Here is a 114,584-nt window from a genome sequence, read left to right on the forward strand (position 1 = left end):
TGCCAAAATACCAAAACATATCGTGCGCGATAACGCAAATCTGTTGATCCTGTCCATGCAGGACGGCACCAATCTGCGACACGTGTACGACGATCACGTGAACATCGACATGTCGTACGACGAATTTCGCGCCTTCTGTCGCGAGTGTTGGCGACGCACTTATGGTTTCGCCGTGATAGACAAGGACAGCGCGTTGCGAGGCGGACGGTATAGACGGGGGTTCCACGACTTCGCCGTGCTGTAGAGCCGATCAGTGTGCTTCGCCGAACGACGCGAGTATGAGCGCGATCGCGAGAGAGAGGACCGCGCGAGAGATAGCCAAAACGCGCGCCTCGATTCACAGAAAGTACGCCGCTCTCAGGGCCGGAAAATGGAGAGCGAGATCGCTCTGGAAAAGAGGTACGAGCCCATCGTCAAACCTCTGAAACGGCTCGCCGATGACGTGGAACGCAGGGGTAAAGGATCGAGCAAGATTGACAACGACGACGACGGCGGCGGCGGTAGCTTTACGCTCGCGAGAAAGATGAAAACGACGAAGAGAGCGAAGAAGGATAGCGAGAACGGTGACTACGGCGATGACGACGACGATGCTGGCGCCGACCTGGAGCGCGATTACGGGGAGGACGACGACGACGACTTATTCACGCCAACAAGGACAACGACGACCGTGGAAAAAAAAAGAGTCGCGTCCAGCACGGTTGAGTTCGGCTCCCGCGACGACGACTATCGCGAGCTCCACGCCGATCCACGCCGATTCGGTCCGGTTTTTACCCAGAGAACGTGAGATCGTCTCGGAGACTACGACTCCACCCCCCGTGCTGGAGACGTCCGTCACGGAGTCTTTGACCACGGTGGAAGGTCGCGACGCTCTGGATAGCCAACTAGGACCGTTAGGGTGGGAGTACGTGGGCGCTCTTCTGAGCGGCGACAGAAAAAAGGAGATCGACCACGTCTACGGAGTGTATCTCGGCGAGAACGGCACGATGCTGGGTAACAAGCGATTTGACGTGGCCGCGGATGACTCCGCGATCATCGACGGTGTACGATACAAGGTCACGCGCGGTCTGTACGAGTTGATCTTCATGCGTACTCCCAACGCCAGCACCTACACGGACAGGGAGACAAACGAACGTACAGGAGTATACTTTTCGCTACCAGCGCTCACAAACGCGATCGCAGCGCCGGCAGGCCTGTCATGTGCAACAAGGGATACAAGTACACAAAAATAATAGCGCCGCTCGTACTCCCGTCTCACAAAGTTGGGACTACGAAGGGTGTCGGACCGTCGGCCATGCGACTGACCGACAACGCGATCGATTACGTTCACTGGGACGATCCCAACGAGCTGATCGATCGACTTCGACTGCTAGACGCTTCTCGTCGGGCCGGCAACGACGCTCACGACAACGAAATTCTGTCGATAATTGAGGAACTTGGCGAGGCCGGTTTCGTCATAAATTGATCGGTCGCGTCGATCGCGACGGCAGTACAAATCGCACGCTCTCCAGCGCCTCCCCCGCGCGCGATGTCCGTGAACAAATTCGGCATGTCTCTGACAAATCGGAGCAACGGTGGCGGAATCGATGGTGCGTCCACGGTGAGATTACGCTCCTCGATCGAATCCCTGCGTAATTACACGCGCAACAACGCGCTCTTTATGAGCGAGGATTCCTACGACACGAGGGAGCGCAAGATACGGCGAGTAGCCGCGCCGGAAATTGACACCAACGCGACGAACAAGAGCTACGTAGAGGGCGCGATCGGGCGGCTCAAGAGCGTCGTGACCGATGAGATCAGGAAGAACGACGCGACTGAAGAATTGAGAGGCGAAATTGCGACGCTGAAGAACGACGCGCTTCGTTTGAACGAGGATTCCTACGACGCGTCGGAGCGCAAAATACGACGCGTAGCCGCGCCGGAGGTCGGCACCGACGCGACGAACATGAGCTACGTCGAGGGAGTGATCGCGGAACTCAGAAAGAATTTCAAAGATCTGATAAAAGAATTTAGAAGCCAGTTCGTAACTGTGAAAAATACCGTGGATAAGCACGAAATCCAGATCGGCAGCATTCTGAGTATATTGAACCTTCTTGAGCAATGAGCGTGGAAAAACGAAGACTCGTGGAGGAATTGCACGCGCCGGCGCGAAAAAACTTTCCTCGCCGCCGCGTCGTGGTGCGCGGTTACGACGACCTGTGGCAGGCCGACGTGGTCGAGATGCGTCCTTATTCGCGTGAAAACGCGGGTCACAATTACATTCTGACGGTCATCGATGTGCTGAGCAAGTACGCCTGGGCGATTCCGCTCAAGAGTATGAGCGGAAAGGAGGTCGCGACGGCTCTCCGAAAGATTTTTCGCGAAGACGCGCGATACCCTAGGAATCTGCAAACGGACAAAGGAAAGGAATTCTACAACGCCGACGCGCGCAAAATCTTCGACGCGCACAAGGTGAATCACTACTCCACGTATTCGGTGATGAAAGCGTCGGTGGTGGAGAGATTCAATCGCACGTTGAAAAACGACATGTGGAAGCTCTTCACGCTCCAGGGATCGTACAGATGGATAGACTCGCTGCCGCGCCTCTTGTCGAATTACAATCGTCGCAGACACAGAACGATCGGAATACGTCCGGCGGACGTGACGCCCACCGTCGCCGAAAAACTGCTGCGCACGGTGTACAGTCGCGCGAAGATCGCCGCGCCGGTGAGATTTCGAGTCGACGATCCGGTGCGCGTGAGCAAATTCAAAACGATCTTCGAAAAGGGCTACACTCCCAATTGGACCACCGAGATCTTTCGCATAGCCAAAGTACAAAGGACCAATCCCGTATCGGTTGAAAGACATTCGCGGAAAAGCGATAGCCGGAGGATTCTACGAACACGAGTTTCTACGCGTCTCCAATCCCGACGTCTATCTCGTGGAAAAAGTCCTGCGTAAGCGCGGCAATCGAGTGTACGTGAAGTGGCTAGGGATGGACAGTTCGCACAATTCGTGGATAGATAAGGCGTCTGTATTGTAACAGAAATACTTAGACATTCGTAGACACGCACAACATGTACTTTATTATTAATAAAAGTTTCCACATTCATTGGTTTGTTTCTTACATGTTATTGATTTTTTACGATAAAACAATTTTAGAAAGCGTATGATATTGTATATTTTTTACACCGGTATTCCGTAATGTTCCCACGGAAGCGTTTCCTCGCTGTCCAACGTCACGTATCGCTTATCGTCGTGCGGACTGAGAGCTAGTTTTTGCTCCGACACGGTGTAAACCTCGTGCAACGTCGAGCGTATGCACGACTGGCGCGTATTCAGCTCACGCGCATTCCGCAGGCACGCCACGTAATCCTCGAACGTGATCTTCTTCGCGACTACGTTTCTTTTAACACCCTTTATTCTCTTGGTGTCGTCGCGTCCGAGTACCTTGTAAGTGTACATCTTCGCTCTGAGGCCCACGAACTCCGTCATGATCGCGCCGTTGTTCTCGTCCTTCATCGAACCGGGCACCTTCTTGTTGACGCGCGGCATGCCGTGGGCGTTATTCTCCGCGTAATCGCTCGTGTCGAACCTGTCTATGTCGCGTCTTATACGCTCGTACGCGTCTTCGCACTCCAGCGAATAGATCAAACTATCGGTATCCGTGTAAAGAATTCGACACCGGTCGCGATAGAGCGGCACCAGGTAGTCGTAGTGAAACTCGTAGAGACGCGTCTTGGATATCTCGAGAATACACATACCCACGTAGACTGGCTTGTTGAATTTTACCTCGAGCCTTCGCAGCTCGATCGCGACCAGATTCTCCGAGAAGACGCTTCTGCTGTAAAAGTTCGGCCTGCCGATAAACGCTTCCGCAACGTACCTCCCGTCCCATCGCGTCACGAGACGCACGTCCACGTGATCGCGCACGTTCTCCATCGTTTTGCCGAAGACGGTATTGTTCATCAGTTTGTACATAGTCCGTTCGAACTCGTTGCTCGCGCGCGTCCTGAACGTCGTGTTCAGCTCGATGTAGCCGCGAAGCCACGGTGACTGGGCGAATCGCAAGACTCGACGAACGCGCGTCAGACGCAAACCGAGTCGCAGACAATGCTGCAGGTTTCGATAGTGCGTCACGTAACGCGATTTGTCGTAGAGAGTAGCGAGCAGTTTCTCCTGCCGCTTACCGGGCGGTTTATCGCGCGTCGGGCACAGCGGCAGGTCCGCGCGGGCCGCGTTCGACCTGTGGTCGCAACATTCGGCGTTGACGTTCGAACGCTCCGAAACGAATCCTGACATTATAATATTTTTTCGACGCCTACGTCACGGTAACACGAATATCAACGTAAACGGCCCAAATTGCTCGGCCAAATTCGACTGTCCCGGTAACGTGCTGGCCCACGCGTATCTCCCGACGGACGAAGCGGGGTTCGTCTCCGAGGTGCACGTCGACGGGGACGAGCCGCATATTCACGTCGGTAAAAATCCCTCGGATAAGTTCTCCCTGCATTTCACGCTGACGCACGAGATCGGTCACTCTCTCGGATTGCCGCACAATGAGCGCAAGACTTCGGTGATGTTCGCGTACTCGCCCGACAAGCAGTATCCGGTTAAGCTCGACAAATTCGACATTATTAACATTCAACGTTTGTACGGCGAAAAACTGACGAACGAGCCCTCGCGGAAGACGCCGGCGCCGCCGCCGCAGCCATCGCCGGACCTGTGCGCCCTTGATCGCGTAAACGCGATATTGATTTTGGAAAATCGAATGTACATCTCGTACAAGCGTTACGTTTGGTCGATCGATCTGGACGGTAGGACGTACAATGGACCGTTAGCCCTGTCGAATCACATGAGCTTTCTTCACGACAATTACACGCGCATAGCTGCCGCCTATCAATCTCTGTCCGGTGATCTCATGGTGTTCGTAGATAATTTGGTATACATGGTTCAATATCCGGAATTTTCTCTGAGGCCAAATTGGCCGAAGACCTTGCAAGAACTCGGATTTCCCGCAAAAACGATAATCAACGGAGCGGTAAACACCCACAGAGGCCGTTCCTTCGTGATGTACAACGGTAATTCGGTGGGCGAGATAGACGAATGTACGAAGAAAGTCGTCAGACGTACGCCTCTCGAGGCGACGTTTCCCGGAATACCGACCGGCGTGACGTCGATCTTCCGATACGTCGACGGCAATCTGTACTTCACCACTCGGACGCAGTTCTACAGATTCAAGGAATTTACGAAAACCGTCACGGCCGCCGGTAAATTCGATCTACGGATGCTGAATATCGTCTGCCCTAAGACCGACCTGTTGCGGCAGTTGCGCGATCTTCTCGATCGAATCGCACGCGTCGGCGATTTAACGTCACCGGCGAGCGATTCGGACGACGACGACGACGGCTTTCCGATCGCCGTGCCAACCAAAGGAAGTAGAGGACTGCGCAAATCCCCACACCACACCACACCACACCACACATCGCGCGATATAAGTAAGAACTTTCTACTTATACCGATGTGTTCCCGCCAAAGCATCAGTATCGCATCGTCAGCCGAATACGACGCGCCGTAAAAAAGAAACAAACGATACTATAGCGTGTGTGTGCGAAATGTTCTCGACGTTGATCGATCGACCCGCGCCGAGGGATCTTTCCCCTCGCGAGACGGATTCGGAGGTGAACGACAACGGTAAAAGACGAAGGATCGAATCGACGGACGATCATCATCATCGGGAGTCGCGTTCCAGCTCTCACCCCCCCAACGACGTTCGCAACCCCGTCGTCGCGCCTGCGGTGCGCATCCTGACGACGCGTTATACGCTGACGACGACTGGCTACAAATACTTGGCCATCGGTGTCACGGTTAAGTCACCGTGGTACGGTATACCCGCACCTTCGTACGTGGATATCGCCCTGGGAGATAAGCAAGGCAAGGAGATCTCTCTGACGCTCGATATGTGGAAAGGACTAGTCGAGCGCAAACGCGACATATTGTCGTGTCTGCGATCCAACCTCGTCGAAGGAACCCGTCCCCCCTCGCCGATATCGATCGGAGACCTGACGCTGTGATTCGGATTGATCAACAACCTGTCGATCTTGCGTATGGAGCTACCCAACGCGGCTCGTCTGGCAATGTCGCTCACCACCCTGCTCTCGCTGTACAATTTCCAATTTTGCGTCGATCGCATCGTCTCGGCGCTGAACGCGGTAACCGAGGAAGTCGACGCGAAGTATTCGCGCTATCAGGAGATAGCCGCCAACGCGATTAAGACGGGAACTTCGGCTAAGACTGCGATACTGAAAAGCGAATTTTTCGATCCTAACAAGATCGTCGACTGTGAGATTACCGCGCTTTGTTTCAAATCCTGAATGTCACGACGCACGTTTACAAATATATATATATATTCATACACATACAAATGTAAACGCGTATTGACGTATGTATATACATATTTTATTTTTTCAAAAATAAAAACTACCGCTCGTACGCGGATATCTCATATATGTGTTCTCTCTTTTTCTTTTCCGTACCTATCTCGATACGATCCCGCGCTCCCTAGATCCCCCGACTCCGCTTACTCCGCGATCGCCGCGATTGGGTCATCTACGATACGTAGAGAAGGATCAAAACAACTTTCGAACCGAGACAAACAAGAACGAAGAACGGTTATCGGGACCCGCGAAAAGAACGACCTTGAACACGTTCGAACGCGTTTTTGCGCGCTCACCCACCCCACCGCGCGGGGGCGTTGAGAAGAGCGACCTCGAACGAGTTCGAACGCGCCCAATAAAAAATTAATCGCAATGACGCGCGAATCGGGGTGGATTTCCGCGCGCGGCCGATAACGCGGTCGATAACGCGGAACCGCCGATCCGAGCGCCCCCTCGGAGCGCCCGGGAACGACGATCCCCCCACCCCGGTAGCAACACTGCGGCGCGAAATTCCCTATCGCCCGCCTAGGGAATTTATGTCTTTCAGGTTATTACAAAATACTCGCATCTGATTGGACAGCCTCGAGTCTTTGTACTGCAATCTGATTGGACAGCGATAAGCCTTTGTCCAGTTACTAGTAAATTGCGTGGGGAATTTTCCCCCTGCAACTCCCCCCCACCGATGAACCTATACCCTTTCCCTCGCCCCCCTCGCCCATCTCTTATGGCGTTTCCCCGCGTGCGCGCGGCCCCCCCCTTCCTCTCGGAAGTACCCGACCGCTGGGGTGTGGATTCCATATATGTAATACTTCTATATTGCTGACAGACCTCGAGAAGGCTCGCCAACATTACGGTGCAGACCGATATTCGTGTCTCACTCTAGAGCGGACGAAATGTGCGTTGTGCGCATGCGTTGAAACCGAGGGTGGGAGTGCACAGAAACTCATTTTGGTGTGATTTGCAGGTTATTTGGTCAGTAAAGTCAGGAAATTGTATTATTGTATGTACACATTTGTCATACATACAATTTGGAATTATCATTCAATAAAAATGTCTAAAAGTTGTTATTTGTGCAATCGTAAGCCATCAAAGAATTAATACATTTCTGTACATGGGTAAGTTTCATAAATTATAAGAATTAAAATTTTTTATCATAAAATTGTAATTTTTTAATCGTTTTTTTACAGATTTCCAAAGAATCTAACTCTTTGTCAGAAATGGAAGGATGCTTGTGGGTTACCCGAGGCAGATGATGTATCTCATGTTTACATTTGTTCAGTTCACTTTGTTTCTGAAAATTTGAAGATAACGAAAGTTGCTGGCAATTCAAGAATAGTTCTAAAGCCTGGGTCAGTTCCTTCAATGTGTATTCCGAATTCATCCCGATTTGAGGTTGTGCTAGCAAGTGACAACATTATCGAAGAAAATGTAACATCACTAAATGTCGACTCTTATTTATCATCGACGGACTGTGCGCCTATTCTTCAAGATGTAATGGATGATACAGTTGATTCTCCTTCATCAGCTGACTGTGAGCCTTCCTTCCAACAGAACCTTGAATTGAAGGAATTCCAACAGAACTCAATAGAAACCGATCAATCAAAACGTAATTGTAAGTCATTTATTTATTATTTTCAATAGATCCAACAGTTCAGAATCATATGCTTGTTTTTTTTTTTAATTATAATTAAACTTGTTTTACTTAGGTTTTGATGAAAATTACGTTAGTACTCCTAAGAAGCGTCGATTTCATCAATTACGCTATATCTCGGAAATTACTTCACCTGATTTTGCCACTCCAAGAAGAGCTCGACGAACTCTAAAGTTTATAAAAGACAAGGAGCAAGAGAGGTTAAAAAAAATTAAACACTTGCAAGACATCAACAGATATCATAGGGAACGTATCACCTCTTTAAAAGATATGATTAAACATTTAAATGATAAAGGATTGATGTCCCACGAAGCAGGAGATTCATTAACGGTAACATAATCCCATTTAAATCACATTCCGATTGTTGCAATTGTATATAAAAGAAGTTTCTAATTTTACGTTTACACGGCCCAATTTACGCCGATCAAGTTATAGCATCGATGTTAGAACTTCTTGATCGGCGTAAATCGTAGTCATATACTACGTTTACGCGAGCGTTATCTCTGTAGTAACTTACGATAATTCACTCGTTTACGCGGAGTAAATTATCGTAAGTTACTACAAAATCCCGTTTACGCGAAGGAAAATCCCGTTTATATATACAGGGTAGCCCATTTTAAAAGATCCAGGCAAATATCTCGAAAAATATGAAACATACGGAAAAACGTTTCAGACAAAAGTTGTTTGGTTCGAAGGGGGACATAAGATGGTGTCATTGGTTTGACCTTGGATGGTCGTTTAAAGCTCACGTAAACGACATCTTTAATTTCTTAAATAGAAACCCCTATTTTCCAATACATATTCTTGTAGCTAATCTCGAGAGCTTTTCAAAACACTATAATAAAGTATTTTTTTATTAAGAACTTTTGGAATTATGAGGCTTGAAAGTTCTAGTATTTTGACATAAAATACAAAATATCTTGTAAAACATTAAGTTTTCGGTAATGTTTCCTTAATACTTTTATGCACAGAATAATGAGACGAATCAATTGGTATGAAAAAAGGCACAGTTCCTTTAAGAAAGAATATGTAATTGGCAACACGCATCTGCATACTTTTTCTTAAAAGCAACTATGTCTTTTTTTCATACCAATTGATTCGTCTCATTATTCTGTGCATAAAAGTATTAAGGTAACATTACTGAAAACTTAATGTTTTACAAGATATTTTGTATTTTATGTCAAAATACTAGAACTTTCAAGCCTCACAATTCCAAAAGTTCTTAACAAAAAAATACTTTATTATAGTGTTTTGAAAAGCCCTCGAGATTAGCTACAAGAATATGTATTGGAAAATAGGGGTTTCCATTTAAGAAATTAAAGGTGTCGTTTACGTGAGCTTTAAACGACCATCCAAGGTCAAACCAATGACACCATCTTATGTCACCCTTCGAACCAAACAACTTTTGTCTGAAACGTTTTTCCGTATGTTTCATATTTTTCGAGATATTTGTCTGGATTTTTTAAAATGGGCCACCCTGTATATATATATATACAGGGTGGCCCATTTTAATATATATATATAAGTATATTATCGTATATATATATATATATATATATATATATATACGCGAAGGAATTATCGTAAGTTACTACAGAAGTAACGCTCGCGTAAACGTAGTAACTGTTATATGGAATAGAACTAGATTATATACTCTTATAATCTGTGAACAGATCATTGTAGATAACATTGTATTTTTATTAAATACGCATAGCTATTTATCTTTAGCTATACGTATATTCTCAGGTTTATCGTTTGACAATTTTAAAGACCTGGAAAGTTTATTACAATTGTCTTTTCTTGATTTTCATTTTCATAGAGTATGATGTCTGATGAAATGAAAAATATGTTAGCTAAGTTACTGCAGAAACGTCGAGGAAAGTATTCCGAGGAGGTTCGCAGCTTCGCAATAACTCTACATTTTTATTCGCCAAAAACGTATAATTATATAAGAAAAATGTGGGGAAAAAGAATTCTTCCACATCCATCAACAATAAGAGCGTGGTACCAGGTGGTCGATGGATCACCCGGTTTTACAAAAGAAGCATTGCAAGCAATTGCTGTGCGAGCTTCGAAAAAAAAAAATTCGTTGTAAATCTTGTTATCGACGAAATGTCTATTAAACAGGAAGTTATATACAATAAATATAGTGGGCAGTATTATGGTGGCATCGATTTCGGTAATTTCGAAGACGCACAGGGAAATAAGTGTTGTAAAAACAATAACCCGATTAAGGCCACAAATGCATTAGTGTTCATGGTAGTGTCACAAAATGAAAGCTGGAAAGTTCCGATAGGGTATTTTCTTGTTGGAGGATTGAACAGCGTTGAACGTGCAAATCTATTAAAATTAGCACTTGAAACTTTGCATTCACATAATTGCAGCGTGTATTCTGTGACTTTTGATGGAGCGTCTAGTAACTTAAGAATGTGCGAAGTACTTGGTGCCAATTTCGAATATGGATCGAATTTTAAACCATATTTCACAAATCCAATTACAATGGAGCCTTGTTATGTGTTTTTGGATTTGTGCCATATGATTAAATTAGTTCGAAATACATTAGGAGATTGCGAAATTATAGGGACTGCAAACGGAGAGAAAATTCTTTGGTATTATATTCAACAATTATATAAATTGCAGCGCGACGAAGGTATTAGAGCTGGCAATAAATTAACGAAGAAACACATACACTATAAGAACAATAAAATGAACGTGAAGTTAGCGATGCAAACCCTGAGTGAAAGCGTAAGCAAGTCTTTAATTTTTGTAAGCCAATTGCCAGATAAAAAAATTCAAGAAAATTTTTCCAAATCTGCTGCCACTGCGCAATTCTGTCAAAATTTTAATGACATGGCGGACATGCTTAACTGCAAAAATAGATTTTCAAAACAAGAATTTAATTGCCCACTGATGGATAGCAATTACTCACGATTGAAAATTCATGCCGAAATTTTTGAAAAATATATCGTTAATTTGACCGATGACAAGGGAACGCCTATTTTGAAGACGCAACGTAAGACTGGCTTTTTAGGTATGGGGATATGCATGTCAATGGATGATTGTGATGGAGAGGAGTGTATGATTGGAGGTAGCGATGGTATGTGGAGTATGCGTCCCCAAAAATACCATGCGACTCTCTGCGAGTCGCGATGGTGCTGCTCCACTATGTGCCCGCCTGACTCGTGTCGTCCGATGAGGCGTCGGTGAGAGTGTCGGTCAGGGCGATGAATATTGCTGTCGGATTTGTTTATACGTTTAGGTCGGCGCGGTCGAGCGCTCGCGAGAAACGTAGCTGAACGTGTTGCCGTCTTGATAGGGGCGCACGCGGCCGCCACAGTACTCCCTTGCCGGCGGCAGCGATGCACGTGGGTTGGTTGACGTCACTAATCTGCGTGGTGGCAGTTCGACACGTCAGTCGCCAAAAAGTCTATCACTCTCGATACCTCCGGTTATAAGGAGTATATGAACCGTGAATGCTGCTGGGGCTTTCCTGGTGCGGTCTTATATACACGTCCTTGCAGAACATTGAACTCGCGAAAGCTCAGCCGCCTATCGGCGGAAGCTTGTTGTGTTCATCCTCGCGCTGGTAGCGCGTGTTTACCGCGCGCGGCTGGTTGCCGTGCCGCTGGCGCGCGCGCTCTGGCAGGGCGTGTAGAACGGGCTGCCGTTCGGCAGGGGCGCGCTCGTGTGCGCTCGGTGTGGCGGTTGAGCCGCCGTCTGTCAGGGGGCTCTTAGCCGCCACATAGGTATAATTGTATGTCTGCGAAATATTTTTCCTCTTTTTGACAAATTAAAATCCTTGGGCTTAACATATTTGCTCACCTATAAGTTGTCACGGGACTATTTAGAAACGTTTTTCTCAGCTATTAGAGGCCGTAACGGTTTCAACAACAATCCAAACGCTCTGCAATTTCAAACTTCTTACAAACGTTTGTTGGTAAGACATGAAATTAAAGAATTTCAAAATGGCAATTGTCTTTTTGATAATGTCGAAATTTTGCACGTTTCCTCAAGAAAAGACAATTTAAAATGCCCGATTGGTAACCCCAACATGCTACAAAGTACGTCAGAATTCGACCATGATTATGTCTCCACATGTTTTGCATTATCAACATTTGTAGAAGAAGTTGTTTGTTATATTTCGGGGTTTGTATCGCATAAACTTATGCCTATCATAGATTGTCCCATATGCAAAGAACAATTACTGGGTGAAAGTATGCCACCTTTGTCAAAATTGAAAAATAGGGGTCCCTTCGTTATTCCATCAAAAGACGTTATTTCAATTTGCAAAGTTTCAGAAAGAATATTCCGTCAGTACTCCCACGCATTGTTGAGTCGAAATATTAAAACAATCATAGTAAATAAGATATTTAGTCAACTAGGCATTCCATTTGATAATGAGATCATGAACAAACATGTTTTGAGCCAAGAGATATTTGATAATCATCGGACCCAACTTTGTAATTATATAATTGAATTATATATTAACATAAAATTATTCGATGAAGCAAAGAAAATGTCTGAAAAAGACAGTTACCTTCGAGCTAAGTATACTAAGTTAATTTTATTTAATAATCAATAGTATTCTCACATAACACAAGTCGTCCTCGAGAAATCCAGGATGTCTTGAGGACATCTGTACTATTTGGATTGTGATTTTTAAAAATAAAAACATTTGTCCAAGTCTTCATTTTATTGTAATTTATTGCATACATCCTGATAATTCCTTTGAAACATTTTCATCCTTGGTATTAAAAAAAAGATGCTGATTTCTAAAACTAATTTGTAAGTTTTTAAAATTTAAACAGAATAAATCACTTTTACTTCGCCATCAGTCAAATAATAAACAACAATAGAAATATTAATCGACTCTACTGGCCATTATAATCGCCAAGACAATACGACCACGATTTGGTTCGATTATCGTCAAGACACTCTTTTAACTAATATGTAATTTTCATTGTCAATTTATATTCGTTAAAAGAGCGTCTTGACGATAATCGAACCAAATCGTGGTCGTATTGTCTTGGCAATTATAATGGCCAGTAGAGTCGATTAATATTTCTAGTGTTTTTTAAAATTTGGTCTACCTTTTATAAATGTCATTCTTAATTTATGTTAAAAATATGTACGTCGTTAATGTGACTAAAGCTTATTTTTCTGATTGTGGTTTTTCTTTCCGAGTATTACTTCATAATACTCGGTGAATAACCTATTCGTATTCATCTGCGCAAGCTATATATTGCCTTACAGACGTCGGGCATGCGCAGAACGGCCAAATTGTCTGCTTTAGAGTGAGACACGAATATCGTCTGCACCGTAATGTTGGCGAGCACACATCCTATAGAAAAGTAGGTCTGTCAGCAATATAGGAGTATTACATATATGGTGGATTCTTCATCTACTTGTATCCATTTGGGATCTATCCGCCAGATGGGGGGGGGGGGCAGCGTTTTGCTGAGAAAAATTCTCATCGGCCTAGCGGGATTCGAACCTGGTTCTCCGGATTACGAATCTGGCGCTCTACCCACTAGACCAGCCGTCTCCCTTGCTGTTGCAATAGTATACTCCAATTTTTTTTAAATATTTGTGTATGCATCTTCTTGGAGTGTTTACAAACATTTAAAAAAAAATTGGAGAGCTATTGCAACAGCATATTCTTAAGACAAAATCAAGTCAAAAAGTCCTCTATACCACTTTTTCCTCTGGCAAACAATTATCAAGATATCGTAAGCTAAATATTGAAAAAAGTTACCAAGTTTTCCTTGAATATCTCAAAAAGTATTGGGCAAATAAAAAAATGTTTCAGACAAAAGTTGTTCAAATTTATTAGTAGAGAAAGATGATACAATAAAAAATAGGAGTTTTTATTTAAAAAATTTGACTTGGGCTCAATACAGGCCCCGGACCCAAAATGTAATAAAATCATCTACTGCGGTCTCCTTCAAACCCTTCAATTTTTATCTAAAAGACTTTTCCAATAAACCAATACTTTCTGAGATAGTTGGTGGAAATAATTGGCACACGAAATAAAACCTTATTATACATATATATATGTATAAACTTTACATAGTGTGTGGTGATGTTCTCTTTGGCGGGTATGTATTATTGGCGGAAGCAAATTGAGAACATTTAAATATGGGGTTTATTCTCTTTGGGTGTTACTTTCATTTGAGGGTTCATATTTTTAGGGTTTATACGGTCATTTTTAAGGATTAACCATTAATTGAAAGTTAACCATCATCCAAAGAAAAACCCTTAAAGTTGGGTGTGATTTCGGACAGCCAATTGAAGGTTAACTTTCAAATGATGGTTAACCTTCAATTGGCGGTCCGAAATCACATCCAACTTTAAGGGTTTTTCTTTGGTGTTTTTTAAACGGTTAACACCAAAAGTTGTGTATTTTTCCATAAGGGCGCTCTCATTAATGTTTATTGGTTGTAAGCAGTCGATTTCATTTTGCACTGTTCGTACTTCCTCTTGGATGAGTATTGCTGTCTCCTTTTTATATAACATTTTGATGGGTCGACACCAGTGTGCAGATGATGGTCGAGAATTGTGCCATAATATTATTGGTTTATTAACATCATCATCAGAATATCCAACCAAACGCAATGACACAAATGATAGGAAAAATAAAGAGTCACTAAATCTGTTTTCAGACTTTTTATTTTCGCTATTATCACTTTCATTTCCACTGTTACCGCATTCGTCATTACTGCTATCTTTTAATGTGTGAGGTTTTTGCATATATTCGGAATGGCCAGAACTACCGTCACAGCCCCATTTTTGTTCGAAAGCGAGCTTTCGCAAACGACCGCGTGAATAATCGCGAAGAAAATTATAAGTTAAACTTAGAATTATTTCGGAAATAACCGACGTTATTCACGGCGTAAACAGCTGATCGGTTGCCGACTCCGAAATCCGCTGAGTTCAACTCGAACGAAAATTCGGTGGGTCGACGGCCGATTGGCTCAACTAATTTTTCGGCTCGTTACCGGGGATGCGTGACGCGCTGGTATAAAAGGCCCGGACCTCCGCGCGCGGCTCGCACTCGATTCTAATACGTCCGTTGTAGTAAATCAAGCAAATTATTTCGTGCGATACGAGAAGGCCTTGCGTTGCTCGCGTAAAGTCTCCGATGACGGTGCGATACGTGGCTCGCGGAATTAAACATCGTTTCCGCGAAGTACTATAATTCGAGACGGTACAAACCGTGGTTCGCGGAATAAGAGTCGTTTCTTCGAGGAATAAACTCGTGACTCGCGGACGCTGTAAATAATTGTAAATAACTAGAGATTAAAAGACTGTGTAAATACAAGAACAAGAATTCTGCAATAAGCCCTTCTCACGCGCCTCTACTCCGACTCCTTCCTCCGCTCGCGCACAGAAATCAATTGTATTTTTTTAATCAATAATGGAATAGTGATGAATTTAGTCAACCGTTTAACTGTATGATTTAATAAATTTTGTAAAAAAATATGAGCACCTAAGAATAAATTAAATTCAATTATAGTGGGAATTTAACCCTTAACACGTTAGATATGCCATATCCGGTCGGTTTTTTAAATACGCGCCATTTCGAAACGGGTGATGGTAGTGGTCTGGTATGGGTCTGTAGAAAAACTTTCAGGTTTCGTCTTGAATGTCGAAGTTGAAGCAGCGTTAGTCTCGCCATAGAAGCCGAGCAAAAAGGTAAGGAAGTTTGTTTCGGGTATGCTATACCCACGTTACGTGTTAGTGGAATTTTTTGAGATGTTTCATTTTATTTATTTACCGCAACATATCACATAATTTGAGGTTATCTTACAATACGGATTATTTCAGGTTATAATACGAAATGGAAACGCGTTCGAAGTCACGCAGTACTTTGGAGATAGCGGACCTGCTTTTCCAACAGCACGAGGACGACCTTGATAATAATGAAAGCGAAAGCGAGAACGAAGAAGCGAATGTCGAAGAACAAAGTAGTAGCAAAACGGAGGAAGAATCAGATCTCATAACAGACGGAGAGGAAGCAGTTGGCCCAACGACATCGAAACGTGGACGGAAAAGCTACTTGCGTTCTAAAAATAACTTTAAATGGTCTCTCAAAGCTCCGGAGATAAGAGGTAGGCGTTCGTCGCAGAGAGAACATGAAGCAAGCGCGATAGGAATTGCTCAAGATGTGTTGACGGCACGTGAAACGTGGTCTATTTTATTTACGGATGAGATACTCGATAAAATTGTAACGCATACAAATGAGGAAATAGAGCGATTTGTAGCTAGACTTAGAGCGAGAAATATCTCCCAGCACTACAGTTTCTTAGATATTGTGGAATTAAAAGCATTCATCGAGTTATTATATTTCGCCGGGGTGCATAAATTAAGCGGCACAAATATTAGACGATTGAGAAAGCCTTATGGTATGTCAATGTTTCGATGTGGGATGAGCGAAAATCGTTTTCTTTTTTTACTACTCTGCTTGCGATTTGATGATAGAGCTACGCGCGAAGAACGTAAAAGCCAAGATCGACTTGCTCATATTCGCGAAACTTGGGAAGCATTTATTGCAAATTGCACGCTTATTATGAACCATATCAGAATGTGACAATTGATGAACAGCTTCTCGGATTCCGGGGTAAATGTATTTTCCGTATGTATATTCCGAACAAGCCTGACAAGTATGGCTTGAAAATTGTCATGCTAAATAACTCGTTGACTTCTTATATGTATACAGCTATCCCATACACTGGGACAGTGCAAAAGGATCCGATCGAAGCTGTTCCATCATATTATGTTAGAAAATTAAGCGAACCAATTTATAACAGCGGTCGGAATATTACCTGCGACAACTGGTTTACTTCAGTGCCGTTGATAGAAAAAATGGAACGTGAGTTTTCGTTAAATGTTGTAGGCACTATCAGAAAAAATAAGAGAGAAATTCCAGATTCCTTAAAAAAAAACCGCGTGAAGGAAACTGTCAATTTGCTTACCACGACAATAAGACGCTACCCAGATAGCACAGTGAATACGCAAAGTATTCTTCAAGTTTTCTCCTTTTCTGAATTGTAATTCTTTAGGAATTTATAGAAGAATACTATAAGAATGATTCAGGAAGTTACTTGCTATACACACGTGTAGTAACGCATCAATTATGGATAATAATTATACTTCACATTGATATCATTTGTTTTTATAATCTCATTCGTGCGATTGAAACGTTTGTTATTGAAAAACTAGCATCGATACACACACACACATATTCCATATGCATAACGTTACCTTCGGATTCTGAGGATTGCTCACTATTAGTTTCGTCGTATTTTGGATTTCTTTTTCGAGATCGTTTTTGGGACAGCTTATTATTACTTGTATATTGTTCACACAATATTTCGTCCTGGGAAGAGTATCCTGTGCATTGCTTTTCAAAATTTTTGGAATCCTCATAACTTTCTGCAATAAATTATAAAAACGATATAGAAAAAATTTATAAGAAATCATAGAAGAATACAGATATTACAGGACTTTAAATTGTAAAACTTTTAGACTCTTACTTACCGAATGGTCCAAACAAACAAGAGTACTTGTATTTCTTCCAATCTGATTTGTATGGTACTTCTTTTTTTATCCACATTGTAAGCATGGATTTCTTTTCAGTAGGCCAATGGATAATTTTATTTATTTTATCACCCAGTTAGCTGGGATCGTTTGAAACCACTTTTCAACATGAACAACATAAAACATCTGTAACCAATTGTTCATTTTATACCATCCTTATACTTGTACATTGATCATAGAACAAATATACAGATGTACAGAATAATATAAAAGAAAATTTGAGATTTGTTATATTAACAGTTAATTACTAATTACTTTATTGTATTTCGCGCCTCTTTCCTCAAGATGAAATGTAGTACTCCTTGACTCTATGCCGAGGGCGCCACAAATTCTAAAGTTAAACCAAAGTTCCGTGCTCTCCCATCTCCCAGCGTCATTCCTTATTTTCGTGCCGAGGTAGTCACATCGTCCGTGCAAGAGTAATTATAGATATTCAAGATGGGAAAAAGAAAGCACAGGTATTCTGATTCAGACGAAGAAGGTAAAGAGAATAGAGTAGTTAAAAAGATGAGACGTCTATTGAGAAAGTTTAAAAAACAGAAGAAAAGTTCAAGTAAGTAAGACAATAAACGGTCGCAAATCTGAGCGTATAAGACGAAGAAAGGAGATCCTCTCGAAATTACATATACAATACGAAACGAATAAGCTCTAATACACGATAAAAGATCGATTACGCTACGTCATGGGCTCTAACACAGTTAGTCCAGTCAAAATACGATTAGACCTAGAAAAAATTGCAACACAAGGTTTTATTACGTCATTGTGTTCAGAAAAATATACTGAACAACATATTCAAATTCCGCCATTTTCCGCTATCCCTAAGTATGTTTTTTATTAACAATTTATAAACAAATTCGTTTTTCTCCACAAATACGATGAATTTTGAAATTTTTGTAGAGATCAAAGTTGTAGAACAGACAAATATCTACAAAAAATGTTCTTATGAGTTTTTCGAAATATCTCATATTATTTGAGATATTTGCAACGGAAGCTCAAAACATTATAGCGCTGCGCGCTTACGGCCAACATTAGCTAGATAAATTAGCATCTGTTTCCAGGGTGGCCACAAGGAGGCTGTTGGCTCGATTGTCACCCCATTTTTTGTTTTTTTATTGTTTTTGTCAAATATATATATCTTTTTATAATCCTACATATATATATATATCTAGGTGCGCAACTAAGTTTCCGGGTTTCACACATAGATGGCACCAATAACACATGTACTCAACTTACATGTCTGAAATTGTCTGAAGTTATAGCTTGGACATCTGTTAACAATAACCAGTCGTTATATAAACACATATCGCAACGCAAAAATATTTTTTCTAACAACGGAGATGTCGAGTTTTGTGCCAAATAAACAGCATTTGCGGGAAGCTTTGCTTTTCTGCTTTAACTTGAAAAAAAATGCAGCTGAAGCACGTCGTTTGCTTGAGGAGGCCTACGGCGAACATGCACCATCGAAAACTACCTGTGAAGATTGGTTTAAACGCTTCAGAAGTGGCGATTTCGACACTGAGGACAAGGAGCGCTCCGGAAGACCAAAAACAATTGAGGACGCCGATCTGCAAGCATTATTGGATGAAGATGATACGCAAACACAAGATCAACTTGCGGAGGCATTAAACATGACTCACCAAGGTATTTCCAAACGTTTACATGCCATGGGAAAAATTCAAAAGGAAGGAAAATGGGTGCCGCATGAGTTGACTGAGAGAGATGGAAAATCGAAGAGCCACTTCCGAAATTTTGCTTTTGCGGCATGAAAGAAAGAGTTTTCTTCATCGAATTGTTACTGGCGATGAGAAGTGGATATATTTAGAGAATCCCAAACGCAAAAAATCGTGGCTTTTACCTGGTGAAGAATCAACATCGACGGCACGGCCAAATCGTTTTGGAAAGAAGACAATGCTCTGCGTTTGGTGGGACCAGAAAGGAATCGTGTACTATGAGCTGCTGAAACCGAGCGAAACTGTCAATGGGCATCGCTACCGACAACAACTGATCAATTTAAACCATACATTGCTCGAAAAACGGCCAGAATGGGACACGAGACACGAACGAGTGATATTGCAGCACGACAACGCTCCGTGCCATCGCAGTTCCATCGTCCAGGACACCATCAAAACGCTGAAATGGGATCTGCTACCGCACCCGCCGTATTCGTCAGACCTGGCGCCTTCCGATTATCACTTGTTCCGGTCGATGGCGCATGGCTTGGCTGGGCTACATTTGACCAATTTCGAAGAAGTGCAAAATTGGTTGGATGAATGGTTTCGGTCCAAAGACGCGTCGTTTTATTGTCGCGGTATTCATGTATTGCCAGAGAGATGGCGAAAATGTATAGCTAGCGAGGGACGATACTTTGAATAAACCATTTTTTGTATTTCTCTTGAAATTTTCCATTTTTTATTGATAAAAACAACCCGGAAACTTAGTTGCGCACCTATGTACAATCATATTATATATATATATGTATATATATATATGTGTGTATACATAGACACATATACTAGTATCGAAAACCAACTCAAGTTCCTTGTAGAACCTAGAGAACTAGCAGCGACCGGTAGAGACTGCCGTGTGCTTGTTAGAACTCTCCGCTCCGCTCCGCGCGTAGCCTAGTAGCTCTTGTTGCAAATATCTCAAATAGTATGAGATATTTCAAAAAATTCATAAGAACATTTTTTGTAGATATTTGTCTGCTCTACAACTTTGATCTCTACAAAAATTTCGAAATTCATCGTATTTGTGGAGAGAAACAAATTTGTTTATAAATTGTTAATAAAAAACATATTTAGGGATAGCGGAAAATGGCGAAATTTGGATATGTTGTTCAGTATATTTTTCTGAATACAATGACGTAATAAAACCTTGTGTTGCAATTTTTTCTAGGTACCCCCCCCTTTTTTCCGTATTTTGACTGGACTAAGTGACGGGCCGCAGGCTCTAACCTGTCGGCGAGCGCTTGTATTTGATACAAGATCGATTGCGCTACGTCACGGGCTCTAACCTAGTGACGGGCCACAGGCTCTAACCTGTTGGCGAACGTTCGTATAAGATACGAGTTCAAATAGCGCTACGTCATAGGCTCTAACCTACTGACGGGCCACAGGCTCTAACCTGTTGGCGAGCTGTCGTATATGATATAATTCAATTGCGTTAGGGATTCTAACCTAGCAACGGGCCACAGGCTCGGTACTGTTAGCAAGCACTGGCTCAAATGAGAGGCAAAACTGATCTTCTTTCTTTTTGGTCACAAACAAACGACCGTTTCGGTAGTAAGGATGAAAAGTCCGGACATAATAATAATATTATTTAAATAATAAAATTATTTTTGAGCTTCTTTTGTGGCTAAATGGACATTATGGTACACTAGGAAGCCACCATTTACGATTGAGGCAAAGTAGTCCAGCACAATCCGTTCGGAAGGATCCGGAGGATCTTTTACGAAGCCTGTCACGGTCTCCACCAGACTATTCTCCGATTTTATTGGAGAACAATCGCCGATCATCTTCTTTAGAAGAAATCGACAAATCCGTTACAAATATTGTACAGGAGACAAATCAAGATACGGATCTAAATAATTATCCTAACACAATACAGGCAGAGGGGCAAATGTCGACTAAGGAGCAACCGACAACTAAGCATGTTGAAGGAACATCCGCCCTAGACAATTAAAAAAACTGAAACAGCTGAGCAAAATGAAGAGGTGGTTATAGAGGACCTGGATGTAGAAATTTTTTAGGCTATTGGTAACCGCGTGGACCAGGAAAGTGTGTTAGCTCCGGCCATTCCAAAGAGTATAGCGGTTCGGATTGAAGAAAGGCCTACCAAAAGAAGAAAGAGAGAAACTAATTAAGGAGCATGTTCCACCAAAGAATTGTATTTTGATTGATCCTCCTAAACTTAATGAAGAAATTAAGGCCTCCATAAATGAGACGACATCAAAACGAGATGGGCGTATTGTAGAGAAGCAAAAGAAAATCACCGCTTGTCTTGCATTATTGGGTAGCACTATAGCTGAGATTATCAATAACAGCACCTCCGGTAACGAAGATAGAAAACTATCACCATCCCAGATCTCTTTAGTTAAAAAACTCAGCGAATCTACTCGCTTATTAGCAGATCTACAAAGGGAAGAGTCGTTAACTCGTAGGAGTCTGATTCTCGCCACCATTAGCAGTTCACAAAAAGAAACGTTAGATTCATCTACATCAGATGAATGGCTTTTTGGCCAGAAGTTGGGCGAAAGACTTAAAGCTGCGAAGACAATCGAAAAATCGGGCCAGGGGTTAAAATAAAAAACTAAGAATACGGGAAAAGCAAAAAACTTCAAGGGCCCGCCTCGACGCTTCTCCTCAAAACCCAGGATGTCAGGCGGGTATCGAAACAAATCATACACTCAGAGCCAGCCCAACAAGAAAAACTGGGAGAATCAGTACGGAAGGAACCGCTACAATAAAAAACCACAGACTCCAGCTCAGCAGAAGAAAGAGTAGATATATCGGTTGTAAGTAAGCCAGCTGGCAGATTGAGACTTTTCTCAGAAAAATGGAGAGAAGTAACCTCCAATTCTAGAATTTTGAGTTGGACTCAAGGATATGTAATTCCTTTTTCTAAACCAGTTTTTCAAAGATCGTTCCCTAAAGAACCCTTATGGTCACTAAAAGAGAAAGCTATAGTTAAAGATCAAATTGGAAAATTAATTGAAAAAGGGGTTATTAGTCGATGCCAGTCTTGCAAAGATCAATTTGTGTCCGGTATATTCTTAATTCCTAAACCAGACGATACTTACAGGTTAATTCTTAATCGAAAAGATGAAGATTAATCCGCCAATGATAATTTAAAACAGGAACCTTTATTATAATCGACGCAAATGGCGAGTAACAATATCGCTTAATCACGACGTTTCGACCCGGGGGATTGGACCGGTCGCTTACCGGCACGGTTCCTGGAAGAGTTTTATGAAGTTAATAGACGAACAATCACTAAACACGACAATACTGCTAAAAGTAACTCTATCAATAAGTTTAACAGATTATTCAATAAGCACAATTTGTACGACTCGTTTTTCAACAATGACAGAACAAAATGGTCTATTAACATCAGGAATAGGACTATTCTCGACAATGTATTGCGATTTTTTAGCCTTGGCGATAAGTTCGGCCTACCCTTTGTTCGCTCGGTAAAGGGAGATCGATCACGCACCGCCGTAGACATAATAAAACACTTTGAGGTCAACAGTCATAGGATACCACATAATGTTATCAACCCAATACGCAACTCCATCGCAAAGTCTCTGCAGGTCTTCCTAAATTAGCCCGAGCATATTAATTATATAGATAGATTTATTTTGAAGGAATTTAAGACATGCAAAAGATTTTTGAGGGATAACAACGACATTCTTGTGACTAAAGCGGACAAAGGTCAGGTCACGGTTTTTATGGATAAGAGCGATTATAATAGCCGAATGATTGACCTTCTTAACGACGAATCCAAGTACAAAAGATTAGACAAGGATCCGATAAGGAAGTTAACCACTAAACTTAATAATCTTATAAAATCTTGGCATGATAACGAAATCGTTGACGATCGTACGTTTCATAAATTAAGATGCACGAATGGTGACCTCCCACGATGTTACGGGCTACCAAAAATTCATAAGGCTGGTTTTCCCCTACGCATAATCGTCTCAGCTATCGGAAGTCCGCTTTACAACGTAGCTAGCTACTTACACTGTATCTTACACGAGTCAGTGCGCCGCACAGTGGGAAATTTCGGTGACTTTTTGGACAAAAATCTTGTTAGAGAATGTTTATGAAACTGAATGAATTTTTTTTTTAAATACTCGTAAAGACTTATACTTTAGACAGGAACTGCGATAATTTAGTTATCGTTAAACCTACATTTAAAAAAATTATCAATTGCGAGTAAAAGTAAAACTCATGTATGTGTATGTGAAGTTGGCATATCAATTGTCAGCATATAAAAAAAAAGTGGAGTTCTCTTTGCATACAACCGAGTTCTATAGTTCCTGATAAATTTTAACAATAGTTCTGGTCATTTAACATAAATAAACGGAAGTTGAGAAATGATATGCTAACTTCCCGCGAAGTCAGCATATCATATAATTTTTTCGAAAATTACTCCAATGAATTTTATAGTTTTTGACGAGTACTATAGTTCTATAACATAGTTCTGACCATTAACTATCTCTAAATAATTATTAACAATTATTATCAGCATATCACTCGTACTACAGTGATATGCTATGCTTCTGCGATAAGTTCTCGGCTCGTTCGAGGTTTTAAACAATAGTTCTAAACTCCCTGACGATAGTTCCGTACAGTTCTTACCACTCCCTACCTTTAAATAATTATTAACAATTATTATCAGCATATCACTCGTATTACAATGATATGCTATGCTTCTGCGACAAGTTCTCGGCTCGTTCGAGGTTTTAAACAATAGTTCTAAACCCCCTGACGATAGTTCCGTACAGTTCTGATCATTAACTATCTCTAAATAATTATTAACAATTATTATCAGCATATCACTCGTGCTACAGTGATATGCTATGCTTCTGCGACAAGTTCTCGGCTCGTTCGAAGTTTTAAACCTCTGCGAGAACTTGTCGCAGAAGCATAGCATAACACTGTAGTAGGAGTGATATGCTGATAATAATTGTTAATAATTATGTAAAAGTAGAGAGTGGTAAGAATTGTACGGAACTATCGTCAGGGGGTTTAGAACTATTGTTTAAAACCTCGAACGAGCCGAGAACTTATCGCAGAAGCATAGCATATCACTGTAGTACGAGTGATATGCTGATAATAATTGTTAATAATTATTTAGAGATAGTTAATGGTCAGAACTATGTTATAGAACTATAGAACTCGTCAAAAACTATAAAATTCATTGGAGTAATTTTTGAAAAAATTATATGATATGCTGACTTCGCGGGAAGTTAGCATATCATTTCTCAACTTCCGTTTATTTATGTTAAATGACCAGAACTATTGTTAAAATTTATCAAGAACTGTAGAACTCGGTTGTATGCAAAGAGAACTCCACTTTTTTTTTATATGCTGACAATTGATATGCCAACTTTACATACACATACATGAGTTTTACTTTTACTCGCATTTGATAATTTTTTTAAATGTAGGTTTAAAGATAACTAAATTATCGCAGTTCCTGTCTAAAGTATAAGTCTTTACGAGTATTTAAAAAAAAAATTCATTCAGTTTCATAAAGAATTGAGCTCTAACAAGATTTTTGTCCAAAAAGTCACCGAAATTTCCCACTGTGCGCCGACCTGACTCTTATATTAAAGATAGCTGGTCATTCGCAAGACAGATAAAAAATTTGACAATTAACGATAACCAGATCTTATTCTCACTTGATGTTACGGCCCTTTACACTAACATCCCGAAGGAATTAGTCTTCAAGGCTATAGAAAATAGATGGAATGAGATCTCTACGAACACTAAACTTAATTTACAACAGTTCTTATACGCTATCGATCTTGTATTAAGTTCCACTAGTTTCTCCTTTAACGGCCAAATATATGAGCAGATTTTTGGTAGTCCTATGGGTTCCCCTCTTTCCTCGATCCTCGCGGACATGGTCATGGACGATTCAGAAACTCATTGCTTAAATGCACTCGGCTTTTGTTAATTCTCTTAACGTTGATGCGGATAGAGTGGTCGGGTACACATAAAATAACCAGGAACATATATCTAAGACGACGCTTTATTCGGAATACTTCCCTTCGCACGCTATTGCTTTCGCTCTCAAACGCCGATCGGAACCAACTGGCTTCGGGAATCGCGGACGGACACGAACGCGATCTCCTCACTACGGGCGGGCGCGAACGCTAACTACGCCCTCTTTCTCAACACACTCGAATGCGACCGCGGATCGGTAACTCCGAGTGTACCAACGGCAGTACAATACCTCTTTATTTTTCACATCCTCCCACCTTAGATTTTCCGCATATAGGATGAGGAAAATCTAACATCATAAAATAAAATAATGATTCTCGCATATCTCAAAATAACATCTTAGAACTAATTCACATTTTCATATAACAGCGAAACTGAACAATAGACATCATAGCTGCTAATACAACATAAGACTCCTTATCTAATAACTGGCTTTACAGTACGTCCACTACGAGTTTTGTACGGCACAGATTCAACTTTCTGTTCTATCGCTTTAGAGAGACTCAACTTCTCTTTCTTATCTTTCAAATCGCGCGCCGCGCTAACCTTTTTCTTATATAACGTATGTAGTTGCTCAGGCACAACATCGAAATCGACTTCAAAAGGATACAATCTTTGTACCGGACGCACTAATTGACCAGACGCAGTAACTAAACGCACTACTCTAATGACTCCGTCTTTTCCCGGAAAAGTCTCTATCACACGGCCTAGAGGCCAATCCAATCGCTTAGTACAATCATTTCCTATCAATACGACATCACCGATTGATATCTTACGAGTTTCGGAAGCTCCTTTATTAACATTATATTTAAGCTCGCCTAAATATTCGGTCCGAAAACGTTTTCTCAGTTCATCTTTTAGGTGCTGTCGATACTTAAACCTACCTTTGAATTTTTCCCTATTAATAAAATTGCAATCAGGTACTCCGATCTCGCGGATCTCTTGTAAGAACATACTAGGAGTGATAGGATTGAGATCTCTAGGATCTTCGGATAAATACGTCAAAGGTCTCGCGTTAATAATTGATTTGCAATCGCATAAGACAGTCGGCATTTCTTCATACTCCAAGCATGCTTTCCCCAGTATTTTACGCAAAATTCGTTTCAAGACTTGAATTAGACGCTCCCACCAACCTCCCCACCAAGGGGCGCTTGGTGGATTAAATTTCCACTCAATTTTCTGTACATGACAGAGTTCGGTGACTTTATTCCAGTCGATGCGCTTCAATAAATTACTACAACCCTCAAAATTGGTCCCATTGTCACTGTATACGTTACTCGGCCGACCTCTTCGGGCGACGAACCTGCGAAAAGCTTCCATAAATTTATCAGTCGACAAAGAAGTCACAAGCTTGAAATGCACAGCACGATATACAGCGCACGTAAAAATACAGATCCACGCTTTTATGTTCCCCTTTAGATACACGGGCCCCGCGAAATCAATTCCCGTTACTTCAAATACCCGAGCATCTCGTACGCGGTTCATAGGCAAAGGAGCCTGCGTAGCATCTAAAGGTCTAGCGCTCTGTCGTGTACAGATTACACATTTCTTTACAACAGATCTCGCAACTTTACGTCCGTGGATTATCCAGTATTCTTCCCGTAAGTGACTAACAATAAGTATTGCATTGACATTGCTATGTCCCAAACGCTCATGAGTTTCAGTTATTAATAATCTAGTTATGGGATTCTCGCCTAGCAAAATCAAGGAACGAATAAACATCATCACGTTGCAGTATCTTAGATTTCATACGTATCAATTCATCGTCAACCATAACAGCATTCATTGTTCTAAGTTTTACATCGTCAATTCCATCAAATGAATCTCTCTGTGAAATTCGTAAAACCGTCTTTTCCGCATTTTTTCGTTCATCAAGAGTTAAACTCCCACCATGTCTTTCCCTGTCGGGCCATCTAGTATAACTGATAAATCAATTAAGGGGTTAGACCACTGTGAAATTGTCAAAAAATTGAATTTTTTTTATTGGCTTAAAAAATCCTTTGAACCCTCTAGAATAAGGGACAAAAGGTCTCATACCCGCCCGAAGTCGTTTTCATTGAAATTTCGAGCTATTACTCAAGCGCTCCGAAATGCTCCGAAACGCGTACCTGCGATAAATCGTTACCTGCTCGGCGGGTTCAGCATAATGACTTACTACGAAGAGCTAAGCAGCGAAAATTTACTACAGCGGTGCATAGGAGGGTTTACGCAAAATAACAATGAAAGTCTCAACGCTCTCATATGGTCGTTTGCTCCAAAGCGAGTGTTCAGCGGCGCAAAGACGGTAGAAATTGCATCATATTTGGCAGCGAGCATTTTCAACGAAGGTTACGAGAGTCTTCTAAAAATGATGCACATTATGAATATAATAATTGGACCAAATGCCGTTGCATTGTGCACAGAGGTGGATGACACCAGGATTTCAATTGCCGACGTGCGATCATTCAAGGCCTCAAAAGAGGGAAGAGTCGAAAGAAGAGCGATGAGATCGGCTCTTGAAGAAGATTTTTATGAAGAGGAAGGTTCCCTTTATGAGGCAAGAATGGCAGATTAAGGGTGAGAAGCTTAAATACATTTTTTCACTGAAAAAACTAGTACCAAAACAAACGCGTTTTTCTCAAAACTATGTTTTTCAAAACGGTGTACACGATATCTCGAGATATAATTAACGAATCAACTTGAAATTTGGTACACTTATTCTAAGGACTAGTGTCTTTCGGTTGACGGACGATTTTGTCAATATTATGTTTTGTTCAATAATTATTAATAATAATAACATGTAATTTGGGCCCAAAAATTGCAGTCAAAAATTCAGGAATTTTTTTCTCGTCGCCAAAAATGAAAAAAAAATGAAATGCTTCGTCAACCGAAAGCCAATACAATATAGATAATGAGCATATTTTTTATTTTTGTTTCAGACGACTGGTTTTCGCGAAATCATGTACACCATCCGACCATGCGTGAAAATCATAGGGATGCGCGAAGCGGCTTAACTCGACGAGTTATATATTTTTTTAAACAACAAAATTTGGACACGTTTTTCAATGTGTATAGAAGATAATAAAAAAAAATTACTGGTGTTTCATAAATATTTTGTTAGAAATTAATTCCTGAAAATTACCCTGAAAAAACGCCCGTCACAGTGGTCTAACCCCTTAAGCCATGCAATCGCGCCTATCATTGTGTTGAACTTTGAAACTCTCGGAACATAAAAAGGTTCAACTTTTACATCATGACTAACATTAGACATTACCGAAATAATCTCAGTCTCATTTATCGGAGTTTTTAATACTGCGGTTTTACGGATCTCACTTTTAATCTCATCTTCTTGGTAGGTGACATTCGACATAGGCCACTCTGATGAATCCTTTTCAAGCCAGCTTGGCCCGTCCTAGTTAACTTTTATGAGAGTGCTCAAATCACACCCACGCGATGGCAGATCTGCGGGATTTTGATCTCCAGGAACATGTCTCCATGAATCAATTTTCGAAAGACTTCTTATCTCTTTAACTCGATTTTCTACAAAGGGTGCCCAAGGACAATTTCTTTTAATCCAAAATAAGACTGTACCAGAATCACACCAATATGTCACCTCTCTGTCTTCCATCCTCAGTGAATTTAGGTTAGAGTCGGCTAATCTCGTGCCCGTATAAGCGCCCTACTAAAAAAAAATCATGTGAGAATACACATGAGACCTCATATGTGCTCTCATATGAGGTCTCATACACTAACACATATAAATTCTCTTGAGATCTCATATGATGTATCGTGCTAAAATCTCATATGAGATCTCATATGCGATCTCATATATCATATAGGTTCTACGTTTTATAATTTCATAATTTGTGTGTGTGCGTGCGTGCATGCGTGTGTACGATCTTTACAGAAATTATCAGACATAATAGTTAATGAAATAGTATTGTAGAATTTTATATCCTGAAATATTTGGTTAAAAAGTGCAGCAATAATAAAGTTATTGATTAAAAATAAAATATTTTTAATATTATTAAAAAAGAATATAAGAAATAGTGCATATATAAAATAATGATTTGATATTGAACAGTAGAAATCACACTGATAGCTAATAAAGTGAGAAGTAATATTTTAGAAATTTTATAAGTAAATCTAGCAATAATGAAATGTAACTTCGTAACTTTTGAAATGTAATAAACTGTAATTGTTTTAAGTATATGGCGGTCATTATTTTTCTATCTAAAGAATACTAACTTGATATTAATTTTTCATTGTTAGTTTTAAATAATGTAATTAAAACATACAATAAAATTAAATATGGTAATACTTAAGGAGAGCTCCCTCCTCACCGATTTCGCTGAATTTAGGCTTAATTGACGCGTTTTTGCACAAAACGAACGAATCTGGCAGAAAAAAGTCCCGCTCTGCCCCGCGAAGCGAGATATTAACTGTTAAAGTTGACGACTATCAGGTTATGAAACCTGTCATACCGACGCTATGTAGCGACTGGTTTTACACTTGTTTGAAACATAAGTACATTGTTTTTTTACATATTTTTTGCTGGATTTTTTTTCATAATGTGTTTTTCGGCATCGAAATATGAGATTACTTGTATCAAAGCAACAGAGAATATTTTGGAACACAAATTATTTCTGTTACAGATATTAAGCGTTGAATCAAGAGACACGGTAGTGTCTCGCGCCAAGTACACGCGGAGCGAGACCGACCGTGACTCTTTTACGCGACGCGACGATTTGCGAGTACTCGAGATGTTGAGATCTCGATAACGAGTGAACGGATCAAGTTCTAAGTAGGCTTGATCGATAGCTTGGGGTCGAATTAGGGGGGGGGGGTTTCTCTTATAATATTTCCGCTACGTGCCCTACGAGCGGAGATATTGCGATGCAAAGTCCAAATGTGAAAATTTTTATTTAAGATACGTCGTTCAGATACGTCGACCGTTTCTCATCATGCCATCATTTCATTGGCTGGAGTCGCGTCCTTTTCACTTTTTCGGCACTGGTGGTGCTGCTAGTATCGCCAGTTTCGATGTATACGTGTGTGTACTGCGCGCAGTGCAGATAGTGCATTCAGCGCGCTGTCAGTCAGTTCAGTTATAATTCAGTTAACCTATCGTCGAGAGACACGGTAGTACGCGCGGAGCGAGACCGATTCCTTACGCGACGCGATGATTAATTCAAGGTAATTGTTTTATTATTATGTAATTCTATCTATATATTACTGTTACTTACTACTATATATATACTACTACGTTTACGAGAGTGTTTACACAGGTTAACCTAGATTGTGTATATTATTACAGAGAAACGAGTCGAATAGCTACGACGGCACATTCAACATATTAACTGGTACAACCAACTTGTATGATATGGGAATGCTAAATTGGATAACCTGCTGCATAATCCGCGCGTATTCACGCTGACGCGAGTTAACGTGTGTCGATTATTAGCCCTCGTGAGATGCTGAAGGCGAGCTCTGTCATTATAACCGGAAGACGCGATTAACACGCTGAATGCCGTGCGGATTACGAGGCAACGCGTATTAATTTCGCTCTACTACTAGCTCAACTAGGATATACATCTACGATTGTTGAACGTAAATATTTGTTCGCAAAAAAAATTATGAAATGCAATAAATTTTCTATTCTAACGATTTGTTATAGAATTTGTTGTGATAGTTCTTAGGATATTCATGTATTCCCAGCCCAGATTCGAGAAGCATTTCTCATAAACGCTCAACGATCTGGAAGACTGATAAATCTCGCTTCGATAAATCGACGAAAGGATCTGGAATTTCCTATTCATCGCATGATTGATCTGGACCACCCAAACAGCTGTAGCAATAGCTAAACGGCGGCACTCGGAAGATATACATAAAGCGCGCGGACTGCGCGGAAAGGATTCTTTTTACAATCGCGAACAATCGTTCTCGGCATTATGTAATTGCGCAAACGACAATGCGTACGATTGCGGGAGTGTATCGATGAATGCGATATAAATATCGCGACTTGTCGAAATTGCCGATAGATTTGTTCGCCGCCGCGTATTTTATGTCACTTTCGTACTTTATTACGTCCACGCGTATACACACGTGCGCAATTAAATACTACCGGCCATACGTCGAATTTCAAGTCGGATCCAATCGATTCGTCTCGAGCCAAGCACGAACACCGACAATTATCTTTATCGATGAGGCCCCTCCTAAGACCTCTGACATGCGAACGATCGATGCCCGATTGGTTGCCCGAAGAAATTATTAATCTTATACGCTCGTCGTTTGTCAAAAGATAAACGCCTGATTATGCGAGTCTCCAAAGTATCGTTATGTGATATGTGCGTCATTTTTTATATGTATATGATCTAAATGACTGATAATCAAAATTTGACAGTTATGGTAATGATCTTCGTAACTAGTGTCTTATATAATATAATTGATATTCGAAAACTGAATATAGTAAAATTTTATCCATAAGAATTCTTGAAGAAAAGAGGATGCTAAATAATAATGCTAGAGAAAGCATAGGTATGTGGGAAATCGAAGAGGTAAAAATCGAAAAATATTAAATATATTTTAGAGAGAGAGAGAGAGAGAGAGAGAGAGAGAGAGAGAGAGAGAGAGAGAGAGAGAGAGAGAGAGAGAGAGAACACAATAGAGAGAAAAAAAAGTTTAAAATTTAAAATCCATGTAATTTATTTCATATAAAATATCTCTATACATAGGCAATATCTGTATTTTATAGTAGAGTTTATTTTCTTTACAAACTAGAAATAGTGGTACTCGTCTGAGCCATGCTGCTAATTACACGCACGATAAAAAGTAAAAGTATGCAACGATGGCTCACTCTCTAACATCTACCTCTTTCTATATCTTTTTCGATAATTATAAGGAGTCTTTTGTTTCTCTGCGTATAATACAATGACTAGTTTGTTTAAGAAACTTACGGTGGATTTGCGAGATGCAAAATACAGAAAATGATAATGCGACGTGCGGAGCCGAGATCTTATTCCACGCGTTAAATACCTTGTTTTCCTCTTTTTGCCCAATTCAGGCAAGTTATAATACTCGTACTGTGCGTATTTTACTCGTTAACCGTTAAGCGCTAAACTATGTACAATCCGCGTATTAACGCGTGCGAGCGCGCGAATGAGATTCCACCCGACGCGACGCGCACGTGGCGATTTCGCGAATGGCACTTCAGTGCATCGCAGCGTGATAACTCTTAGCAAAATTTTATCTTCCAAATTTACATCGACCATGCCTGAAATGCACCCTGTTTTCGAAAATATTTCATTTAATTCAATACTTTCCCGAGTATTTTGCGAAGTTTCGCATTTATTTCTCGTTTCATTTTAAACGAGAAATAAATTCCTTTCCACCAAAACTGCAAAAGATCATTGTATAATTAATATAAATAAGTTTCGATCGAGAGTCACGATGATTATAAATAATACTTGGATGCGCTCGCACGCCGACAAACGAAACGAAATATAACTTCAAAAAAAAAGAAAATGTGCAAATCGTCCTATTTCTCGATCTCTTCGTTTTTATGATCGCGTTTTACGTGCTCGAGTGCATTAAAAAAAATGGCATGAAACATAAAAAAAATGGCACAGCAGTTTCACGGGACCGGATCACGCGGTAATCGAACAGCTTTTTATAATCGATATTCCTCACGTGCTCGGAGCGACATGACCGATCTCTCGAAAGGACGAAGTATAATCTCGAGTACTACTATTATATCATCAGCACACTCATACAATGAGTCACAAAATTATTTATTTCTCAATTGCAGACTTCAAAAGATTGATATTCTTTTAGGATAGGATTTTTTATGGAATAATATATTTGTTTATATATTTTTCTTTCTACAAATAAAATTTAAAGTTTAGCAATTGAAAATCAGCACTTAAGAGAGAATAAGTATTTTGTGATCGCTGTGTACGTCGCACACTCGTACATCGATATTTACAGCGAAGGATAATAAACAAACGAAACTAACTCTCACGAAATTTTTCGAGATATCTGTCTGACGAGTCAACTTTTTAATAATACGCGTTCGATATGATCGAGTAGTATACTTGACAAGAATGCGTGGGATCGAATTCTTTCGCCATTGTTACAAAATAAAAATGATAAAATTTAATAACTTATTTTCAAAATTAACTTAACATAAAAAAATGTTTTCGTCATGAAATAAAAATGCAACTTTTCGGAGATATTTTTATGAATTAAAACTTCAGTTGAAACTTAAAAGGCACTTTCCTGGAAGGATATAGTCAGATGGCGAAAGAGTTAATCGATATTTCGCGAGCGATTCACCAAAATACCAGACTTCACTAACTCGACATTTGTAGTGCATTCTAAGGCACTTTGGGACCGCGAAATGAAAACGAGCGACATACGTTTATCACGTGGGTCACAGAGACGCGAAACTTTAGCAAGAATAGCCGACTGACACCGGCACGCCGGGACAGCCACCATCCTGATGCTTCGTGAGCAACGACATCCTGCTGAATGTCTTGTTACACCTGTCGCAGGAATATTTCTTGACGTCGCTGTGGGTCTGTAGGTGAGCCCTGAGGTTGGTCCTATCGGCGAACGCGCGATTGCAGTGTTGACATCGGAACGGCTTCTCGCCGGTGTGCGTCCGGATGTGACTCTGGAGCAGCCACGGCCTGGAGAACGATCAGAGTTTATATAGATCAGAGTAATAATGTAGGAGCAGTCTTATCGACTTGTTAGATCATACCCGTATTTTATTGTGTGTGTGTGTGTGTGTGTGTGTGTGTGTGTGTGTGTGTGTGTGTGTGTGTGTGTGTGTGTGTGTGTGTGTGTGTGTGTGTGTGTGTGCGTGTGTGTATCAAATGGCAGCAAAATCTATCATCAAACAATTTACCTAGTTTATAGATAAAATGTTTGATAGATTTTGGCGTTGCCACGTCCACGATTGCTTCCACGTCCACGATTGCTGCCACGTCCACGATTGCTGCCATATCCGCGATTGCTGCCATATCCGCGATTGCTGCCACCTCTGTACAAACGGGACTTCTTGCTTTTCTGCCATCTTGGGGCTGAAACAAAAAGTTTATTTTTTAAGAAACAGTCTATCGTAAGTATAAAGATTGTATATTTATTAAAAATATGATATACTTACGTCTTACGGTTTCGGAAGCCGCCGAAGTTGTAGCCACAGCCGCCGAAGTCGATGGTGATGGACCAGATGGTGGTTGTGGTGGTTGCTGTGTTGATGTTGATGGACCAGATGGTGGTGGTGGTGGTGGTTGCTGTGTTGACGTTGATGGGCCAGATGGTGGTGGTGGTGGTGGTGGTGGTGGTTGCTGTGTTGATTTTTTTCGTAGCAACTCAAGCTTTTGTGCTGCCGCCTCCCGCATCGCCCTCTGGGCCTTAGCTTCTTGTTGTTGTTGTTGTTGTTGTTGTTGTTGTTGTTGTTGTTGTTGTTGTTGTTGCTGCTGCTGCTGCTGCTGCTGCTGCTGCTGCAACTCAAGCTCTTGCAGCTTCAACGCCGCCTCCTGCATCGTCTTCTCAGACATGTCTTCCATCTGTAACATAAAAAAATTTAATATTTATTATTATATGTAAATTTTTTAGGAGATCGTAATACTTACCACTACGTCCATAATTGTTCCTCGGGTTGATTCTCCTCGAAACAAAACACGAGGACCGAGGATTGCCCAGGCTGGCTGGAATCCTCGTCGCTGTCGCGCACTAGATGCACGCGGGGACGCGTGTATGTATGTACGTACGTACGTGCGCGCGGGTGCACTCGCGTCGGGAAGAAAAGGAGAGAATCTCTCGTTCCTCGCGATCCGTGTAATCTCGACGAAATCGCGAGAGGAAAAGACGTATATGAACGTCGATTACGCGGACTTTTACGCGGACTCGACTGGCGTGGCCGTTCGAGACAAAGCGCGCAACACTCGCACGCTCGTCCGCGCGAGAAACAAAATACGAGGACCGAGGATCGCCCAGGGTGGCTGAGATCCTCGTCGCGCACTAGGAGATGCACGTGGTTATTACGCGGACTTTTACGCGGACTTCACTGGCGTGCCGCGTGGCCGTTCGAGACGAATCTCAGGAGCGGATTCGCGGACGTCGGTTGATGATTCGAGACGAATCTCCGCGGCGGATTCGCGGTAATGATGAACGAATGACGGTGGCGACTGCAGCGGCTAAGTAACAATAGAGAATGGCCGCGTTCAGCAGACACAACTGTTGAGTTGGTCTTATCAACACTCTGCGTTGATTGGTTGGTTCTAAAAGTAAGAGCCAATCACGTTCGACTGCTACTGAGCGGCTTGGTCTGCTGAACGCGCCCATTGTGTTCGGGGAGCGCGCTTTTAGCGCTGATAGCTTTTTCGAACGCACACAGAATGTGATTGGTTCTTATCTTTGGATCTAACCAATCATATTTAAGCGGGGAGCACACACTTCTGCACAACGCATAATGCGTAAGCATAAGAAAATTGATTGGTCCATACACATGTGCATGTAAGGAAATAGACCAATCAGTTTTTTTATGCTTACGTATTATGCGTTATGCAAAAGTCTGTGTTCCCCGCTTTAATTGTTACTTAGCTGCTCATCTACGGTTTATGTATTATACACAATTTCTTTTCTTATGCGATCGGTAACATTATCGACGATACGCGAAATGGTATTATCGATTGGGATTGTTCATGGTAATATCATGATTTATTTGGTTTATGGTGGTATAGATTTAGAGATAGAGTAGATAGAGACTTTATGTCAGTGAAGTGATTCACGTCAGTGAAGCGATAACCGTGTTTCTTAATATAAAGAAATATATAATAAGAAAAAGAAAAGTAAACCTGTATAGTAATTTGGTAAGTATTAACAATAATTTACAAGTAAAGTATTTGCTATTTCTTTTAGCTTATAGATTTATGTGTTTAATAGGATTTCTTGAATCGGGCACCGCCGCGTGGATTCATACGCAATTCTGTGTTTGTGTGCCTTGAGGTATGTTATATATTAAATTATTATTATATATAACAAAATGTTTACTTTTTTCACAAACATCGGTTAACTTTTAACTTTAGGTTAATTCACTCTTCGTCTCTTTCTAAGGGGGACGTTAGAAAGAGACAAAGAGTTAACCAATGTTTGTGAAATTGGGTCTTATATGCAGGGAACTACTTTATAATAATTTATTTTGTAATAGTCTCTATCGTGTCATGAGCCATAGTCTCAACTCCTATTAATGTAGACAAATTAATTCATAACATCCGTAACGTGCACAAATGCGTTGAGTATTACAAACGAGGAATATATTTAGCGTATAAGATATTGGAAGTACTTGTGTAATTATGCATTGCGAGTAATCTTATAATATGTATTAATAATTTTTAGGTTGCAATTTTATTTATGGTGTTATATTTTTTATTATTCTACTTACAAATTATAATATTAATATGAATTTCTTATTACAGATGTACTTGTCTTTTGGAAGTTGTACAGGATGTTCTAAGAACTAAATTTTGTGATAACAGTAAATGACAGTCTCCTCATTATATGAAGTTAAGAAGCTTATATATATATTAGGTATATACAGGGTGAGTTTGTTAATGCGTTACAAACTTATATCTCGGAAACAAAGCATTTTAGACAAAAGTGTTTTATTGAGGGGGACATAAGATTCTAGCTGACTTCAATACCTTTCAAAAACACTATAATGTAGCTATCTTTTGTTAAGATATTTTAAATTTTGTCTTCACCTCTTTATGAAATGTTTCAACATGTAAATGCACTCTATTTTGCAAAATTGCATAAAACGTATTAAGGTAAAGTTATCGAAAAGTGAAACTTTACAAGATATTTCATATTTTTTATTAAAAATATCAAAACAAAATTTAAAATATCTCAGGAAATTCTTAACAAAAGATAGCTTTATTATAATGTTTTGGAAAGGTCTTCAAGTCAGCTACAAGAATTTGATTTAAAAGAAATTGGAGGATACCTTCACGTAATCTTCATCTTCAAATGACTATCCAAGATCAATCAAATCAATGACACTATTTTATGTTCCCCTTAAAGTCACATTTTTCTTTAAAATGCTTTGTTTCTGAGATATAAGTTTGTAACGCTTTAACAAATTCAGCTTGTATATACCTAATATAATATATAAAAGCTTTTTAACTTTATATAATGGTGTGTGTGTGTATATATATATGTATGTATGTGTATGCGCGTGTGCATATATGTGTATATATATATATATGCATAATTCTACATATATCGTTAGTTATTTTATTGTCACACAAAGCTTACAATATTCTGTATAACGATTCAGTTTCTAAAAAACAAATACATTTGTAATAAACAATTATAATTTACATTTTTATTGGCAAGTGGAATCATTAAATAATAAATAGTCGCGATACGTTGAAATTGCAATATTTTTCTGAAAACGTTTGAGTTGGTAATTAATTTTATTGTCACGCGATATTTGGAATATCTTTATAATCATTGACATATATTTGAAGTTACCAATATTTTTTATTATTTTATTTTTTATTATTTTACTTGAAAACGAATAAAAATATTAAATATAATTTAAAGTTTATCAATCAAGATACACATTTGTAAATATTAAACTTATTTTCTTACAATTTTATTTCAGATATTAATATTTATATAATATTTATTATAATATATATATAATAACTTATTATTAATAAGATTTCATCACAAAATGATCTCACAATATTATTATTATATATTATAATAGATTATAATAGATTCTGAAAAAAATACATCTGTAATAAAAATATCTCATATTTTACACTAAAATATATATCAACAATTATAAAGGTGTTCCAAATATCGCGTGATAATAAAACATTGATGTTGCTCTTTAAGGTAGTCGTCTCGCTATGTGCTAGTCATGTGACTGTTTGTAGGTTTTCACGTTCAGAAATATATTTCAGGCAATTTTTGCTAAGGGAAAAATAATTTTATGAATTATGGTGTAAAATTTCATACGTGACAAAGTATGTTACTTTTTCCAAATTCTGTGATTTTTCTCATTTGACTCCGTTTTGATCAGCTGATCATGCGAGTCGTCGAGAAAGGTTACAAGTGAGAAAAATACTTGGCAACGTCGCATTTTACGTCAATTACTGAGAAAGGGTTTCAAAACGTATGACAGGGGTGTCAATCACTATCCAATTCGGCTAAGAAAGACGAGCCCCATAACCTGCAACTACAGTGATTAGCCAGCGGCGTTGCCAAGTCTTCCCAACCTAACCTCGACCAAAAAATGTCTGCTCGATTACCGCATTTTCACTAAAATAAACTAAAAAATTAGCAGCGAAATCTCCGGTAAACTATATATTTTATGGTTGCATCGGATTCTTCGAAATCTAATGTACAAAAAGCAATGTTTTTTCTCACTTCATCTAATCGAAAAATGCGAAAATATGTGATTGAAACCGTGATAGAGCCTTCTTTTTCTAGCCGTCTGTATGAAGTAATGCAAAATTTGTGATTTTCGAGATCGATTTTCTAGAGTAAATAGTCGGTAGGGAGCCACAGAAAAAATCGACTGCAAAGCTGATCATATAATTTGATATAAAATCCGAAATCGAAAACTTTATCTAATACATGCCCTGACGAGACGACTACCTTAAATAAATTCTGTAAACTTTTCAATTGAATTATACAAATGGTGTATATTTATTTTTTTTAAAAAGCCGTGAATTGAATCGAATTTATTGTTGTTTCTTTTTTACGATGCAAAACAAACAAAATTAGTCTATCTGTAATAGTTTAAAAAAGATATACACAAAAAAAGATCTATATATTACTGATATAAGGGTAAAGTATCAGTTAAAATACAGAAAGTGAAATAATTCTTGTCTTAAATGTTTCTTGATTAATGTGTTCTCGAAATATGCACAATGAAATTTTCATGCTTATCTTCTTCGATCGACCCGAATGTGAGCACCTCATACGTACAAGAGTGAAGTACCAGTTCAAATACAGATAGCGAATTGGTTTTAGTCTTAAAATGTTCCTCAATTTATGTGCTTTCGAAATATGCACAATGAGATTTCCGTGCTCATCCCCTTCAGCCAACCCGAACATGAGCATCCCATTTGTACAAGAGTAAAGTACCAGTTAAAATATAGATAGCGAATTGGTTTTAGTTTTAAAATGTTCCTCAATTTATGTGTTCCTGAAATATATACAATGAGATTTCCGTGCTTATTCCCTTTGGCCGAGCTGAACGTGAGTACCCCATACGTACAAGAGTAAAGTACCAGTTCAAATACAGATAGCGAATTGGTTTCAGTCTTAAAATGTTCCATAATTTATGTGCTTTTAAAATATGCACAATGATATTTCCGTGCTTATTCCCTTTCGTCGACCTGAACGTGAATACCCCATACGTACAAGAGTAAAGTACCAGTTCAAATACAGATAGCGAATTGGTTTTAGTCTTAAAATGTTCCACAATTTATATGCTTTTAAAATATGCACAATGAGATTTCTGTGTTCATCCCCTTTAGCCGACCTAAACGTAAGAATCCTATACATACAAGAGTAAAGTACCAATTCAAATACAGATAGCAAATTGGTTTTAGTCTTAAAATGTTCCACAATTTATATGCTTTTAAAATATGCACAATGAGATTTCCGTGCTTATTCCCTTTGGCCGAGCTGAACGTGAGTACCCCATACGTACAAGAGTAAAGTACCAGTTCAAATACAGATAGCGAATTGGTTTCAGTCTTAAAATGTTCCATAATTTATGTGCTTTTAAAATATGCACAATGAGATTTCCGTGCTTATTCCCTTTCGCCGACCTGAACGTGAATACCCCATACGTACAAGAGTAAAGTACCAGTTCAAATACAGATAGCGAATTGGTTTTAGTCTTAAAATGTTCCACAATTTATATGCTTTTAAAATATGCACAATGAGATTTCTGTGTTCATCCCCTTTAGCCGACCTGAACGTAAGAATCCTATACATACAAGAGTAAAGTACCAATTCAAATACAGATAGCAAATTGGTTTTAGTCTTAAAATGTTCCACAATTTATATGCTTTTAAAATATGCACAATGAGATTTCCGTGCTTATTTCCTTTCGCTGAGCTGAACGTGAGTACTCCATACGTACAATATGTAATTTTAATGAATAGGGGTACTAGCTTACATTAAGCCAGCATATCCAATTTTAATTGTGATTTTCTGTGAAACCGCTCTAGCACAAAAATCGTGAATAGAGCACATAATTGGCACATAAAGAGCACTTAATTTCTGCATATGTGTTTATCTATTTACTAGTCTTATCAGTTTGGTCATAGGTAGTGATGCCAACGTTACCGTCACCTTGAATTTTTTAAATGGAAACTCACTTTTTATTGCGTATTTTAAATTTTGTATTTTTATATGAAATATCTTGTAAAGTATTTACTTTTCGATTTACTTTAATACTTTTATATGCAGAATAATGTAAGAAATAATATGCAGAATAATAAGAAATTGATTGTTAAAAAAGAAATAGACAAAATAATTTCATAAAATTTGATTGTATTTTGTAGACGTATTAATATTATTATTCGATTTCTTTCATTATTCCATGTATAAAAGTATGAAGGTAAAGTTATCAAAAAGTGAATAAAAGGTGATTAGAGGAGACCGGGGCAAACTCGACACCGGGGCAAACTTGACACTAGGCTTTTTGCCAATTTAAATCTATCGTAGAAACTTGCCTTTCCTACTGTAAATGCGTCTTTATGTGCCAGTATTATCAACGGAATTTGGTAACATTCTGAGTTATAGTGTAATTTTTAACGCGACATAAGCGTTTTCGATAGTAAAAAGTAATTTTTCTGATCTCTCGAAAATGTCTACTCTTTCATCGAGCTTTACTCTTGCGAATCTACCGGTAAGTGATTTTGATGGGAAATTCGATGCTTTATACGAATCCGATAATAGTTTTTGCATATTTTCAAAATTTTTATATTTTTGGAGTAACAAAAGTAAAAAACGACGTTCAGGGCAAAGTCGACGGGGCAAAGTCGACACGCTGTTTTATTGGCTCCCAATAATAAACGATGCTTGTGATGCAGCTATATAGCCCATGACAAATGTGTGCGTACATGTAATCGCGAATTTACTTGCATAAATTGTTTTTCAGACATGAGTTTAGATTTTTCAATTTGAAAATTTGTCTTCGCGTCACTTTTCCTTTCCTGGGGGCAAAACTAAGCGACGTACAGCAAAATTTCCTTAAGCAATTTTGTACCTGAAGGAACGCTCTTTAAATGTGTACCATTAAATTTGCTTGAAAATTTTAATTAATTGTAGAAAATTGCCTTTGAAAAAATTGTGTCGAGTTTGCCCCGGTCTCCCCTACTTTATAAGATATTTTATATTTTATTTTGTTGTCCATTTTGAAAAAAATTACAAAATGGATTTTTTGTTTTTATACAATATAGGATTTACAAGGATTCCAGAAGAATTCTCTGTAAGAGAATTTTAGTAAGGTAAGTATTTTTTTTCATTACTTTTACATACAACTGCTGTATCTGCATAGAACGAGTTTTGTGTGTGGATATAAAGGTGCTGTGCGCCTACAAAGAACGGGTGCTGTGCGCCTCCAAAAAACGGGTACTGTGTGCTTTTTAAAAAACGGGTGTTGTGTGCCTACAAAGAACGGGTGCTGTGCGTCTCCAAAGAACGGGTGCTGTGCGCCTACAAGAAACGGGTGCTGTGCGCCTACAAGAAACGGGTGCGGTGCGCCTCCAAAGAACGGGTGCTGTGCGCCTACAAGAAACGGGTGCTGTGCGCCTCCAAAGAACGGGTGCTGTGCGCCTACAAGAAACGGGTGCTGTGCGCCTACAAGAAACGGGTGCTGTGCGCTTGAGGGGAGCGGCTGCTGTGCGCCTGCAAGGAACTGGTGCTGTGCACCTGCAAGGAACGGCTGCTGTGCGCTTGCAAGGAACAGGTGCTGTGCGCCTGCAAGGAACGGGTGCTGTGCGCCTGCAAGAAACGGGTGCTGTGCGCCTGCAAGGAACGGGTGCTGTGCGCTTGCGAAAAAGGCTGTTAGACATTTTTCAATCCGCTCATTTTTAATAAAATGTCGGTGAAAAAGAATATTACTTTACGGCCTGTTGAAAGAGATATAATTAGCAGAGGCGAATGGCTTACGGATGCTCATATGGATCATTTCCACCAACTTTTAATTAATTGTTCGGACTATATATCTGTCGGAACACGGCAAATACAATTGCCTGATATGATTCAACCTGTATCACAAGATAAAAAACACATTCAAATATTGTATAGTTCGTCACATTGGATGTGTAGTTATTATGATACGAAAAATATATTTATATATGATTCCTCAAATAATAAAACATTGTGTAAAGATCATGAGCGATTCTTGGAAAGATTATTTCCAACACATGACTTTAAAAAACATCCCGTCAAATTTCCTACTATGCAACATCAATCGAACAGTAGAGATTGTGGTGTTTTTGCTATAGCTTTTGCTACTTCATTGTTATTCAATATTAAACCTGACAAAGTAAAGTATGAACATAAGTTTATGCGTTCACATTTGATACAAATTTTGGAAAATAATGTTATTGAACATTTTCCTCAGGATTCGCAATGTGGTATTCCTCAAAAAGTATTTCCATTAGCTGTAATAAAAGCGAGAGAGATTGAAGCGATTGCTAAACGTACAAAGAGACAATTTAAAAGTAATTATGCTAAAAAACGTCGTGCAGAGGAACAGGATTTAGAAAATCGTGCTACAGAGCGGCAACGATGCAAACAGATTTTACCCAATAATCGTGCTCAAGATTCACAATGTGCTATTTCTCAAAGAGTACTTCCATTAGCGATAATAAAAGCGACAGAAACTGAAGCGATTGCTAAAAGTGCAAAGACACATTCTGAAAGTAATTATGCTACAAAATCTCGTGCAGAGCAGCAGGATTTAAACAATCGCGCTTTTATAAAGCGATCCAAACAGAATTTAAAAAAGAAAGTAATTTTAAAGTCTAAAGAAAAAGATATAATTATTCGAGGCAAATGGATTATGGACGATCATATGGATCATTTCCATACACTTTTGCGAAATTGTTCAGATTATGAACCTGTCGGAACATGGCGAATCCAAATGCCTCAATTTATTCAACCTATACCAGAACATAGAAAACATATACAAATATTGCACAGTTCGTCAGCTCCATTCAATTGTGCAGATCTAAATCTTATAGATAGAAATGCACATTGGGTATGTAGTTATTACGATACAACAAAAATATATATCTATGATTCACAAAATAAACAAGAATTGCACGAACATCACGAGATATTCTTGAGAAAATTATTTCCAAAATACGACTTTGAGATTAATCCTGTCGAATTTCCTACTGTACAATATCAACCAAACTGTAATGATTGCGGAGTTTTTGCTATAGCTTTTGCGATTTCACTATTGTTTAATATTAAACCTGACGAAGTTAGATATGATCATAGAGTAATGCGTTCACATTTGTTGAAGATTTTCGAATCGAATACAATTGAACATTTTCCTCAAGCTTCGCAAAGTGATGTTCAGACAGTGCTTCCATTAGCAGTAATAAGAGATAGAGAGGCTAAAGCGACTGCTCTACGTATAAATAAACATTTATCTCAGACAGATTCCTGTGAAAACATTAGTAATACTGGAAATAATTGTGCTGAGAAACGTTGTCGAGAGGAACAGGACTCGTCAGAAAATGATCGTGCTAAAAAACGGCGTCGATATCAGAATTCAGAAAACAATTGTGTTAATACTAAAATTAATCGCACTAAGAAACGTTGTCGAGAGGAACAAGATTCGATAGAAAATGATTGTGCTAAAAAACGGCGTCGATATCAGAATTTAGAAGACAATCGTGCTAAAAGACGACATCAATATAAAGACAACTTAGCAAATAATCGCCTTAATAAGCGAAAATATTACCTTATACATTCTCAGCAAGAACGAGATAGACAAAGAAAATATTCTGATCGTAAATGGCTTTATAATAAACAAAATTATGAGAGAAAGATAGTAAAAAATGATTGTGTTAAAAGACGTCGTCAGTATAAAGACAACTTACAAAAGTATCGTCTTAATAAGCGAAAACGATATCTTATACATTCTCAGCAAGAACGAGATAGACAAAGAAAATATTCTGATCGTAAATGGCTTTATAATAAGCGATATTATGAGAGAAAGAATTCTAAATACGTACCTGCGAACAAAAATCGCGATATTGCCACAAATATTACTAGAAAATATGCAAAGTTTTGGTCACGAAATTACATACAATTTCTTATTCCTGTGGCAATTGAAGACATCGAAAACAAACTTAATATTAAAAATCCTACTGAAAGACGATTAGAAGCCGAAAGAATCTTACGTTGGTGTATGCGTATTCGAGATAGTTTTGTCAGCAAGATCTCTAAAATATTAGCTTCACTTAAAAAGAAATCAGACGTGTGCTTGACTCTTGCCGCTGAATGCTCTATAAATGACGATAAAATACGTGCATTATGTGGCACATCGGGACATACAGCTTCATCCGAAAATTATTTTATCGACACATATCGTAACATTACTTCATCACAACTGTTGGTAATTAACGAGAAAGGTAAAACTACGAATGTATTACCTTTGCAACAAGCACGAGTCAAAAAATCATGGTTATGCAATGCTTTGTGTAAAATTTATGATGATCCGTTGATGAAGATTCTAATCGATCGTTATAAAAAATTCCTGAAAACGATATTTACCTGTACTTTAAAGAAAATACCACAATTGTTAACAGATATTCATACATGTACGATAAAGAATTCTGATAGAAAGGGTCACACACATGCCTGTTACATTGATGCAACTCTTTGCAAAGCTCTATTTCTTCCTGTTTTATTATTATCACCTCATTTTCCAATGGTGAGATATATTAAACGTTTAATTTATCAAATGACAAGTTTATACGACAAAATGTTAAATCTGGAGAAGGCTTTAACTTCTGTTGATTTAGACACGTTAAACGAAATTATAATTTCGGCACAACAAAAAGCATATATGTACAAACATCAGCAGAATCGTACTACTTTGAGTGAAGATGAAATCATGTCTCGTTTTAAAAACGCATTTAAGGCTTTTACTAAACGCTCTATGGACACACCTCGATATGTTTGTGCATCATGTGAGAGACTTTTATATAGAAGAAGTGTCTCTGAATTTAATAAGCTTAAAGCACGACTAGATATTCCAATTTGGAGAGATTTAATGGCGCATTTAGAAAAACATAATATTACTCCGCAATACATATGTCATTACTGTGAAAAAAAATTCCGTGACGGATTAATACCTGCGTATTGCATTTTAAATGATCGTATTGTACATGATCCACCTGAAGTAATATCATGTCTTAACCAGTTTGAAAAAATTCTCATACAAAGAGCTAAAGTTTTTCAAACTGTCGTTACAATGAAACCTGTTAGTAACAAGAAATTGCCTCACAGACAAATGGTACAAAAAGTAAAAGGTAGAACGTTTCATTTACCGTTACCTTTACAAGAAACATTGAATAAAATATGTCCTGATACTGATCCAATTAATACCAATCACGAATTGTACTTTATACGTGTTAGAGGTATTCCGACAAAATCAAAAATAATTTGGGAAGAAATGGTAGACGTTAACAAGGTTTTTGACGCCTTAGTGTGGTTAAAAGAACATAATCCTTTATATTCTCATATTGTATTGCCAAATACTTGTAAGGAGTTTTATTTACAAACGTCATTATTATTCGATCCAGAGTTTGAAGTACAGGAGACAGAAAATGCTACTGAATCTGATTTGGATGACAAACGCGAATCGAGCTCAAAAAGTCCAACGCAAGAAAACAATGTAAACGCTACTTTAAACAATGAGCGTAAGGCAATGTTAACTCAGGTTCTTGAGGAAAATAATGATGATTATTACGAGCAATATACTATTTATCCTTTATATGAAAAAAAATTATGTAAAACTGATACCGCCTTATATCAAATGTTAAAAATAGCCGATTTGCCTTTGGACAATCGTGAGGCATCTTTAGATCTATTGTGTTTTCCAGATTTATTTCCTCTTGGTATTAATGGACGACACCAAGCTAGACGGGTTAAACTTCACGACCATGAATTTGATAAATGTTGTTTGATGTCCAAACATCCACAATTCAGATTAAATATACAATTCGTATTTTTTCTGTATAATCTATACACTTTTCGTCAAATAAATCGTGGTATTTATAGCAAACTATGTACAACTGAGCGTTATACGGCTTCAGAATATTTAGAAGCACTACAGACAGATGTATTAGAATCTGACTTGAGTACAATATTCGCCACTATAAGAAATACGGAACAATACTGGCGTATACCAAGGAGTAATTTAAGATGTATGACGCAAGAATACGGACCTGCGACATGGTTCGTAACATGGAGTCCTGCTGAATGGCTGATGCCTGACTTAGCTGAGTATCTTCGTGAAGTAAATGGATGGCCTGACGACTCGACGCCCATTAGTGTACTCGTTGCTAAGGATCCCGTGTCAACGTCAAGGTTTCTTGATAATAAATTTAAAGCATTCCTTGATTTTATTTGTTCCAAAGATAACCCGATCGGAAAAGTAGCGCATTACTTCTGGCGACGAGAATACCAAGGTAGAGGTATACAACATTTTCATTTATTAATTTGGATTGAAGGTGCGCCAATTATCGGGAAATCTTCTGTTGAAGAAGTTTCTCAATTTATTTTGCAACACATAACTTGTGAAATGCCAGATCCAAAGATTTTACCATTGTTATACAGGCGAGTCAATACGCATCAACGACACAAACATAACGATTATTGTCTTCGTTCTAAAAAAGTAGGACGCAAAACGATTCGTGTGTGTCGTTTCGGGTTTCCTCGTCCTGTCACGGAAACGTTGATTTTGAAAGATGTCATAAGTTCGATAGCAGGTAGGAAACGATTGAAACATAGAAGTAGGCTTTATCATGTTCCTCGAAAACATGATGAGATCAATATAAATGATTATCATCCTGTTCTTCTTACGGTATTAGAAGGAAATGTCGATATACAATACGTAAGTGAAACATCCACGTTGCTTACTTGGTATATTACTAAGTACGTAAATAAACCAGGAAAATGTGAAATATCTGATGCTGTCCTTGATAGTAAAAATAAGAAAAAGAAATCATTGCGTCAAGAACTTTGGAATTTTACTTTGCGAGCCACAAGTAATAGGGAATGTGGATCTTTTGAAGCCTGTGATGGAATGTGTGGTATTCCTTTATGGGGGACTGATTCAAAAACGACTATAAAATGGTTAGATGTTAATCAGATAAGACGTAGAAAAGTTAAAACTTATAAGGAAATTGAAGCTCTTGACGGAGATTCTACAAATATATTTTGTCCATCTATAATAGATGAACATTATCCACGGAGACCGAAAGAATTGGAATCTATGTTTTTATATGAGTTTGTACAGTGGTATGATATTTTGAAAAATAAACCACGAGGTAAAAATATTGAATACTACACGATGGAGAATGGTTATTATCTAAAACGGCGACAGCGTGGATGTCTTATTAATCACTATAAATATAATGTCAATACGCAGCCGGAAAATTATTTCTTTTCATTACTGCTCATGTTTAAACCGTGGCGGAAAATAGAAGATCTTAAAGATGGATGTGATACATATACAGAAGCATTTCACAAGGGAAAGTTATATCTTACGGAAGCATTGCAATATCATGAAAAATTAGAGGAAGTGCAAAAAGCATTTGAAACTGCGAAGCAATTAGTTGACCAATATTTAAATGATTTGGAAAAACAGCATGAGTCTCAAGATGATCCCGATAATCCAATAGGTGTTCAAAATATTGAGGCTGGTGAAGCGATGCAAGATTTTAAGGATCTTGGTGACAAATTAGATCAGGAAATCGATGTATCTGAAATGATTTCAAATATGAACGCAGATCAAAGAAGAATATTTGACAGAGTGATCAACGCCGTAACGATATCGCCGGATGATGAACAATTTAAACAATTACTATTATACGTTAGCGGAGAAGGAGGTACTGGTAAAAGTTTCTTAATTAAAACAATTAAATGCTGGATAAAACAAAATCTCAACAAGGATACTGCTGTAACAGCACCTACTGGTATAGCGGCGTTTAATATCGCTGCTTTAACAAATCACAGGCAATACCAGTTACCTGTTGAACATGGTGATCAGTCTCCTAAGTATACACTATTATCTGATCACGTTTTGAAAGTTTTACGGGCAGATCTTAAAGATGTTAGTCTTATTATAATTGATGAAGTGTCAATGATATCTAATTTAACTTTCATGTATATACATTTACGACTATGTCAAATATTTGATACCATGGATGACGATTTCTTTGGTGGAAAGCATGTTCTTTTATTTGGAGATCTGCTTCAATTACCTCCTGTACGTGAAAATTTTATCTTTGTTCCACTATTAAAAGCAGAATTTGATAAATATATTGGCAGTGTGGGGACTACTCCTGAGGAATGGTTGTGGCAAAAATTTCAATATGATGAATTGACGATCAATATGCGTCAGCAAGGAGATAGATCTTATCGTGAATTACTCTCGAGAGTTCGTATTGGTTTATTGACAACTTCTGATTCTGAGATTCTCGAGAAAAGAAAAATATCATTGAAAGGTCAGTCTTTCGATGCAAGATTATACGAATTGTGTAATTTTATTGATAATTTGCCGCCTGATACTGTTTGTTTACTGCCTACTCGTTATTTGTGCGATGTTCTTAACACTGCAATGCTAAGTCGTATTGCTTCGAAAGAAATATTATTAATTGCTGAAGATACGGTTGACTGTGATAAATATATTAAACGAACAGTACAAAAGCGATTGACGGATAATGAAGACGATGATACTAATACAGCTGGGCTTTTGAAACAAATTACAATTAAAATTGGAGCGAAAGTTATGATAAGACGCAATATTGATGTCACTTTGGGCCTCGTAAATGGTACAATTGCTACAGTTATTTCTGTTGTGCAGGATATATCTACCGATTCTGTAGAAAAGATTAAACTTCTCTTACCGTCTGGTTTGGAGTATTCTATTGAAAGAGTAAGTGTCAAGTTTAAAGTAATGGAGAAAGCATATGTTATCAGAAAACAATTTCCCATAACTCTCAGTTATGGCATAACCGTTCATAAAAGTCAAGGATTAACCTTGCGAAACGCTGTTATGGATATAGGCAATTCTATATTTAGTTGTGGTCAGGTATATGTTGCGTTATCCCGAGTAACCTCTTTGGATGGATTGCATTTAATTAACTTTGATCCTTCATCTGTAACGGCAAGTGAAAGAGCTATTACCGAATATAATCGGCTAAAACGAAAATTTCTACCGCAAGCACAAACGATTACTATTTCGAAAAAACGTTTTCGAAAAGTAAAAGATGTTCCGTGGACATTGTCGAAAATAATCAATGCCGGTCAAGAGTCAGACCAACAAGCTGGAAAAAGTATTGCTGAGCCGATACCTGCTTTGCAAAATAAAGATGGAGTTTCATGTTACGCAAATTCAGTAATACAATGTTTCTTGCAGTCAAGTATTATTAGGAAAGTGTTGCTTAAAGTTGATAAAGATGATTTAAGTATATTAGCGCATAAATATGACAAACGATTACCTAATTTGAATGCTGATGCGATACGGACAGATTTAGGAGAGCGCTTTACGAGTCGTGATGAAAAACCGGCAAAGCGAGACGCTCTTAAATTTCTTATTGCCATTTGCACAAAATATAATTACATAAGAAATTTGGTCGGACATCAAGTTACTTGTACTACTAAGTGCATTAGCAACTCATGTGGTTATACGACAAAAATTATTACTGATAACAACATAGTTGTTCCAATTTCTATTAATAATTTGAAGAAGAAAAGTTATAATCTTAATAATTTATTAAAGGATACATTTTTAAATTGGGGTCCATTATACGGAAAAACATGCCAATCTTGTGCAGGAAATCTAGTATTTAGAAATGAATTAACGTTGACGAAAGAAATAGTTATCATTCATTTAATTTTGTTCTCGTCACAGGATAATAAATTAGTGAAAATACCACAGACATTTAATTTAACTGCCATACCAACGACTAAGATATCGATAGCTAAACAGCAGTATAAAGTAATAAATACTATATTTCATCAGGGTACATCTATTGAAGATGGTCATTATACAAGTATGTGTAGAGAAAAGACATTTTGGATTGAATTTGATGATGGAAAAATTATAGAAAGGAAACGATGGCCTACAGGTGCTAAAGGTATTTATATATTATTTTTGGAAAAAGTTGATAAAAAATAATTTATACAAGCAACATAATATAGATGCATATTTTACATAAAAGCAATGTCCGGCAATGTATATATATATATATATATATATATATATATATATATATTAACAACTTCAGACACATTTCTTTATAAGGTGTAATTTTTTTCTGTTAAGATTAAGATGCGTAACACTACAAAAAAGCGTGATATCCGTACAAAATTACCTTTTTCAAAAAAGGTAAAAAAATGCGCCAAGTACACGCATAGTAGTATATATGTATTATGTTGTTACCTCGAAAAAAACAAAGTGCTAGTATTATACCTCGAAATAACACCCTGTACATACTGTTTATAAAATGCGTAATACTACAAAAAGGCGTGATATCTGTACAAAATTACCTTTTTTAAAAAAAAGGTAAAGAAAGGCGCCAAGTACACGCATAGTAGTGTATATGTTGTTACCTCGAAAAAAAACAGTGGTAATATTATACCTCAAAAAAATCTAAGTAACAAGTGGTAGACGTAATCTTTGTATCTCGAAAAATCTCGAAAAAACCTAAGCAGTAGTATCTTTACCTCGAAAAAACCGAAGTAACAAGTGGTAGACGTAATCTTTGTATCTCGAAAAATCTCGAAAAAACCTAAGCAGTAGTATCTTTACCTCGAAAAAACCGAAGTAATAAGTGGTAGACGTAATCTTTGTATCTCGAAAAATCTCGAAAAAACCTAAGCAGTAGTACCTTTACCTCGAAAAAACCGAAGTAACAAGTGGTAGACGTAATCTTTGTATCTCGAAAAATCTCGAAAAAACCTAAGCAGTAGCATTTTTATTTCCAAAAAATTATAACTCAAGTGATACACATGACAAAATAATTACGTTACCTTATCAAAGATGAGTCGCGCTTCAAGTGATCTATTACAATTACAAAAAAGAAATGATATCTCTTTTTAAATTACAGCGCCAATTACAGAGAACATACACTGAGAAAAAAAGTGTCAATCCCAAGAAATATTTAGTCCGATACGTTCAACTAAACATTTTAGTTACTTAACTAAACATTAGGTGAATTAATTAATTCTTGATTAAACGAAATAAATTGTTGAAACAACTAATATTTAGTTAACTAACTAAAATGTTTAGTTGAACGTATCGGACTAAATATTTCTTGGGATTAACAATTTTTTTTCTCAGTGTATTTTTCGAGATACAAAGATTACGTCTACCTCTTGTTACTTAGGTTTTTTCGAGGTATAATATTACCACTGTTTTTTTTCGAGTTTAAATACAAAGTTTATTTTCAATAGAATAAAAGATTGAATCATGAAGAATTACAGAGGTAACAGTACAAAATACAAATATTTTATTAAAATATTTAAACCCAACAAGGGAATACAAGGTATTTAAATACAAAGTTTATATATGTATTTTAAAAGATTTAATCGCATCGCAAAGAATTACAGAGGTAACAGTACAAAATAAAAATATTTTATTAAAATACATAACTTTTTCTTGTCAAAAAACTTGGCGCTGCTAGACCTGAAAATTAGGTCAGCGTGGTGTGTATATGCGAGCGAGTGATGTGGGTGTGGATGTGTGTGTGTGTGTGTGTGTGTGTGTGTGTGTGTGTGTGTGTGTGTGTGTGTGTGTGAGACGGTGAATAATGCGGCTTATGATTAAGTATAGGATAAGTTTATATTTTTAAAGCGATTAGAATTAAGTATAAAATAAGTATAGAATAATATTTACATTTGTAAAAGGTCTCTCTCTCTCTCTCTCTCTCTCTCTCTCTCTCTCTCTCTCTCTCTCTCTCTCTCTCTCTCTCTCTCTCTCTCTCTCTCTTTCGAATAATTCTCTCTCTCTCTCTCTCTCTCTCTCTCTCTCTCTCTCTCTCTCTCTCTCTCTCTCTCTCTCTCTCTCTCTCTCTCTCTCTCTCTCTCTCTCTTTCTCTCTCTCTCTCTCTCTCTCTCTCTCTCTCTCTCTCTCTCTAGCAGCGCCAAGTTTTTTGACAAGAAAAAGTTATGTATTTTAATAAAATATTTTTATTTTGTACTGTTACCTCTGTAATTCTTTGCGATGCGATTAAATCTTTTAAAATACATATATAAACTTTGTATTTAAATACCTTGTATTCCCTTGTTGGGTTTAAATATTTTAATAAAATATTTGTATTTTGTACTGTTACCTCTGTAATTCTTCATGATTCAATCTTTTATTCTATTGAAAATAAACTTTGTATTTAAACTCGAAAAAAAACAGTGGTAATATTATACCTCGAAAAAACCTAAGTAACAAGAGGTAGACGTAATCTTTGTATCTCGAAAAATACACTGAGAAAAAAATTGTTAATCCCAAGAAATATTTAGTCCGATACGTTCAACTAAACATTTTAGTTAGTTAACTAAATATTAGTTGTTTCAACAATTTATTTCGTTTAATCAAGAATTAATTAATTCACCTAATGTTTAGTTAAGTAACTAAAATGTTTAGTTGAACGTATCGGACTAAATATTTCTTGGGATTGACACTTTTTTTCTCAGTGTATGTTCTCTGTAATTGGCGCTGTAATTTAAAAAGAGATATCATTTCTTTTTTGTAATTGTAATAGATCACTTGAAGCGCGACTCATCTTTGATAAGGTAACGTAATTATTTTGTCATGTGTATCACTTGAGTTATAATTTTTTGGAAATAAAAATGCTACTGCTTAGGTTTTTTCGAGATTTTTCGAGATACAAAGATTACGTCTACCACTTGTTACTTCGGTTTTTTCGAGGTAAAGGTACTACTGCTTAGGTTTTTTCGAGATTTTTCGAGATACAAAGATTACGTCTACCACTTGTTACTTCGGTTTTTTCGAGGTAAAGATACTACTGCTTAGGTTTTTTTCGAGATTTTTCGAGATACAAAGATTACGTCTACCACTTGTTACTTCGGTTTTTTCGAGGTAAAGATACTACTGCTTAGGTTTTTTCGAGATTTTTCGAGATACAAAGATTACGTCTACCACTTGTTACTTAGATTTTTTTGAGGTATAATATTACCACTGTTTTTTTTTGAGGTAACAACATATACACTACTATGCGTGTACTTGGCGCCTTTCTTTACCTTTTTTTAAATTAAGTTAACGAAACAGAAATAAAATTGTTAAAGCAGAGAATAGTTGGTATATGAAAAGTACATATAAATATGTACTTTTCATATACCAACTATTCTCTGCTTTAACAAATTATTTCTGTTACAGATATTAAATGTTTAAGTTAACGAAACATAAATAATTTAGTTAAAGCAGAGAATAGTTGATATATGAAAAGTACATATTTATGTGTACTTTTCATATACCAACTATTCTCTGCTTTAAAAATTATTTCTGTTACAGATATTAAGCGTTGAGGTTAACGAAACACAGTAATATGATTATTAATGGATATATCGAGCCTTATTTAATAAATAAAGAAATACAGTGTTCAAAATGTGGTGATAAATTAATAATTAATACAAGTAATCGCATATTTCGATGCCGAAAAACACATTATAAAAAAAATCCAGCAAAAAATATGTAAAAAAACAATGTATGTTTCAAACAAGTGCAAAACCAGTCGCTACATAGCGTCGGTATAACAGGTTTCATAACCTGATAGTCGTCAACTTTAACAGTTAATATCTCGCTTCGCGGGGCAGAGAGAGACTTTTTTCTGCCAGATTCGTTCGTTTTGTGCAAAAACGCGTCGATTAAGCCTAAATTCAGCGAAATCGGTGAGGAGGGAGCTCTCCTTAAGTATTACCTTAAATATTATTTATTAAATAATATGTATGTACATTTTGAGATGATACATATTATATCACAGTAATAATATTTAAATTACATTAGTAAACCTTATCTAAAGTTTTTAAACTTGCGAGATAAATTGAGGATCCAGATCGACAAACTCGCTCTACATTCGAAAATGGATAAAACTATTCTCCAAGCGTTAAGCATTAAAATACTGAAACCTTAATTAAATTTTTCAAACGCAAAACATTTTATAATGATTTAACATTAATATAAAATATTATATTTAAAAAAATTGTTTATGACTCAGCATAACAAAAGTACTTAATAATAATGAAAAACAACTTTTATGTGACTTTGTAAAGTGATTTACGAAGATTTCTTATTTTATAACCAATCTGTTTGTTTAAGTCTCTTATAATTTTTGCTTTCTTCGTTGTATGTCCGTAAGTTTTATTTAGATAATCTTTAAATAGGCCTAAACAATAAAAAAGAAATCAATAATTATTTTTATTTTCAAATCATGATTATTATATGTATAATACTTACGTCGTAAAATACTATATTTTTCAGGAGTGAAACGTTTTCTAGGAGACCTATTTTCAAGTTCGGTAGTTCAATTTTTCAATTAATCTTTATTTCACTCCCCTTCCGGGGTTGGAAAGGCGTTTTTTTTTTAGTCAAAAACGTTCTCAAAAACCTTTACAAAAACTTTAACATAATTATACATCTAGCCATTATTTCGCACCTTTTACATGGCGTTTTACAGGGACGTACCCAACCCTTTACATATAGACCCGTAACCCAATATTCACATACATTTACATATCTTAATTTTATTCGAAATCTGGCCTTTGGGCGACCTTACACCACTACATTTACCCTCCCTACCCCCTCCAGTGCCTTCCCTCCGGTCCCTCCCTTTGTTCCGCTTCTTCCTCGTCCGAGTCCATCAAAAGTTTAGCCTCCATCTTCTCCGCGATCTCGTCCTCTGCCGACCTCTCTGCCCTCCTACTTTCCTCCTCTCTCCTTTCCCTTCTCTTTTCCCTCTCCTTTCCTTCTTTGATCCTTTCCTCTACCGACTTGTCCTCGTCTATTTTCACCTTCATTCTACTTCCTTCTTTCCTTCTTGCTTCCAGTACTTTCCATTTATCCTCCTCACTTCCCATCTTTACCAGAATTGTTATCCATTCTCCTCTTTGCTCAATCATGTTCACCTCCTTCACCTCCACCTTCACCTTCAGTCCATCTGTAAATAGCTGCTTCACCTTATTCCAGTTTGTGTTACTTCCTCCCCATATCTCCTTCTCGACCCTAATTATTACATTCTTCCTTCTTTTTTCATCATCGTTCGCTTCGTTATCTTCATACCACCATTTTCTCTTATGTACCTTGTCCCTTCTCTCCTTACTCTCTTCCCTCTTCCTTTTACCTGCACTTTGTTCCATTCTATATACTTTCCTTTTCATCCTCTCTACCTCCTCCTTCAGCTCTTTTATTTCCTCCTTAACGTCCTTCATCATTTTCGCTGCTTGTCCCTCCACTATCTTCTCTATCACCTCCCTGTCAATTATTATTTTTCCTCTACATTCCACTTTCCCGTCCATCTTTCCTTTCCTTTCCTCTTGCGATATCTGTAAACGAAAGTTTACTGCTTATTCTCCCTGTTTAGCACATCATTGTACTCTCTTGCATTCTTCTCCTCTTCAAGTCCTCCGTCTGTCTCTCTCTTTCACCTTTATTGCCTATCTTTACCTTTACTCCTTCCGTAAACAATTCTTTCGGTAATCACCGCTTACTTTCTACTAGTGTTCGCTTCTTCCCACAGCTCGCCTTTACTGCCGCCACGTGTGCTTCTCACATGTTCCCCTTTCCTTATCGATCCTCTCCTTCGATCTCGCCGCATATCCGTCGCACACGTTGCGTCGACGCGTGTTGCGCATCCGCCTTAGTTCCTTCTGTCGCTCTCGCCTCTTGTGCCATCTCCTCCTTCGCCAAAGCTCACCGTTAACTTAACCTCTTTCTCGGGCATCCTCATCTCCACCAGATTTCCGCCGTCCAGCTGTGTTTTCCACCTCGTCTCCATTTACTCCACCTCTCTTCGGCTTCCTTCACACCTACCTTGCTTCCTCCACCTTCTCTCTCCCTTATATAACCTTTTTCCGGTACTCTTTTCCTCCCTTTCCACGCTCCACCTGTTCCCCCGCCGAGGGCCACGGGGGAATTTCAAGTTCGGTAGTTATCCTTGATGTTTTGAAACAACGATTTACCAATGCTTCTCTTGCCCACAAAATTTCCAACAACTCTCTTAGAAATACCCAATGACCTCGATGTTTCATATATTCCCAGAAAGCTAAATTTATCATTTTTCCGCAACCAATATATATCTAAAAAATTTTTTCAATAAATATACCTTGTAATTTTAATCGGTAAACCTTGTTTCTTCTGAATCATCTATATCGTGGAGTCTCAGTAATTCCTATTAATACAGATTATTCAGTTTAGTCTTATTCGAAATGAATTAAAAAGACATCTATTTAATTTTATAATTTCTTAGATATAACTTTGAAGAGATTCAGGTGATGATGTTCTATCATGGTTTATACTCTGATTGTCATTGTGATTTGTATCACCTTCTTGATTTTCAAATATTCGCGATTGTTTTGCTAACATATTACCTGACTCGTTATTTTCTGTGTCACTTTCATCTTCGGAATGTCTGCTTCTACACGGCGGACTAGTCTTTGTTCTCTCTAAATTCTGTCGTTTTTTCTGTAACATCTAGAATAAATAATAACAAATGAAAATGTAAGCTTTAGATAGTAATTGATAAAAATATAAGTCACAATTTTCCGAGATTTCAATAGCAACGACAATATCAGTAACAATAACTGTACCACTGATTGATCATTTTCATCTTCTGAAGACAGGTCCTCAACATTATGCAAGGACTTTGTACAATACATTTTTTGAATTGCGTTTTATTTGAAAGCCCAGGTTGTGGTGATATTTCGTGTGTAGAATGATCTGTTGTATCTTCATCATTGTCAGATAGTGGATTTAAACATTTTCTATTACTTAAAAATTTTTCTAGTTGCTGTTTCCCATTATGTGCTTTACCTAATTTTTTTAGTTTCTGTTTCATAATTTATAAGCAATAATACTAACATATTATTTAAATTAATGAAAACTTTTTGAAATTTAAACAAAATTAATTTTTACGTTGTCAAATATATAGAAAGGCAGTAGAAGGTGAAAGATAAACTCTGAATACGGCCAACTTCAGAGGTGTAGGCATTAATGACGCCGTGTGTACAGTAAAGTTGTAACGATGCGCCCCTTACGCCAAGGCATCGTTCCTGGCCACCACCCGCCGGATGCCGTCCGACCGACCCTCCGTCGGGCGAGGACAGGGCGCGGTGCGCCCACCTTTTTAAACCTTTGAAACGCACCGTGTGCGCGGGAAACCCGCCGCACCGGTGCCTTTCCGCACGACGCCGACGAGCGCCGACGGGAGCCGATCCCCGCCGAAGACGAACGCGCGGGATCGCGCCGCTCCCACCACCACGCGGCACGCCTGACGATCGGCCTCCCTCCTGCCGAACTCGCCGCGCCGAGCGGTATATAAGCCGGCACGCGCGGCGAGACGGCACTTCGTCTATACCACGGCATTCCGCCTGTTCCTGACGAAGCCTACCCACCAGCTCCTAGGGCGACACGCAAAACGAGGTCCAGAGTGTGGGCCTCGAATGAGGGTTCTCAAGTGTCCCCGAACTCCAGCCCACTTGCTCCCGACGGCCACGGCTCAACGAGGTCGAGCGTGCTCAGCCTCGCCGCGAGGGTTCTCGCTGCCGTGACCCCGGGACTCCGCACTCCTCCGCTATCCATATCGCGCTCCGTATTATTTCGCCGAACCGAGTGCATATGCACGACCGCCCGTTGTAACATACCGCGTTCGCTAGCATCCGTAAAGCCGCGTCCAGTCCTATTCCGCATAGCGTACCGAGTGCACATGCACTACCGACCGTTGTAATATACCGCGTTCCGCGATTATCTGTGAAGCCGCGTCCCGTCTTACTCCACCTAGCGCCCGAGTGCACATGCACTACCGACCGTTGTAACATACCGCGTCCCGCTAGTATCCGTAAAGCCGCGTCCAGTCCTATTCCGCATAGTGTACCGAGTGCACATGCACTACCGACCGTTGTAATATACCACGTTCCGCGATTATCTGTGAAGCCGCGTCCCGTCGTATTCCGCCTAGCGCCCGAATGCACATGCACTACCGACCGTTGTAATATACCGCGTTCCGCCAATCATTGTCTGTAATCTCGACCCCGAGTCAACTAAAATAAATAACACGTGTGAAATACCAACTGATTATTGTCTCTCGGCCTTTCATCGAACTCCCGATCCGACGAACCAGTCCGCGTTCAATACTAAAGTCAGGCCGTTACAAAGTTTAAAGAATTCTTTGAGTAAATAAAAATCAAATTGAAACAGTTAATTGTTTATCTTTAAAAAAATGTAAAAACTTTTAAGGCTCCTGGGTACCGACCGCGGCCATTTTGAAACGTGATGTCAGAAGCAAGAAATTTTACGGTGACAATTGCAAACTACTGTAAAATAAAGAAATCTTTCAATAAAAACACACTACAAATCGTTTTAACACACTACAGTGTGCTATAGCGACCTACAGTGTGTTTTAATCAAAATATCTTTTTATTTGACAATACATTGCAATGTAATTTTCGTGTAATTTCTCGCTTCTGACGTTACAATTTCAATATGGTCGGCGAGGGACCAGGAGCCTTAAAACATGTATGAAGAATTTAATGTACTTGTATGATCATTTTACCTTAAACACTTACTTTGATATTCTTTTTTGATGTTTTTTGTTTTTCTTTCATTTTTAATCGCAGTTGTTGAAGAGCATCACTATGGCGTGTTTTTGAAAATTTATATCTCCCTTTTTTATTTAATAAATGTTCTTCACCTTGAAAAAAAATTATTTTTCATAAAGAATGCATGTTTTTTACTTCATGAATTTTATAATTATTTATTACAATTTATAAAAGTTTGCGGACAACTAATATTTTTGTATATGTAATATATAAATGTAAGTAGCTGAGATAAACTGAAATTACTGATATTTACAAAACTTATTACTGATTTTAGAATTTTATTTATTTTTTAAAGAGATATCAATATAAAAAAATATTTAACAACTCTTAGAAGTAATGAGTCATTACTAATGACAAATAAGAAAGTAAATCTTTAAAATATGCTACGTATAGATTAAATACATTTCAGACTCATAGCTTTTTGATAACATTCTCAAAATTTAAATCAAAGAATTAAATAAACACCATTATAAGATTTATTATTAATTACTTTTACTTATATTTATGAAGAAAACATAAAGAAGTGTTTTAATTATAAGCATATTATATTAATGGCTGTCACTTACTTCCGACAGATAATACCTCAGCTGGTGATAGATGAAAATTGTTCTTCTGATTATCATATCTTTTTACATAATATGGTTCATTGGAACAATTTTCCCCATTAAAGTTTTCTATATCTTTGGTAGATATGATCTCAACTTTTCTCCTTTCATCGGAATAGAAACGAATAGCAGCATGTGTTGGTTCAGATATTGCTATCATATTCGTATCCATAATTACCTATTAGGAAAAAATGATACATTATTATTGCTTAATATTTTATATGAAAATATAAGAACATATTTTATGATACAAAATTTAGATATAATTATAACCATTAATGGTTACAATTGTAGTCAATGAAACAGATATATTTTTTTTTAAATAAAATAATATAATAATACCTATTATCCTCGATGGTATCACAGAATTTGTTTTCTTTGACGAAGCCTTTTTATTCTGTTGCTGTTACACATTTAATCCGCGTGTTCGTAGAATTCGTGATTTCACATTCACAAGTTTTCTATGACTGCGTTCGATTTAGCGCGTGTTAGTAGGGTGATATAGAGAGAGCTAGGCCGGGTGCTCCGAGGGGGGAGCGGGGCGGGGGGACTCGAGGGCGAGGGGGTCCTAGGGAAGGGGGGAGGGATCAGGGTTTCGGCGTGCGCTTCGAGGGGGAGCGGGGCGGGGGAGGGGGTGGAACTCGAGGGCGAGGGGTCCTAGGAAAGGGGGGGAATAGGGTTTCGGCGAGCGCGTCGGGACATGTTCTATAAACAAATGTCATCTCGCGTCGATGTTCGGCCGATAGTATTTATAAACAGATATTATTTCACACTTCAGATGCGAGCGAGCGCCTATGACAGGCGGCTATAATTTATGACCTGCGACTAGCGTGACGTCGGTGTCCTTTTCATTTTTCTTTGTAGGAAGAGTTATCAAGCGCGTAGGGGGGGGGGCATTAGGGTATCGACGAACGTCGATGACAGAATTTATAAACGAATATCATCTCGCACTGCAGATGCGAGCATCGATGGTCGACGTAGGTACTTGACCAAAAATTTTAGGCGATCCAACCGTCGCGGTCTCTCCTTTTTATTGTTCTTTCTAGGAAGAGCCGCTTATCGGGGTTTCGCGGCGCCATTCGGTTATGGCGTCGCGTGTTACAAAGGCGAGTGCCGATGACAGGCTGCTAGATTTTATAAACACTAGACAGTATAAGCGCAGCAACGCGACTCAATTTCTATGGGAGATATTGTTTATCTGCAGTGTATGCACACCATGCATTAAAACAGAAGAAGAAACGATACGCGATGCTCTAGTTGGAACGAGAGGAAAAGGCGATAGAAAAAGTATATAAGGAAGAATGAAGCGAGTCAAAATCGCAGTCTATGATTTGAAAGTCTACGCGTCGGTATATCGATTGGAAAAAAGTATAGCGGTTATTTTGCATCTTTTTTGTGCCGAGTATTCAATACAGAGGAATATTTCTTACGATAAAGGAGATGACAATAATTTCGATATGGATATAGACGAGAATCGCGCGTTAACGGACGACAGTGATTATTTCAGTGATGAAGACGACAATCATAAAGAAGTCATCGATAAAATAGTGCCGCGTTCGGAAATCATTAAACTAAATTTACATACGAAACAGTGCGTAATATACTTTTATTATTCAACGGGTGGTGCACTTGCACTATGTCCTTCGTGCATGAGAGCTGTATCGGACCTTGATATCGGGCACATGTACGCTGTCCGAAAACACCTCGTTGATTTACGCCGTACGATGCATGTCAGCGCCTGCTCAAAGTGTCATAAAGCATTGTATATGAGATTTCCATGTAATATATGCCCGATTTGCACGCGAGATGGACAATAATTTCGAGGTAATAATGGGTGTAGATTCATCCGACGAAGATCGTCCATTGTCACCGGACAGCGCTTATAACAGCGATGAAGACGATAAGCGTAAAGAAGTTATGAAAAAAATAGTGTCGCGTCCCGAATTTTTAGCGTTGCATGGACGTACGAAGTGTTGCGCGATTTATTTTTATTATATATACGGTTCGGATAAACTGTGTACTTCGTGTATGATCGCTGTACCAGACACTGGTGAGCATATATTTGTGTTTCGAAGGCATGTTAGCGAGCCGTACAACGTAATAAATGGTCGATTTTGCGGAGATTGTCGCACTCCATTGTACCAAATATTGCCATGCAACATGTACCCGATTTGCATGAAGTGATAAAAAAACATTATCGCGAGTGGGACATTATATAATGTGCGCAACATGGAATGGACAAATGATTTTAACGAGTACTCTATAAACTCTTTAGGCTCTAGGGACCATATGTACTATGATCACTATTTAATAAACGATATCACCGATGCTTTGAAGAATGATGAAGATGTGCCAGACGAAAGATTGAGGGATGTGCAACGAATATCACCGGTGCAGTTTCTTTGCGATCGCGAACTCGGTATACGCGGAACCACTGAACGCATCGTTAGACAAAGAATCGTCATCGAAACCGAGTATCCTTATGACTGGAATTCTAACGTGAGACGAAAAGTGTATCGACGGCTGCGGGACGAGTGCGTTGTCGAGGAAACTCGCTTGGCCAGTTTTAGTCGATATTACGTTAAACCGCACTGTTGGGAGTACCACTATTGGGCGATTGCAATTATTCGGAAGATCGAGGATGGTTGCGAAGCAACATACATTCAGATTCATACAGGTATTGGGAAGTACGTTGAATTATTGGTGATGAACAATTCGGTACGTATGTATATGTACCCTGATGGCATCAATGATCCTAATCATCTATTGATGCTTGAAAGAACTGATGAACGCGACCATGATGATATTAATAATTGGAAAATTAATCACTTTAATGCCCCCTACTTCAGTCCTTATCATTTTATGCATGCGCACTATGACATTCAATGTTACAAACGATATTGTTCAGCGTGTGATCGAGTCACGTGCAAGTGCTCCATCGAAGAATGTGACGTGATATAAAAAAATAGTGTGAAAAAGACAGTATTAAAAAAACATGGAACATCTCGATGAAACGGAACGCGACCTGTTGGAAGGATCCAACCAAATCGCTATCTTAGGCGAATATCTTGCATGGGCACAGCAATGCGAGGAGTTTATCGAGCAGCTCGAAGAAGACTGTCGTGCCAAGCGTCCGCGGCTCTCAATCCGCGAAACAGACAATCCGAGACACAGACAATCTTTAGTGGCAAGAATCGCGCGACTCGAAGGTGCGAAGACTCTATTACAGAGACGGTTCGTACATATTGGTGGTGAGTACGCGGCGGGCACTAGTAGTGACGATAACGCGGAAAGACTCGTCTGGCGAGAGATCGATACCGCGTTCGAAAGCCGTGTATTGAACGGTGCGGTGATAAATATCAATCACATCAAACCGCAAAAATTTCTCAAAGATGCTGAAGTCATCGTGCTCGATCATGTGCAAAACGTCATGCAAAGACACGTAAGTGTAAAGATAAACGGTGAGTTTGTGACAAACGTGCGAACAAAAGTATCAACACGAGAAACTGTGAACTCTTTCGTTCGTCCGATCGGTCCGATGTGCGCGAGTGTTACAAGCTATACGTTATCGAGCCTACTTTATCGTCCCTCGAAGAGTTTCAGGAACGCGACAGCGGGTGGGCGTTTTCGCGTATACTCAATTTGACAGTGAACGTGAACAAGTACAATCCTTTGCGCGCGGGATGTTACATCGATTTACCGCAAGAAATTAAATCGAAAAGAGCGATGATCAACGTGCAATCTACGGACAATGCGTGCTTCGCGTGGTCAGTGACGGCTGCTTTGCATCCAGCTGAGGAACACACATATCGGGAATCCTCGTACCCTCATTACACAACAGTATTAGATTTACAAGACATTGAGTTTCCAATGTCTTTGAGTCAAATTAAACAGTTCGAACGACACAACGACGTGTCGATCAACGTATATACCATCGAGGGAGAGAAGACGCCAACCGTTCTCCCGATACGGCTTACCGACCGGAAGAGAGAAAAGCACGTAAATCTGCTGTACGTGCAGGACCCGCGAGACGACAACGTGGGACATTTCGCGTGGATAAAAAATCTATCCCGCCTCGTGAGCTCGCAATTGAGCAGGCACAATGGTCGGAAATATTTTTGCGATCGGTGAGTACCTATACTCCTTTTAATAAAATATTTTATTTTTTTAAATATAATAATTTACAAAAATTGTGTTTTTCTTTTTGCAGATGTCTTCACTACTTCAGGTCCAGCGAGAATTTGGAAGCCCACGGTGTAGACTGCCGAGAGATGAACAAGTGTGCCATCCGACTACCGAGCGAGGACGACAAGTGGCTGAGTTTTAAGAATCACAGCAGGAAAGAGCGACTTCCATATGTCGTATACACCGACCTGGAATGTACCCTCGAGAAAACGGATGCGGATCCGACAACGTCCACGTTCAGGTCTCAACATCATCAGGTATTTAGCATAGGATACTACGTGCGGTGCTCGTACGACGACTCGTTATCCGCGTATCGATTTCGTCGCGATAAGGATTGCGTCGCGTGGTTCGCCGAGGAACTAAGACGTTTAGCACACGACGTAAAGACTATCTTGTCCGCTAATGTACCCATGACAGATTTTACGCGAGACGAGTGGGAGATATTTCGGAGCGCGACGCACTGTCACGTGTGCGAAAAACCGTTCGAGCCAGACGACGTGCGAGTACGCGATCATTGTCATTTAACCGGCAATCATAGAGGTCCCGCGCATTCCAACTGTAATTTAAATTATAAAGATTCGCATTGCATTCCAGTAGTATTTCATAATTTATCGGGCTACGACGCGCATTTCATTATTACGGAAGTAGCTACAGCGTACGAAGGACGTGTAGACTTACTTCTAATCACGAAGGAATAGTACATCTCATTCACTAAACACGTAAAAGATACCGCCGAAAGATCAGATTCGCGAAGCGATATAAAATTAAGATTCATCGACTCGTACAAATTTCTGAGTACCAGTCTCGCAAAATTGGCATCCATCCTCGATAAGGATAAACTGCGAATAGTACAACGCGAATTTTGTGAATTATCCACAGAAAATTTTGATTTGTTGACACAAAAAGGTGTATTTCCGTATGAGTACATTGACTGCGTCGAAAAGTTGAAAGACTCGTGTTTACCACCGCGCGACTCGTTTTACAGTTCCTTGACCGGTGACATCGTATCTGAGAGCGATTACGCGCACGCCGTGAACGTCTGGCAGCGGTTCTCCGTTCAAACCTTGGGCGAATACAGCGATTTATATCTCAAAACCGATGTCTTGTTATTGGCCGACATATTTGAAAATTTCCGCGATAACTGCGTCGCGAGTTACGGACTCGATCCGGCGTATTATTACACTCTTCCGGGTTTTACGTGGGACGCTATGTTGAAGCATGCGCGTATCAATTTCGAACTGCTCACCGACATTGACATGGTCATGTTTATCGAACGCGGTATACGCCGCGGTTTGAGTCAATGTTCCCGCAGATACGCGCAGGCTAATAACAGGTACATGCAATCTTACGATCCATTGAAACCATCGTCGTACCTGATGTATTTCGATGTAAACAACTTGTACGGCTGGGCGATGTGTCAACCATTGCCCTATGCAGATTTTCAATGGGTCGAAGACGTCTCGAATTTCGAGTTTAGCACGATCGCTTTAATTCGCCCACGGGTTACATTCTCGAAGTCGATCCAGAGTATCCGGAGAATAAACACGACGCGCACGCCGACCTATCGTTCTGTCCGACGGGCGATAAACCGCCCGACAAACGACAGGAAAAACTTTTCGCCACGCTGTACGATAAGAAGCGTTATGTCATACACTACCGCAACCTACAGCAATGCACGCGCCACGGCCTTCGCGTCACAAAAATTCATCGCGTATTACAATTTGCTCAATCTCAATGGCTCCGCATCGAACTCAATACAAAATTTAGAACACTGGCCAAAAACGATTTCGAGAAAAATTTGTATAAATTGATAAACAACGCGGTATTCGGTAAAACTATGGAGAACGTTCAAAATCACGTTGATGTAAAATTATTAACAAAGTGGAACGGTAGATACGGCGCGGAGGCAATGATCTCGAAACCAAATTTTCACAGCAGGAGCATTTTTTCGGAAAATCTGATAGCCGTCGAACTGCGAAAATCGAGGTTAAATTTGACAAACCTATTTACGTCGGCATATGCATCCTCGATATATCCAAGACATGTTTGTACGAATTTCATTACGAGTACATGTCTCCCCTGTATAGCGACATGTGTAGAATTATGTACACCGATACGTACAGTCTGATATATCACGTAGAGTGCGAAGATGTGTACAAGAACATGAAACGCGATATCACTAAATTCGACACGAGCGATTACGCGATCGACAACGCGTATAACGCGTATAACGCTCGAGAACATGAAGGTGCCGGGCTTGATGAAGGACGAGAATAACGGCGCGATCATGACCGAATTTGTCGGGCTTAGACCAAAGATGTACGCCTTGCGAGTGGACGGTAAGAAAGATACGAAAAAGGCTAAAGGTGTTAAGAGCAACGTCGTAGCCAGGTCGATAACGTTCGACGATTACACGCGGTGTCTGCGCGACGAAATTGAAATGACGCGACAGCAGGCTTGCATAAGGTCCGAACTACACGAGGTGTACACCGTGTCCGAAACAAAAATCGCTCTGAGTCCGTACGACGACAAGCGATACATTATACCCGATTCGACCGATACGTTACCGTGGGGACATTATCGAATACCTTTGTAACGTATGTATAAAATGTAATAGTATAACGTATGTAATAGTATAACGTATGTAATAGTATAACGTATGTAATAGTATAACGTATGTAATAGTATAACGTATGTAATAGTATAACGTATGTAATAGTATAACGTATGTAATAGTATAACGTATGTAGTAGTATATGTATGTAACGTATGTATGTCGTACGTATGTATGTCGTATAACGTATGAATGTATGAATGTATGAATGTATGTAGTATAACGTAACGTATTGTATTATATTACAGTATTGGAAAGAATATTAATAAATATATTGCACATGTGTGTATTTCACATACTTTATGTGTATTTCATATCTCAAACACTTTACATATGTATTACATATTGCATATTTTTTATGTTAAAAGAAATAAAAAAAGTTTGCACGAATTAAATAATATTTTCTTTATGTATCCATGAGTTGTGCGATCCATCGAATCCTAGCCATTTAACGTTGAGACCGGCGTTAAAATCTTTGACGAAGATTAGTAGTTAATTTTGCGTGTAACGCCGACACCTGGCGCGGCCTGGGTCAAAGGCTGCCAGGGCTCTAAGAATTGACTAATATTTTATGACAATTGGGCGCCAGTTAGTTTTGTGAGAACTAACAAACTCACGTTTATTGATTCACGACTAATTATGAGACACTCAAGGGGAGTTCCGTCGAATATTGCGACCCAAGGACCCAAGGAATATTGCGAAAGTCAAGAGAAGAGAGATAGACAAGCTATACAAGCGTATTAATTTAATTAAACTTACATACAGGTTATGTTACTGCTACCGTATACAGGGTACGGCCCGCTCACAATCTCTATATCACGTTGACAATTGTTCGGAACACTCGTACAACACAACGCTCTACAGTATTCTCAACTGGCAGACAAAATCACTCGGACCCTACATGCCGAAGACCGACGAGCAAGTTCTCTAACGCTCTAATATGACAATGTATGATTCGGACTGTTCACGCCGAAGACCGACGAGAGAGTCTCCCTTCGTCGATCTCTCGGTCGTCCTGCTACCACGCGACCACACCTTCGATCCTAGTCGTTATCGGTCGATATATTTCGTCGCGTGCGGCTACGCTATTGGCCCTTTGTCTCGGCGGTTTTCGGGTCTCGGCGCTCGCACAGCGCGGGCAATACGACAATCGGCAGCCCTATCGGATCGGTTATTACGTCGAGTGTCGATGTCGAGGGGAAGGATTATATTCTCCTGTCACAACGTAAACCTCGTCGCCCCTCCTGCGCAGTACTTTCTCCACGAGATACACGTCCGGATAAGTCGCGCGATGCAACTCGTGTTCGTAGAACCCTCCAGCGATGGATTTTCCACGATAGTCCTCGAGTAGATAGGTTACGGGATTGGTACGCTGCACTTTAACGATCTTAAACACCTCGGTGGTCCAATTCGGCGTTTAACCCTTTTCGAAAATCGCCCGCTTTGAACTTTGCCAGGCCTGCGATTTTTATCGCGCTGTATACGGTAGCCAAGAGTTTTTCGGCGATCGCGGGGGTAACATGCGACGGGTCGCATGCTGATGGTTCGATGCTTGCGCGCGTTGTAATCCGATACGAGTCGCGGCAAGGCGTCGACCCATTTGTAACTTCCATTGAGCGTAAACATCTTCCACATGTCGTTCTTGAGCGTGCGATTGAACCGTTCGACAACCGTTCGACAATCGTTCTTGAGCCGTTCAACAGCCATCCGACAACCGTTCTCGAATCGTTCGTTGCTGTTTGTCGCCGTCGTCAATTAACCGTTGCCTCTCTTCACTCGCCGCCTTTCGATAGTCGTTTCTGCTGAACCGTTTGTCCATTGTTGTTCGTTGTCGCGTCTGATTCAACGATAGTCGAATGGCGAAACTCGTTTATCGTAGTCCGTAACGCTTGCAGATCCTTCTCGAACGCAATCAGCTTCTCGTCTGATTCTTTTCGTTGATTGCTCAACATTTTAAAGAATTGATCAACGTATAGTTTATTAACCGCGTCACCGTCAGCCTCTGGTTGCGCCACGCGACGAATCTTCCGCGACCTTGCGTCAAAGTCCGTAACGGTGCGACACAGAGCGTTATCGCGCACGAAATTTCTTATTAATCCGCTCCATCGATGGTACGGTTCCGCCCCGTCTCTTCCGAGCGATATGCCAAACTTGTTGATCGGCATTTCAATGCTGATTGAATGGTTCGCCGACGCATTGTTTAATTTATAATAAGCCCGGCTTCGTGAAGTTCCTCGATGATCGACATGATCTCGTTGTCGTGAGCATTGTTGCCAGCGTGGCGCGAAGCGTCGAGCAATCGGAGACGATCCACCAGCTCGTTGGGGTCGTCCCAGTGCACGTAGTCGATCTTATTGTCGGTTAGCGTCATTGCGCGAGGCATGGATAATCCCTTTCCAGATTTTTTCTTTCTGGATTCGATAGATATCAACGGTGCAATTACATATTTATACTTGTATCCGCTATTGCCCAGTAATGGAGCATGCGCATTGTGATTGCGTTTATGAGCACTTGTCTCCAACAGGATGCTCTTGTACGTTTGCTTATCGTCCTCCGTGTAGATGTCGTCATTGGGATGACTCTTGAAGATCAACTCGTAAAGACCAGGTGTGCCGATATATCGTACGCCGCCGATAATTATGTTATCCGCCTTGTCCACGTCAAAACGTTTGTTGCCGAGCATCATTCCATCGTTGTCCAAATAAACGCCGTACACGTAGTCTATAACCTTTTGATTGTCGCTCAAAGCAGCTCCGATGTACTTTTGGCCCAACGAACCCAAGTGATCTCGCTTTGATTCTTCAAATATTTCTCGACCCTCCGCTGTCTGCAACTGCTTTCGAACGGACGTCTGGAGATTACTTGTGTTCATGCTTTCAAAAACATCATCATCATCATCATCATCATCATCGCTCGCGAGTGATTCGAGACTTGTACGTTGTACGGTTCGCGTCGCCGCGGACGGTGTAGAGGTTATCAGTGCAGGTACATCCAGTGGAGCAACTTTCAATCGCTTCGATTTAATAAATTTAAGCGGCGTCGATCCGAAGCGATCCGACCAGGAGCTATCTCGTCTCCTCTTTCTCGACATCGCATCCTCCTCCTCCTCCTCCTCCTCTTCGCGCTGTTGAACGGGTAACGTTTCCATCCCCGCGTCAGCGACGCTTTCCGGCTCCTCCTTCTTCACCGCGATCGAGTTGTCGACGATCTTTTGCAGCGGTCCGATGAGGGGCTTAAAGTGCGTGTCCAACTCAATGTCCTTCTCGATCTTACCGGTCTTCAAAGCGCGAAGTTTCTTGCGAATCGAATCACTCGTTTTCGCAATCTCTTTCACGATCTTCTCGCGTTCGCGAATATTCTCGCTCCCGTTGATCGCGGCCATCGCGGGGAAAACAAAGCAGAGTGTCGATGTCTCTATAACGCTAACGTTTCACCTCCGACGAGATATCGGCAACGACTGATCGCTTTTGCGATATCACGAATACGTTAAATCCTTTTCTGTATTGGCCGTTCGAAAGCGCGCTGTCCTTGTCTATCACTACGAATCTGTACTTTTGTTGCCAACAATCGTGGCACAACGAGCAAAATTCGTCGTACGGCATGTCGGTGTTTACGTGATCGTTGTACACGTGTTTCAAATTGGTACCATCTTGTTTGAACAGGATCAGCAGGTTCGCGTTGTCGCGTATCAGATGTTTAGGTATTCTCGCGTACGTTTGACAGAGATAGAAGGAGTCAACGCTCGAGTGCCTGCCCATTGAGAAATACTCTCTCACCGCGTCTTGCTTATCGCACGCCACGTCATCGAAGACGAAGATCGAGTTTGGACGCGCGTGGCTTGGTGGAATGACGTCACTGTTATTGGAGAACGTAAAGTAGCCGATTTCGTCGATCGATGTCAACAAATTCTCCAAATATCGATATTTCGGCTGTTGCAACAATTTCGAGTATACGTACACGTTTTCGAAACGTACGCCGTGCGGACTTTCCAACAAGCTTATCAAAACGTTGGTTTTACCGCAATTCGAGGGGCCGCAAATAATCGCGCGTATAGTAGTCGGTAACATCGTACCGTGCTTGCGTTTCTCCGCATTGCCCCCCATCGACCGTAATCTGTCGTCGCAATTGGTCACGCGAATCGCCAACGGTTGTCGCACGAATCTCATTTTTTCCACACTGCCGACTCTCTGGCTGACTTGAACGCCTATTTATAGGCGAGCGGAACCGCGAATCGCTCAGTAGCAAAGATGTTCGTCCTACTGTCGAGACCTTCCGATATTTGCGACTTGAGCGCCGAACAGCTGCAATTTGTGCCGAAAGCCGTTCTGTTGCAAATGTGCGGCAATCACATCCACTGCGTGTGGGACAAGCTTCCGGAACATATAAAGGCGGATTTGGAGGTTCAGACCTATCGCTGTTACGAACATTACAATCAACCGTGGCAGCGAACGCACGTCGACGGTCCCGCGCCATTGATAAAGGATTGCGGCGAATGTCAACGAAAAAAATTGGTAGAGGCCTGTTAAATCGCGCGATAAACGCACTTCCGATCGAATTGCATATTCCCGGCTATCAATTTTGTGGCCCGGGCACTCATTTAGAAGAACGATTGGAGAGAGGCGATCAAGGTATTAATCCATTAGACGCGGCGTGTCGCGAGCACGACATAGCTTATTCGTGTAGCAATGATCTCGCCGAGAGACACGCGGCGGACGAGATACTCGCTGCGGAAACGCGAAAACGCATTACCGCGAAAGATTCGTCTTTCGGAGAGAGAGCTGCCGCTACAGCCGTCTGGGCGGCTATGAAGGCTAAGACGAAATTCGGTATGGGTTTGAAAACAAAGAAGACGAAGAAGAAGAAGAGACTATCGAACAGGCGAATACTTTCGGTGGCGAAACGAGGCGGCGTAATACCGATTCTACCGTTGTTGGGAGTTCTCGGCTCGTTGGTCGGCGGAGCGGCGGGAGTCGTAAAGGCCGTGAACGATAACAAAGCCGCGCAGCGTCAGCTGGAAGAATTGAAACGTCAAAATCGCGCCATGAAAGGTCATGGACTTTATCTCGCTCCGTACAAACGCGGGCAAGGAGTGGCATCGAAGAAGAAAAAAAAGTCGCGGAGATACTAAAAATTCCCAAGGGCGTAACAACCAACGTACAACTACAAAAACTGGCAAAGCGTATGCGCATTCCATATTTTAGAGGTATTTTCATGCGTACTGCCTTACCAACAGAGTGAGTGCGTCGAAACGAGAGTGGTATCGTGAATTTGGATAACGCCGAGAGACCGGGTACTCGCTGGGTGGCGTACGCGAAGAGTTCCCGCCGTGGACTTGAGCGATGGCGATTACGAGCTCGGCCTGACAAATTTTGAAACCTATTACACGATACCGAACGTGAATTCTTCGAACAATAAATTCTACTTTGACGACAAGGAAATCACCATTCCCGAAGGATCGTACGAATTGCGTGATATAAACACGTATCTAAGACGCGTCATTTTACGGGATCAATCCAATAATGTCGCGAGAAAGAAACACGTCGGCGAAGATGAAGACTATCCGTTGATTATTTGTGCCAACAACAATACGATGAAGAGCGAGATCAAGTGCGCTTTCAGAGTAAACTTTAACAAACCGAACAACATTGGATCGCTGCTGGAATTTTCAACGAATCGCGTGCTGGAGCCGCGACAATGGTACGAATCGGACGTACCGATAAATATCATTAGCGTAAACATCATTCGCGTAGAGTGTAACGTGACCGCGGGCGCGTACAGCAACGACAAGTACGTGCACACGATACACAAGTTTTCACCGAGCGTGCCACCAGGATATAAGATATCGGAAACGCCGGCACAGATCATTTACCTGCCGATCACCGTACGGAGCATTACGGACCTAACGATTCGCGTTGTGGATCAGGACGATCGATTGATTGATTTTCGAGGAGAAGAGATCACCGTCAGATTGCACGTACGACTGCGACAGCGATAACGCGCGCTAGTGCGGACGACATATGAGATGCTCGTACTGAACTCGGAGCACGCGAGAGATAAGAATATCTTTACGGCAGCGGTCGACGATATCACCCGATCAACATTCGGTGGAGCTAAAAAAGAGACGAGAAAGAAGCTCACCGCATCGAACGTTGAATTTCTACGATCTTTGGGATTCGCGGTGCGAAATATCTGAGGAAGCATGGCCGATATCCTTAACATTGGAGGTGAACCGATCTTTGACGACAGTGTCGTCAAGATTGAAACACACACGTACAATCCGTACGCCAATACGACGTTTGGACACAACGACGAGATAAGAATACCCATACAACAACAAGATTTATACACGTTGCCGTGCGAAAGCTTTCTCTACGTCGAAGGAAGATTGGTGGTAAATAAAAGGAATAACGAGTCTGTGACAACGTAACTAATTGCATGGCGTTCATGTTCGATGAAATTCGATACGAGCTCAACGGCGTGGAGATTGATCGCAGCAGAAACGTTAGAATAACCAGTACTCTCAAGAACTATGTATCGATAACGTACGACAAGGCGGAGATGTTGCGGAATGCTGGATAGGACATTTTATCTACCCGCTCGGAAGGATATTTCAATTTTTGTGTTCCGCTCTACACATTGTTAGGCTTTTGCGAGGATTACAAACGCGTGATTATTAACGCTCGTCACGAATTAATTTTGATACGAGCGCGTAACGACAACAATTGCATTATAGGAAATCCGGCGACTGAGCCGGAAATCGAATTGTTCAAAGTACAATGGCGAATGCCTCACGTTACGTTAAACGAGGTCAATAAACTGTCCATGTTACGGGCCTTGGGAAGCGGACGATATCTTAGTGTCAGTTTTCGTTCGTGGGATCTGTACGAGTACCCCCTGCTGCAGAGCACGACCAAGCATTCGTGGCCGTCAAGACTGCGACTCAGTTAGAGAAACCGCGATACGTTATCTTTGCGCTGCAGACCGGTAGCAAAAATATCATGGCTCAAAATATTGGCTATTTCAATCACTGTAACTTGACCAATATCAAGCTTTATCTAAACTCTGAATCTTATCCATACGATGACTTAAATCTAGATTTTGAAAAAAATCGATACGCCCTTCTTTATGATATGTATGCGCGTTTTCGTAAAGCTTATTACGGATACGATCGCTACGATACGTTTCTCAATTTGACTACATTCCTGACGCTTGGACCTTTCGTCATCATCGATTGCTCCCGACAAAACGAGTCCGTCAAGAGCGCCACCGTGGATGTGCGAATAGAATTTGACTGTAAAGAGAACGTGCCTGCAAATACTACCGGCTATTGTCTCATCTTGCATGACCGCGTAATCGAATACTGTCCGTTGTCAAACGTAGTGCGCAAACTCACGTAAATTGTAATGTCGGTAAAAATTTCGATATAAAAGAGACAGATGTATCGCGATGTGATACAGTACGGATCGTTCCTTCGTTGCATCATGATCGCGCCAACGTTCGTCGATCTGCAAGGATTCATCGTCGGGATGAAATTTGTCGTAAAGGAGGTAGCGGTGCTGAGAAACGGGGCCGTTCTGGCGCATCACATCTTTACATGCCCCATGCCGTGGAGTCTCCTTACAAAATTCGACAAGTCATGTGCTTCTTGGTTGATTCGCAATCACCATGGATTACGATGGGAAGACGGAAATGTGCCGTACAGCATGGTGAAACGTTTAATTACATCGGCCGTGCTCGGTGAGCAAGAGGACAACGACGACGAGATGCCGACTCTCGTGTACGTCAAGGGATGCCAGAAACGAGAATGGCTGGTGGATCTGCTCGAGAATTACGCGAGAAAAAACTTAATCATCGAGACTTTGGATGCGGATTACGAAGATGTCGAATCTTTAAATAATCTAGATGTTACCAATACTGTGCGATGTGGAAAAAACATGTTAAGAATTGCGCATTGCAAAATGTATTGAAAATATTTAACTGGTGGTCGCGGCGCCAGAGAGAGATGTAATTTTTTTTAAATAAAAAAATATAAATTTTACAATGTTTAATTTCCTTTCCCCTTTAGTCGATAGTGTAAAAATTAACAATAAGTAGGTATACGTGACGAATTCTAACTCGAGAGCTTCGAGGGGGGTATCAGGTTTAGACGAACATGTCTGAACATGTTTCGCGGTTGATGTCATGCGGAGAGGGGAGGAGGAATATACGTCTTAATACAGAAAAAAATCCTACCTTAGTCCCCTCTCCTAAATTTCAGAGCTCTGATTGCGCGTGACAGAAACATTAATTTCCCCCTTCTTCATCATAGTTTTGGAAGTTGCCGCGTATACTCGATTAATTTTATACGATTAGTCTCGTATCGGCTGCTTGTGCGAACGGTCCGCTTCTCATAACCGAGAGAAAGAATGTATTCCGTTGAGGGAAGCAACGGCGGTAACAGTGGCAGTAGACGTATGAATTATTACGTACCGATTCCCGATGTTGAAACTCCAACGTGTGAAAACAAGTAAGTTTTGTTTAATTTATAGAGCTTTATATTTTTTATATCTTTTTGCGAATTGTATTATTTTGAAAGTAATCATATTATTTTTTTCTACAGCATCTCGTTGGAGCGTCGCGCGGTTCGTATACTAGGCAGACGATACGCATTGACATCAACAGCTTATAAATATTTGGATATTGGAATCAGCGTGGGTCCTGTGTCCTTTGTGGAACTACTTCTCGGTGATAACCGAGGAAATCAGATGGTGTTGGCTCATACGACGTGGACAGCGCTAATTGAAAGACGTGCGGATATCGAACGACTCCTGCAGCCAGCCGCACCTTCATCAATGTCGATTCAAGATCTAGTTATAGAACTCGTAAAAATACGTGATGCGAATGTTGTTAAACTTACGTTACATAATAATTCCATGCATATGAAATCATCGACCGTACTTTTCTTATTCGAACTCGAGCACTGCGTCGAACATGAATATTTCAAGCTGTATCAAAATACAAATGAGGTAAATGTGAAATTTAATCAATTTGTAACCATTTTACGAAGAAATTGTATAACTGATAAATGTGATGCAGCTAGAATCTTGCGCGACGTTTTTGATAAAAATTCGATTATTGATTGCGAATTATTAGCTTATGCTTTAGACAATATTGTATACGATGCGATACATAATAAATAAATTAATGTTTATATGATAAAAAAGATTATCTTTCATTTCTCCCAATTATTTATTATAAAGGAAAGAAACGCGAAGTGGAATGAGAGCGAGAAAGGACGCGAACGACAGAGAACGCGCCTATGTATTCTTGCCCGCCATTGTAGTGCGAGACATATTTCATCTTAATTTCTTTTCGTTGGAAGGGACAGTCCGTTTTTAAACTGTTACCATATTTTTTTCTCTGGTGAAATTTTACCCCGCTTCGTTCTGCAACCGTCGTTAAATTCAGTCTCGCCGAGTCCGCGAACAGTTCGGACGTGTTTCAAGAAAATTTCGCCGTTTTCGCAAACCGTTTTCGCAAAAGTTAGTGATTTTTTTAAACAAGTTTTTTTGTGACGTCTCCACGAAAGCCTTCCCTCCAACATGAATTACATTGAAGTGATGTTTCCAAGGGACATCATGGTATGTACGGAAGTGTGACAAGGTATAGTGACATATAATATAGAGTTTTTTTTAAATATGTTTATCTTTTTGTTTAGTGGATGCAGCCGCGAAGGGTGCAGCGATTGGTCAGGATCGAGGTGCAAATGGATGACTGGTGGGTGCACATCCGCATCCCCCGAAATTATGTAAGTATTATTTTTTTCCTTTGTGCGTGCGTGCGCGTGTTTTAAAAAATAATATTTTTTATGTTAAATTTACAGCCGCGTATGGAATACATCATACCAGGGTTTATAAATATCGAACATATGCAGTGGATGCGGTCGGAAAAGCAGGCTGAAAGAGAACTACGGGACGCATTATGGCAAACTTGCGGCAACGAAGACATCTATGGGTTTCGTAGATTATACAATATAGAAAATGAGTTTGACATAGAAGAAGAAGAAAAATGGTAAGTTACTCGCTTTTTCAATAAAAAAATATTGAATCTTTATATTAATCATCTTGTTACATTTGTGTGTTTCAGGTAAAGAAGTTGCCTTGAACTCCTATTATTCTATTACTTCCTCATTTAAGGTTGCGCTTTTAAGAAAACATTATATACATGCCACATGATAAATAAATATTAAGTATATAATATGGTAAAAAGTTTAAACGATTTTTCCTTTTCATTTACCGTTCATCCCATTCCCTGTCATTAGAATTAAGCTGTCTTCGTATATAGTTTACTTAAATGTAATATTAAAAATTAAATATCGCGAAGATCTAAACGATTAAATATCGTTGGCGAAGAAAAGATACGCGATCGTGAGCGAGAACGCGAACGGGGGCCGGGAGCGAGAAACCGCGCGCGAGGGAGAGAGATAACGCGAACGGGGGCCGGGAGCGAGAGGAACCGCGCGCGAGGGAGAGAGAGAACGCGAACGAGAAGACGGTCCTTTTCGAGAAGAAGAGAAAGAAAAGAAGGAAAGAAAGAAATAGCGCGCGATGTCAACCGATTGGTGCTGCAAAACGTGACCCAGTGAACCTGTGACCCACATGTTCACCAAAAAACCGATAAATTGTCCTAAAAACATGCGTAAAGAGGACATCGCGACGGTTAACCCTAGACGTGCACAGCGGGGGTCTCCGAGAGACTCCCAGGCCAACTTTCTTTTTTGGCATTTTATGTTCATTCTTTTACTTACCTTCTCCTTAATTTAAGATATTAAAATAATTTATTAAAATTATTAAAATATAAAAAATTAAGTATTGCTATAAAGTATTATACATTTAATTATAACTTCATGAGAAAAAGATGAGAGCGAGAGAGAATACGTGGATAAAAGAAAGAGAAGGCGAACGAAAAGACGCGCGCGAGGAAGGGATAACGCGAACGAGAAGACGCGCGCGAAGGAGAGATAACGGGTGATGGGAGCGAGAGAGACTGCGCGCGAGAGAGAGAACGCGAACGAGAAGACGGGCTTGATTTTATTACTTTTAGCCCTTTTCGAGAGAAAAGGACATCGGCATCAGGCTAGTCGCAGGTCATAAATTATAGCCGCCTGTCATAGGCGCTCGTTCGCATCTGAAGTGTGAAATGATATCTGTTTATAAATACTATCGGCCGAACATCGACGCGAGATGACATTTGTTTATAGAACATGTCCCGACGCGCTGGCCGAAACCCTATCCCCCCCCTTTCCTAGGACTCCTCGCCCTCGAGTTCCACCCCCCCCGCCCCGCTCCCCCTCGGAGCGCACGCCGAAACCCTGATCACTCCCCCGTTCCCTAGGACCCCCTCGCCCCCCCGGCCCCCCCCCCCGCCCCGCTCCCCCCTCGGAGCACCCGGCCTAGCTCTCTCTATATCACCCTACTCGTGTTAGATCCTGTCGGATAGGACCTGTCCTCGCCTCTCGGGCTGTGTTTCGATATTCACTGCCAGTACTGCAAATCTATAGTTTGTCACGCACATTATAGATTTTAGGTACTGACAGTGAATTTCGGAACACAGTCTCGGTAGCATTTGGTAATATGGGTGAGGGAAATAGTGGAGATGGTCTCGTGACGCACGTCGCACACAAGCTATGTACTGTGTACGTGTACGCACATCTACGCACTAATAGCGGTAAGGCTGCGTTCGGAAACGTCACTCGAGTGCCTCCGTGTCAATTCGCGAACTGGTAGCAAACGTGTTCGGGCGTGTTTCGTCTTAAGCCCCTTGCACAATGGCGATAGCGATAGCGATAGCGACAGCGACAAAGTTGCCGACAAAGGTATAGCTTTGTCGGCAACCTTGTCGCTGTCGCTATCGCTATCGCTATCGCCTATTGTGCAAGGGGCTTTAAAGGAAAAATTTTTTAAGGTTGCTGATGCAACTTTACGCTTTGAAATAACCTCGCTCCTAAGGGGGCATAAGATATCGCTATTTGGCTGTATTGTGTCTCGGCAGAGATCAGGTGCCAGAAAAATTAAGAAGAAGAAGAAGAGTGCCTCCGTGTATCATGTTATCCTTGTTGTTCACCAGTTAAACAAATATCAAAATTCATTGACACATGGTATGTATGACACATGGTATATAATTTATAATTTTTATTATATATTATTATAAAAAGTATGTACATATCGTAAATGTTTCACAATTTCCTTTTTATAGGTTAACGTTCACATTACGGGCACGTGGAATTTTTTGTTATTTACCTCTTATACTTTCTTTTGAATTTAATAGGTGAGTGTTGATGAAGAATATAATAAATAATTTTTATTATCTTTGAAATCAACTTATAATGATTTACAAATGTAATCAATAGCCGTATGTTTATTCAATTTTTTATTAATATATTAAATAATAAATATCTGTGAAACAATTGTACATAATTTTACTATTTCATGTACGTATCAGAAAATATTTTGATAAGTTATTAATATCTGAAGAAATATCGTTATACTTTCATTAATTCAGTTAATACGTCAAATGAAAAAAAATTATTTCAAAACTAAAAATTACTATTCTTATTTATCGGTTTTAATTTCATACATTTAACAGGAGAATAAGAGATGTTAAATAATTCATTGTTTATACACTCGCGTGCTATGTGTTCAATCCCTCTCGAATATTGTTGTATGGTTTATAAATTTATTAATAAACAATATTAATATTGTATTGTATGTAAAAAATTCTGCACGAATTATGGCTGAGAAACGTCCCAGAAGATATAAAAATTATTTGCGCTCATGCAATATAGAGGATGTTAGTCCAAGGATTAAGAAAAGATTAAAATATAATTCTGTAATGCAAGCATATAGTCTTGTAAGTATAATTGTTAAGTAAACCTACATTATTTTAACGATTAAAGGTTTCGTCATAAAATTGAAACATCCGTGCTGGGAATGGCCCATAATAGTCGATTAACTTATTAAGGTACAACACAGCTGAAAAATGGACTAATTATTGGATTTTTTGCATATGGTAGAAATAAGTGATTTTTCTTTTTTTAATTTGTTTCTAAAAAAATGTGTAAATAATTACTTTTATTTATTATTTTTTGCAAAATCAAAAAATATTAATCGATCCTGTAGGAAAAATGAAGAAAAATGTGTCTAAAACATTTCTTTGTAACAGATTTACGTTTGCCTCAAACAATTAAAGATATATATCACAAACAATTAAAGTGTAATATCTTGTGACGAACTTCTTCGTATAAAAATTCCTGATGGTATCTTCCTCATTGAATATATAGACGAATTAGCAGCTTTTATAGAGACAACGCAATTGCGGTGAAATAATGTGATGTGCCCTGTTAACTTCTGGACGGATTATTTTTTTGTATCAGCCGTAATATAGTTGTATCGATTTTTACATGAAATCGATTGGATTAAAATGTGGAAATTGGTACCAAAATTAAGACTGAATCAATTGAATTTTTATTGGTTTTAATCGACTTTTTCTGTTTTTTTTGTAATAGTACTTTTTTTTTTACGCAGGAGAAATTTTCCACCACCAGGCCCACCGCGGAGCGGCAGGGGCAACCAGTCCTGACGCTCAATCAGGGAGCGCCCGCGGCAACCAGTCACGGACCCGGAAGTCCGATCAGGGGTTTTACGCCTGCGGGCAACCAGTCACGAGCGCCGATCGGGGAGCGCCCCGCCGCGTCCGAGGGATGGCCCGGTGACCCCCCTTTTTCGGGAGGAAGACCCCCCCACCCCCGGGGTAGGGGCGGGGGAGTGCCGGATTCTACGGGCTAAAAGCCCATAGCCTACCGGCTAAAACTCCTGCGAGCGACCCAGGACTGCGCTATGTTGGGGGGGCCCTGGGAAACGCAGTGATCACATCCGCGAGCCCCCCACGCGCTCGCCGTAGCGAGAACCTCTAACTTGTGACGGATGAGCGTCGCTACACTCATCCGCCACCCCTCCCTCCGGGGTTGCCGCTGCCTGGTTAGGGCAGCCGCAGCGGACGAGCGGTATGTCCCCGACCGCTCGCCCGCCCCCCGGGCGGGAGGAGAAGGATCCCATGTGGTCGTGGCGCCCGATCAGGGGAGCGCCCGCGGCAACCAGTCACGGACCCGGAGGTCCGATCAGGGAATTTACGCACACGGGCAACCAGTCACGGGCGCCGACCGAGATCCTCCTCCTCCCTCGCCCTCATCGAGGGTAGGCGGGCACCAAGCCCCGGGGCGAAGACTCGTCGGAATCCCGCAACCCAGAGCCCGGCCCCCCGCCTTCGCGGGACGGATGGAGCGCTTGTGGCAGAGACCCCTTGGGGAGTCCGCCCGAGCCCCCTCCGGCCCGCTTCCTCCGCCGACCTGCTCGGCACAAAACGGCAGCGGGAGAGAAGATTCCCGCCTCCGTGGAGGTTTTTGGGAACCCCCCTCTCGCGCCACCATCTCCCTCTGACTGCCGTTGACACGCCGCCCCTCTACGAGTGGGGGCACTGGCGCCCGGGCTAATCGCCCGGTTGTCACCTCCCTGTTGTTTTGGGGAGACCAAATGGACCCAATATGGCTCCCCTAATTACTGTCGAAATGAGGAGGGGCGGCTTCCCCCCTCCTCACCCGCTCGTCCGCCTCTTTCTTTCGCAACACAGCGCTGGCGAAAGAGGCGAACGCCCTCCAATTGTTCGACCCCTCCTCACCCGGCCTGACCACTTTGGCCACAACCGCCGGGAGGGAGAGGTCTTCTCCTATTTGGGCCCGGAGGACACGGCGCTCTTCTGCCCACGCTGGACAAATCTCCAGCGTGTGCTGCGCCGTGTCCGCCTCCTCTGGGCAATACCAACAGCGCGTGGTGCGCTCCCTCTGGATGCCGTGCAGATATTTGCCGAAGCAACCGTGCCCCGACAAGATCTGCACGGCTTTTGTAATAATACCTAGAAACAATAGTTGTATAAAAATCACAGAACCTTATATTTGTCTATAAATTATATTTCATAATGCCATTTTCATCCGATCGCTTTTATAGTTCTCAGTGAGATACTTTCATATACCATGTAACAAGTTATAAAAGTAGCTACTAAATTAAATTTTTTTCAAAATAACATTTGTCGAATACAGCGAATAATATTTATAAATAAAGTTTATTATGAAAATAAAAATAAATAAATATTAATCTTTTTTTTTAGAATTTTGAAGACGTCGATAATGCTACAAAAAGTCATCAAAATGTTGAAATGGAAGGGGCTCATTGCACAAATAGTAATGCATCTTTTAATAACGATGTCGATACAATGCACGAAATTTTAAATAATTACGAAGAAATGAAAGAAGTTGAACAATTCATCAACAACATTGATGAAGAAAAGAAATTTATTGACGATTAACGTAAAGTGCTACAGGATTCAATTCACAATATTCATGAAATTCAGCAAATAAATGTTAATTCCACTGATATCTATGATGACCAGGTTAACTTAATAACTTAAATAATTTTTTAAATATTATTTAAATAACTTTTCCATTCATTCATAATGATTATCTATATACAAATTTCAAATCACTACTATTTTATTGGAATGTACTTTTCTAAAAAATTATTAATTATTCAATAATATTGAATATTATAAACACAAAAATGTTTTCTGATTACACTACAACAATAATTAATTAATAAGCTTTCTTTATGACAAAGTCAATTGTTAAACATGCTTCAATAAAATTCAAAAACAATTTCAAAATGTATTTAATAATAAATAAAAAATGTTTCAGATTTATTGTAGAAGAAGCCAACAACTGGAATGGGATGTGAATATATATGACGATTTAAGAGATTACGATGATAAAGATAATGATATTTGCTGCTCACAAAATCTAAAAGATTTTATTTGTAACGATGATTTTTTAGCTCGTATTGATATTTGTTTTGATAAATCAAGAAGCGAAATATTTTTGATGGTTCTTGACCATAGCTTAAGACATAGGTCATCTTTAAGTGAAATATGTAGTTTACTGAGACTTATTAATACCATTTTTTCACGAACATTGTTGCCTGATACAAGATGGATATTTGACAATATTATAAATTCGAAAAGTACATTAGAGTATCATGGAATATGCCCTAATTGTAGTAAATATCTTGGAAAAATAAGAGATTTAAAATCTTCTATGACTTGTGAAGTATGTTTAGGAACAGTTGAATTTGATGGTCCATCATCTTCAAATATTTTTTTACTCATCGATCCAACAGAAAGTATTAAACTGTTACTGGAAGATAATCAACAATATTATGAATACATTGTAAAAGAAAGAAAATATGATGGAAGAATTAGAGATATATTTGATGGCAAATGCTACAGATCTTTTGTAAAAAGTTTACCTACTAATGAAAGGCACAATTACGTCACAACTATTTTCAATACTGATGGCGCACCTCGATTTGAATGCTCCCAGTACTCTATCTGGCCTATATATTTACAGTTGAATGAAATTCCTGTTAAATCGAGATTAAAACGAATCATAACTTGTGGTATGTGGTTTGGCAAGAACAAACCTGAAATGACAGCCTTCTTACAACCTTTTACTGATACAATAGTTAGATTATCAACGGAAGGTATTGATTGCACTATTAATAATGAGAAGCGTTTGATTAAAGTCTACACTTTAATTTGTTGCGTTGACTCGGTTGCGCGGGCTCCTATGCAAGGAGTTAAATTGTTTAATGGACAGTATGGATGTAATTGGTGTTTACATAAAGGCGAGTGGTACGAAGGTAGTATGAGGTACTCCATTTTACAATCTTGTCCAGAAGAAAGAACCAAGAGAAATATGATTGAGTTTATAACAAGGGCTACAAACGAAGAATGTGACGATGTTTATGGAGTGAAGTGTACTTCACCTCTAATCAATTTACCTTATTTTGATATTGTACAGGGATTCGTTCCTGATTACATGCATTCTTGCCTTAGTGGTGTTGGAAAGCAAATCACGAAGTATTTTTTAAAGTGCATGATAGAAACATCAACAGTGGAAGAAATGAATAAAATTCTGTTACAAATAAAAGTTCCCCATCAAATAGGTCGATTGAGTAGATCTTTTGATGATATTAATCATTGGAAAAGTAGAGAATGGAAAAACTTCATTCTTTATTATAGTCTGCCATTATTTCGATTGACTTTAAATGAACGCATGGTGAAATATTGGATTTTGTTTGTTGAAAGCTTGCATACATTACTAAGATGTGATATAAGCATTAATGATTTGAATAAAGTTGATGAAGACTTATACAAGTTTGCATTTTTAACAGAAAAACTATTTTCAAAGAAAGGTATGACTTTTAATGTGCATCAACAACTTTTTCACATATCACAAAGTGTTCTTAATTGGGGACCTCTTTGGGCTCACTCTACGTTTCCCTTCGAATCTGCAAATCACGATACACTTCAAGCAATTTATTGCGCAAAAGGTGTAAATTTACAAATCGTCCGTTACATTAACATGCAACACAGTGTGCATGTTTTAAGTAATAGTATATACCCTCATGCTTCACCTTTAGTAATCGATTATTGCGAGGAACTGTCGACTAAAAAAATTCAAAAAAGTTGTAAGCTAGCGACAGTAACATATTTAGGAAATGGAACAAGTATCGATAAAAATACCTTAAAACATTTTAATGTCTGTGTAAAATGCACAATAGTATGCGAAAGAGTTGTAAAAGATGGCTGTCTGCTTATGTCATCGACAAGAAAAAATAAACGTTCTGACAACAGTTTCGCAACGCTCTCCGACAATACCTTTATTCGAATACTCTATTTTTTAGTAGATAATAAAAATAAAAAAAAAATTACTCTTTGTAATATTGTGAATACATCAACTTCAATATATAATTTTTTTATTACATATATAATTTAGTACATATATAATTTAACTTTAATATGTAATATTGGAACTGAAATTATAGCTATAGAAACAAAAAAAATTAAACAAGTATGCGTTTTTATACAAGTACATGAAAATTGCTATATAGCAACATTGCCAAATAGTTATCATTATAAATGTATTAACGTTTAACACTAAACATTTTAAAAATATTGTTGAAATATTAATTGTATTGTAAATATTATTGTAATATAGACAAAATAATCACAGGAATCTTATCAATACCGTGAGCATTTCAAATATCACATTACACAATATACAAAGTATAGAAAAAAAAGTAATATGTTTAATAGTATCCATTATATCATTTATATCAATTGTATTAAATAAAATTATATCCTTTTTTAATAATATTAAAAATATTTTATTTTTAATCAACAACTTTTATTATTTTTGCACCTTTTCACCAAATATTTCAGGATATAAAATTCTACAATACTATTTCGTTAACTATTATATCTGATAATTTCTGTAAAGATCGTACACACGCATGCACGCACGCACACAAATTATGAAATTATAAAACGTAGAACTTATATGATATATGAGATCTCATATGAGATCGCATTTGAGACCTCATATGAGATTTTGGCACGATACATCATATGAGATCTCATAAGAGAATTTATATGTGTTAGTGTATGAGACCTCATATGAGAGCACATATGAGGTCTCATGTGTGTTCTCACATGATTTTTTTTAGTAGGGCGGCCAGTAACTTGAGTCTAGGAGTTGTAACTGGTGAGACTGGAGCCACCCTAGCTTTAGCTGCAACCAAAGTAACATTTACATGAGAGTCGTACTCTGTCCGGGCATACAACACAGCTGCATACGCTTTTTTACTTGCATCACAAAATACATGGAAGGTAACATTAGCTCCTGGATCTGAAGAGCGAAAGGCCCATCGAGGAAAATGTAACTCACTCAGTGACGATAGACTTTTCAGTCATTTGTTAAACTCATTTTGAATTTCCTCGCTCAATTCCTCATCCCACTTCACTTTTGAGATCCAAGTCTTCTGCAATAAAAGTTTAGGACATATCATAACAGGGCAAACAAATCCCAGAGTAATCCCAGTAATTTTCTCATTTAATGCCGATTCAACGGGAAGCACTACCAGACGTAAAGAATCACAGCTCTTATTCCAAATCATTCCTGACACTGAAATATTCTCCGCTCCCGTCATTGCACCGGTATGCTCCCACCCTCTAAGGTTAAACGCTCCCTGAAGCATAGCGTAACTCGCGTCATACATAAATCCGTCAACTTCTTTTATTGTACTCAAATTAGTCACACAGTTATCCACGTAAAAACTCTCCAATAATTTACGGATATTGTCCATCGCATTTACCATATTCGACTTATGTTTCTCGTCTGACATTAGTTTTCTCAAGTGAAAGTCAATTACTGCTCCGAGAAGAAAAGGGCTACACGTTACACCGAAAACTACTCGAACATGTCTATAAATAATTATTCTCCCGAGCTCATCATACCATAAAAACTTGAGATAATCACGATCATTTTTGTTCAAACATATTTGCAAAAAAGCTTGTTCAATGTCAGCGATAATACCGAATTTTTCTTTTCTAAAACGCAAAAGTATGGACGAAATTAATTCAATCAAGTTAGGCCCTTTTTCTAAACATTCATTTAACGATGGAGAGTCTCTGCCCTTGGCTGACGCATCGAATACAGGCCTGAGCGGTGTGGAGCTGCCTTCCTTGACGACTCCTCGATGTGGAAGATAGTGACCTTTTATTTCTGTTTCGTCGGCAGGCACCAACTCAATGATTCCCTTCTCTCGCCAGTCTTTGAGAACTCGATCATAGTCAGCATACATTCCCGAAGCTTTGAGCCTCTTCGTGGTCGTAACGAGTCTCTTCTCCGCAAGATCATGGTTGTTCGGCAGAGCAGGGTGCGATTCAATCCAAGGCAGACATACTTCATAACGTCCTTCATCGTTGGTTATGACGGTCTCGACAAAACGTTCTCGAACTTGCTCATCATAGTCCTTTCGAGATTTTTCGACAACCGGATCGTTAATGCCAATGACATCCAAGCTCCATAAATCTGATATGCAGGTCTCTCGTTGCAACATAGAAGTAGTCTGGGCTGCGAGTCCATCCTCGACGTAATTCGGAGTTTTGCTCATCAAAGTCCAACCGAGATGCGTTTCGATTGCTGTCAGACCGCATTTGAGCTGCTTGGTTTTTCCTGTCATTAATTTCCCCGCAATATCAGCTCCAATAAGGATTTTAATTGGCTGAGCATGGTTCAATTGAATGGACCTGGTCCATCTGTTAACTGGATGCCTAGTTCTTTTAACTCATTCATCCAAGGCTGCTCATCCCATAGAGGAACATCTGCGCATATTTCGTCCTCGTCGTAGGCTTGGAAGTTGCAGGCATATTTTCCATCAAGACTGCTCATATGAACCAGGTATTTTCGGTGATCCTTAATTTCTGAAGACACGTTGCCAAACAGAGAGTACTTCAGCTTCAACATGCCGATCGGCTCATAGTTCATTACGCGGATGAGGTCTTTACATATGTATGATTTGGTTGAACCCGAATCGAAGAACACGCGCACGATACGTTCTTCTTGTTTGTTCCGGCTTATTGCAAGTAATGTCTGCAGTATTACTTCAGGCCCCTTAGTGTGACTGAGTAGCGACTTTTCATCTTTGACATCACATTTGTCTGCTTTGTGAGACGGCGCTACACTACGGTCGCCCATAACCTCCGGGCACATGAGCACAACATGACGACGACTGCATAAGGCACATTTCAAATTTCCGCGACACATACGGCTTTGATGTCCGATCTTCAGGCAGTTGAAACACGCATTTTTGGTTTGCAACACCGATTTCCTGTCACTCAGCGTCATTTTGCATGCTTTCTCACATTTCATACTTGTATGTTTATTCTCGCAGAACACACACACAGTAGGTTTAGTAACCTTTCCACTCGCGTGTAAACTCATAGCAGAAGGCGTATCTTTAGTGGATTCTGAACGTTGTTTATGTTTTAACTGCTTCCGTTCATTCATGTCGAAACCGTTTACCGCGATCGTTATCCGCTCTTCATTTTTCACTTCGGATTGTAGAAATTTCATTAATCGCGTGAGTCTATCTTCTCTCGGCGGTGGCTCCTCTCCCATACGCTGTGGCGTAGATGGCGTCACTTGATTCCGCTGCCATGCGCGTAACAATTCTTCCGGCAACGATGATTCGACGAGAGGGTATAACATGGCGCCGCATCTGTCCGTTGTCACACCAAGAGATTCGAGAGCGCGAAGTTGTGACTCTATTTTATCAAACAAATCTGCTAACTTTATCTCGTTAGGCTTCATAGCATTTTGTAATATTAACTTTAATAACTCACGCACATATACTTCTACGAGCATTTCATCACGTCCGAATCGATTCTTTATCGCGGCGATAGCTTTATCATAGTTTTCATCGGTAGGCGGGAAGCTACCGACTAGTTCCCCCGCGCGCGAATCCGGCTTGTAAGAGATACTGAAATTTGGTCTCTTTGTCGATCGTAGCGTTTTCATGAATCTTTTTGAACTGAGACCAGAATCGTAACCATTCCTTAATATCTCCGTCATACCTTTTGAGTTCGATTTTCGGCAGCTTGATCTGATTCGTCTGAGCGGGTACTTGTGCACGAATGCGAGCGTCTGCCCCGTCGATAACGGGCCCATTGGCGTTTGGCGCAGCCATGACAGGCGTGCCCAGTGCGTTCATGGCGGCGAGTCTTGCTCGTAGAAACTTCCTCTTGTACTCGTCGTTGGTGGCATCTTCTGTCGCGATGGCTTCGTCCGTTACGTTCTCCGTCTCGTGCATGCATGTCATTAACACCTCGTTAGCTTCCAGTAATTTCTCGTGCCTTTCCTCCAGAACTTGCAGAAACACGATTATTTCTTCTTTATTTACTAGTCGCGTAGCCGTACCCGTCAAAGTCGCAGCTAAATCATTTACTGCGCGTGTGAAAGCCGTGCGGTTCGTCGTGCGTTTCTTCCTGGCGGCCTCCATCTTGAGATGCTTGCCTCTTCACTCGCGATACTCGTATCCGACTGTAATCTCTCTCTTCGTCCTGTCACGGTCGCCACAATGTTAATTCTCTTAACGTTGATGCGGATAGAGTGGTCGGGTGCACATAAAATAACCAGGAACATATATCTAAGACGACGCTTTATTCGGAATACTTCCCTTCGCACGCTATTGCTTTCGCTCTCAAACGCCGATCGGAACCAATTGGCTTCGGAAATCGCGGGCGGACACGAACGCGATCTCCTCACTACGGGCGGGCGCGAACGCTAACTACGCCCTCTTTCTCAACACACTCGAATGCGACCGCGGATCGGTAACTCCGTGTACCAACGGCAGTACAATACCTCTTTATTTTTCACAGCTTTATCATTGCAATCTTTTTTCGATATGTGTATGATATCTTCGCTGTGGCACCCCGAGATGAGCTAAATAATATACTCGACGTATTTAACGGCCACCACCCTCGCCTTAAATTTACGCACGAAGTGGAGAACAACAATTCCCTTCCATTCTTGGACACGATTGTTATTAGGAAAGGAAACAATTTACTAACTAATTGGTACCGGAAACCCACTTTCTCTGGCAGGTACATCAACTTTTTTTCGAGTCACCCGTTTAAATACAAGATCAACACTATAAATTGCCTCACTGACCGCGCTATCTTACTTTCTGACCAACGCTTCTACCATAATAATATTGAAATAGTAAAAACAATTCTACGTAACAATTCCTTCTCTAATAACCTAATCAGTAGACAAATTAATACGAGATTAAAACAGCTCCGCCACTCTCGTGATAATGATGACAATGAACGCATCGATGCTTTTGATGCTCGGAGATACTTAGCCATACCTTTTGTCAAGGGTCTCAGCGAAGATATACGGTTCACGTTAAATAAGGTTGGTCTTGATACAGTATACACCATCCCGAAGAAGCTTGATGTAATAATCAAGAAAGGAAAGGATAGACTTGATAAGGACCGTGAAACTGAGCTTGTATATAGAATATACTGCGGTAACTGCGACGCATCTTACATCAGGCAGACAAAAAGACATCTGCAAACGCGTATTAAGGAACACCAGAACGACATCAGGAGGGATGACAGTCGCCGTTCGGTGGTAAGCGAGCACCGGTTATCTTGCCGGCACGATTTTAAATGGTCTGATGTAGACATACTGCACAAAGAAAAGAATGTCAGAAAGCGTGAAATAGCGGAAATGTTTTTTATCAAAAATCAAACGAATACCATCAATCTGCAAAAAGACACCGAAAATCTAAATCCTATGTACGACAAAGTCATCTCTAGTATATAAATCCGCTATGTTTACTCTTTTAACCTACAATGTTTCATAATCATGACAGTTGCTTGCTTGCTCTCGACCGGTCGTCATCTTTTAGCCGTGTGACCCCATGTGTGGCTGTTCGGATTTTATGCGTTATGCATTTTAACATTACGAAATATATAATAATTACCCATAACTCTATACTTTATTTTTATTGTACTGACTTATTTTTATTGTATTTTTATTGTATTGATGACGCCCCTTAATGGAAAAAATTTTTTGGATTTAGTTTTTGACATATGACTTTTTCGGTCAAAATCTTCATATCCATAAGATGTTCACGTGAGAGCGATAGTTCCATGCCAGCGTATAAGTAGGACATCCTATTGTTTCCGTCATATTAATGTTAGATTTTTAACTAATTCCGGCGTTACCGAATTTTTTGTTGCAAAACACTTGAGAAGGACCCAATCCCCCGGGTCGAAACGTCGTGATTAAGCGATTACTCGCCATTTGCGTCGATTATAATAAAGGTTCCTGTTTTTAATTCTTAATCTTAAAGAATTAAATAAATTTATTGAAACAGATCATTTTAAACTTGAAGATTATAAGGTTGCTTGCAGATTATTAAGCCAGGATTGTTTCATGGGCAAGTTAGATCTCAAAGAGGCCTATTATTTGGTTCCTATTGACAAACGTAGCAGGAAATACCTAAGATTTTTCTTTGAGGGTATTCTTTACGAATTTAACTGTTTACCTTTTGATCTTAATACAGCCCCATACGTTTTCACAAAGATTTTGAAACCCGTGGTAGGTTATTTAAGAAGTTTAAGATTCTTATCAGTTATCTATTTAGACGATCTTCTTCTTCTAGGAAATACATATGCAGAGTGTGAATCTAATATTAACGCATCAATAGAGTTGTTTTACAGAGTTTAGGTTTCATTATTAATGAGGAAAAAAGTTGTAGAATTCCATCACAGATTTGCGGATTTCTGGGGTTTATCCTAAATTCTCAAACAATGACATTAGAATTACCTTTGGTCAAAAGAAGTAAGATTCACAATCAGATAAAGGATTTAAAAAAAATGAATAAATGCAAAATGCAAGGATTTAGCACAACTGATTGGTTCGGTTCCTTAGTATCTTGTTGCCCAGCTATTCAATATGGTTGGGCACATATAAAGGATATGGAAAGAGAAAAATACTTAGCTTTAATAAAGGTCAATGACAATTATGAGGCTTATATGGAGTTAAAACAAGAATTACAGGAAGATTTTTTATGGTGGGAGGAAAATATTTTATATAGAGTTTCAAGTATAGCGAATCGCGAGTTCAGTTTATTTTTTCAGACGCCTCTCCCTCTGGTTGGGGGGTGGCGTGTGGTAAAGATAGAGTCCATGGACATTGGGAAAAATCGGAGAGATTACACCATATTAATTATTTAGAACTTTTAGCAGCATTTTTTGGCCTGAAATGTTTTGCAAAAGATCGTAGAAACTGCAATATTCTTTTGAGAATAGATAACACAACGGCAAATGCGTACATAAATCGCATGGGAGGTGTAAGATTTAAGAAACTTAGTAATCTGGCTAAGTCTATTTGGAAATGATGTGAAGATCGCGGTCTATTCATTTTTGCTTCATATATCTCATCTCGCGATAATATAGAAGCAGACTTAGAATCAAGGAAGTTGGAAAAAGAAACAGAATTTGAATTATCTGAGGTAGCTTTTAGCAGGATTGTTAGAAAATTTGGTTCTCCAGAAGTAGATTTATTTGCAACAAGAGTTAATAGTACATGTAAAAATTATGTTTCCTGGACGAGAGATCCGAAGGCAATGGCAATCGATGCTTTCACTTTAAGCTGGAAAACCTTTTTCTTTTATGCGTTTCCACCATTTATTTTAATTAATAGAGTTTTACAGAAAATTAAAGCAGAAAAATCAAGCGGTATCGTAGTAGTCCCATATTGACCAACACAGCCATGGTTTCCCATGTTTCGCTCAATGCTGGAATCGGATCCTTTAATTCTCAATCCAAATAGTAATCTTTTACTTTCATCAAACAGGGAACCGCATCCTCTTTGGAAGACACTTACCCTGGTGGCAGGGAAATTATCAGGGAAGCTTTCCTGAAAAAAGGGATTCCAGAGGAATCTATTAATATTTCGATGTCTTCCTTAAGCGAATCTTCTTTTAAACAATACGATTGCGCACTAAAGAAATGATGGAAATTTTGTAGTAACACAAAGTTACCCCTTCTTAACATTGAAGTATCAAGTATTATTAAGTTTTTAACAATAGAGTTTGAAAAAGGAGCATCATACGGATCTCTTAATAGCATCCGTTCAGCTATTTCACTTATTTTGGGGCCGGAAATTGGTCAGAACGATATTATCAGGAGATTCTTCAAAGAGGTAGCTAAATTAAGACCGCCTGAACCAAAATACGAGTCTACATGGGACCCAAAGATTTTTTCAAAGACTTGCCAAATGACAACTTATCACTAGAAATGTTAAGTAAAAAAGTAATAACGTTATTAGCTTTAGTATCGGGCCAAAGAATCCAAACCTTATCATTAATAGATATAAGAAACATTGTTGTCAAGAAAGACCGGATAGAGATTAAGATTCCAGATACAATAGAATTAAAACTTCTAAACCTGGGAAGAAACAACCGACAATAATTTTACCCTTTTACAAGAGAAACCTGAATATTTGTCCAGCAAATACACTCCAGTATTATCTTAAAAAGATGGAACTTCTTAGAAAGGATATCAAGCTCTTATTTATATCCTTCAGAAAGCCTTTCAAAAAAGTAGTAAAACAGACCCTCAGCAAATGGCTAAAGGATTTGCTGCAAGACTATGGTATAGATACCAACATTTTCTCAGCACATAGCTGTAGACATGCTTCTACGTCCGCGGCAAAACGAAAGGGTATCAATATTGATATTATTAGAAACTCAGCAGGTTGGACTGAAAAATCAGCCACTTTAGATATTAAGTAATCTAAGAAAAGATCTTTATGTTTATATTATATATGTATGTATTAATTTCCTGGCGTTTTGTTTATGATAAATAACTATGTCTTATTTTGTTTAGCCAAAATTAGTTATCATATTTATTTCAATGTCACACAGCCGTAGCCAACTTTAAACATCTACATTTTATCTTGAGGAAAGAAGCGCGAAATACAATTAAATGATTAAACGAACTTACCTGTAAGTGAAGTTCTATCATAATTGTATGAAGCGCCTCTTCCGAAAGATAGGTCCCTTCTTATACCCAAGTCCGAAAAATTTAGACCCCGAGTAATATTATTAGGCTACGGCTGCACCTTTAAAAAAGAATGACGCTGGGAGACGGAAGAGCACGGAACTTTGGTTTAACTTTAGAATTTGTGGCGCCCTCGGCATGGAGTCAAGGAGTACTACATTTTATCTTTCGGAAGAGGCGCTTCATACAATTATGATAGAACTTCACTTACAGGTAAGTTCGTTTAATCATTTAATTACTTATTTCGTTTCATTAAAGTATTAAGAAATAAAGAACATAAAATAGTAGTAAAAATATGAAAAGATATAAATAAGATACATACATTTTCCAAAATATAAGAAGAGCAAATAATGAAAAATAATATGGTGATAGGTAATAGTATACGTTTACTTATCCAGAACATTACATAATGTTTGTCCATTTTAGAAATCAAAATGAACAGGAATGTATAAGTGGTAATACAAAAGCGGAATTTTCTAACATTATTTTTATACCTTTTCCTTTAATATGGTCAACTGTAAATCTTTCTAATATTTGATTTTCGCCTGTAATCAAATGTACACCAAATTTATTTGACTCTAGTGGATAAAAGGGTACATCAGAAACTGTCATTTTATATCCTATACAGAAGATTTCCGAATTAAATGTTACAATATATTTTATATTATATATACTGTTGTCTTTCAAATAGCATATATTGTTTGGCGTTGTTGTACGCAAAGTAAACTTCTCAAAAACTAACCTTTCATAAGAACTATCACAATTATCAAACGGAATGGTCAATTTAGCCTTGTTTTTAGATATTAAAAACGGATACGTTTCTTTTTCCAAATTATTGGCATTTAAAAGTGCAGCTGCCTCCGATATTCTTTGAAAATTTGCGCTACTGGTTTATCGTGTTTACGCAGGTATCTCTTTATATTTTTCATTTCGTTCTCAAATGGAAAACAACTGAAATCATCCAGTGGCATTCCAAATGTACCTATGTCATCAGCAAGATGTATTAAATTATGTACGTTATACACAACATTTTCGATACCATACAGGCGTTTAAAATTCTGCACAAACCACAGTAATAATTTTTCTGCATAGTTTTTGTTACGTACGCAATTTAAGGGATCACATAAAATTCTAATTGCACAATGAAAAGCAGAAAAATGTTGAATATACTCATTTGGTATAACATCATACAAAATGAAAGGAGCGAAATACAAAAAAAAACGAACGAAATTTTGTGGCTTTCCACCTATTACATTCATTTATGTTTGTTCTCGGTTTCCTTGATATTTCGGAGGGTACGTTTTGATTTAAACGTAATCGCTTGTTCAGTACTTTATAATTACGGCTGCTAATGCGACATTCTTTGACACTTTTTGTCCACAATAATAATAATCTTTTCATTACACCAAGCAAGACTGTGCATATAATCGACTGGAAAAGCACTGACCATTCCGATTCCAAGTCTCTCCAATGGAGAAATTCCATTATGATGATAAGGATCAAGTTTAATCTGAAAACTGTGGTCAGTTCTTCGTTCACAATTACAGTCTAAAAATACTACTTTATTGTTATATTCCCCTCTTATTATACAACGTTCACATCCGCTATAACCAGTAGAATATTTAATGCATTTAACAAATGAACGAGCTGGAGCATCACAGATCACGGCTCTAATTCGCAGAAAATAATGGTTACCATCCGAATCAAAACCTTCATCTCGCAAAATACAATATTCATCGACGAATTCATTTAAAAATTCTTCAACAGAGGAAGGTTTTGACATGCCATGGTAAATTTCAATAATAAAAGGTTGACTTGCATTGATGAATCTACCTTGAATTGGCCATAATTGCCTGCTTGTACTTTTAGAAATTGGTAATCCATCAATGTTTATGTCAATCATTATAAGGTTATTGATGAAATGAGGCGTGTTTCGTCTGAAATGTTCGAGTAAACCTTTTTTAAGACCGTAATAAAGAAATTCTCCATCACCGCATGTTTTAATGATACATTCTCTCGGTGTATGTAAAAACGCTCGGGCATCACTTGGGATCTTTTCATTTGGATGATATTTTTTATATAATTTTAATAGTTTTGACAGAGCATCATTAGAAATATTATTTGTAATTGCCTAGGATTGTAATCCTGATGAGAATGTTTCATTAAGATCTACAAAATTTGTTGTGTTCGTTGTCTTATTACCATTGTCCAGTGTATCTTCAATAAAGTCAATTTTTTCTTGTACATATTCATTAGAATCATTTGAAGCACTTGAATATTGTAGGATGTCATTCAAATCCGTAGATTGTGAATGAATAATAGGATTTTCCACTTGACACTTCTCAATGGTTTGTTCTTTACTTGGGATGGCTATATCTGTACTAGTTTCCTCTTCAAAGTTATAATTTTCAAAAATAGCTTCGTCGATACTTTGACGTAAACGTCTATTTCGTTGCCATCTCGATAATTCGTTGAATGGTTTCACTCGACGTTTCATTTTCGTAAATGCAAAAATGAATGCATAAATGGAAGTAGTACTTCTGCTATTTTTCCTATTGTATGCAGGTTGCTTCTTAATTCAACAGAACTTGAGTAATTTGGTAAATCTGCAATAATATATGTGAAATTATACAACATTATAATTGGAACATACAGGAAGAAATTAAGGAATGTGAAATGCAATAAGTCATATAGAATTTTACATGTTATTATTTATAACGAAGCCACCACGGGTGATTTTTATAAGAAGTTATGGCCATGAGTAACATTCAAAAGGTTATAGCCGTCGTTCATTATTTATTAAAAAGTTATTAACAAAAGAAGTTTTATGGAATTAACGTTATGTTTTGACGACGTGTATAATGTCGTAATAACAATGAAAATAAAGAATCATACTGCATGCGATTATTTCGAGGTTATATAGTAGCAATTTGTAGAAATATATTAAATAAATCTATAGTTCAACCATACTTACCATTCAATAAAACGTACGTGGGATATAACGCTGTACGAAACACTACGAGATCACGCACCGATCTGTAAGGGACTGGCTAATTTATAGAATTAGAAAAATGAATATCTGAAGAATTCTTGAAGAATTAACTACAATCAGTTCATCTTGAAGTATTCCTAAAAAATTCATTATAACGAATACTTCGCGACTTATATTTTGAATACTCTGAGAATGCATGAGGAATTACAATTCACGCATGCGCGAGTACCGCGCGGGATTGGCCGCTTGAGTTACTGAGTTTGCGTCGTTTGCGAGAACACAACATGCGGGACTCGCTCTACAAAGTGTGACCGTTAAATATATTGTTATTCGGAGATATATGTCTTTTGTGGACACCTTCCACTGCTAAGATCAATCCCGTTAATCTGCCCTTTCTGGCCCTTATTCATGATTGACTACGGTTCGGCTATTTTAATTAAAGAGAGGATAACCTCTCCATTAATTAATACGTATTCTTTGAAATGAATTCTCTATGAACTTCTATACACCTATGTGCTATCTGGGTAGTGTCGTTTTCTCCTAAGCCAAATTGTTGAGAATCGAATATTCGTGTTGAGAATTAAATATTCCAAAGTGAAAGCGAGTATCTTTCGAGAACGCTCGAAAGATGCTCCAAACCGCGAATGTTTACGTTTCCCCCTTTTTTTGGTATTTTCTCGAGCAAACGGCTCGCAGGTGTACATCGCGTGATCGCACGTACCGCGCCCAATAGTCTGTTCGCTAGACGATTTGGAGCCAATCAGCGGATCTCACGTCACGAAATTCCTCGCGGCCCAACGCGAAGCTCCGGCCGCGATCCCTTGCCTGCTCCTGCCGGGACAGTGAGTGAGCCAACGAAATCCGTACGCGACACTGGTCGATATCGAGAAACCGGAGTCGAATCGTAGCGAGTACTGCGTTGTGAAATAGCGAGTGCGACATTGTAACGCGAAGCGTATGACATTGTAATCATCTTTAAATAAATTGACTCGTGTTACATTAACCAAGGAAGCTGATTCTTATTTTGTGCTTTCCTCGGCGCAGCGCGCGAAAACCGGAGCGGTCTACTAACACAAATAAAATTGTTTTTTTACTGTCTTCGCTTCATCCGTCTGGACGAATCGACGATGCTACTGGTAAACCTGAAATTGTCGTTTATTACAACAAAACTAAAGGAGGTACCGATACCTTCGATCAGTTGTGCCACGCTTATACAGTCGCTCGAAAGACTCGCAGATGGCCAATGCGATTTTTTAACGGAATGCTTGACCAAGCCGGTGTTGATTCTTTTAGATTGTTTAACTTTAATGCTTCAAATAGAAAGATTAAACGTGACGAGTATTTGCTCAATCTTGCCTATGAACTTATTAAGCCATTTATTGCTGTTCGATTAACAAAGCCGGGGATCAACACCAGTTTGAGTCTGCAAATGGAATCGTTGTAGACCTATCAGATTCTTCCTGAAGATCAAGATCCGAAAGACCTCATGGCCGAAAACAAAATGTCATCGTATAAGAGATGTGGCTTCTGCCCCCCCCCCCCAATTTTGATAGGAAAACGATGTACAAATGTTTGAAATGCGAATTGCCAATGTGCAAAATACACACGGCAAAAATATGTACTCACTGTTCGGTATAATAAACTTCATTTTTTAAATAAAAATAAATTACTTTCAAAGAATTATATTGTAATTTTAAATTATTTTTAACCTATTTCTGTAAAACAATTAAATATATGTATGGTTCTCATGTCCGCCATTTTGTTGACGCCAAGTTTTTAAAGCCAAATTTAACTTTTAAATTATGTTTATCAATCGCAAAAACTAGACATGAAGTCTTAAAAATTTTTATAAATTAGTTCCAGAATTACAGGAATTTTTTTCACATGATTGAAATGCTCCAAAAAAGTTAAAAATTGTCCAAGTTCACCATGTCAAATAATTCAACTTTTTGGAATAAAAAATTATGACGTATTTTTTTTATATACTATCATTTCTGTACTTTTAAGATCCGTTAATAAAATGTCTTTATTGGTTTTTTAAAAAAGTTATGAATTTTAAAAGAAAAAATGATTTTTGCAAAATTTTTTTACGACTTTATTCGACTTATTTGCAAATATCTTTGAAGGTAAACGTTAAATCACAATATCATGTACATGGTCTTGTTCCTTACAGTTTGGCACACAATTTAAAAAAAATAGTTTAAAATTGATGCACAGGACGCGAAGTTATAGTTGAAATACGCGAGTTGGGTATGGCATACCCACGTTATGTATTAACGTTACAGACTGGACAGTATGTGTTTAAGGGTTAAAGATTAAAAAAGTATTAATTTAGTATATCAATAACCATTATTATGTACCTGCATCAGTAACAATGATGCCATCAGGATAACATTCCTGTTTCGCTTGTTTAACTTTCTCGTATGACGGATAAATGTTGACATTACGTATTTTTGCTCTTAATCTGGTTTGGATATATGCATCTCGCGACATATCAGTATTTAATGTGAAAGCTTCATATCGGGTGTACAAGAGGTAATACAAACTCTATCTGATTGCGATTTCTGAATTATTTGTCGAAATTTTATTGGTTGGGATGGTGAATGTTCATCAGTGCATTGTGATAAAAGATCAGCTGCAGCTCTTTTTCCTTCATCATACAATGATACTTTTGCCGCAAAAATAATTTCTTCCGTTGACATATTATTTTTCAATTCTTCAACTCTTCGTCGTTTAGTCTTATTACTAGCGTTTGCAAAATTTTTCTTTGGACGACCACCAGCTTTATTATTATTGATGGTTGAGACTTTATTTCTGAATTACACTGAGCTTTGTATTATAAAGAAATATTTGCCACAAATAATTAATTACATTTTTTAATTCAACATTGATTTGCGTACCTTGCAATTCTGATAATGAAAAAGGAGCATCCAACCAAATTGCGTACTTTTGTAAAAAAGATTGTATTCTTCTCACACCTGTGCGTTGCCATTTTGAAGATAAATGTGAACAAAAATTAGAAATTTTTAATTGTAAAATTTCTTCAAATTTAGCAGTACCTACTTTCGAATTTGTCATCTTCCAGTAACTTATTTTTTATATAATTAAATAAAGATTCTTTCGATGCATTATTTAAAAATGATAAAGACTGATTTTTTAAAAAATCACATAAATGTCGATTTTTTAATGTAGAAAATGCCATACTTAAACCGATTTTTTAAATCTGAAGTAAATTATAATTATTATAATTTAATTTTAATTATTATAATTTAATTTTAATTATTATAATTCAATTATTATACCTAATTAGCAGTATAGACTTTAATCGACTATTATAATTCAATTTCAATATCAGGCAATCAATTATTATACCTATAAATTAGCAGTACAGACTTTAATCGACTATTATAATTCAATTTCAATATCAGGCAATGTAAGTAAACGATACTTTTACATAGGCCTATACAGAATGCCAATAAAGTCTGTCTCTACCCCTCTATTTTTCTAAGAAAGTAGTCTATCTAACCTCGAAATAATTGAACAAGTATTTTTGGGGATGACGCGTGGCTTCGAGGCTACGCGAGTGTAATTGACCGTGTTTTTTTTTTAAATCCGTGGTTCGATTCCGACCAGGCTTTCATCCCGCTAACTCTTAAATGAGGTATACGCACACGAGGTAGATGAGTGTCCCCCCGTCCCGTCCCCGTTAAGGGATATGATGCTTAAGGGGATGCTGTAGTGACGGCCGAACTCCGACGGGATAGCGCCATCATCTAAGCGGAACTAAAAACGTCGATAAATAATTATCGACACTTCTAATCTGTGTTTTCTACATTACCGGGCTATCTCAGAACATGTGTTGGAAATACATGATACGTTGCATACATGCAATGTGTCGACGGTCTCGGTAGCATGTGTGTGACGGATGACTCTCGTGCCGCACACAAGTGCGTGCCGTGTACGTGTGTGCTGAGAGCACCGCGTACAACCGAGGCCCGTTTCTATTATTCCGTAACATTGCATTGAATATTTTTCTAGTATATTATATATGTATATCATGTATTGGATATACAGGGTGTTCCTCAATGTTTGGTACTTTTTTCATATTTAGATAGAGCGAGCCAAACTGAGTCGAAAAGTCATGTACCATTTTGCAATTTTCGCAATAGTTGATGAGTTATTAATGATTAAAAATCGCCGTATTGGCCCGGCCCACCGCCAAATCCAAGCGCGCGGCGAGATGCGGCCGCCCCGCGGTCGGCGCGCGGGCAGTTGTTTTCTACAAGCGTCGATGATTACGCACGAGCGGCGCGTAACGCCGGGCCCCCGTCCTGAGCGATGATAGTTTCTCGCCTTTTTTAAATAGAAATAAAATTTTCTAACATAGAAAAATTTTTTGTGCGTATGTATGTACATACGAGTGTACATGCATACACAGGGAAATATCAATTGTACTGCTTAAAAAAGCGATTACTCAATTTACTTTTTTTCCTTTAGTAAGTAACGGTTGTCTTTAAGAAAGAATATTTTCTTGATAATAGTCTTTTAAAATGTACAAATTTTAGAAAGAGTCTTTATCATGTACTCGAAAGAAGAATTTATACTCCTTCAAAGAACATAATAAAATTTTATGAAAGAAAAGTCAAAATAATAAATAAAGTAATATGAGGACCCTCGAGATTAAAATAGGAGAAGTCAAGGCTATGAGGGTCAGAGGCAGATCACAGTGCGTAATATCAGAAATAACTGATTTATTCGTCGTTTTGATACATTACATCGATCCGTACGTTTCGGCTCAGTTTTGAGCCATTTTCAGCGGCAGTTACAGAAATTAAGTTACACGTTCTCCGTACCGTATGGTGAGTTTACCGATTCAAAGTATCAGAAACATAGACCAATTGATCCATATCTGTAAATTTGTTCAATTAATGTTGAGATATTAAAAAGATTCCTTAGGAAACTCACCATTCGGTCTGAATAACGTGGAATACAGAGCCATGTACATAATGAATACTCTCTGCGAGAAGACTTGACGATCTTGTCGACACGACACATGCACAGCAATGATATGGAAGGTCTTGCAAGAAGAAGCTTACGTTGGAACTAAGTCTGCTAGTACTTGTTGTAAATTACTAAATATGCCGGGTACTCCGAGAAAGGATCGCCGTGTACTTTCCTCAGATCATTGTGATATAGTATCTAACATCGTTCATACCTCACTCGGCGGTACACGTACGCATTCCACTACGCATGACACTATGCATGACACTATACATGACTCTACCAATGATTTTTTGCGTGAATTGATTGCGAAGTTTTCCGCTTTTATGGACGGTCAGCAACGTACTAACAAAGAACTAAGTGATAAACTTAATCACTTGAATCGTCTTGCTGACACTGTCGTTCAAAATAGTCAGCGCATAGCTAAATTGGAGCAAGATAATGCAATACTTATTCGTGAAATCCAAGACTTGAAATCTGCTCACAAGTCAGTCATTTCAGGGATCTCATAGTGGAAATGAGTTAATCATTTCAGGTTTACCATCGACGTTGTCTGTTGCTCCATCCGAGCTTGCCAAAAATGTGCTAGAGGCATTAGACGTTCCGAACTTGTCATGCCATATTCTTGGCGTTAGAGCTGTTAAGAAAGCGCTGTCAGCGACTTCCACAGTTGCTACATCTTCTAGCTCGATTATTGTCACCTTGGCCTCGAGTGCCGTTCGCGATATTGTTATTTCTAAAAAGCGGGCAAAAGATGTACTCAAAAGGGAAGACGTATGCGGTGGTAACTCAGATCGTAACATCTACGTCAATGAGATGTTATCCAAGTGCACTTATGACATATTACAACGGGCTAAGAGTATCGCTAAGGAGAGGTCGTATAAGTATGTCTGGGTAAGGAACGGCCAGATATGTGTTAAATATTCCGATGGTGAACCTGTTATCCATATCGATTCCGATACTGATCTTGCCAAGCTTGTCTATCGTTCGGCATAATGCAACATATAAATTTTCTTATCCGTATTGCTCAATAACGCTAATTTTCTTTATGAACATATCGACTTGCTTGAGCGTGGAATTGGATAACATCAGTTTTTGGTATAGAGCTTCTAATGCTTTCTTCGTTTTTATAGTTTGAAGATTGCGACGCGCTCTAGTTCTTAGTTTTATATACACTGTTTAGTTTGCTTAGTATTACTTGCTTCTTATCATATTCTATTTTCATTATACTTATTAAGTTGCGTTAGTTCTTAATTTTATAGTGTATATATTATTGAAATTGGTTATATTTTATTGCGTCATACTCAACATCCTATCAATTGTTTGTATGCTGGATCATTGGTTGCTCGCCTTATGAAAGAGAGCATGCACATGCTTTGTAATTACAGTACTGTACTTCTATCAAACTCACATCGACTTCTGTCTTTAACATCTTGTAACTGCTATATTGTTATAACTGGTATAGTACGTAATTACCATATTATTGTAACTGCTATATTACTTTTTTGCCCTTACCTTTTTGCTCTCTCTCTCTCTCTCTCTCTCTCTCTCTCTCTCTCTCTCTCTCTCTCTCTCTCTCTCTCTCTCTCTCTCTCTCTCTCTCTCTCTCTCTCTCTCTCTCTCTCTCTCTCTCTCTCTCTCTCTCTCTCTCTCTCTCTCTCTCTCTCTCTCTCTCTCTCTCTCTCTCTCTCTCTCTCTCTCTCTCTCTCTCCTCTCTCTCTCTCTCTCTCTCTCTCCCTCTCTCCCTCTCCCCTCTCTCTCTCCCCTCTCCCTCTCCCTCTCCCTCTCCCTCTCCTCCCTCTCCCTCTCCCTCTCCCTCTCCCTCTCCTCTCCCTTCCTCTCCCCTCCCTCTCCCTCTTCCCCCTCTCCCCCTCTCCCCCTCCCCCTCTCCCCCTCTCCCCTCTCTCTCTCTCTCTCTCTCTCCCTCTCTCTCTTCCTTTCTCCCTCTCTGGTCCGACCGGCTCGTTCCTTGTTCTTTGATCGTTCGGCTTAATCAACATGTAATTCTTCTGGGATACGTTTTGCTGAACTCAACGCTTATTCCTTTCGTGGACATATCGACTTGCTTACACGTGAAATTGGATAACATTGTTTCTGGTATAGAACTTCTAGTGCTTTCATTCCTTATTATTAGTTCATAAATTGCGCTGCGCCTTAGTTCTTAGTTTTATATACACTATTTAGTTCTCTTTGGTAATACTGCTCCTTATCTTATTCTTTTTCACTGTACTATTATTAGTTAAGTTGCGTTAGTTCTTAGTTTTTTTTACATGGTATATTATTGAGATTGCTGCTGCTTGCCTTATGAGAGAGAGCATGCACATCATACTAACTTCTGACCGCTATATTTCGCTTTTGTTTACATCTTATTGTATCTCTGCATCTTGTAACTGCTATATTATTGTAATTGCGATATTATTGTAACTGCTATATTACTTTTTTGCCCTTTAGCCTTTGCTTGGGCATAATAAATTATATCTATCTATCTATCTATCTATCTCTCTCTCCCTCTCCCTCTACCCCTACTTCATGTATAATTCTTTGAGATTCAATTAATTATTTCCCAAAAAATTGGAAAAATTATAAAAACCAGTTTCCAAAAAGATCAATAACAAAAACTATTCACATCATGGCGCTCCCCGAAAAATTCTACCCCTACTTCATATACAATTCTTTAAGATTCGGTTAATTAATTCCCGAAAAATTGAAAAAATTTCGGTACCGGCTTCCAAAAAGATCGGTAACGAAAAATTATACACTTTATGGCACTCCCCGGAAAATTCTACCCCTGTTTAATCTATAATTCTTTGAGATTCGGTCAATTATTTCCCGAAAAATTAGAAAAACCGGTTTCCAGAAAATCGGTAACGAAAAACTATACACATAGTGGCACTCCCCGGAAAATTCTACCCCTATTTCATATAATTTTGGTAAAAATTTGGTTCAGGGGTTTAGGATTCGGTCAATTATTTCTCGAAAAATTAGAAAAATTAAAAAAAACGGTTTCCAGAAAATCGGTAACGAAAAACTATACACATAGTGGCACTCCCCGGAAAATTCTACCCCTATTTCATATACTTTTGGTGAAAATTCGATTCAGGGGTTTAGGCTGGGCGTTGATGAGTGAGTGAGTGAGTCAGGACATCTTCCTTTATATATATATATATATATATATATATATATATATACACACACATATATATATGATATGTGCGAGAGTGCGCGGATACGCGATTGATAGCGCGAGAAGGACAAGCACGAGGAAAAGCAGTTCACAGAAAAGTCAAAAAGAATAAGTACAATAAAATACGTATATTACAAAGTCTATATGTACAATATATACAGTGTTCGTTTTACTTCCAGCAAAGAAATAAGCCGTGAAATAGCGCGCACAAAAGCGAGTACGGCGTGTAAGAAGCAGGGAAAGCGTGTTCGCGAAGCGAGATAGCGAAGTTCTTCGTATTCGTGCGAAAGCTAAGCGCGTGATTCTAGGCGGTGTACGAAATAAGCGGTTTCAACTAAACTTGCGGGTGATCTGCGAGCGAGAGAGGGTCTCCGACAAAGCAAGCTCTTTTATAAGGGAGCTTCTTCTCGGCAATCACCAATTAAGTTTAAGTGTTGTAGGTGACCTCAGGTCGAAGCGTGCGATTGGCGGCCAAAGGGCCCGACACGCATTAATTCGCACCTGACATGCGCGAGGCACGTATTGTGACGAGCGATTGGCAATCGGCTGCCTACGTCATCGCAATGTGCCGTCTCGAGACGAAATATAGTTGACGGGCCGTTGACAATTGTTGTTGTTTGTCACGCCGAACATTGTTTATAACGTGGGTTTTTCTATCGCACAACAACATAAAAACAGCGTTCGGGTAACGTCTAGAAAGTTATCGATTAGGAATGTTCTTGGAAAAGCCCATGTTATAACGCAAACACAAGGAACTTACATATAGGAATAATCATTTTATTGAAACGATGAACTTATAATGTAATGATGGCACACGCATTGTGCTTTTTCGTACGATGAAATCGATGCAATCTACGAATGTAATCGCGATTTTAAACAATATATGTATATAGTTACCGAATTTTACAACATTCTTATTTTTCTCGTCAGAGATAATTCATCAAACGATGAAGGAAATGCACGAAATGTAGGGGACGTAGAAAATTTAATTCCTGAGGTGCCCATTGCTTCGTCGTCCTCACAAACGTCAAATACAAGTAAGTGAGGGTAACACAAGATGTATTAAAGATCTTATTAACTAATAAGGATTTTGGCTTTGATTTCTTAACTTTTTAAAGTATCGTTTTCAACCTTCATGTGTAGATGCATTTAAACATTATTTGAAATATCCGTTATAGATACATTTGGTCTTTGACAAACTTCTATATTGTAAATTTATTGTAAATTCTCGTATCGTTTTTTTTCTTCGATATTATATATGCATTTACTATTGAAATATTTCTCGCGATTTAGAAAGCGAATATAAATAACAGGAATATTAACACAATCTCTTTATATTATTAATAGATAATACAAGACAACCGCCGCGCAAGAGAAAACTAAAACGAAAGGCTGACGGAATATGTAGCATAGACCGCCAAGAAAATATATCTCAAGCGCTCGCCCGTTTAATTGTAGTAAATCAATTGCCGCTATCTTTAGCTGAAAGTGAAGGCTTCCGTCAATTCATGGCAACAATAGAGCCTGGATATGTAGTCCCTGCAACAAAAACCATTCTTTCGCGACTACAATTAATTTACGATAAAGTAAAGACAACCGTGCAGCATGAGATGCAACGTGAAGATCCGAGTATATCATGCTCGACGGATATTTGGACATCTCTTTCACAAGATGCGTTCTTATCAGTCACGGCGCATTATATTGATAAAGAAAAATGGGAACTGAAGCATTATACTTTATGCACAATCGGATTAGAAGAACGACACACCGCTGAAAATATAGCTCTGGGTTTGGAAATGATATTTTCTGATTGGGATATAGAAAACCAAATTTTTGCATTAGTACACGACAATGCATCTAATATGATAAACGCGGGAGAAATTTTACAAAGTGCAAGGGAACATATTAATTGTGCAGCTCACACTTTACAACTAGCCGTGAATGATGCACTGCAATTGGAGGAAATAGCATGTATCATACAAAAAGCAAGGAAAATTGTAGGACACTTCAAACATTCCGCGCTGGCAACGCAAGAGCTACATAATACTCAGATAAAACTTAATTTTCCGGAAGAAGCGTTGATTCAAAGCTGTCCCACAAGATGGAATTCAACGTATTATATGTGTGAACGACTATATAAAAATAGAACTCCTATTTTGGCAGTATTTAATAATACTTCCGTGACAAAACCAGCGCAAGCACGAAATTTAGAAATGGCCGCGAGCGAATGGTCAATTATAGACGAATTAGTAACACTTTTGAAGCCTTTGCAATGTGCAACCACCGTATTTTGCTCCTCATGCAAAATTACGATATCTTTGTAATACGCGGCATTATAGACAATCACCTGGCAGAAGATATTTTGGATGGAAATCTCATTCGCACATTGAAGTGCATACTTCGTCAATCCCTTATTAGGCGCTTCAATATGGAATCACAGTCTAATCAGAAAGTTAGCGTACATCAAATTGCAAGTTTTCTCGATCCTCGCCACAAGACATTGACAGCCGAATCATGCGAAGCGGAGAAAATAAAAATAAAAGATTTTATTAAGGAAAAATTGCAGGTTAGCATATTTTTTCTTATTCAATAATTGTTTATATTGTAAATGTAAGTATCTCTTTTAAAATAAAAAATTATATGAGAAATAAAGCTGCATATAAAGCCATTTGTTTATTTTGTGAATATCAATATGCAACTTTTAATGCCTTAAGCAAATAAAACATTTTTCTTCTATAATTTTAATCATTTCATTACTTTATATTTGCTAATTTTATATTACAAGAAAAAGTAATTGTGTAAGATATTGTAAATATCAATTTTCTTATGATAAACTTGCCTGCATTATAAGATTTGTGGGTTATTCCAGGCATCCTTGATCCCAAGTTTTATGCTTGAAATATCCTTCTTCTTGAAGCTAATAAACGCGATCTAAAGAAAAAAACATTGCAATGATAAAAATAGGAAATGTTCTATTACAGACATTAGCTTCAGTCGATGCACCCGAAGAAAATTCACAGGAGATTGTAACTGCTTTGGACTTCATCTTTCGAAAAGGAAATTCTAATGAGGAAACAGGCTGGCAAAAACAATTAGATTATTATGTAATGGAAACAACAATTAGTCATAACCCTATAAGCGCGTAATATTATTTAATATTAAATAATATTCTAGGCGTAATCTTAGAACATTAAATACAATATTCTAGTAATATTAGTAGATGGTTATATGTCCGTTCCTGATAATATTATATTGGGTGTACAACTTAATTCGGTCCGTTTTTTGCTTGAAAAACGCATTTATTTGAACGATAAAATGAATTAATACCTTATTCAAAGTACTGTCCATCGCTAGCCACTACTTTTTCCCATCTTTCTGGCAATTTATGGATTCCGTCGCGGAAGAAGCGTTCATCTTTTGAAGCCAAGAATGAATCGAGCCAATTTTTGATACCCTGTTCTGAAGTGAAGCGTATTCCAATCAAAGCGTTCTGCATCGATCGAAACAAATGGTAGTCGGAAGGGGCAAGGTCTGGGCTATAAGGCGGGTGAGCCAGAACTTCCCATCCGATATTTTCCAAATAGTTTTTAACCGGAACAGCAACATGAGGCCGAGCGTTGTCATGGTGAAAGATTATGGATTCGTGTCTGGTCACATATTCTGGACGTTTTTCGGCTATAGCTCGCTTTAAACGGATCAATTGTTGCCTGTAGAAGTCTCCCGTAATGGTTTGACCAGGTTTTAGCAGCTCATAGTGGATCACACCCTTCTGATCCCACCAAATACAGAGCATTACCTTGGCACCATGGATATTCGGCTTCGGCGTTGATGTTCCCGGTTGGCCGGGCTTTACATACGATTTTTTGCGTTTCGGGTTGTCGTAGTGAATCCATTTTTCGCCCCCGGTAATGATTCGATGCAGAAAAGACTTCTTTTTGTACCGTTTAAGCAACATTTCGGACATGCAAAATCGTCGTTCAATATCTCTCGGTTTCAATTCATATGGGACCCAATTTCCTTGCTTTTGGATGTATCCCGCGGCTTTGAGTCGTTTCGAAATAGCTTGTTGAGTAACTTCCAATGTTTTTGCGAGCTCTTCTTGCGTTTGACACGAATCTTGATTGAGTAATGTTTTTAATTCTTCATCTTCAAACTTTTTCGATTGACCCGAACGCTCTTTGTCTTCAACACTAAAATCACCACTTTTAAATCGTCGAAACCATTCTCTGCCAGATTTATCCGATGGTGCAGATTCAAAATACACTTCCACAAGCATTCGATGCGCTTCAGCTGCACTTTTCTTCCAATTGAAACAGAAAATCAAAACTTCCCGCAAATGGTGCTTATTTGGAACGAAACTCGACATTTTCAACGCAGTAAAAATTAAACTTGTTGTGCAAAACTCAAAGGCTTGTAAACAATATTTGGTTGACACTTCGACCGTGACTGGCAATATATAACGTCTTTCCGATATGAACTTCTATGTTCATATCGGAAAGACGTTATATATTGCCAGTCACGGTCGATTTAAATTACTTTAATTGTTATTCTATACTGGCGAAAGAAATTTATTATTCTGTTTATTATACACCGTCGACTGAAGAATCGGTGCTCCATCTTATAGTTGTTATTGCGATAAATATTACCACCCCACACAGCGGAGAAGATATGAGGGATATACTGAATTTATCCTGTAAATCCCAAATATATCGTAATATCCTTAAAATATTATCAGTATATCATAACATGTATTATACTGAAACGCTTTCGTACAGAACATTTACAGGATATCTTGTTAAGAGATATATGGGGATTCTAAAAAGAAAATCCACACGATATCGTGAAAATATATGTCAAACGATATAATAAAAACATGTAGTAGATGGAAGAAAACACTGATAAAAGTATATATAGCGAGTACTTTATTAATAACTGTCAATAATCTATCAGTCTATACATAAATGTATATATCTTCTTAACTTTTAACTGTCCTTCATTATTAACTAACTGAACTCTACTACTCAACCGCGCCTGCGCATGTTGATGTACACTCAACGTCATTAATGCCTGGTCCACTAAAGTTGATGCATTTTGGAACGCATTCAAAACGCGTGCAACTTTCTAACTATTCGTGCATCGTGACTAATCGAGAAACGGCAACGCTGTCCCCAGCTGTCTTTTGGCGCACATATTTTGACACGACGTAAGTTTGAAATAAATATGCAAAGTGACAAGATATATTTTTAATTTATTTCAATCATATAATACTGTTTGTGCTTTTGCAGAATGCAGGAAATACAGATTCCAAATATATTGGTAAGTCTATCGGTGCAAATAATATTGTCGCTGGCACAATACTATTTATGAACGAATGAATGAATGAATTAAATAATTAATTAAATCATTAATTAATTAAAAATTAATTAATTTATTTATTTATTCATTCAAAAATCATATCAGTTTACAGATTGGTTGTTCGGGAGCTGAGTTCATAACGTGATTTATTTATTAATTTAATAATTCATTTACTAATAATTAATTAATGTTCCAACGATAGCTGTGTTTCACACAGAAATTAATATAAAGCTATCAAAGATCTAACCTTGGACCGTATGGCTTTGATTCTAATTTGATTAATTAATTAATTAATTAATTCACTAAAAAATCATATCAGTTTACAGATTGCTTGCTCGGGAGCTGAGTTCATAACGTGATTTATTTATTAATTCAATAATTTATTTATTTATTCTATCATTAAATTATTAATACATAAATTAATTAATATTTAATGATAAAATAAATAAATAAATTATTGAATTAATAAATAAATCACGTTATGAACTCAGCTCCGAAACAAGCAATATGTAAACTGACAGGATTTTTCTATCGAATGGACGCTGATGCGGTATTGCGATGTGACAGAGGCTGATTTTGTTTCAGAATTAAGCTACCAAAGAGTTCCTTGAGCGTTATAAAGCCAGTAAAGAAAAGGCAAGGAAAAGCAGTTACCAATATTGTCTTCTTAAGACGTGTCCATCAGGTAAGTCGCAAGACAAATACTTGTTTAGGAAAATGGATGCTGGTCTCTCTCAATTCATTTATAATATTCTTTATTTATAATATACTTACTTCTTTATTTATAATATTCTTCTATGATTGATTTTGTTTCAGAAGCTGCCAAAGAATTTGCAGAATCAAAAATATAAGAAACAAGAAACAGATATTAGCGATTAGGAAAATGAATTACATATCGAATAAGTAACATTTACTTCGCCAGTCAATAATTAACACAATTGAGAATTTAATTGAACTACACCGGCAATGATTATAATCGTGGTAACGATTATAATCGTCGTGACAAATCGTCACCGAGTTTCGACCAAGAATTCTGGTCATTCTAAAGTTGATACAATTTTAGATGCTTATAATATAAGCATCTTAATTAAATAATTAAATTTATTGCGAAAAATATTATCCTGGCAGAGGTAATATTTTTCGCAATAAATGTAATTATTTAATTAAGATGCTTATATTATAAGCATCTAAAATTGCATCAACTTTAGAATGACCAGAATCCTTGGTCGAAACTCGGTGACGATTTGTCACGACGATTATAATCGTTACCGCGATTATAATCATTGCCGGTATAGTCAATTAAATTCTCAATTGTATAAATTACATATGTTAATAAATTTTACATGGTAATATTGAAGTGACAATATTAAGTTGTAATATTGAAGTTACAATTAGAGCTGAAATAAATGTATTTTTTCAAAACCTTGTAAATACCTTTTTATTTATAAATAATATATAAGTATTGATAAACGTTTAATTTCCCAAATTATATAGATTTCTCTTTTTTCATACTTTTCTCTCGTATCGTAAAAAAAAAGGAAATATTGTGTCTTGCGAAACATGTTTCCCGCCACATCAACCCATTAGTGTAACTGGACTAGAAGTTAAATGTTGAATAAATAAAAAATTATATTTAAAAAGAATAGAACATGCAATACATTCGTGGTAAGTGCACATTTATTCAGCTGGAGCTACATTTTTAACTTCTATGCAGACTCCGTCTTTAAACCCGGAAAACTTGGCATTATACCACCAGTCAGTCTATCTCGATATCTTACGAACTGTATATTAATTAATGCAAGTAATGTTTATAATCATCAGTAATAATTTATTATCTATAAATAATTTTAAATAAATAAAAATATCTTATATTTCAATAATTTTTTATACTTATATGAAATCGATAAAATGTTAAAACATTTTCATAATAATGTCATAAATAAAATAACATCAAACAAAGGAAATTTACATAAAGATAATAAATGAGTGTTATTACATATATATATACTTAATTTATTATGACAAAGTAACACTTGTAATACGTAATAAGATACAATAAGATATACATAAGATATAATGTATGTATCGCAGACAGGATATAATTGGTTTATATGACGCAGGATACAGTAGAACAGAAATTACGCAAATAACTGGATACAACAGGAAAACCGTTTACTCATGGATAAGGAAGTATGAAGAAAGAGGATCACAGAATTTACGAGATCATTAGAAAAATAAGACGTCCAAAAAAACAACACTTGAACGAGATCAAGAAATTGTTGAAGCTATCGATGAACATCCTTTCGAAGAAGCTGCAACAGCTTTACACAACAGAAATTTAAATATTTCTGAAAATATGATCAGACGTCGTTTACATGCCGCTGGTGTTCATTTACGTCCCGCAGCAAAAAAATTGAATTGAAGCTAGAACATTAAAATCGAAGAATCCAATTTGCAACAGAGTACTTGAACTTGCGTCAAGAAAAGTAGAACAAAATAGTTTGGATGGATGAGAAAGTGTTTTCATCCGCACAAGATGGACAATATCTCGTTTGGCGACCTCGTGGAGAACGTTTAAATTCAAATTACGTCCTCCCAAAAGGATATAGCGGAAGAATTATGGCAGGATTTTGGGGAAGCATGACTTCGAGTGGACTAATGGATCTTGTAGAAATAACACCAAGAATGAACGTCGAAGAATACGTGGCAATTCTAGAAAACACATTAAAACCAAGCATTAGACGTATTTATCCAGAAGAACAATATCCGGTTGTGAAAATAGTGCAAGATAATAGCGCCGTTCACACTTCAAGATTAGTTTAAAGATGGTTCGACGCAAACCCGGATATCCAACAAATGCCATATGGCCGGCAAAGTCTCCAGACTTAAATCTATGAATAGAAAATGTTTGGACTGATATGAAACCGTCGTGGATATCTGGCTCAACAACGAGAGAAGCCCTGAGGACCATGTGCGTCAAGTCTGGAATGAATTATCTTTGTAGCCAAATTACAACAAAAAATTCGGTCAGCTTAATGAAAAGCCGCAATAAGTTTTAAATAACAAAGGATATTAATCCATGTTTTAATCCATTTTCTGAAACAAAGTAAGAATTAAAATTAATAATAATATTAAATAATATTTATACTTTTGTAATTGTAATTTTCAAAAATAATTATATTACTTACTAATACATTGTATTTGTATTTTTTTTATATGCGATCCACATCACATGAAGCCAATTCCTCAGTCTCCCAAAACTGTCACTTGTAATTTCTAAAAATAAGAATTAAGATTATTAATAAATATTTTTAATTTTTTTGTTTTTTTATTTTTATTCCATATAAATTTAGAAGATACTATACTTGCTTAGTATGGTATCCAATATCCTTCCTTATTTATAACTAATTGCAGCCGTCTTCTCATTGAACTAACCAAATTTTCTGTGTAATTTGGCTGCAAAGATAATTCATTCCAGACTTGATGCACATAGTCTTTTAGTGCTTCTCTCGTTCTTAACTGGCCAGATATCCACGACGTTTTCATTTGAGCCCAAACATTTTCTATTGGATTTAAGTCTGGAGATTTTGCCGGCCATGGAATTTGTTGAATATCCGGGTTTGCGTCGAACCATCTTTGAACTAATCTTGAAGTGTGAACGGCGCTATTATCTTGCACTATTTTCACAACCGGATATTGTTCTTCTGGATAAATACGTCTAATGCTCGGTTTTAATGTGTTTTCTAGAATTGCCACGTATTCTTCGGCGTTCATTCTTGGTGTTATTTCTACAAGATCCATTAGTCCACTCGAAGTCATGCTTCCCCAAAATCCTGCCGTAATTCTTCCGCTATATCCTTTTGGAAGAACGTATTTTGGATTTAAACGTTCTCCACGAGGTCGCCAAACAAGATATCGTCCATCTTCTGCGGATGAAAACACTTTCTCATCCATCCAAACTACTTTGTTCCACTCTTCTTGAGGTAAGTTCAAGTATTCTGTTGCAAATTGGATTCTTTGATTTCGATGTTCTGGCTTTAATTCAATTTTTTTCGCTGCGGGACGTGAATGAACACCAGCAGCATGTAAACGGCGTCTGATCGTACTTTCAGAAATATTTACATTCCTGTCGTGTAAAACTGTTGCAGCTGCTTCGAAAGGATGCTCATCGACAGCTTCAACAATTTCTTGATCTTGTTCAGGTGTTGTATTTTTTGGACGTCTATTATTTTTCCGATGATCTCGTAAATTCTGTACTCCTCCTTCTTCATGCTTCCTTATCCATGAGTAAACGGTTTTCCTGTTGTATCCAGTTATTTGCGTAATTTCTGTTCTACTGTATCCTGCGTCATATAAACCAATTATATCCTGTCTGCGATACATACATTATATCTTATGTATATCTTATTGTATCTTATTACGTATTACAAGTGTTACTTTGTCATAATAAATTAAGTATATATATATATGTAATAACACTCATTTATTATCTTTATGTAAATTTCCTTTGTTTGATGTTATTTTATTTATGACATTATTATGAAAATGTTTTAACATTTTATCGATTTCATATAAGTATAAAAAA

General features: G+C 38.8%; 1 protein-coding gene and 2 long non-coding RNA genes across 3 annotated transcripts; 2 read left to right on the forward strand and 1 right to left on the reverse strand.

Annotated features, from left to right (window-relative positions):
* Positions 1-17,317: 17,317 nt before the first annotated feature.
* LOC139780702 (uncharacterized) lies at positions 17,318-96,068 on the reverse strand. Its single transcript, XR_011720311.1, has 3 exons — positions 95,670-96,068; positions 17,605-17,790; positions 17,318-17,499 (listed from the first exon to the last, which is right to left on the reverse strand). It is a non-coding gene; the product is annotated as an uncharacterized lncRNA (long non-coding RNA).
* Positions 75,308-76,081, forward strand: LOC139780718 (uncharacterized). Its single transcript, XM_071719443.1, has 2 exons — positions 75,308-75,408; positions 75,502-76,081. The coding sequence occupies exons 1-2, from the start codon at positions 75,308-75,310 to the stop codon at positions 76,079-76,081; spliced, it is 681 nt and encodes a 226-aa protein (XP_071575544.1).
* Positions 96,069-109,695: 13,627 nt separating the features above from the next.
* On the forward strand, positions 109,696-111,076 carry LOC139780712 (uncharacterized). Its single transcript, XR_011720313.1, has 4 exons — positions 109,696-109,847; positions 109,930-109,960; positions 110,585-110,684; positions 110,816-111,076. It is a non-coding gene; the product is annotated as an uncharacterized lncRNA (long non-coding RNA).
* Positions 111,077-114,584: the final 3,508 nt, after the last annotated feature.

The sequence above is a fragment of the Temnothorax nylanderi genome, unplaced genomic scaffold, assembly GCF_030848795.1.
Source record: "Temnothorax nylanderi isolate EJ_2023f unplaced genomic scaffold, tnyl_v1.0 TNYL_tig0293_pilon, whole genome shotgun sequence".
In the NCBI taxonomy this organism is placed as follows: Eukaryota; Metazoa; Arthropoda; class Insecta; order Hymenoptera; family Formicidae; genus Temnothorax; species Temnothorax nylanderi.

Coding starts and splice junctions, on each gene's coding strand:
- LOC139780718 (XM_071719443.1), top strand. CDS start 75,308: ATGTATTCCGTTGAGGGAAGCAACGGCGGTAACAGTGGCAGTAGACGT. Junction 75,409..75,501: donor ACTCCAACGTGTGAAAACAA/GTAAGTTTTGTT, acceptor TTTTTTCTACAG/CATCTCGTTGGAGCGTCGCG.